The sequence below is a fragment of the Chiloscyllium punctatum genome, chromosome 14 (genome assembly GCF_047496795.1).
Source record: "Chiloscyllium punctatum isolate Juve2018m chromosome 14, sChiPun1.3, whole genome shotgun sequence".
NCBI classification, from domain to species: domain Eukaryota; kingdom Metazoa; phylum Chordata; class Chondrichthyes; order Orectolobiformes; family Hemiscylliidae; genus Chiloscyllium; species Chiloscyllium punctatum.
The window spans coordinates 45,698,732-45,842,910 of record NC_092752.1 but is presented as its reverse complement, the minus strand read 5'-3'; the positions used below and the strand labels follow the sequence as shown (position 1 = coordinate 45,842,910).

The 144,179-nt window shown below is 43.2% G+C and overlaps 1 protein-coding gene across 1 annotated transcript; it reads right to left on the bottom strand.

The window, feature by feature from the left end:
• Positions 1-35,485: 35,485 nt before the first annotated feature.
• On the bottom strand, positions 35,486-141,925 carry rbm46 (RNA binding motif protein 46). Its single transcript, XM_072583686.1, has 4 exons — positions 141,775-141,925; positions 99,241-99,708; positions 43,379-44,173; positions 35,486-35,688 (listed from the first exon to the last, which is right to left on the bottom strand). Exons 1-4 carry the CDS (start codon positions 141,923-141,925, stop codon positions 35,486-35,488), a joined length of 1,617 nt encoding a protein of 538 aa, XP_072439787.1.
• Positions 141,926-144,179: the final 2,254 nt, after the last annotated feature.

The window sequence follows — 144,179 nt, the reverse complement described above, 5'->3', positions numbered from 1 at the left end:
AACTGTGGGGTAATTAAGCTAAATATTAGAGGCTGTGGGAAGAAGATTGAAAGATTGGAGAAGATATTAAAGACACTGAGGAGTTGGTTCTCAAACATTAACGTGACTATGACAAAGGCAGAGACAGTGTTAGGTGAAGGAGATGGAGGGAGCGGTTACAGAGGCAATTCTACTATTAGTATAGCAGTAGCATTAATTTGAATGAATTAGAGCATCCACGAGAAGTCAAAATGTGAGCAAGAATAGATGAAGCAAGAGTCTTCCTTGGAGCATAAAGACATTGAAGTATAAAGAGGAAACTTCATTGCTTTGGTCCTGCTGCTCTGATCGGATTGGGAAGAATGGGAATGAATAATATAGATGCATGAGGAGGCAGTATCAATAGAGATGCAAAAGATTGAAGAGATTATGGGGAATGTGGAGTAGTGTTTCAGTGACTGATAGTCTGACACAGGGATGGAGCTCCAGAGAATCTGGTGTCAGAATGAGCGCGTGTGTTAATGGAAAGAAGTTTCAGGTCAGGGTTCATACAGATCGATGTTCCAGTTAGTGAAAAGGACAAGGCTGGAGGGTGGATGGAATGTTAGATGATGACACTGTTTTAAGTTCTGGTCAAGTAAAAGAAGAAGATGTATATCAGGTATAGACGGCTTGGGTTCTGAAGAAGGGTTACACCTGAAACCTTGACTTCTCAACCTCCAGCATCTGTAGGTTTTTTTTTTGTCTCTATCAAGGCATAGACAGCTGGCATCTAGTAAATCCCTTGAGAGAGATAAGAGCAATAGTGGTGTACATAAAGAGTCATAGAATCATAGAGTGACAGAGATGTACAGCACAGAAACTGACCCTTCGGTCCAACTTGTCCATGTCGACTAGATATGCCAACTCAATCTAGTCCCACCTGTCAGCATCTGGCCCATATCCCTCCAAACCCTTCCTATTCATATACATATCCAGATGCCTTTTAAATGATGCAATTATATCAGCCTCCATCTGGCGGCTCATTCCATACACATTCCACCCTCTGTGTGAAAAAGTTGCCCCTTAGGTCTCTTTTATATCTTTCCCCTGTCACCCAAAATTTATGCCCTCTAGTTCTGGACTCCCCCACCCCAGGGAAGAGACTTTGTCTATTTATCGTATCCATGCCCCTTATGATTTTATAAACTTTTATAAGGTCACCCATCAGACTCCGACGCTCCAGAGAAAATAGCCCCAGCCTATTTAACCTCTCCCTATAGTTCAAATCCAACGTATGAGGAATGTTTGATGATTCTGAAATGTTATTCAATGGAGTTTGGGAGAATGAGGAGGGATCTGATTGCAGCTTATAGAATACTGAATGGCCTGGACAGAGTGGACTTTGGGATGATGTTTCCACTGTCAGGAGAGATGGGGAACCAAGTGCACAACTTTAGAGTAAAGGAAAGATCCTTCAGAATGGAGCTAAGGACAAACTTCTTTAGCCAGAGAGTGGTGAATATATAGAATGCACTGCCACAGAAGTTTGTGGAGGCCAAGTCATTAAGAGTATTTGATACAGAGTCAGATAGGTTCTTGATTGTCAAGGGCATCAAAGGTTACAAGGAAATAGCAGGAAAATGGGGTTGAAAAATTATCAGCTATGGTAAGGTTCATGAGAGAGCTTTAGTGAGTCGGATTAGGGAGGATTCAAAGGGTTTCTACAAATACGTTAATGGCAAAGGAAGTTCTAGGGAGAAAATAAGGCCCCTTAAAGATCAACAAGGCCATCTATGTGGGAGATGGGTAAGATACTAAACTAATATTTTGTGTCAGTATTTACTGTGTAGAAGGACACGGAAGCTAGGAAACTTGAGGAAATAATTACTGATGTCTTGAAACATGTCCATAATACAAAAGAGGGGATGCTGGATGCCTTAAGACATTTTAAAGTGGATAAACTTGAATTGACGGTATCCCAGAATTTTGTAAGAAGCTAGGGAAGAGATTACTGGGCCCCTTGCTGAGGTATTTGTATGATCAATAACTACAGGTGAAGTGCTGGAAGACTGGAGGTTGGTTAATATTGTACCATTATTTAAGAAAGTCTGTCAGGAAAATTCAGGGAACAATTGGCCTGTGAGCCTGATGTCAGGGTGAACAATTTTCTGGACAAGATTCTGAGGGACAGGATTTAGATGCATTTGGAAATTCAAGGACTGATTAGGGATAGTTTGCCTGGCTTCGAGCATGGGAAATGATAAGATGATTGAAGAGGACAGAATGGTAGACATTATGCATATGGACATCATCAAGGTGTTTGACAAGGTTCCACATGATGAATTGGTTAGTAAGGGATCTGGGGAAACTAGCCAATTGGATACAAAATGTCTCAAAGTTAGGAGATATAAGGTGGTTGTAGGTAGTTTGGACTCGAGGCATATGGCATGCTGAAACAATCGCTGCTGGGTCCACTGCTTTTAGTCATTTATATACATGATCTGGAGGTGAAAATAGCAAGTATGGTTAATAAGTTTGCAGATGACACCAAAATAGGTGGTACAATGTCATAGTACAATCAGATGGGAGAATGGGCCGCAGATGGAGTTTAATTTAGATAAATGCTGCATTTTGGAAAGGCAAATCAGGGCAGGACTTACACACGTGGGTTTCCTCCGGGTGCTCCGGTTTCCTCCCACAGTCCAAAGATGCGCAGGTCAGATGAATTGGCTATGCTAAATTGCCCATAGTGTTAGGTGAAGGGGTAAATGTAGGGGTATGGGTGGGTTGCACTTCGGCGGGTCAGCGTGGACTTGTTGGGCCGAATGGCCTGTTTCCACAGTGTCTGTAATCTAATCTAATCTAATTACTAAATGGTAAGGACCTGAGGAGTGTTTCTGAAGAAAGAGATTGAGGGTGCAGATATGTAGTTCTTTAGAGGTGGAGTCACAGGTAAACAGGATGGTGAAAAATGTGGATGGCACGGTGGCACAGTGGTTAGCACTGCTGCCTCACAGCGCCAGAGACCTGGGTTCAATTCCTGCCTCAGGTGACTGACTGTGTAGAGTTTGCACATTCCCTCCGTATCTGCATGGGTTTCTTCTGGGTGCTCCGGTTTCCTCCCACAGTCCAAAAATGTGCAGGTTAGGTGAATTGGCCATGCTAAATTGCCCGTAGTGTTAGGCAAAGTGGTAAGTGTTGAGGAATGGGTCTGTGTGGGTTGCACTTCGGCGGGTCGGTGTGGACTTGTTGGGCTGAAGGGCCTGTTTCCACACTGTAAGTAATCTAAATCTAAAAAAAGTATTTGGTATGCTTGGCTTCATTGGTCAGTGCATTGAGTAGAGGAGTTAGGAGGTTATATTACATCTGTATGGGACATTAATCTAATCTAATCTAATCTAATCTAATCTAGTAAGGTAAAGAAAGGGATTAATATAAAAAAAGGGGGATGTAAACTGGAGTGGGGGGAGAGCAAAACAACATCAATTAACTCTTAAAAAGTGGGCGGCACGGTGGCACAGTGATTAGCACTGCTGCCTCACAGCGCCGGAGACCCGGCGACTGACTGTGTGGAGTTTGCACGTTCTCCCCGTGTCTGCGTGGGTTTCCTCCGGGTGCTCCAGTTTCCTCCCACAGTCCAAAGATGTGCAGGTCAGGTGAATTGGCCATGCTAAATTGCCCGTAGTGTTAGGTAAGGGGTAGATGTAGATGTAGATGTAGGGGTATGGGTGGGTTACGCTTCGGCGGGTCGGTGTGGACTTGTTGGGCCGAAGGGCCTGTTTTCACACTGTAAGTAATCTAATCTAATCTAATTAGTGAGGCAATTTGTATAATACTGCATGTTGTTAAACTTGAAAGGGTTCAGAAGGTTTGGGGCAATTTTATAGATGTTTATAAAATCATGACAGGTATAGATAGAGTGTAAAGCCAAGGTTTCTTTCCCAGGGCTGGGAGAGGTCAAAACTCGAGAGCATAGATTTAAGGCACGAGAAGAATAATTTAAACTGGACCTGAGGTGCAACATTTTCACACAAGGGGTGGTATATGTATGGAACAAGCTGCCAGAGGAAGTGGTGGAGGCTGGTAGAATTAAACACTTAAAAGGCATTTGGATGGGCATAATGAATAGAAAGTGTTTTGAGGGATAAAGGCCAAATGGTAGCATATCAATGGGACAAGATCAGTTTAGGATATCTGGTCAACATGGATGAGTTAAAGTGAAGCGTTTGTTTTCATGCTGTATGCCTCTGTAACTCTATGACATTACACAATACCTGCATGTGCATAACAGAAAGTTCAGGAAGGAGGTTGAAAACATTGAAAAAGTATGGAGACTTTTTTTTTAAATGGATGAATTCTCCATTTGTTTAATTGCAGCAAATTAGAGCTGCAAACTGAAACACATATCGCAAAAAGGGAAGAGAGAGATGGTGGCAATCTGGAGCTGGATGTGATCAGAACACATTTGGAAGTTGACCCCAAGTCTGTAAATAGTGTCATCAGAGGGAGGTAGGTAAATATGACAGGAGGAAGCAGCAATAGAAATGTTGAGAACTCCAGCAGAGATGGTGTGAGAATGACAGGATATTTAATTAATGAAGATTCTCAAATTATAATTAGATCATTTTGAATGAAATGACTAAAGGCCTGTACAAGCAAACTTTGAAAAGGTCACAGTCTGAGCAAGGTGGCACCAGACAGTGGTGACAATTTGTGAATTATCTAGAGCAGACTTATTCTTATAATTGTTGTGCTTTTATAAATCATTATTTGAAGTCTGTCTGTCTCTCTCTCTCTCTCTGCTCCTTCTCTACAGCTGTAACACTCTGTTCTGCTACCCTAATGCAGTATGTATAGTACAACCTGATGCACAGCACATGTGACAATAAGAAACCAAATCAAATCTAATTTCAACACACAATATCATGGAACCATTAGACATAGGAGTAGAGATAGGCTACTGCTGCTATTGAGTCCATTTGCCATTCAATGAGATCATTCTGGATCTGATAATCTTCCAACACCACTTCCTGCATCATACCACAACCAGTGATTCCCTTACTAATTATGAATCTGTGTATCTCAGCCTTGAATATGCCTAATATCACAATCCAACAGCCCTTTGTGGCAAATCATTGCAGAGGTTCTCTGGACAGAATGGTAATGACCTCCTAAAATATATTAAAGTAATCCATAAAAATGTCCATAAATAGGTCTTAAATATGACCCATTATTCCGAGATTATGCTGTCTGATTCTAAAGTCTCTCCAAAAGGAGAACACATTCTGTATTTACCCTGTCAAGCCCCCTCAGAATCTCACATGTTAGAGTAAGGTATCCTTTCATTCCTCTGAACTCCAATAGGGTCAAGCCTCAATCTGACTAATCTCTGGAATATTTGGAATGTGATCAGTGAATCATTGTGGACAGAAGGATTTTATTGGACCAGTATAAGATATTGAATTCAGAATGCTTGTGGGCAGCATCATTCCTGCCAGAATGCCACCTTTCTTAAGTTTCAGTTTTGTTATTAGTTCGGTCAGAACTGAGCACTAATTATCTCTGCTTCACCAAAGCAATTGGCAGACTGCCATAATTTGTTCACATTTGTTTGAAAGGAGCAACAAGAAATGAGAGACGCAATGATCTCAGTATCACCAAGGTGACCTCACAGGGTATACATTGCAAGCTTAAGGAATGTATCAACTTTGAGTTTAATGTAAGCAGTTTGCCAGTATCAGGAAAAGACTGATCACTTCACACGGAAAATGCGTATTCTGATTCAATATGTGCTTAAATTATATTACATGGTTCTTGCTATTATTGGTCTAACTGGTAAGTGGCAATCAGCGATTGAAATGGCCAGAGATGTGTGTGAGCTTCTCTCTTGTACTTTGTAATTTATAATGTTATATTCAGATCTTACTTTTGGTTATACAGACATGTTAACTATGAGATGTTTTTCTTACTGGTGATTTAACTCAGGTTATATTCAAGTTTCTGAAGAGATGATAACCTCGGTTTGTCACTAACAGCTCGGCATTTTCAGTTTAATGTACTGAGTGGAATATTGTGAATTGTTAAATCAGATCTCAGTGCAAGACCACTCTCTTACGGATTCTTTCAGTGGGTGACATATAATAACCATACCTGAGCCCTGTGACTATACAGGACTTGCAGCATCTGTCACAGAATATTACTGAGCATACTCACAATGGAACGCTACTGTGGTTACTTTATCAAACATTTGACATGGATTTTTAGTTGATTGATTCGCTGTTATTTGAAAGTTTAGTTGCTCTGCTGAGAGACTTTCACCACATTCTGAATCCTCATCCATTAGTTCATATGGGACACGTATTTGATAACAAGGCTTATTTCTTTTCCTTTGTGCCCAGAACTGTGCTACAGAATGCAGTTTCATTCCATTTGTTTCTGTCTATACCATTACGAACCAAAGTCAACTTTGACAAAGGAGCTGTGTGACCTTTTCAAAACCTTGCTTCTGCTCCTGTCTCCGCAGATACTGACTGATCTATTCAGTATTCCTAGCACTGAGTTTAGATCATCCCACTGAATCAAAGTTGCTCTTAATCTCACAGTGGATGGGATCAGACCCACCAACAATATGATGCTGTTTCCCAGACATATTGTTTTGACCACCACATCCCTGGAATAGTTTGATGAAGTAATTAAATTGTTTAATTTATTTCAAGTTCATTTATGTAGATATTTTTGTCTCTCTCTCTTCTGTATATTAGAGTTTAGCAAATTCATTTATTTAATTCTACCCAAGGCCCCTCTTTCACATAGCCTTCGCTTACAATTCGAAAACTCAATAAAAGGCATTGTTTTCTCTTTGAAATGAGCTAGAAAATGTGGTAAATATCATATTGAAATGTGACTTCTCTACATTCAATTCAGAAAGTTAATTGTTCCACAATACATACAATAAAACCCCTGATTCCCAGAATTCCATTAATTTTGTTCCCTCACCTACATTTTCAATTATGGCAGAATCCAGTGCAGCACTGTACTAGGCAAAGCCGTAATATTTGCTTCCAACTTCTGTGAGGCATGCTGACTCATTGACCTCACCCTGAGATGCTCAACACCACAGCTTACACTCTGTTAGACGTGAGACTGAGATTCTAAATGATGGCTTATATTTTGGCATGAATAAGCAAATTCGTGATTTGTAAGTTCATGGATCTGGAGCAATGACTGCCTACAGATTGGAACAAGAAATTTGTTTGTTCCTGGGGATGATCTGATTTGTTGGTTAGGTACGATCCTCGATCCTATTCAATTCCATCTGCACTCCCATTCTTTAATAGGGTCCAATTCTACATGGACATGAATCTGCGTGGATACCTAATGTTGGATTGAGTGACTTGTTTAAAACTTTGAGTGAGTGGGTGCATTGATATACACTTCAAAGGGATCCACTTCCAGGGAGGGTCCAAAGCTTTAGTGTTGTTGCAATCTCGTGTGAATCCAGAAAGAGAGTTTTGAATCCTGAAGTCCTGACAATTTCCAGTTGTTGATGAGGGTCCAATCCTAAGGAGCTCTTTTTACTGTAATGGGTTTTATTCAGGGAAGTGTCTACACCTGATAAGTACATTCTCATTCTGGGAAAACACCCAATCCCTGGATAAGTGTAATGATTCTGAAAGATTCCAATGACATTATACTTGGTTTGATACCATCATGGGTTCAATCACAAGGTATGTAACTTTGGGACTCTGGTATTAAAGTGGGGGGGGGGGGGGGGGGGAGCGGGAATCAGCAATGATCCTAATCCATTTATAGAATCCAATCCTAGAATGAAAGGTGCAAATCTGGTGAGGATGGGATGGGATGTTTCCACATGCCAATCCTGTGTCTTTTTAAACCTAAAAAGAAGTTGAATCCAGAGATCTCCAGCTTTATTAATGCATTTAAATTGGTTAGACTCAAAGTTATCATTTTAAAATTTGAATCTCTGACTATTCCCCTGCTCCAACCCTATTGTTTACTGCTATGGAATTCCCATCCCTATCTGACTGAGGAACAGAGAATGCTTCATTACTAATACCTGCTTATTTTCTCTCTCACAGTTAATTTACTGGGAATTATGATCCTAAATCGTGGAAAGTGTGGTCTCGCTGCCTCTACCACGTGTTACCTCATGGCTATGTCAATAGCAGATCTACTGGTCATTATCACTGAGGTGGTACTGAACCAAATTAATTATTATTATCTCCCAGTGTCCTTCTTACACATCACCTCTGTGTGTAGTGCCCACACTGTCCTGCTTCGTGCAGCCACAGACTGTTCTGTCTGGTTTACCGTCATGTTCTCCTTTGATCGATTTGTGGCCATTTGTTGCCAGACACTGAAAGGAAAATATTGTGTGAAGAAAACGGGAGTGGTGGTTCTAGCAATAACCTGCATTCTGTTATGTTTAAAAAACATTCCCTACTACTTTATGTTTGACAACCGAGAAATCATCAATAACATACCATGGTTCTGTTATCCAAAGGCAAATTTTTATACTGAGTCCCTCTGGGTGGGCTTTGACTTGTTTAACATGTTCTTAACACCTTTCATCCCATTTTCTTTAATTCTGTTGTTTAACGCATTGACAGTCAGACATATATTAGTGGCCAGTCGAGTCCGTAAGGGACTGAGAGGTCATTGGAATGGAGGCAATCACAATGACCCAGAGATGGAGAGCAGAAGGAAGTCTGTGATTTTACTTTGCACCATATCTGGCAGCTTCTTACTTCTGTGGTTGACGTATGTTATCGAAAGCATATATTATAACATTACAGCAATAGATCCCACCGACTACACTACTTCCGAATATACATTTCAACAAATTGGGTGGATGCTGCGAAATTTAAGTTGCTGCACAAACACATTTATTTATGGGGCGACACAGTCTAAATTCCGAGACCAAGTGAAGAGCGCGGTGAAATATCCGATTAGGTCAGTGATTAAACTTATAAAGAATAAATGATTTGAGTGCAATAACTTTTCCAGAGAATGATGGATTATTGACACCTAAATGAACAATAGAGACACAATAAGTAGCAGTGTACCACTGAGCAAGAGGGGATGGTCTGCAGCTGCTGATGGACAGCGTGCAATCCGTGTGATGGCAGGTATTATCCTGTCGGCCAGGCACCCCTCTGTTCTCCAGCACTGTTACTGGATCAGCCTTATTGTTATCCCATCCCCGGGATGTTGCTGCTTCCTTAGCATTGACAGGTGCCCAACCCAATGAAGTAGCTTACTGTTGTAACGGGCAGCTGCATCACTCAATGAAAAAGGTGTACCCGTAGAAATGAACAGCCTTCTCATTGAATCAATGAGATGCAGCATTTAAAGGGGAAATGCTGAGACGATGCTTCCCCTATTGGAAGCCCCTCTCAGGCCAGAGGCACCAATTCAACTCACTGACGGCTAGTTTGGGTTCGAATAGATTTTGGTTCAAAGAAATTGAACTCGAGGGAGAAGTGAGAGTAACTACCTTCAACATTAGGGCACCACTTGACTGAGTGTGACATGAAGAGCCCAAGGAAAACTACAGATAAAGAGAATCCAGAGAAAACTCTCTGTTGGTTGCAGTGATACCTAGTAAGAAGGAAGATGGTTGTCATCATACATGTCAGTAATTTCAACTCCAGAACATCACTGCAAGTGTTGTTAAGGCAATATCCCAGGTCCACCTAAATCAGCTGCTTCATAAATGAAATTCCCTCCCACATAAGGTCGACCATGCTGCTCCTGTGCGTGGGTGTTGCAGGGAATGAATATTTGTGAATGGGGTGTCAATCAAGCAGACTGTTTTGTCCTGTACAGTGTCAAGCTTCTGGAGCATTGTTGGAGCTGCACTCATCCAACCATCACACAGATGATGAACAGACTTTTAAGAGTCAGGATGTGAGTTGTTTGCTGCAGGAGACTTGGTCTCTGAACTGTTTTTGGAGCCACACTGGTTATATGGTAATTCCAGGTCAGTTTCTTGTCAATGATAACCTACAGAATGTTGTTATTGTCAAAATTTAGAGATGAGAATACCATTGAATGTCAAGGAGCTATGATGAGTTCTACCTTCTTGGCAATCACTCTTGACTGTTACTTGTGTGGTATAAGTTTCACTTATCACTTGAGAGACCAAGCCTGGTATTGTCCAGGTCTTGCTGAATTTGGACCTGGACTGTTTCAGTACCTGAGGAGTTGTGAATGGTACTAAACATTGTGCAGTCATCAGTGAACATCCCCACTACTGACCTTATGCACTGCAGATGCACTGCACAAATTACCAAGGCTCTACAGAAAGTAAATTCCAAACACATCACAACTAACAAAGAGAAGGGCAGGGACAACAGATGAATGGGAAGATTACAACATTGAACCAGTGATCAAACCTGGTTAAATGAAGAGTGCAGGAGGGTGTTCACCAGGTATATCTAAAAGTAAGGTGCTAACCTGGTGAAACTCTAACATAGAAATACTTGAATGCCAGAAATCATAAGAAGCAGCAGTGCTAAATGATTCCACACCACGTGGACCAGACATGAGCTCTTTAGTCTTGCCATCTCCCTTCATGACTAGTGGTGGACAACTTAACAGATCATTGTTTTCATTTGAATGTCGAAGCTGAGGGATAACAGAACAGAATGGATGGCTGGAGCCGGTTTCCCAGCATAAAAGCAAACATTGGGGGAACTGCGGTTAGTGTTGCCAGAGGGTATAGCGGGATATAGATAAGCTTGGAGACTTCAGCAGATAAATGGCAGATGACAGATGTATTTTGGATGGTCTAATGCATGAAGGAGATATACAGTAAATAGCAGAAGCATTAATAGACTGAAGGATCTCGGCATAGATGTCCCAATTCCCTGAAAGTGGCAATGGAAGTAGATAAGGTTGACAGAATGTGTATGGTCTCCCCTCACCAACCTCTTCTCATACAGGTTATAGCATTGATACATACACAAAAATATTACAAGTACTCAGATATGTACTGTATGCAAAAAAAGGAGGACAAAGCCAACCAGCCAATTGTCGCCCCATTGGTAAAGTGATGGAAAGTGTCATCAACAGTGCTATCAAGCAGTAGCTACTCAGCATGAATCTGCTCTCAGTGACACCTAGTTGGGTTCTGCTTGGGACATTCAGCTCCTGACCTCATTACAGCCTTGGTTCAAACATGGACTAAAGTGCAAAATTCCAGCATTGGGGTGAGAGTAACAGCCTTTGACATCAAGGTCACATTCCACCACGTGTGGTATCAGGGAGCACTAGGAGAAAGTGAGGACTGAAGATGCTGGAGATCAGAGCTGAAAAATGTATTGCTGGAAAAGCGCAGCAGGTCAGGCAGCATCCAAGGAGCAGGAGAATCGATGTTTCGGGCATAAGCCTGAAGAAGGGCTTATGCCCGAAACGTCGATTCTCCTGCTGTGCTTTTCCAGCAACACATTTTTCAGCTCAGGGAGCACTAGCAAAACTGTCGTGAAAGTGAATTGGGGGCAAACTCTCTGCTGGTTAGAGTCATACCTGACACACGGGAAGATGGTTGTGACTAATGGGAAAAACAGAAGTGGATGGAATTCAATGCAGGCAAGTGGGAAGTCACTAAAATAGTGCAGTAGCAGAGAACCAGACCAACCTATCACTCATTGATGAATGCGAGGGGGGATTTGATCAAAACGTACCCAATTCCAACAAAGCTAGACAGATCACATGCAGGGAGGAAGTTTCCCCTGACTGAGGAGTCTCCAACCAATGTCAAAGAAAAGAACTTCCTTCACTCTGAGAGTGGTCAACCTGTGACATTCTCTCCCTCAGAAGGCTGTGGAGGACAAGCTACTGAATATATTCAGCAAAGAGATTGATGATGATTTTAGGACTTAAAGCTATCACAGAGTATGGGGAGAAGTGGCTTTGGGATAGAGGGTCAGGCATGTTAATACTGAATGGGGGAATAGGCTGCATGGGCTGAATGGCCTGTTCCTGCTCCTGGTTTCTCTGTTTCTGTCAGTTTAATATCCTCCTGAAAATCATTTCTTGTAAAGTATCAGGGATTGTCTTGGGAAGCACATCAATAGCTGTTTGCGTTCAGTTAAAAATCACAAAACTCCAGGTTATGGTCCAACAAGTTTATTTGGAAGCACTAACTTTCAGAGAGCTGTTCCTTCATCAGGTGGTCTTCAGGACAACAACCTGATGAAGGAGCGGCACTCTGAAAGCTAATGCTTTCAAATAAACCTGTTGGACTATAACCTGGAGTTATGTGATTTTAACTTTGTCCACCCCAGTCCGGCACCGGCTCCTCTACATCATGTTTGCATTCAGCCATTCCTGCATCTTGTGATAATGCAATTTTTCTTTGCAGACATTGTTTACAGTCAGTCTGAGGATGAAAGTGGTTGACGGGATTCTTGATGTCGTCTCAGTGAAACAGTCACAGCAAGGCCTTCCTTACTTTTGATGACCAATTCACTTGCAATAAGAACTGACACTTATGGACCTTCCTGATTGTTAGCGGACACTGGATGTCAACTCTCTTTGTGATTTATGGGCAAGGACTTCCAAATTCCACCAGATACAAATGTAGAGAGTAAACACACTGAGCATCCTCATTGTCACTGAGCAATGGACATTTACAATACACTTTTCATGACTTAAGGGTATCCCAAAGTATTTTACAGGTAATTGAGCTGTTTTGAAGTATATTCAATGATATTGTGGGAATTGGGAGGTAATTTCAGAATGAGAGTGTGACACATACGGACGCAGAGTCAGCAGATGGAAGTCAGTCAGTCTCTGGTCATATGGATGATGGTGTGTGTGTGTGTGTGTGTGTGTGTGTGTGTGTGTGTGTGGTGTGTGTGTGAGACATTGAGGGAGGGACACAGACCTTGCTCAGAACCTGGGCCTTTCCCACTCTGTTGGGTGGCTCTGAGTCCCAAATGGAGAACTTACCAATTGCTCCGTTGGCTGTGCTTCTGGTTTTGCTGCATTCACTCACGCCTCTTTTGTCGCCGTGGGTAATCCAAACAAATTCTTTCTTCTCTTTGTGTTCTGCTCATTGACCCTTGACTGTTTGAAATATCAAACTAGAGAAAATAGGAGCAGGAGTAGGCCATTTAGCCCTTCAAGTCTGCTGCATCATTCAATATGACCATGGCTAATCATCCAGCTCAGTCCTGTGTTCCCACTTTCTTCCATACACTTTGAACTCTTTAACCCTGAGATTGTATTCAATTAAAAATATTCAATTCTTTGGCCTCAACGGCTTTCCATGACAGAGAATTCCACATGCTCCCTACTGTCTGAGTAAAGAAATTTCTCCCCATCTCAGTCCGAGATGGCCTATCAGGATTCTTAGGCTGTGACCCCCCTGGTTCGAGAATATCCTTCTTGTGTTTGCTCTGTGTAGTCCTGTTAGAATTTCATAGTTCTTGACGAAATACACCCTTCATTCTTCTAAACTCCAGTGAACATAATCCTAACTGATCCAGTCTCTCTTCATACATCAATCCTGCCATCCCAGGAATCAGTCTGTTCAACACTCACTGCACTCCTGCCATTAACAGAACATCCTTCCTCAGATAAGGAGACTAAAATTGCACACAATAATCCAGGAGTGGTCTCACCAAGGCCCTGTACAATTGTAGCAACACATCCTTGCTCCTATACAGAGTCACACAGCGTGGAAACAGACTCTTCAGTTTAACTCGTCTATGTCGACCAGGCTTCCCAAACTGAACTGCTCTCACCTGCCTGTGCCTGGCCCATATGTCTCTCAATCTTTTCTATCCAACTGTCTTTAAATGTTGCAATTATACCTGCCTTTACCATTTCCTCTGGCAGCTCATTCTATACATTCACCACACTCTATGTGAAAGTTGCCCCTCAGGTCCACTTTAAATTGTTCCCCTCTCACCTTAAGCCTATGCTCTCTACTTTTGGACTTCCCTCCCCCGGGAAAAAATACATTGGCTATTTATATTATCCATGCCCCTCATTACTTTATTAACCTCGACAAGATCACCTTTGATGCTCCGGGGAGAAAAGCCCCAGCCTATCCAACCTCTCCTTATGACTCAAACCCTCCACTCCCAGCAACATCCCTGTAAATTTTATCTGCCCTCTTTCTAGGTTAACAACAGCCTTCCTAAAGCAGGGAGGTCAGAATTGTATGCAGTGTTCTAAAAATGGCCTCACCAATGGCCTGTAAAGCCATTGTGGTGGCTTCTGTGCCCCAACTCCAATACTCAGTGCTCTGACCAAGCATGCCAAATGCCTTCTTCACTACCCTGTCTACCTGCAACTCCACTTTCAAGGAACTATGTACCTGTACCCCATGGTCCCTCAGTTCAGCAGCGCTTGCCAGGCTCCTGCCACCTTGGAACTAGTTGGTGTCATCTCTACCAGCCATAGCTTCTTCTCTTTCAGCCACGGTAAGTGATCTGAGAGGATGGTGACCTCGGCAGCTTCAATTTAACAGGACGTTGCCAAATGGTGACGAGGTTCTGGGAAATCTGGGTCTCACGCACACACTCAGATTGATAAACAGAGAGAGATGGAGAAGTTGCAGAGTAAGGGAGACAGAGACAGGGTTGAGAAAGGTGAAGGGGTAAGAGATAGACAAAGTTTAAAAAGAGAAAGTACAAGATAGAGAGATGTGAGGAATAACAGATTTTCAAAAAAGTAGAGAGAGATGGAGATCATGGAAGGAAGTGAGAAAGTGCGCCTGATTTATAAAAGATAGAATTATAAAAGAGAGAGAGAAAGAGAGAGAGAAAGAGGAAAGAAAAAGAGGGTAAGTGTGAGGGAGAAAGAGAAGGAAGATGATAACTGACAGAGATAGAGATGGAGAGGTCAGTATTGAGTTGGGTTATATCATGACCCCGTGTTTTTATGTCAGCTCACTTTGTCATATGAGAAAGGTGGGAGACCTTTCAGGTTCAGGGATGATGTCATTTTACCTCGTACCTGCAGGAGACAGCTATCGGAGGGTGCAGGTATCCCAGCCCATACAGCGGGATTTACTGACCCCATGCACTGGGCCAATGGTCCAGGGAGAGACATCTCTCAGAACAGAATTACCAATAGGGAGACAGCAATGACGTCACACTGACCAATAAAAGATATCGTATGGAACACACTGACTAGTAGAGAGGCATCGCTCAGAACACACTGACCAATAGGGAATCCTTGGTCAGGCTGTAATAACAGCATTGAGCATCTGCCTGTGGGGAGTGGACAGTGTTCTCTGAACAGGTGCCAGGGCTAGGCTGTGGGTCCAGCTCAGGGATCTCCATGAACATCGCATTGACCCAAAATGGCAGTGCAGGCGAGCTTTGGGAGAGTCTACACACAGAGATGAGCTTGGAGCTCCCTGCACCATACTTCCTCAGGCCATTCAGCCATGACATAGTAGCTCTTGATACCCATGCAGGGCTCTTGCTCAGAAAACTCCCAACCTTAGTGTTTGTGACATAAACAAAGATGGCCAATGGTTTCTGGTGCCTGTTGCTGAAGCTGATAGCTTCCTCCATGGAGTTGATGTTGATGATGACCAAAATTGGTCTGAAAACCTTCTGCTACATCAGTGCATCTGATTTCTTTACGTCTATGAAGACTGTCAGGACTAGGAGCAGAACGTGCAGAGTCAGTGGGCACCCAAAGAATACAGAAGACAATCGTAGCTCATACCATTATATGGGAAAGAATATCAGAAATACTCTGAGAAACAGGATGGGAATGAGGAAGAAAGACAGATAGGACAGGGAAGCCATTCAGCTGATTGAATCTATCCCTCCATTCAATATTATCATGGCCAGTCGAACAATACAAGGCCAATGTTTTACTCAATTCTGCACATTGCTCGGCATCAAAAATCAATCAATCTCTGTCTCAACCAGACTCATCCACTGACCGACAATTGTCCATCACAATTACAAACATTCAGACTCTCTGATTAAAACAAAAATTCTCATCCGTCACTCCGATACATAACTCCACGAACGGTGGAAAAATCGCACCACTATATGGCCTTGATGGATCTACACTGTCAGAGGGGTCAATACTGAGGGAACACTGCACTGTTCCAGGGTCAATACTGATGGAGCATTGCACTGTTGTGGGATCAGTACTGAGGGAACACTGCACTGTTCCAGGGTCAGAACTGAGGGAACACTGCACTGTTCCAGGGTCAGTACTGAGGGAACACTGCACTGTTGCAGGATCAGTACTGAGGGAACACTGCACTGTTCCAGGGTCAGAACTGAGGGAACACTGCACTGTCACAGGGTCAGTACTGAGGGAACACTGCACTGTTCCAAGGTCAGTGCTGAGGGAACACTGTACTGTTCCAGGGTCAGAACTGAGGGAACACTGCACTGTCACAGGGTCAGAACTGAGGGAACACTGCACTGTCACAGGGTCAGTACTGAGGGAACACTGCACTGTTCCAGGGTCAGTACTGAGGGAACACTGCACTGTTCCAGGGTCAGTACTGAGGGAACACTGCACTGTTCCAGGGTCAGTACTGAGGGAACACTGCACTGTTGCAGGATCAGTACTGAGGGAACACTGCACTGTTGCAGGGTCAGTACTGAGGGAACACTGCACTGTTCCAAGGTCAGTACTGAGGGAACACTGCACTGTTCCAGGGTCAGTACTGAGGGAACACTGCACTGTTGCAGGATCAGTACTGAGGGAACACTGCACTGTTCCAGAGTCAGTACTGAGGGAGCACTGTACTGTTGTAGGGTCAGTATTGAGGGAGTACTGCACTGTCACAGGGTCAGTACTGAGGGAGCACTGTACTGTTGTAGGGTCAGTATTGAGGGAGTACTGCACTGCTGAAGGATCAGTACCGAGGGAGAGCTGCACTGTCACAGGGTCAGTACTGAGGCAGCATTGCACTGTCGCAGGGTCAGTATGAGGGAGCACTGTACGGTCGCAGGGTCAGTACTGAGGGAATGCTGCACTGTCACAGGGTCAATGCTGAGGGAGCATTGCACTGTTGCAGGGTCAGTACTGAGGCAGCATTGCACTGTCGCGGGGTCAGTATGAGGGAGCACTGTACGGTTGTAGGGTCAGTCCTGAGGGAGCGCTGCACTGTCGCAGGGTCAGTGCTGAGGAAGCATTGCACTGTCGCAGGGTCAGTACTGAGGAAGCACTGCACTGTGGCAGGGTCAGTACTAAGGGAGCCCTATGCTGTTGCATGGTCAGTACTGAGGGAGCGCTGCATAATCTGAGGCTCAATACTGAGGGATTGTTGCACTTTCAAGTATCAGTATTGAGGGAGTGCTGCACTGTCAGAGAAGCAGTACTGATGGTGTCCTAAACTGGGACAGGGACACGGTATTTAATTCACTGACTGAGTAACACTGACTGAGACAGGGACGCAGTATTTAACTCATTGACTCAGTAATACTGCCTGGTTTCCTCAAACAGTCCAAAGACGTGCAGGTTAGGATGAATTAGCCATGCTAAATTGTTCATCATGTCAAGCTGGCTAGGTTTGGGTGGCTATTGCCAACACAGTGTTACAGGGATTCTCTTCAGTGGGTTAGAGTGACTCAATTGGCTGAATGACCTCTATCCACATTGTCAGAGTCATAGAGACGTACAGCATGGAAACAGACCCTTCAGTCCAACCCGGTAAAAACAATGACTGCAGATGCTGAAAACCAAATACTGGATTAGTGGTGCTGGAAGAGCACAGCAGTTCAGGCAGCATCCAATGAGCAGCAAAATCGACGTTTCGGCATTTTATACTTTCCAAACACTTGCCATTTAAGAAATAACTTTACACCCTTCCTAAAATGTATTGCCTTGAGTTGGAGAAAGCCCTTCATCAGGACATATATCCCAACCCAATCTAGTCCCACCTGCCAGCACCCAGCCCATATCCCTCCAAACCCTTCCTATTCATATACCCATCCAACTGCCTCTTAAATGTTGCAATTGTACCAGCCTCTGGCAGCTCATTCCATACACATACCACCCTCTACGTGAAAACGTTGCTCCGTAGATCTCTTTTATATCTTTCCCCTCTCACCCTAAACCTATACCCGCTAATTCTGGACTCCCTAACTCCCGGGAAAAGACTCTGCCTATTTACCCCATCTATGCCCCTCATAGTTTTGTAAACCTCTATAAGGTCACCCCTCAGCCTCTGACGCTCCAGGGAAAACAGCCCCAGCCTGTTCAGCCTCTCCCTATAGCTCAAATCCTCCAACCCTGGCAACATCCTTGTAAATCTTTTCTGAACTCTTTCAAGTATCACTATCCTGAGTTGACTATAATTAATATGCTGTTCCAATTATACAATTAATGATAACATTAAATTGGCACTTAATCTTGTAAAGTCCTCACATATGGCCTTCTCTTCTTCCTTCAGCCTTTCTTCCTCTTTTTCCTGAATCTACTGTCTTCTCGTGGATTTTCTTCTCACTGTGAGTATTTTTAGCTATCAAATGCCTTGGTGCCTTTTGAATAGAGAGTGCCTTCTTAGACACTTCCTTGAGAGCTTTTCATGTTCAATGGACAGTTAGCTCTAAGCAATTTTCAAAATGCCCTCCTTTATACGGCTGAGGCACTTGGGTCTGTTTTCATTGGAGAAAAGAAGGTTTAGGGGTGACTTGATAGAGGTGTACAAGATGATTAGGGGTTTAGATAGGGTTGACCATGAGAACCTTTTTCCACATATGGAGTCAGCTATTACGAGGGGGCATAGCTTTAAATTAAGGGGTGGTAGGTATAGGACGGATGTTAGGGATGAAGAAGGGCTGATGCCCGAAATGTCGATTCTCCTGTTCCTTGGATGCTGCCTGACCTGCTGCACTTTTCCAGCAACACATTTTCAGCTCTGATCTCCAGCATCTGCAGTCCTCACTTTCCCCTATATTCAGGTATGTCAAATATATATCTAGATCTAGCAGACTTCACAAGTCATATTCTTTTTTATGTTGGAACAAATGGTCCCTTGTTCAGTTCATTCAGTTCTCTCGTTCAGTTCATTCAGTTCACCACTGTAATTTAAATTGTCAACTAAACAAGTTGGCAATTTAATCCATTTAACAGTGATATTTTGACCTTGAAGCATTAAAGTTCAATATGCATCTTTAATGTGTCCATCTAGCAACAATTGACTTGGAGAATGTTCTGCAACAATAGTCAAGGTTTAAGCCCAATCATGAAAGAAAAATACCGCATTCCCAAAAAATGGCAAGGAGATGCCTTTCACACATTATAAATCCTTGCTCCATAGAAGTTAAAAGAGTGGTCCTAGACTCCTGTGGTCCTTTCGTAAAATTACTGCAGCAAGTGTTGAATCTGTTGCAGTGACCTCTCCTGCAAAAGGGAGTCCTAGGTCCAGCACTTGCAGTGTAGCTAAAGCCTGTTTGAATTCTGCCATGGAATCCTTCTTCAAAAGCTCTAATAATGGAGATGATTTGGTAGCAAAACTATATGATTTCTATAACAGCTATTCACAAAAAAAGTAAAAGGAATTTCACATCTTTAGTGAGGAGAATTGCATAATAAGTCAATGCATTTCTTTTCAATTTCACTCTTCTGTGGATTATCACAGTGCCTCGTCCACCATCTGAGATTTTATAATTTGCACCTTCTTAGAGTTTAACTCCAAACGAATAGAAGAGTGTTAATAGTTCATCCATCTATTCCTCTTTAGGATGTTCCTCTTTAGTTTCAGTCGGAAGATGTGCTGGATTAAGCAATCAGGCCATGAAAAAGCCTCAAACCTATTAGTCAATCTTCAGTGAAAGATGGATGGAACCCTAAGGATATATTGCTGACATTGAAATGCAAAAGCAAATTTATATTGATATTGATTAAAGGAATAGACCAAAACCCATTACTAAAGTAAAATATTTTACTAATGGAACCTGTTTCTACATTGTCCTAGGACTACTTGCGACTGTTGGTGCTATTAATAGAGTCCTTTTATTTAACTCTCTATAATTAATCGTCAGTCTCAAAGAATCATTTGGTTTTTTTGACTGGTCGAATGGGAGAATTATTTGTGGAAGCTAGAGGTGTTAGAACTTCCTGTTGTAGCAGACTAGCAAAGTACCTTTACTTCTTCTCATGTAGCTTATCTAGGGAAACAGTAATGCTTTTGAGGTTTTGGGTGAGCACCTTCCCCTGACATTTGACTATAGTCTTGTTTATGCTTTGTAAATGCATGTAGATTTTAGCATGTTTAGTACTTGCGTGGTTAAGTCAGAGGACGTTTCTGTAGGTTTGATCCAGAATTCCCCAACACTCCTTCATTTCTCCACACCAGGCTAGCATTAGGACCTTTTACCTCTATTGTTTATCAATCTACCTCTTGAATTTCCTTCTCCCAAACTCAAACCATTCTCCATACCTCATCATGTGTGTCATCTGTTGGATCAAAATTTTCACCCACCTTCATTTTCCCTTCTGAAGCATGCACTACAATGGTTCTTAACCAATTGTAAAGATTGCATCCAGTTTATGAATCTTTGGGATGTAGCGGATGCTACACTGATAAACTGATATGGCCCATTTGGGGTTAGAAACGCAGAAATTTCTTTCGCCGACACTGATAAAGGTACCGGCCAGTAAGCACGCATTAAGTCCAACTTGGTGATGTTACTGGCTTGTTCGACTTTCTCAAAACAGTCCCCCAATTTAAAAATTGTGTATGAGTTCAATTTTGTAACAGTGTTGACCTTCCAATAATCCACGCAAGTTGTTGAGTCCCATCCAGCTTGGGAACTAAGATGATCGGCGAACTCCACTCGCTCTGGCTTGGTTCGATGATGTCCTCGTTGAGCATCGCCTCCACCTCCATCTGGACCTGTCTGGCTTTGAAATGATTAAGCCAATAGGAGTGTTGTTTTATTGGAGCAGTATTCCCAATGTCTACTTCATGTACATTAGCATTAGTCCTCCCTGTCTGATTCCTTATACTGCAGTTACAAATCTTTCAACTGTGTTCAATGCTCCTGAGACAGACAGCTTATTAATCTATCCCACTCCTCAAGAAATTCTTCATTTTTAAATCTATTTTGAGGCCCATCAAAATCGACATCATCTGGATTTGATTCCTTATTCTGCGGGGCAGTAACTAACACCTGTTTCTCCTGTTCTTTCTCTCTTGTATAATATGGTTTCAACATGACATGACATACCCGATATCTTTTTTCTATCTGCCATCTTTACGAGATAGTTCACCTGACTCAACTTTTTTTTCAATTTGATAGGGACCACTAAGCCTGTCTTTGAAGGGATCACCTATCACTGATAACAGTACTAACATCCATGTTAGTATTGGGGTGGCACAGTGGCTCAGTGGTTAGCACTGCTGCCTTGCAGCGCCAGGGACCCGGGTTCATTTCCAGGCTCAGGTGACTGTCTGCGTAGAGTTTGCACGTTCTCCCCGTGTCTGCGTGGGTTTCCTCCGGGTGTTCTGGTTTCCTCCCACAGTCCAAAGATGTGCAGGTCAAGTGAATGGGCCATGCTAAATTGCCCATAGTGATAGGTGCATTAGTAGGGAGTAGGTGAGTGGGTCTGGGTGTGTTGCTCTTCAGAGGGTCTGTGTTGACTTGTTGGGCCAAAGGACCTGTTTCCACATTGTAGGGAATCTAATCTAATTATCCTCTTGGGAAAATGTCTGAATCTCAGAGCTTTTATTTGCCACCTACTTCATTCTACACTTTTTAGGTGGCCTCTTTGGGTGCTGTTCAGCAACACACCTACTTTATTTAATCTCTCCATAACCTCCGTTACATAATCCAAGTGTGAGATCTCTGATTTTGATCCTGTTAATTTTTCTTTAATTAATTTCAAATACTCCAATTTCACTCAAATATTAACTCGAAGGGAGTGAACTGAGTAGATTTGTTTGGGGCATCTCTAATGACAAACAGTATGAATGGGATAATTTTATCCCAATCATTCCGTTAATCTTGACAGTATGATCTCAACATGGTCTTCAAGATCTGATGCCACCTTTCTGAAACTCCCTGGGATTCAGGCTGATACCCACTGGATTTAAAGTGCTGTTACCCATTACCTCCTTAAAGAGCCGAACAGTAAAATTTGACTGTTGGTCTGACTGAATCTCTCTGGGTAGCTCATACCATGTGAACAAGGTTACTAACTCCACTACTACTCTTTTTGCCTTGATACTCCATAATGGAATTGCCTTCGGAAATCTAGTAGACGCATCAATTATGGTAAACAAGTACTGGTTCCAACTTTTAGTTCTCGGGAGGGGACTACACAATCAATTATAACCCGCATGAAAGGTTCTTCAAGTGTGGGAATTGGCAAAAAAAGGCACTGGTTTTATTACCACTTGTGGCTGACCTATCGTTTGGCATGTATGACACGTACGGCAAAAGTTAACTACATCCTGGCATTCCAGGCCAATAAAAATGTTTTTATACCTTAGCCCAAATCTTTCATACCCCGAGGTATGAAAGATTTAAAACCCACACTTTTAATACCTATTCCTGCATTTGAGGAACCCTTTACAAAAGACTTAATTGATTGTGTATGATCCCTACTGCAAACAAAGTGTAGGAATCAGTAATTTTTAACAATTATCCACTATATTTCCAGAGGGCATTCCATTACGCAATACTACAGTTAAAAGGATTGTAGAGGAGTTACTCAATTTTTCCACTAGCTATTTTTCCACCCACAGACACAATCAGATCAAGGGTCAAATTTCACATCAAAGTTATTCCAGAAGGTATGGATAGTTTAGAAATAAAACAATTAAAATGTACTGTGTACCATCCAGAGTCACAATGAGATGCACCAAATGTATCGACCAAATTCAATCCGTTTGAACTCGGTTTTTGGCAGGAAGTGAGACAACTGTTAAAATTGATTATGGAGTATTTGGTACGTCAGAATTCAGAGACCACATATTTAGACTATGTGTCAAATTTTCAAGGGTGATTAAGTAGAGCAGGGGAGTTGGCAAGACAACATTTAAAAGGTATCACAGTAAACAATGAAACAAGAAGCAGACAAGAAATCAAAATCTGGCAAATTTGCTATGGGAGATAAAGTGTTAGTGTTGCTTCTGATGATAGATGAACCTTTAAAAGCAAGGTTCAGTGGGCCTTATCAAGTCAAAAGGAAATTGAGTGAGGTGAACTACTTGAAAAGTCATCCTAGAGAAGAAATCTCATGGAGTGTTTCATGTGAATCTGCTCAAATGTTATTTTGATAGGGAAGGAAAACCAAAGGAGACAGTGTAATTGGTTACAACACAGAATGAGGATTTTGAATTGGGAATTAGGTTAAGTTCTAACCTAATTATGCATGATGTCAACAGAGGAAATCCTGCTCTGATTAAGCAACATCCTTATATGTGAAGATGATGATGTTGGACTTGGATGGGCAATGCTAAAAATCACACAACACCAGGTTATAGTCCAACAGGTTTATTTGGAAATATGAGCTTTCTCACTACACCATTGCACAGGTTCATGGTCTGTCACATGCAAGTATACACTCTACCGAGCATGCAAACCTGCAAACGCACACTCCCTAACATGCACACAATTACATGCACGCACAAATCTTTCTCTCTCACTCACATGCATACACAGACACACACAAACACACACACATGCACATACATATATAAGTTGATGGTGTGAAATTGCATTTGCAGAATTGCATTTGCAGATACATTCTGTTTTTGCTCAAAAGGCACACAACATAGAAATAGAACATTACAGCACAGTACAGGCCCTTTGACCCTCGATGTTACACCGGTCTGTGGAATCAATCTGAAGCCTATCTATCTTACACTATTCCATTTTCATCCATCTGCCTATCCAATGACCATTTAAATGGCCTTAAGATTGGTGAGTCTACTACTGTTGCAGGCTGTGCATTCTATGCTCCTACTGCTCTCTGAGTAAAGAAAGTACCTCTGACATCTGTCTTATATCTCTCACCCCTCAATTTAAATCTATTTTCATTTGTCACCATCACCATCCAAGGTAAAAGTGTCTCACTGTCCACCCTATCCAATCCTCTGATTATTTTATATGTCTCAATTTAGTCACCTCTTAATCTTCTTCTCGCCAACAAAAAACAGCTTCAAGTTCCTCAGCATTTCCTCATAACAGCTTCCCTCCATATGAGGTAACATCCAAGTAAACCTTCTCTACACCTTTTCTAAAGCTTCCACATCCTTCCTAAAAAGCAGTGACCAGAACTGTATGCAAGAATCCAAGTGCGGCTGCAGCAGAGTTTTGTACAGCTGCAGCATGACCTCGTGAATCTGAAACTCAATCCCTCTACCAATAAAAGCTAACACACTGCATGCCTTCTTAACAACCCTATCAGCTTGGGTGGCAACTTTCAGGGATCAGTATATGGACACTGAGATATCTCTGCTCATCTACACTACCAAGAATCTTACCATTCACCCAGTACTGTTTATTTTTGTTGCCCCTTCCACAGTTTTCTGCATTAAACTCCATTTGCCACCTCTCAGTCCAGGGACGTGTCTATGTCCCTCTGTATTCTGCAACATCCTTCAGCACTATCCTCAACTCCACAGAACTTAGTGTCATCCGCAAATTTACTAACCCATCCTTCTATGCCCTCATCTAGGTCATTTATAAAAATGACAAACAGCAGAGGCCTCAAAACAGATCCTTGCAGTACTCCACTGGTAACTGAACTCCAGGATGAATATTTCCCATCAACCACCACCCTCTGATTTATTTCAGCGAGCCAATTTCTGATCCAAATCGCTAAATCATCCTCAATCCCATACTTCCGTATTTTGTGAAATAGCCTACAGTGGGGCACCTTATCAAATGCCTTACCCTCATTTTACCCTCATTCACCTGTTTGGTCATCTTCTCAAAGAACCCAATAAGGTTTGTGAGGCATGATCTACCATTCACAAAAGGGTATCCCTAATCAACTTATTCCTTTCCAGATGATTATAAATCCTATCTCTTATAATCTTTGCCAACACTTTACCCACAACCAAAGTAAGGCTCACTGGTCCATAATTAGCAGGGTTGTCTCTACTCCCCTTCTTGAACAAGGGAACAACATTTGCTATCCTCCAGTCTTCTGGCATTATTTCTGTAGACAATGATGACGTAAAGATTAAAACTAAAGACTCTGCAATCTCCTCCTTGGCTTCCCAGAGAATCCTATGATAAATCCCATCTGGCCCAGGGGACTTACCTGTTTTCACACTTCACAGAATTGCTAACACCTCCTCCTTGTGAACCTCCGTCTCGTCTAGTCTAGTAGCCTGTATCTTAGTATTCTCCTCAACAAAATTCTCTAGTGTGAATATTGACAAAAAATATTCATTTAGTGCTTTCCCTGTCTCCTCTGACTCCATGCACAACTTCCCACTGCTATCCTTGATTGGTCCTAATCTTTCTCTAGTCATTCTTTTATTCCTGATATACCTTTGGAAAGCCTTAGGGTTTTCCTTGATCCTATCTGCCAACAACTTCTCATGTCCCCTCCTGCCTCTTCTTAGCTCTCTCTTTAGGTCTTTCCTGGCTAACATTTAACTCTCAAGAGTTATAACTGAGCCTTCACATCTCATCCCAACATAAGCCTTCTTTTTCCTCTTGACAAGAGATTCAACTTGCTTAGGAAACCATGGCTCCCTTGCTCGACCACTTCCTTCCTGTCTGACAGGTACACACTTATCAAGGATATACAGTAGCTGTTCCTTGAATAAATTCCACATTTAAATTGTGCCCATCCCCTGCAGTTTCCATCCCTATCTTATGCATCCGAAATCTTGCCTAATCACATCATAATTGCCTTTCCCCAGCAATAACTCTTGCCCTGCAGTATATACCTATATCATTAAAATAAACATAACCAAATTGTGGTCACTATCACCAAAGTGTTCACCTACCTCCAAATCTAACACCTGGCCTAGTTCATTACCCAGTACCAAATCTAATGTGGCCTCGCCTCTTGTTGGCTTGTCTATATACTGTGTCAGAAAACCATCCTGCACACATTGGACAAAAACCAACCCATCTAATGTACTCGAACTGTAGTATTTCCAGTCAATATTTGGAAAATTAAAGTGCCCCATAGCAACTGTTACCCTCACTCCTATCCAGAATTATCTTTGCTATCCTTTCCTCGACATCTCTGGAATTATTTGGAGGCTGATAGAAAACTCCCAACAAGGTGACCTCTCCTTTCTTGTTTATAACCTTAGCCCATACTACCTCAGTAGATGAGTCCTCAAACATCCTTTGTGCCATCGTAATACTGTCCTTGACTAACAATGCCACACCTCCCTCTCCTTTACCATCTTCTCTATTCTTACTGAAACATCAAACTCCCGGAACTTGCAACAATCATTCCTGTCCCTGCTCTATCCATGTCTCCAAAATAGCCACAACATCTAAAGCTAAGTGGCACTTTTACCCCTATATCATTAGCCATCCATGAGAAAAATCGAGAGGATAGTGTGAAATAAAACCCTTAGAACTCTTTCAATACTAATTATAACATAGAAGATGAAGTTGACTAAAGGGAAGGGAGCACAAATTCGTAATTAACTCATTTTCCAGATTGATGGCTCTTGGGATCCGCCGTATGATTAGAGGAGGAGACTTTAACTGTCTCATGGACAGTTAAAGAGGTGGACAGAATGCTAATGGGTCTTTTGGATATCTCCCTGGTTTCCAGACAGTTGGTGGACTTATGTGGGGAGTTGGGGTTGATGAATGTGTGGAGATGTCTCCACCCTAATTGTAGGGATTTTAACCCTTTATTTCAACCCACACAATTGCCACATAAGAATTGATATGTTCTTTGTTCCATCGGTCTGTCTGGATTTGGTGTTATCTTGCAGGATTGGGAACATAGCCATTTCGGACCATGCCACAGGTGCTAAGGCAGTGGAATAGACATTGGCACGTGGATCCATTTCTTTTGAAGGATAGCAAATTGAAAGAGGACTTCATAAGGGAGATTAGTACCTTCTGGGATATTAACTCGGGCATGGCTGGTAACCCATCGATGCTTTGGGAGACCAACAAGGCTTACACAAGGGGTTTAATTATTTCAGATTCAGCAACCAGCATGAGGAAGAGTGGAGAACAGCAATGTTTGCCCGGCTGAAGGGAGCTGAGTCGGAATATTATGACAGACTGTCTGTGACTAAGCTATAGTGGATTACAGTTCTCTGGGCTGCTCTGAATTCAGTACTCACCCAGGCAGTGAAGAGACAGGTTTCCTTTGCAAAGCAATATTGTTTGAATATGGGGATAAGCCAGGTAGATACCTGGCATATTTGGCCGGGGAGAAAAGTGCGCCGCAGTCCATTATTTCCACTGGGGAGAGAACTATCACCCACGAGTCTAAAACGATTAAACAACATTTAGGAAATTTTACACAGGGTTATACTGGTTGGAGGGTTATGAAGGTGGAGTAGAGTCATAGAGTCATAGGGATGTACAGCATGGATTCTGGATTAGTGGTGCTGGAAGAGCACAGCAGTTCAGGCAGCATCCAAAGAGCTTCGAAATCAACGTTTTGGACAAAAGCCCTTCATCAGGAATAAAGGCAGTGAGCCTGGAGCGTGGAGAGATAAGATAGAGGAGGGTGGGGGTGGGGAGAAAGTAGCACAGAGTACAATGGGTGAGTGGGGAAGGGGATGAAGGTCAGGGAGGAGAGGGTGGAGTGGATAGGTGGAAAAGGAGATAGGCAGGTAGGACAAGTCCGGACAAGTCATGGGGACAGTGCTGAGCTGGAAGTTTGGAACTAGGGTGAGGTGGGGGAAGGGGAAATGAGGAAACTGTTGAAGTCCACATTGATGCCCTGGGGTTGAAGTGTTCCGAGGCGGAAGATGAGGCGTTCTTCCTCCAGGCGTCTGGTGGTGAGGGAGCGGTGGTGAAGGAGGCCCAGGACCTCCATGTCCTCGGCAGAGTGGGAGGGGGAGTTGAAATGTTGGGCCATGGGGCGGTGTGATTGATTGGTGTGGGTGTCCCAGAGATGTTCCCTAAAGCGCTCTGCTAGGAGGCGCCCAGTCTCCCCAATGTAGAGGAGACTGCATCAGGAGCAACGGATACAATATTAGTGGATGTGCAGGTGCGGGCGCAGGTTTTACAGTTCCTGCGGTGGCAGGGGAAAGTGCCAGGATGGGAGGGTGGGTTTTAGGGGGGTATGGACCTGACAAGGTAGTCACGGAGGGAACGGTCTTTGCGGAAGGCGGAAAGGGGTGGGGAGGGAAATATATCCCTGGTGGTGGGATCTGTTTGGAGGTGGCTGAAATGTCAGCGGATGATTTGGTTTATGCGAAGGTTGGTAGGGTGGAAGGTGAGCATCAGGGTCGTTCTGTCCTTGTTACGGTTGGAGGGGTGGAGTCTGAGGGCGGAGGTGCGGGATGTAGACGAGATGTGTTGGAGGGCATCTTTAACCACATGGGAAGGGAAATTGCGGTCTCTAAAGAAGGAGGCCATCTAGTGTGTTCTGTGGTGAAACTGGTCCTCCTGGGAGCAGATACAGCGGAGGCGGAGGAATTGGGAATATGGGACGGCATTTTTGCAAGAAATAGGGTGGGAAGAGGTGTAATCCAGGTAGCTGTGGGAGTTGGTGGGTTTGTAAAAAATGTCAGTGTCAAGTCGGTCGTCATTAATGGAGATGGAGAGGTCCAGGAAGGGGAGGGATTTGTCAGAGATGGTCCAGGTAAATTTAACAAAGAGACAGGCATAGCTGGGGCCCATAAGTGTGCCCATGGTCTGGAGGAAGTGGGAGGATTCAAAGGAGAAATTGTTAAGGGTGAGGACCAGTTCAGCCAAACGAATGAGAGTGTCGGTGGAAGGGTACTGTTGGGGACATCTGGAGAGGAAAAAATGGAGGGCTTGGAGGCCCTGGTCATGGCGGATGGACGTGTAGAGGGATTGGATATCCATAGTGAAGATGAGGCATTGGGGGCCGGGAAACAGAGGTCTTGGAGGAGGTGGAGAGCATGGGTGGTGTCTCGAACGTATGTGGGGAGTTCCTGGACTAGGGGGGATAGGACAGTGTCGAGGTAGGTAGAGATGAGTTCAGTGGGGCAGGAGCATGCTGAGATAATAGGTCGGCCATGGTGGTCAGGCTTGTGGATCTTGGGAAGGAGGTAGAACCGGGCAGTGCGGGGTTCCCGGACTGTGAGGTTGGAAGCTGTGGGTGGGAGATCTCCTGAGGTGATGAGGTTCTGTATTGTCTGGAAGATGATGGTTTGGTGATGGGGGGGGGGGGGGGGGGGGGCGGGGTGGGGTCATGGTCGAGGGGGCAGTAGGAAGAGGTGTCCTCGAGTTGACGTTTGGCTTCAGCAGTGTAGAGGTCAGTGCGCCAGACTACCACTGCGCCCCCTTTATCCGCTGGCTTGATGGTGAGGTTGGAATTGGAGCAGAGGGATTGGAGGGCTGCGCGTTGTGAGGGTGAGAGGTTGGAGTGGGGGAGGGGGGTAGACAGGTTGAGGCAGTTAATGTCCCAGCGGCAGTTGGAAATGAAGAGGTCGAGGGCAGGTAATAGGCCAGTGTGGGGTGTCCAGGTGGATGCAGTGTGTTGGAGGTGGGTGAAGGGGTCCTCGGAAGGTGGGCGGGAGTCCTGATTGTGAAAGTAAGCTCGGAGGTGGAGGCGATGGAACAATTGTTCAACGTCACGGTGTGTATTAAATTCATTGATGCGTGGACGGAGGGGGATGAAGGTGAGTCCTTTGCTGAAGACTAATCGTTCGCCCTCAGTGAGGGGGAGGTCTGGGGGGATGGTGAAAACTCGGCAGGGCTGGGAGCTCGGATCTGGTGTGGGTGTAGAGCTGGGAGTGGGGGCGGAACCTGTAACTGGAGTGGGTGTGATGGTGGGGGGAATGGGGGTGGAGTCATGAGCAGGGGTAGTGTTCCCCTCGGTGTTCTGGGGGGTGGGGATAGTGACCGAGGGGTCTATGGGGGGCTTGTCAGCAGAATGCAGGTGAGTGGCGCTGGTGGGGGCAGAAGTGGTGGTGACAATGGCAGTAGGGATAAGTAACTGAGGCATTCGATGTCAGGAGTAAAAAAACAGACTGAAACAGAATGCAGTTGTGCATGTTTATAGTCAATGTATATGTTTGCTGTAGAGTACTAACACTTTAAGATTAAGTTTTAAAATAAAGTCATTTTTGGATATTGATGTTTTTTTTACGGGGGAGCTGTGATGATACTGCTCCTTCAACAAGGTTATATTGTTCTTGTTTTTTTTTCAGAGAGGTCATAAAGACACAGACTTCGAAAAGTCTAAGTTAAAGGGTTTTAAGGCCAATTTATTATACCTTATCGAGACTGCCTCAGGCAGAAAAAAGCACTTTTACAATGTATGAGTGGCCAGTTCTCCTATCAGCTTCTCTTTGGTTTGATTTGGTTGTTGGCAGTCTGGTTACTCACTGAAAGCAGTCAAGCAATTTTGAGGCTGCTGGAGCCAAGAGAAGTAGCTCCATGCTGACCATCCCTCTCTCTAACTTCTCTCCTGTAAGACTCTGTGTTTGATATTACCTTTTGTGCCGAGGGGTGTTTATTAGGATTGTTGCAAGTATTTGGAACAGCATCATTAAACTGGCATTATCTGTTGAATTTTCAGATTGATTAAATTATTCTGTATTGTTCTTTTGTTTGTGTTTCCTATGGTAATCTTGTAAATGAATTGCTTTATTTAAAACAAAGTGGTTTGACCAGTTTCCTGGAATATCCATAACATAAGCCTTCCCTCCGCCATTTATGAGTTTAAAGTCCTTGTGAGTTAAAGTTAAGTTTTCAGTGGGGACTCCATCAGTTCAGATGGAGTCAGTCCCAGCAGCACAGTTCTTCCTTTCCAATACTGATACCAGTGCCCCTGAAATGGATTTCCTCCTTCCCTTTAACTATACATTTAGTTCTCTCATTTTCTTATCTCTGCTAATTTGCATGTGGCTCAGGTAATCAGAGATTATAACCCTGAGGTCCTGTTTTTATTTTGTTCCTAATTCCTGATATTCACCCAACAGGACCTCAGGGTTATAGTCTCTGATTACCTGAGCCACATGCAAATTAGCAGAGATAAAAAATGAGATGTTCCTCGTCCCTCTCCAATATCCTTTCAAGCCAATTCAACACGCCCCTTACCTTGGAACCAGGCAGGTTTGTGGGATTCTTAACCTTCTTACAAAGAATACTATCTGAATTCCTAATGATAGAATCTCATATCATTGCCACTTCTAGCTGCTCTGCTTTCATGTTATCTACGTAGACTTCCAAAAGGTCTTTGATAAGGTGCCTCACGGGAGGCTGCTGTGTAAGATGAGGGACCGTGGTGTTCAAGGGCCCATGGTGGAGCTACTGGCATAGATTGAGGATTGGCTGACTGACAGAAGGCAGAGAGTTGGAATTAAAGGTCCTTTTTCGAAATGGCAGCTGTGGTGTCCCACAGGGTTCAGTGTTGGGGCTGCAGCTGTTCACTTCACATATTAATGATCTGGACGAAGGGACTGGGGGCATTCTGGCGAGGTTTGCCGGCGATACGAAGTTAGGTGGACAGGCAGGTAGTACTGAAGAGGTGAGGAGTCTGCAAAAAGATTTAGACAGTTTAGGAGAGTGGTCCAAGAAATGGCTGATGAAATTCTATGTGAGCAAATGTGAGGTCTTGCACTTTGGTAAAAAAGAACACAGGTATTTTATAAATGATGAGAAAATCCATAAAGCCAAAGTACAAAGGGATCTCAGAGTGCTATTACAGGATTCTCTAAAGGTTGACTTGCAGATTGAATCTGTGGTTAAGAAATCAAATGTAATGTTGTCATTTATTCAATAGGGTTGGAATATAAAAGCAGTGATGTGCTACTGAGACTTTATAAAGCTCTGATTAGGCCCATTTCAGAATACTATGGGGCCTAAAACTGGGTCCCACACTTCAGGAAGGACATACTGGCACTGGAGCGTGTCCAGCGGAGATTCACATGGATGATCCCTGGAATGGTAGGCCTAACAAATGATGAATGGCTGAGGATCTTGGGATTGTATTCATTAGAGTTTAGAAGATTGAGGGGAGATCTAATAGAAACTTACAAGATAATTCATGGCTCAGAAAGGGTTGACGCTGAGAATTTGTTTCCGTCAGGCAGGGATACTAAGAGCCGTGGGCACAGCCTTAGGATTAGAGGGGGTTAATTTAGAACGGAAATGAGGAAACTTTCTTCAGCCAGAAAGTGGTGAACCTGTGGAATTCATTGCCAGGGAGCGCAATGGAGGCCAGGACATTAAATGTCTTCAAGGCAGAGATTGATAAATTCTTAATCTCGCAAGGAGCTAAGGGATTCGGAAAGAATGCGGGGAAGTGGCATTGAAATACCCATCAGCCATGATTGAATGGTGGAGTGGACTTGATGGGCCGAATGGCCTTACTTCCACTCCTATTTCTTAAGGTCTTAACATGATGCAGTGATTAGTTTGTACATTCTCCCTACATCCTTTTCCTTACCCAGATCAGGAGTACCTTCACACTTGTTAGACAAAGTCAAGAGTTGAGGCTTCTCCAATGCTAAATTCAGGATCCCCCTGTCTGCCTCCCTTGTAGTCATACCATCCTGGTCCTGATGATTGTCCCAATTTGAAATTCTTAGCTGTTGGATGTGTGACTGCCTCCTGAATCACAACATCCAGTAAACTCTACAATGTCAAAGCTCATACTCCCGCTTATCAACTCACAGAACTCTTCTCATCAACCAACACTTGGTGCACATGAGGTCATCCACCTATTGCACTCTCAGCTACCTTCTCCCCAGCCCCAACCCCCTCCCATTAATCTCTCCACCCCCGAGGCTCCCAGCCTCATTCTTGATGAAGGGCTTTTGCCTGAAATGTCGATTTTCCTGCTCCTCAGATGCTGCTTGACCTGCTGTGCTTTTCCAGCGCCATGCTCTCGACTCTAATCTCCAGCATCTGCAGTACTCACTTTTGGCACACGAGGTCACTGTGAATCATCAGTTACATCATTCATCATACTACCTGGCCTACAGCTCTACTTCATTTAATTATGAATTCAATTTTTTTAGTCTATAATAACAGGTAAGCAGAGCAGATTTTCTTCCTTAAAGAAACTAAACTGAACCAGATGGGTTTTCCTATAATTGTGTTCTTTTAAAAAATTGAATTCAAATCCTACCATCTGCTAGAGCAGGATTCAAATCTGATCCCCAGAACATTACATGAGATTATAGATTATTAGTCTAGTAATATTACAGATTAGGGATGATGACACATCTTGATTTTCAGTATTCTTGGGATGTTTTTGTGTCTCTTACAGACACTTCCAGCATTTCCTTGTTTCCTACGATTTCCTTTGCAAACTCACATCCTAAGAACCAAGATTCACTGTAGTAACTTTATCTTTTTAAATACTTGTCAAAATTGTTATTATCTGCACTTATGTTTCTCGCTAAAAATAAGTGCAGCTGTAATAACACTTGAGAAATATCACTCACCATTTCACGGACCCCCTCCATTACCAATCAACCATTTAATGTTGATCAAATGTATGACAGTAACTCTCCATCACTCTTTTGACAAATGTCTTCAAACCCTATAAGCTCTGCCATCTAGATAAGAAAGTCTTGCAAGTTCCCTAAGTCACATACCATCCTGACTCAGAAATGTGTTGCCATTGCTTTACTGTCACTGAGTCAAAATCCGAGAGTATCATCCTTTATAGCACTATGGGTGTCACTGCATCACATCAACCAAAGTAGTTCATAAAATGGGTGATTACATTCTTAAGGGGAAGTAACGACAGGGAATAAACATTGACTTTGCTGGCAAGTCCAACAGCCTATGCATCAAATTTTTAAAAATGGATGCAAATGACTTATACTTTTATACTTTATGCTATTTCATTCCATTTTTCCTATATTAAACTGCATTAAGATTATGAGGGAATTAGATTAGATTAGATTAGATTACTTACAGTGTGGAAACAGGCCCTTCAGCCCAACAAGTCCACACCGCCCCGCCGAAGCGCAACCCACCTATACCCCTACATCTACCCCTTACCTAACACTATGGGCAATTTAGCATGGCCAATTCACCTGACCTGCACATCTTTGGACTGTGGGAGGAAACCGGAGCACCCGGAGGAAACCCACGCAGACAGGGGGAGAACGTGCAAACTCCACACAGTCAGTCGCCTGAGGCGGGAATTGAACCCGGGTCTCTGGCGCTGTGAGGCAGCAGTGCTAACTGTGAATTCTTGGCAATTACTTAGCAGTTGTGCTTGCTTCTTAGTCATTGCACAGTATGCATATCCATGATTATTAAATTCAGTTGTTTATTCAAAGATATTAATAAACTGCATTTTAAAGACTACTTTTGTCTCTGGCTGGTTCTTACATTAATTACGAAAAACAAAAATTACATAAAATCCAACCTTTTACATTTTTTTTGCTTATAGTACAGAACTCCTGTAAAATGTCACATTTAAAAAAAAGATTTTCACCTTTCATTCATCAGGGCAATTTGTAAGAAATACTAATGTAAAGAAAAAACATACATTTTATAGTGAATGACAAGGCACTGCATTCCAACAATACCTATTCTCAGACAAGATAAAATGCTTTTTCTTTACATTGCTGTTTGTTGCAGATTGTTTGGATAAATGCAAGGTGAAAAGCTTCAATGAAGTGTGTTCCTTTACAACAATAATCTAATTTGAATGTGAATTTCAGGACCCTACCATTTGTTACTCAGTTCTGCATTCAGTTAAGCATGACATAAAGTGTGCTTTCCATTAAAATAAACAATACAAGAAAACAATTTTAGTGATATTTAATTGAACACATGATTGCAACATTTCAACCAATACAATATAAATAATTTTGTCATAACAACGAGAACAAGCAGACATGGCATAAACAAGAAAAATGTCAACTTTAACAATTTGAAACAGTGGGAGTAATTTTACCTTAACGCACGCAGTGAAAACATGGTATTGGACATGACGCCATCTTTATATCCAACTAACACTACTCTCCATTGACCACAAATTGTTCATTGTGTGTAAGCAATGTTGCATTCAAATCTCATCAATTTCCTGAGATGGATGGGCTATGTAAAAATTGACCCCAGTGTAAAAGTGAACACTGCAACAAGAAAATACAGTATTGTTCCTGTACATTAGTGCAGCCACAATCCTATTAAGAGGTCTTAATTTAGTGTATTAATAATGCTATAAGTATTAAAGAGCAAAATAACTGAAGGCCAACAGACAAATAGACCATCACAGTGATGAAAAACTTGTCAAATTCATTAACAGTATTATGAAATCTTTAACAAGAACATAAAACAATTTGATTAAGATTTTATACATGAAAAAGAATAATATAATTGAGCCTCAATAAATTGCATAACATAACAGAGAATGAAAAATATTTTTAGAAAACTAACATGCATTTCAAGAAACCTGACAATATTTGTGTATTCCATTCATAATACTATTTTTAGAAGAAAGATCCATGACTAGAAACATATAATCGTTGTCCAATATGACTGCTGTTACCAAGAGGTAGTGTTGTTGACAATGGGTAGCTAGGATAGGAGTACGGTCTAGATGCATATTGTAGCAAGTTGGAAGCAGAAGTTGGAAGAGGTGCACCAACTTGAGAAAGACTATTAACGGAGCTGGTCCGACGCAAACTATAGTCTGTAAATACATAAATGTGCATATTACTTCACAAAAATATGTTATTAAATTATGCATAGCTACAAAGACTTAAAATATAAATCAACAGTCATAGGTTATGGCCCACACTGAGATAGCCACCACATTGTGTCACTAGGATCTTAATTTTTGCTTCAAAAATCTTTGCTATGAATTGTTCAAAAGGTATGCTTAAAATAATTTAAATTGCTTACTGCATTGTACTACATCGATAGACTACAGGCATGCAATTCAAAGCTAGATAGCTTTCCAGTCACAAAACAAATTGGACCAAAGTTCAACATTATTCACAAATCAGTACTGACTTAAATTCATAGGCACAGTCTAAGACAATCAGAGGTTTGAAAACACTGGATTAGATACAGCACCGTATCTTCACAGAAATAAATAAATTATGGCTTGGATTTTTAGCGCTCGATGAGGGTCAGTATAGAGGCAGATCGACACAAAAACTAGCACCACTCTCCAGTGCATGAGAACCAATCTTCTTATGAGAATATTTTCAATTAGATTGGTGTTGCTGCTGGCGTTGTCTGCCCTCAAGTGGTGGACAGCAACTTGAGGAAACATAATGGCCTATTCGGGCCGATGTTTCTGTGGGCATGCAGCACACTTTGCTGTATCACAAACTAACCTGGAGACAGCCTTCAGGTAACAGTCTTGGGATTGTTGGCGGTGGTAGTGCTGGCAACTTGGAACCATAGAATACTGAAGAGGCCTTTCAGCCTATCATATCTGCTGCATCAACAAAATCTACTCTAAATCTATTAGTCCCATTTTTCAGCATGCTTGCTTAGGCAGCTTGCTCCTTGTTTCCTAGCTTTAGCAGTAGCTGCAGTTGCCCTAGCATCCATAATGATAGCCTGGCTACTGAGGCCATTCTCCTTTACTTTGAAAGTTTAAATAGTGGAGAAAAATGTATCTCAAATGCCTGGAGTGCAGGTTTCATCCCCTTCTGAGCTGGAGACACCGATTGTCTCTCCAGCTTTGAGTCAACCTTAACCGGACATTTATCCCACCCTCAGTCTGCCATTTGCCAATCACTGCCAACTGACTATGTATGGCCTTCATTTGACACCAATGTAAGGCTTCCAATCTAAACGGAGAGGTCCTCCCTCAACAGTCTTGGAAATGTTGCTGAAACCTTTCTCTAATCTAACTTTCCAGTGGAAAGAGCAAGAGAGAAGAGCCCCATCACTGTCACCTCAAATGCCTCGTGCTCTGTCAAAATTTGCCATTAATACCCTATGCCAAACAATGTCCCTTTATAGCACTTTAAAAGCTTTGCATCACCTTTTGTAGGCTGAATCCAATGTTATGATGCTTTCTCAAGTCCCCTTGGCCACTTCTTTGTTATCTATCCATTAGTTTGTTGTATCACTATGCAAACATTTATCGCCTTTCTATAACTGGCCTTGAAAAGATGATGGTGAATTGTCCACAAGAGTCCTTGGGAGTCTTTTATGAAGTGAGATTCAGGATTTTGGACAATATGGATCCGATCAGGATGGGGTGTGGGTTGAAGGAGAACATGCATGTGATCATGTTCCCATGCAAATGGTGCTAATATCCTAAGTAGTAGAGGAGTTTTGTTAGGAAGGTGCTTTTAAGTAGCTTGGGTAAGATGCTCTAGAGCATCTTGTAGATAGTCTTCACTGCTGCTACTGTGAGAAAGTGAGGACTGCAGATGCTGAGATCAGAGTCAAAGAGTGTGGTACTGAAAAAGGACAGTTAATCAGGCAGCATCCGAGGAGCAGGAGAATCAAAGTTTCGAGCATAAGCCTTTCATTGGGAATGCGGTTTGTGGCCCAAGGACGCTAAGAGACAAGTGGGAGGGGGGGTGGGGCTGTGGGAAAGGTCGCTGGGAATGTGACAGTTGGTGAAGGTGGTAGTGAAGGTCAGAGAGGAGGGTGGAGCGGACAGGTAGGACAGTTCTAGAGGGCGGTGCCAAAGGTGGATCTGGAATAAGGTAGGGGGAGGGGAAATTAAGAAACTGGTGAAATCCACATTGATCCAATATGGTTGCAGGGCCCCAAAGTGAAAGATGAGGCATTCTTCCTTCAGACATCGGGTAGTTAGGGTTTGGCAGTGGAGGAGGCCCTGGATTTGCATGTCCTTGGCAGAGACTGAGAGGATTCAGCCTGCAACAACCCCAACCATCTTCCTTTGAGCTTGGTATGACTTCAACCAGTAAAGAATTTGCCCCTACTTCCTATTTACTTCATTTTGTTAGGGCTCTATGATACCACACTTAGTCAAATATTGTCTTGATGTCAAGGTGATCACTATCATCTCATGCCTTCAGGTTAGCTCTTTTGTTCATATTATGACAAAGGTTACAATGAGGTCAGGGGCTGTGTGTAACATGCAGAATTCAAAGTGAGCATTAATGAGCAAATATATTCTTCACGGCAATCAATGCTTTTCTGCTTACTCCCCAGTGGCTCTCTGAAGCTCCATGCCAACGTAACACCAACTCAATGCTTCCAAATATCACACTTTGCCCTTTTACCCATCATGCCAACTCACCTAGTATTCAGCACCTCAGGATCCATGCAGAAATGAAATCAAGGTAGAGAAAAAGTCAGTCATTCGTAAAAAAATTATTTCCCACATTTACGTTCTTTAAACAAAATTAAACCTTTTAATAACAAACATTTCATTCAAGACTAACATTGTGATTTATAGTTCTATATCAAAGAATCTGAAACATAAAGAAATGTACTCCACTGTGACAATGGACAGACATGAAATCAATCCTGCATTAAACCAGAAATAGAAAGAAAAGACTGAAATAGCAAATAATTATATTTTTAAAGTGACTCAGATACTCCAAAGCCTTAGATGGTTGTTTCTGCACTTGCATGTCAGGATCTCATGCAAACTGAGGGAATTGGGAGAAAGTGAAGACTGCAGATGCTGGAGATCAGAATCTAAAAGTGCTGGAAAAGCACAGCAGGTCAGGCATCATCAAAGGAGCAGGAGAATCGATGTTTCAAGGCATTTGCCCTTCATTAGGAATGAAGTGAAAGTCCAAAACATCCTCAGATGCTGGGTGACCTGCTGTGCTTTTCGAGCGCCATGCTTTTCGAAACTGAGGCAATGGGAAGCTGAAAATTCAGATGGCAAATTACCCTAAATTGAAACGCTGACTCAACAGTGACAGTGGTCATTTCAGGGCACTATTTTTATGTGCCTTGACACTTTTGATAGAATCATGGGGTGATTCTGCAAGCAATGAAGGAGAAAACATGAGTGCCAAATTGCAGTTTACATAAATGGAACCTTTGACTGAGATATATTAACCCTAGTGAGTTTTGAGAAGATTTGTAGCTCAGGTTAAGGCTCTGGATGTAAGTTTGCTCGCTGAGCTGGAAGGTTCGTTTTCAGATGTTTCATCACCATTCGAGGTAATAATATCAGTGAGTGCGCCCAGTTACTCTAGCCACTCTCCCCTCCATCAAAGACATCTCGGGAAATGATTACCAGACTACTCAGACCTCTTGGCATCATGGAGTCCAGAAACCCACCAACACTCTAAAACAGCAGCTAATGAACTTAAAAGACCCTACACAGGTAACAAGCAAAATGAACGTCATTTGCAAAATACCTTGCAAGAGTAATAACAAACACTACGTTGGATAAACAGGCAGAAGACTAGCCACCAGACACATCAACTAACTACAAAAAGAAATGACCTACTATCATTAATATCCTTACATGCAGATGAGAAAAACACCACTTTCACTGGGACAAAACATCTATCCTAGGACAAGCCAAACAGAGACACACATGAGAATTCCTAGAAGCATGGCATTCCAACTGGAACTCATATACATAAATGTTTTGGAGGAAGGTATAGATTGCCTCATTAGCAAGTTTGCAGATGACACTAAGATTGGTGGAGTAGCAGATAATGAAGCGGACTGTCAGAGAATACAGCAGAATATACATAGATAAGAGAGTTGGGCAGAGAAATGGCAAATGGAGTTCAATCTGGATAAATGCGAAATGATGCATTTTGGAAGATGCAATTCCAGAGCAAAATATACAGTAAATGGAAGAGTCCTGGGAAAATTGATGTACAGAGAGATTTGGGTATTCTGATCCATTGTTCCTGAAGATGGCAACACAAGTCAGTAAAGTGGTCAAGAAGGCATGCTTTCCATCATCAGATGAAGTACTGAGCACAAGAGTTGGCAAGACATGTTACAATTGTATAAGACGTTGGTTTGGACACATTTGGAATACCGTGTACAGTTCTGGTCAACACATTACCAAAAGAATGTGGATACTTTGGAGAGGATGCAGAGGAGGTTTACCAGGACGTTGCCTCGTATGGAGAGTGCTAGCTATGAGGAGAGGTTGCGTAGGTTAGGATTATTTTCGTGGAAAGAACATGGTTGAGAGTGAATCTGATTGAGGCCTACAAAAATCATGAAAAGTATAGACAGGGTGGATAGCAAAAAACTTTTTTCCAGAGTGGAGGACTCAATTACTAGGGGTCATGAGTTCAAACTGAGAGGGGAAAGTTTAGGGGAGACATACGTGGAAAGTTCTTAATGCAGAGGGTGGTGTGTTCCTGGAATACGTTACCAGCAGAGGTGGTTTGGGGCAGGAACAATGGTGTCATTTAAGATGGATCTAGATAGATGCATAAATGGGAGCAAAGGGATACAGATCCTTAGAAAATAGATGGTAGATTTGGATAGAGGATATGAATTGGCGCAGGTTTGGAGGGCCGAAGAGCCTGTTCCTTGCTGTAATGTTCTTCGTTCTATCAACAAACACATTGATTTGGACCCCATCTATAACTCTCTAAGAAAAAGAACAGGAAATGACATCACCAACCCAAGGAAACCTAAACACATAAATAGAATGCAGGACATAGCACCAGAGGCTCACTGACGACGTTATTTAGTATGGTGACAAAACATCTGAAAATGAACCTTCCAGCTCAGCGAACAAACTTTCATCCAGTATCGTAATCCTGCTGAAGAAGGGTTACACCCAAAACATTGACTTAACCACCTCCTGATTCTTCCTGGTCTGTCATGTTCTTCCAACCTCCTGCTTACCTACCTTGACACTTTTGATAGCTCCTTTTGACAGGTTGAGTTTGACAAGACTTTTGACAGTCCCAGTGAGATTGCCATTTATAAGTTTTACACACATTTATACTTACTTTTACTAATCCCAAAGTCATCTGACAACATCCAAAGGTTACTTTACCTCAATTAAAGGTTCCATTTATGTAAACTGCAATAAATTCTTGGGACTCATATTTTCTCCTTCATTGCTTGTAGAATCACTTCATAATTCCATCAGAAGACCCGTTCTACATTACAGAAATTCCATTATGCACCTCACCATTCTCATGCCTTTTATTAGTTTTGAAAAGGCTGGTACTGGAAAAGCATAGCAGGTCAGGCAAGGAGCAGTAGAGTCGATGTTTTAGGCATTGACTTTGATGCCTGAACATCCTGCTCCTCAGATGCTGCCTGACCTGCGGTGCTTTTCCTATGCCACTCTTTTCCACTCTGATTCTCCAGCATCTGCAGTTCTCACTTTTTCCCTTTTAGTAGTTGGCAACTCAACTTTTAAATTGTGCTTCTCACTAACTATCCCACCTTATTACAATTTATTTGGGATAGATTAGATTACTTTACAGTGTGGAAACAGGCCCTTCGGCCCAACAAGTCCACACCGACCCGTCGAAGCGTAACCCACCCATTCCCCTACATTTACCCCTTACCTAACACTACAGACAATTTAGCATGGCCAATTCACCTGATCTGCACATCTTTGGACTGCGGGAGGAAACCGGAGCACCCGGAGGAAACCCACGCAGACACGGGGAGAATGTGCAAACTCCACACAGTCAGTTGCCTGAGGCAGGAATTGAACCCAGGTCTCTGGTGCTGTGAGGCAGCAATGCTAACCACTGTGCCACCGTGCCAGTTCAAAATAGCAGTTCAAAATTTAGGCCCATCATTGCTCAAGCTAAAAGGGCCCTAGCCTCACATAAGTGAATACTGGTATCCTCTTCATCATTATCAACAACCGTCATGACATAAGACCAAAGAAAAGAACAAAGAAAATTTACAGCCCAGGAACAGACCCTTTGGCCCTCCAATCCTGAGCCGAATCAAATCCACTGTCTAATCCTGTCACCCAGTTCCTAAGCATCTGTATCCCTCTGCTCCCAACCTACTCATGCATCTGTCCGGATGCATCTTAAATGAATCTGTTCAGATCTCAGTCAATTTAGCATATGTTCTTACAGTTATCCTCCACTCCTCTAATACTGGCCTACTCTCCAAACCCACCTCTCTTTTACACTTTCTGAATCCCTATGCCTCACCCTCTGTCCTTCCTGCTCAGAAAAGGAAAATCAAGATTGAACTTTCATGTTTCTTTTTCTTCCATTTAACTGTGATAACTTCTGTAAAAGTTTGCAGAGCCCTCAGAGAAATGGTGTTCATGTCAATAGCTTTTATGAAACAAAAACTGCAATTGCTGGAGAAACTCAATAGGTCTGGAAGCATTTGTGGAAAGAAAACAAAGTTGATGTTTCTGAAGAAAGATCACTGGATTTTAACCTTAACTCTGTTTTCGCTCAACAGCTTTTGATGTTTTGTCCAAGTTTTTCATAGATCTTGGGGCGAAGCTGCAAATGACTACTGAAGTTCAATTCCACAATTTAACTGTGCTTTGATTTCCCATTCTAAAAGTTTGTCTTCCTTGACATAATGTTTTCTGCTCTATAACAATGTTTTCTACATATGTATCATAGAATGTAGAATATAGAACTATATAACACAGGAACAGGCCCTTCGGCCCACGGTGTTATGTTGAACATGAAACTAAGTTAAGCTCATCCTTTCTGCCTGCCTTTGATCCATATCCTTGCATATTCAAATAAGAAGCATAGGCTGTGCACGGCAAAATATCCTGAACTCTCACCATTCTCATATAACAAAAACTGTAACTAAGTCTTAGTTCGTAAAAAGATGAATTTTTAAGAAAGTATAATACTTTTCCACAATCATCCTTTGTCATAGCATATTCACTTTGTTGGATTTCCTGAAAATATATTAGCAATTTGTCTCATTGTTCACCCAGAAGTCAGATATCTCAGTAAGGAATTCTTGCTGCTCCCTAAAATGTTGCTCTACTTTGATCATACATCAGGAGTGTTAGTTTCCCAACAATCCAGAGCTTTGTGACTCCTTGGTCTGCTGACAAACTCACTAAACCAGAATAGAATGTTTCTTGTGAAATATATTGGCTTAATAGTTTAGACAGAGACCTCTGGAATGTTCACATGTGTGTGAACATTTCAGAGTTAGATTTACAAATATGTTTCAAAGCAGAAAGACTGGAGTTGTGCACTTAGAAAAGCTTCCCCTATCATTACAAAATTGATTTTTTTCTGGGGGGCTTTTATACTTATTCAGAATGTAGTGCAATGCCTACAGGATACAGCTACAGAAATAGAGTGAAATTAGCATTTATTTTAAATGAATAAAATGTAATAGGCATTTCACTTACTTCAAAATTACAGCTGAAATAGGACTTAATTTTCAAAATATATAAATTGTTGCAATGTGGTGCAGACTTCATCTGTTCTTTGCACATAAAGTTAAGAGAGAAAACCAGAAATACTAACCTAAATGTGTTAGTGCATATTGTGCAGCTAGTTCCTTAGCATCTTCCAGCATTGTGCACAGCTTATCAGGCATGAAATGGCTCAGTGTACCTTGTGAACTGTTCGCAAGGGAGGGAATAACCACTTTATAAACAAGCAGTTGTTTCCCATCCTGACTTGTTGTTGAGTATAGGTAGTACTCTGGTGGCGCCCAGTTATTTTTGTTGCAATAATATTCCAAGTGTGTAACTGAGGACTGAAAATGGCTAGGCTTCAATGAATAAATACTCAAAGGTGTAAGCTTTATTCCAGGGAATAAAGGATATGTGCATCTCTCCAGTTCAGGTGAGCATGGGCTATGGTGACCATTCAGACGTGCCGGTAAGCTTGGTGACCTTCCTGGGGTTTTTGCTATCCCATCTTCCTTGTTGGTAAATGTTAGTCGTTGATTTTCACAATTAATATTGACTTGACTACCTTGAGTGTACTTCCAAGAGCCATCTTTATTAACTGGCTTTGCAAGGGTGACTTCAATGCTAGCACCATCTATACACTTTCCATTCATAATATTCATAGCTGTAACTGCATCATCTCTATCAAAAAAGTGCACAAATGCATAGTCTCTGAGCTTTTTTACTCGCTCAACTGCTCCAGGCTTAATTTTGTTAAATTCCATTTTGATAGTCTCTTCTGTTGTGGATATCATCAGGTTTCGGACATAGAGTACCTTAACCTTTTGCATAGTTTCCTCATCCACTTCTTTTTCTGGGTCTGCCCAATCCACCTGAATGGTATGCCCCCACAATTGAAAAGTACCTGAAAAATACAGATGAGGTCAAGATGTTATTTCTAAAGTAACAGTGGCTTGGATCTACATTCTGCATTACCAAACTACTTGTTATTTCCCATCACTATTAATTACAAATACATTGTATTTGCCAGTTGGAGCTAAAATTTGGAAACATTACTTATTTGGAATTAGTTTTGGTTGAGGGGTTAGAGAGTTTATTTTTTAGGTTGTGAGTTGGAGAAGAGGATACCAAGTCCAGAGGTTCAAGCGACACAATCCCTGACTCACTGGATTAATGCTTTTCCTTAAATTTAGAAATATTTTCAGTACTGAGTGCTGAGCATGTCTGGGATATTGATGCACCAAAATGGCCCAGCCAGAGGCTGTTAAGTGAAAGTGACTGACAAATGAATAGGGAGTGGATGAAACTAGGAATCAATAAGCTAAGCTGGGAAATGTGCTTTTGCTCCTATCTGTTTGTTGTACAGGCTCCTTACCCTGGAAAATGTGCTCCACAGATGCTGAAAACTAGGTGGGGTAAGATGAGTGGATTGCAGCTCGTGGAAAGAACCAATTACAGTGGAAGGGATTGATCTCAATATAAATGGGGGAAGAACATCTTGGGATGAGGGCCTAATTAGTGCATGTGTATTAAAATGGGGTTACCTTGAAAAGTATTGATTCAAGATTATGCAAGAACACAAAGTAACTGCACATTGAAAGAAACAGAAAATAGCAGGAATAGGGTATTCAGCTCTGAGAGTGCTCAGCCATTCATAGCTGATCCTCTAAGTCTGTTTCTTGTTTCTGCTTTCTCCGTTTGATCATTTTATCTCTAATAACCATAACCAATTCCTTGAAAGCATTCAAAGTTTTGGCCTCAGCTGCTTTCTGTGGCACAGATTTCCACTGGCACAGATTTCCACTGGCTCACCACTCATCTTAGTCGTGCCTCGTTAACTGGTTCTGGACCCCCTGATAATTTTAGAGTTTTCTATCAGATCCCTGCTTATTCTTCTAAATTCCAATGCATGTAGTACCAACATACTACTTGACTTCTTCATTGCCTGCATGATTACATTCAGCGACTGGCAGGTCGCCCAGGTCATGTTGTACCTCTTCTTTCCTAATATATCACCATTCAGATAATAATCTATTATCCTCAGTAAACAAGCAGTTGAAGGTGCAGCATGTGGTAAAGAAGACAAATGGTATGCACCCTTCATTGCAAAAGGTTTCATGTACAGGAACAGGGATGTGTTGCTGTAGTTATACAGGGCTTTGGTGAGGCCACATCTAGAACATTGTGTACAGTTTTGGTCTTCTTTTCTGAGGAAGGGTGCTCTTGCTCTCGACAGAGTTTACCAAGCTGATTCCGGGGATGGTGGGGCTGATGTATGAGGGGCGATCAATTAGGTTAGGATTAGGAGGATGTTCCTGATGGTGGGTGTATCCAGAACCAGGGGTCACAGTCTGAGGATTCAGAGTGGACCATTTAAGACAGAGATAAGGAGACATTTCTTCACCCAAAGAATGGTGAGCCTGTGGAATTCATTACTACAGGAAGTAGTTGATGCCAAAATATTGAATGTATTCAAGATGTAGTACTTTTGGTGAATGGGAACAAAGGTTATGGGGTGAAAGCTGGGTGAGACTACTGAGTTGGAGATCAACTATGAGTGTGATGAATAGCGAAGCAGGCTCGAAGGACAGAATGGCCTCCTCCAGCTCTTATCTTTTATGTTTCTATGATTGTATGTTTCCTATTTTACTATCTAAGTGTATAAATTCAGATTTATCTACATTATGTGTCATCTGTCATGCAATGCCCACTCACTCAATATGTTCAAAATTAAAGCATCTCTATGTCCTTCTCACAGCTCTATTGTGTCATCTGCAAATTTAGGGATATTATATTTAGTTTTCTCATCTGCATTATTAATATATATTATGCACACTAAACACTTTGATGCTCACCAGTCACTGCTTGTCAGCATTGCATAAACGTATTGGAATTTACAGGCTTGCATTAAGTACACTGCTCAACTGTTGAGATGGTTCGATTTCTGTCCCCTGGTCATTAGTGCAACAATCCAAGAATACTCTAAGAGGATCCAAGATGGAGGCGGATTCGGAAGCTCCAGGTGGAACTCGTCTGCTCTGCCTATTCTTTTTTTCTTTTTCCTTTTACACTCTTAGTACTTTTTTCTTCTTCTTCACTCATGGCCTTTGACGATTCCCTGCCTCTGGCAACAATTCCTGGCCTCCAGACAGCAACGATTCTGGGCCATGACTCTTGGTCTCCAGTGATGACTCATGGCCTCGTGACCTTCTGGCCTGGCACAGTGGCCTCCTGGCATGGCATAGCAACCTACCAGCCTGGCATAGCAGCCTCCCCAATCTTACTGTAGCAGCCTCCTGGCATAGCAGCCTCAGCCCAGCGAAGTGTCCTCGGCCTGGCATGGCAGTCTGAAGTTGTCTCCTAGCCTCATGGTTCTCAAAATGAAGTCTGGTGCAGTCGGGAGCCAGGGCCAAGTGCAGACTGGAAGTTCTGAACTTGTATCTCTGCAATGCTGAACATTTTATTTCTTGAGTCTCTGAGATTTTGTAACTAAAGAAGATGTAAATAGCTATCTTTGTACCTACGTTGGCACTGTAAATGACTGCATATAAACTTTTTGCTATACTCAGTGAGTATATGTGGCAATAAAGACTGATTTGAATTCTAATCTATAATTTGAAATTAATGGACTTTTATCTTTTAATATTAATGTTCACAAGTTTTTGGGTCTCAGGTACATACAGTAATCCAGTTCACATACTTGTACCAGGCATCCTATAGTCTAGAAAACACTGAAATCTATAACTGCTAGGAATCTAAACATTCTGATTCAGGAGGTTATTCATGCATACAGATTGTGAAATCTTAGAGAAATATACCCAACCTCAGATATAATCACTAGTCTGACAAGATTTAGGAGGTATCATATCCAATTACTATTGATTAAACCAGATTACATCAACATATTTAAATCATTTAAATAAAAGTTTCTGAAGAAGTCAGAACAATTAACTGTATTTCTCTCTCCACAGGTGTCACCAGACCTGTTGAGTTTCTCTAGCATTTTCTGTTTGTTTATTTAAATTGATGTTTTACTGAAAATAAAATTACACGATATAACATTTTTGATTGCCATTGACCTCAATTAAATCTGCCAAGATAGATTGATATCTTTCAGATTCACCTTTCCCAGCAGTATTTAGTGCCAAGTAAATAGGATTTTCATATATAAAGAACAATATAATACAAGAACAGGCCGTTGGCCCTGCAAGTCTGTGCTGATATATTGTGTTCTTCCCTTCTAAAACTATCTTCACTTACAGGACCCATATCCCTCTATTCATGTATTCGTCCAGGTGTTTCTTGAATATTGCTATTGTGTCTGCTTCCACCACTTCCTTTGGCAGCATGTTCCAGGCACTCACTACTCTTTGTGTGTAAAACTTACCTTGCACATCTCTTAAATATGCCTCTGCTCTCACCACCCCCCCCAAAAAAAGCTGTGTCCCCTAGTAATTGAATCCTTTGTGCTGGGAAAATCCCTCATACTTTCCACTCTATCCAAGCTATTCATAATCCTATAAACTTCTATCATGTCATCCTTCAACTTCCTGCATTCCAGTGAAAACAAACCCAGTCTATCCAACCCTTCTTCATAGCTAAAATCTCCCATACCAGAAAGCATCCTGGTGAACCTTTTCTATACCCTCTCCAAATCATCTACATCCTTCTGGTGGTGTGGTGACCACCATTCCTGATGAAGGCCTTATGACCGAAACATTGATTCTCCTGCTCCTTGGATGCTACCTGACTGGCTGTGCTTTTACAGCACCACACTCTTCAACTTTGATCCTCAGCATCTGCAGTCCTCACTTTCTCCTGGTGTGATGACCAGAACTGTACGCAATAAATATCAGGAACTGTGATGTCATGAAACATGATGATAGCCATCACACTGAAGTTTTCTCAAAACAGAGTGAACCAAAAAGATACAAACACATATACATTAATATTGAATTAAAACATTCCAGAGAATGAAATAAATGCTAAGATTGGCTTAAGAAGCTCAAATATGACAAAGTGTACAGTATTTACAGTGAAATGATCAGGGTAAATCAGATTATATAGATTAAATAGCATAGAAAAAAAGACCATCTGGTCCATGGCTAATATTCCAGTTGAGTCTCCTCAAATCTCTTCTTATCTAAATTTATTATCGTAATCATCTCCCTTCTCTCACAAATAGTTATTGAGCTTCCCTCGAAGGCATCAATACTATTCACTTCAATGCTCTCTGTGATCATGCTTTACATTGTTATCACATTTCAGGTTATGAAGTTTCTTCTGAATTGCTATGGAGTGCCTGATGGCCTTCGGTCATCGGGGGTGAGAGAAGCCAGAAACAAATGTCTGAAATTTATTTTTGATAAGGAATCATGTATTTAAAGCTTTTTTTATGATTTGTAGTGAATGCAAATGCTAACACAGTTGGTGAGGGAGTGGCCGGCATTACGGGACTTGGACTGTGAGCGGCTGTTAGATTTGAGTGGCCAGAAAAATTCCCACAGCAGGAAAATAAAATGCTGGGCCAATTTGACTTATGAAGAGACAGAAGGTAGGATTGTGTACACCGAATATGCTTACTTAAAAGCTAACAAAATAGCTTAAGGCATAACATACCAGCTTTCTTGAGTACCATTGGGAGCAAGGAATTCTCAGTTCTAAGGAGTCTGGTGCAACCAGAGAAACCTGCAAAAACACACCAAGAACTATACAAACATTTGGGGAGTTATTTTGCACCACTGATGACCATAGAAAGTTTTCATTTTTATAAATGGGTGCAGCACAAATGAGAGTCCATCGCCCAATTTATGGCCACCTGAATGAGGTCAGTGAAATATTGTGAATGTGGAGGATTCCTCCAAAATAATGCGTGAAACCATTTGGTATGTGGCTTCTGACACAAAGCTATCCAATGGAAGCTACTAACAAGGACAGACCTTCAGTTTAAGGCAAATTTCAAAATTTCTGCCTAGATGGAGTTGACCATCAGCGAAGCAAAAATTCAGTGCAGAAAGTAGCGGAAACTCAGCAGAGGTTGGTACCAACCATAGAATGCCACCAATGTGGCAGAAGTGGCCACGTGGAGTCAAGAAGCCCAGTGCTGCCGGTAACATATTTCAGGCTATATTGCCTGAAATTGTTGAGTACAATTCAAATGAGAGACGGGGTGTTTAAAGAAGATAATTCAGAGCACAAGACATAAAGTACTTTATCTTTATTTCTTCATTTGTGGGATGAATATGTTTATTGCCCATATCCATTGACTTTGAAAAGATGGTGGTAAGCTGCATTCTTGAACTGCTGCAGTTCACCTCTTGTGGGTTGACCCACAGTGCCAGTTGAGAGGGAATTCCAGGATTTTGACCCAGCAATATATTTCCAAGTTAGTGGTTTGGAGAGGAACTTTAAGGTGGTGGTGTTTCCCTGTATCTGCTGCCTTTGTTCTTTTGAGGGAAGTGGTTTGGAAAATGTTATCTGAGGATCTTCAGTGAATTTCTGCAGTACATCTTGTCGATAGTACAAACTGCAGGAGAAGCTGAAGGCCCAGAGTCAGCAGATTTTCAGTGAAACATCCTGTCAGTATGAGGGGAAGTTGATCATTTCAGAGTTCTGATGGAAATGAATACAAATGCAGTGGTGTTTCTGATTCCCAAATCATTATAAAAGGAAAAGTTAAAGGCAATGCCCAAGTGTGCCAAATTTCCTTTGTATGTAGTGAAAAACAGCTACCATGCGTTATTCATTCAATGCTGGTTTTAGACATCAAAGTTAAATTAGGGCATTAATAATTAATATGCTGGCTGGCTCAAAAGCAGGTATAAAGATTTTTAGGTATAAAGATGTCCTCAAGGGAGCCCTGGAAGCAATGAAAGGAGAACTTAAACTTCAGTTGAAGCAGGAGGGCATGCAGGTCCAGTACCATACGCCATCCAGCCTAAAGTGGAGGCAGAACTGGAAAGACCAGCTTAGAACCTGGAAATGTTGGAACCAGTAACCAATACGGAATGTGCGCCTCCAGTGATTCCGGTCTTTAAAACAGTGAAGCTTTGTGATAACTTGAAGGTCACAGTCAAACCAATCCTGTCATTGAGGATCTGTTCAGGGGACTGGCTGGGAGAAAGAAATTCTTAAAAATGGTTTGTCAGGTCTATTTGCAGATGGGTACTGTGAAGGAGTCCCAGTCACCGCTGATGATAGGACACACAGTGGACTGTTCTGCTACAAATGATTTCCTTTTGGCAGGTGTCTAATGTTACCTTGATGGTACTTTGTGTTTTGTATTTATTTGTGGGAAGGCCATCATTTATTGCCCGTATCCAGTTGCCCTTGAGAAAGTGATGGTGAGCTGCCTTCTTGAATTGCTGCAGTCCACCTGTTGTGGATTCACCCACAATGCCTTTAGGGAGGGAATTTCAGGATTTTGACCCACCACCAGTGAAGTAATGGCAATATATTTCCAAGTCAGGATGGAGGGCAACTTGGAGAGGTGGTGGGGTTCCCCTGTACCTGCTGCCCTTGTTCTTCTGATGGACGTGGCTTGGAAAGTGTTGTCTGAGGATCTTCAGTGAATTTCTGCATTGCATCGTGTGGATTGTACAAACTGGTACTACTAAGTGTCGGTGGTGGAGGGAGTCAATGTTGTTGCTGTGGTGCCAATCAAGTGGGCTACATTGTCCTGGATAGTTTCATGTTTCTTGTCTATTGTTGGAGCTGCACCTTGCGTCTTGTAGATGGACAGGCTTTGGGAGGAAGGAGGTGAATTGACAGTGAGAGATTCAGTGATGGCAATACCATTGAATGTTAAGGTGCAATTGTTAGATTATCTCTTACTGGTGATAGTCACACCCTGGCATTTGTGTGGTGCGATTGTTACTTGCCCCTTGTTAGTCCAATCCTAGGTGTTGTTCAGATCTTGTTGCATCTGAACATGGACGGCTTCAGCATCTGAGAATTCACAAATGGTGCTGAACATTACACAACCATCAGCAAACATCCCCACTTCTGACCTTATAATTGAGGGAAGGTCATTTATGAAGCATGTTGCATGAAGCACTTATGTTGGACCAAGGACACTACTCTGAATAACTCCTGCAGAAATGTTCCTAGAGCTGACAGGACTGACCTCCAACAGTCACTGCCTAAACTTTCTGACCCACAGACCGCAATCAGTGAAGATACAGTCCTCCACCTCCTCCACAATAACATTCAACACTGCAGACCCTCAAGGATGTGTCTTGAGCCCCCTATTGTACTCTTTGTACACCCACAACTATGTTACCAAATTCCAAATGAATGGCATACAAGTTTGCTGATGACACCAACACAGTTGGATGGATATTGAACAACAACGAGTCCAAATACAGAAGGGAGACAGAGGGCTTGGTGACATAGTGCAATGAGTACAACCTCTTTCTCTCAACATCAGCAAAACTAAAGAACTGATCATTGACTTGAGAAAGAAAGGAGGAGAATACACCCCCATCAACATCAACAGAACTGAGGTTGACAGGATGGAGAATGTCAAGTTCCTCAGCGTGATGATAACCAACAACCTGTCCTGGACTTCCCATGTATATGCGACGACCAAGAAGGCACAAAAAAGTCTCTTCTTTCTCATGCACCTCAGGAAATTTGGCATTCCTATAAAAACCCTTACCAATTTCCACAGATACACCATTGAAAGCATACTGTCCGGTTGCATAACGGCCTGTTATGGCAACTACTCTGCCTAGGACCGCAACAAACTATACAAGATAGTGTGCACAGCCCAGACCATCACAGAAGCCAACTTTCCATCCAAAGACTCCATTTACATGGCATGCGACTGTGGAAAGACTGCTAACAACATCAAAGTCCCATCGCACCCCAGTAATGATCTCCTAGAACCTTGTCTGTCAGGCAGAAGATGCAGAAGGCTGAACACACACATATCAGATTCAGGTACAGCTTCTTCCTGGCCACTATTAGACTGATGAATAGACTGTCTAGCCTCAAATAATGCTGACTTTGCTCTTGCCTCGTGAATGTCCTCTGCAATGTAAATGCCTCTATCTTTTTGATTTGTATACCCTTGCTTACTATAATCTGCTTGTACTGCTCGTAAACAAAGCTTTTCATTGTACACATGACTATAATCTATCAATCAACCACGTGCCAAGTAAGACTCCAATCAGTGGAGACTTTGTCCCAGATTACCTATTGATTCCAGTTTTGCTTGGGTTACTTGATGCCACACTCAGTCAAATGCAGCCTTGATGTCAAGGATTGTCACTCTCACCTCACTTCTGGAATTCAGCTGTTCTGCCCATGTTCGAACCAAGGTTAAGATCAGGAGCTGAATGGCCCAGGCGCAACCCAAACTGGGTGCCACTGAGCAGGTCATTGCTGAGCATGTGCTGCTTGAAAGCACTGTTGATGACAACTGATGATTGAGAATAGGTTGATGGGATGGTAATTGGTTGCGTTGAATTTGTCCTGTTTTTTACATACAGGATATGCCTGGGCAATTTTCCACATTATTGGGTAGATCCCAATGTTGTAACTGTACTGGATGAGCTTGGCTAGGGGAGTGGTAAATTCTCAAGCACAAGTTTTAATTACTATTATTGGAACATTATTAAGGCCCACAGCCCTTCCAGGATCCAGTGCTTCCAATTGTTTCTTGATGTGGAGTTAAGGACTCATGTCTATATGCCAAGGACCTCTGGAGGAGGTTCAGATGGATCATCCACTCTGTACTTCTGGCAGAAGACTGCTGTGAATGAACTGATGTGCTGGGCTCTTTCATCACTGAGGATGGGGACATTTGTGAAGCCTTTTCCTCCAGTGAGTTGAATAATCACTCACCACTATTCACAACTGGATCCTCTGAAGATCAGAAATTTCCAGATCATCTGAAGGGGAGTATTTGCAAAACCTAGAAGAAACCAAAAAAACAATTGCAGAAGCATGGCCTACAAGTAAAAAGGGAGAAATGCGTGAAGTGTAAAGACTCCATAGAGTACCTGGGCCATAAAGGCTATCATGTCGGCCCCTAGATCAGAGAACGTGTCTCAAATGAGATTGTTCTTGTGATTATTAAAGTTCTATGGCAAGTTCTTGTTTGATTAGCAACTGTGCTAAAACACCTGCATCTGTTGCTGGGAAGAGGACATCCATAGAAATAGACCCAGGAATATGAGGAGCATTACTAGGAGGTGAAGGAAGCTTGAAAAGGTCAGAAGTGTTGATTTATTTTGACCAGAAGTTACCACTGCAGTTTTCAATGTCTCACCTTATGGGGTGTCTGTATTATCATGTACCTTGAAGAACAGAGAGGAAGGGCCCATTGTGTTTAAATCAAGGTCACTAACAAAGATGGAGGAGAAGTATGTCCAAGCGAAAAAGGAAGGATGGAGCACTGTGTTTGGTATTAAGAATTCCTCTATGGCAGGCATGTTGTGTTTCTGACAGGGCTGTGGATGCTTACCTCCATTTTTGGCCCATGCACAGGCAAGACACCTGCAGTGATGGGCACTGGCTCTGTCACTCACATGAAATCATATACCAATAGTCGGAGAAGCTTTATTAAAATTACCACTACATGGAAATAAGGATGTTCCCGATTGCAACCTGAAAATTATGCACTTTTCCCGGAATGACAAGGTGTCAGTCTTAGCAAGTTAGGTGTGGTCTTGACATTTTTAAGTTCAGTTTGACCTATTGAGACCACACAGACACTTTGCAGAAATCCCACCAGGATCTCTCCCTACCCTATCCCTCTAACCCTGCACTTTCCTGTGACAAATTCACCTAGCCTGCACACTGTTGGACTGTGGGAGGAAACTAGAGCACAGGGAAGAAAACCACGCAGATAGAGGGAGAATGTGCAAATTGCACACAGTCACCTGAGAGTTGAATTGAACCTAGGATCCCTGGCACTGTGAGGCAGCAATGCCAACCACAGAGACACCATGCCATCCCAAGTGGTGGATTCAGTCCTGAGAGGAAAGACATGTCATAGAAACATCCCAGAATTATACCTTGACTTGTTTGGAAGTGGGAGTTATATGTATCAGATGGGTGTTTGTGTGGGGAATGAGAGTTGTTATTGCTTCCTTCTGTTAAGAGGAAAGTTGCTGCAATAAGTGTACCAAGGGTATCCCAATATGGGCGAATGAAAGGAATAGCCAAGAACTACTTTTAGTGGCCTAAGATGGAATGTACCAGAGTTTGTCCCAGACTGAGGAGAAAGCAGGACCATGCCAATCCTGCACATTAGTAAGGAAGGTGCCACTGTTGTAGCCCTTCCACATATGGTGAATGGCCTCATTCAACCTGGCAGCAGATTCATGTAGATTTCACGGGACTGGTTGAGGGATAGATGGCATTGCTGGTCGTGGATGCCCACTTCAAGTGGCCCGAGGCCTTAATCATGAAGTTGGCATCAGCAAAGGCACCGATAGACCAACTGGACGAAATATTTGCCAAATTTGGGACTCCTGAACAACTCACAAATGACAGGGGCTCACAGTTTGTGGTGCAAGAGTACCTGGAAGGTCACTGATTCAACAATGGCTCTATATCACACTGCAACTAATGGATGGACACAGAGGCTTGTATTAACCTTGAAGCAGCCTTAAAGGCTTCACAACGGGAATGCTCACTTGGATGGCTCCTCAACAAATTTCTTAGCATATACATAAGCATACCATACACAATGACACAGTGCTTGTTGGCATCCTTAATGTTCAACTGCCAGCTAAGAACCATATTTGACTAATTGCAGCTGAAAGAGACTAGAGTGGTGGTAGAACAAAATCAAGGGCAGGAACTTCAAGGTTGAGGGTATTCCATAAAGGAGAGACTGTACTGGCCTAGAACTATATGTCTGGGGAGAAATGGATCCTAGCAGTGATGGTTCAAACAGAAATGCTGCTGTGTACACTGACTCCATACCCAGGAAGGAGACAACAGCAGTCAATCAAAGAGGAATGTATTGGTGAGACAGGAATTTCCTGAAAACTACACTAGAAAAGATTCCTAAGATAAAGAGACAGTCTTTCCAGAATGGCCATTGTTATGAACCAGACCAGACATCTTCAAAATATTTCAAGAGGGCAGCCTGGAACCTAACTTGTGCTTATTTTAAAGGCAAAATGAAGTGCCGTGATCCAAATACAATGTGACTAGTCAAAGCAAAAATACAACGTATTTAATACCCACTCTAGTTAAAATACAAATAAAAGAAAAAAGAACTTCATAACAACATTGAGAGAACATTCAGAGACAGTGGCAGCCAGGAAACATTTACTAAATCACCCAATTCTGTTGAGACCCCAATAAATTCTGATACTGCTTTTTTTTAGATTAGAGTAGATTAAATTACTTACAGTGTAGAAACAGGCCCTTCAGCTCAACAAGTCCACACCGCCCCGCCAAAGCGCAACCCACCCATACCCCTACATTTACCCCTTACCTAACACTACGGGCAATTTAGCATGGCCAATTCACCTGACCTGCACATCTTTGGACTGTGGGAGGAAACCGGAGCACCCGGAGGAAACCCACGCAGACGCGGGGAGAACGTGTCAACTCCACACAGTCAGTCGCCTGAGGCGGGAATTGAACCTGGGTCGCTGGCGCTGTGAGGCAGCAGTGCTAACCACTGTGCCACCGTGCCGCCCACAAAATTCAGAAATCCTAATTTGTGAGATTAGGCCAAACTCATTCAGGCTGTTAAACAAAAAGCCAAGGCCTCCCAAGTTTTTTACTCAAGTGATCTTGGTAGACTGCTTAGTGCCTCTGTCTTACAACCTCTTTCAAAGGAAAAACAGAATAAAACCTCCCCCTAAAGCCACAGCACAGTTACACCATCCTCAAGAGAAACTATCTTTTGTGAATTTACATCATATTAATATAGACTACAGAAGGATTTTTTCCTTATTTTTGTAAGTACTCCTGATGATGTATGTATGTTAGCTACAGTGTCTGAATAATAGTATAATTGTTGGATGTCAAGGGGCGTATGAAATAAAAGAGAGGAATGTTATGCATGCAGTTGGGTGTGCACTGCCCCTTTAAGAGAACAGATGAGGTGACGTGGAGGCAGAAGCTCAGGGAGGAAGCTTAAAAACCGAATGTAGTGCTGAGGGATCTATGATAAAGTATTCCCTGTTCAAGTTTACACACCATCCACTTCATGTTTTGAACCGCCTAACTTCTGTTAGGAAGGAAGATGTGTTGGACATTTTGAACAACTTGAGGATAGACAAGTCCCCCGGGCCTGACGGGATATATCCTAGGATTATGTGGGAAGCAAGAGAGGAAATTGCAGTACCGTTGGCAATGATCTTCTCGTCTTCACTGGCAACGGGGGTGGTACCAGGGGACTGGAGAGTAGCGAATGTTGTGCCCCTGTTCAAAAAAGGGAATAGGGATAACCCCGGGAATTACAGGCCAGTTAGTCTTACTTCTGTGGTAGGCAAAGTAATGGAAAGGGTACTGAGGGATAGGATTTACGAGTATCTGGAACGGCACTGCTTGATTAGGGACAGCCAGCACGGATTTGTGAAGGGTAGGTCTTGCCTTACAAGTCTTATTGAATTCTTCGAGGAGGTGACCAAGCATGTGGATGAGGGTAGAGCAGTGGATGTAGTGTACATGGATTTTAGTAAGGCATTTGATAAGGTTCCCCATGGTAGGGTTATGCGGAAAGTCAGGAGGCATGGGATAGAGGGAAATTTGGCCAATTGGATAGAAAACTGGCTAACCGGTCGAAGTCAGAGAGTGGTAGTAGATGGTAAATATTCAGCATGGAGTCCAGTTACAAGTGGAGTTCCGCAGGGATCAGTTCTGGGTCCTCTGCTGTTTGTAATTTTTATTAATGACTTAGATGAGGGAGTCGAAGGGTGGGTCAGTAAATTTGCAGATGATACAAAGATAGGTGGAGTTGTGGACAGTGAGGAGGGCTGTTGTCGGCTGCAGAGGGACTTAGATAGGATGCAGAGCTGGGCTGAGGAGTGGCAGATGGAGTTCAACCCTGCCAAGTGTGAAGTTGTCCATTTTGGAAGAACAAATAAGAATGCGGAATACAGGGTTAATGGTAGGGTTCTTGGTCAGGTGGAGGAACAGAGGGATCTTGGGGTCTATGTACATAGATCTTTGAAGGTTGCCACTCAGGTGGATAGAGTTTGTAAGAAGGCCTATGGAGTATTATCGTTCATTAGCAGAGGGATTGAATTCAAGAGTCGTGAGGTGATGTTGCAGCTGTACAGGACTTTGGTTAGGCCACATTTGGAGTACTGTGTGCAGTTCTGGTCGCCTCACTTTAGGAAAGATGTGGAAGCTTTGGAGAGGGTGCAGAGAAGATTTACCAGGATGTTGCCTGGAATGGAGAGTAGGTCGTACGAGGATAGGTTGAGAGTTCTCGGCCTTTTCTCGTTGGAACGGCGAAGGATGAGGGGTGACTTGATAGAGGTTTATAAGATGATCAGAGGAATAGATAGAGTAGACAGTCAGAAACTTTTTCCCCGGGTACAACAGAGTGTTACAAGGGGACATAAATTTAAGGTGAAGGGTGGAAGGTATAGGGGAGATGTCAGGGGTGGGTTCTTCACCCAGAGAGTGGTGGGGGCATGGAATGCGCTGCCCGTGGGAGTGGTAGAGTCAGATTCATTGGCGACCTTTAAGCGGCATTTGGATAGGTACATGGATGGGTGCTTAATCTAGGATAGAAGTTCGGCACAACATCGTGGGCCGAAGGGCCTGTTCTGTGCTGTATTGTTCTATGTTCTATGTTCTATGTTTTATTTATGGCTCTAATGCTCAAGACAACTCGGGATGGGCAATAAATGCAGGCCTTGCCAGTCTGCAGTGCTTCAAAATTAGATTAGATTACTTACAGTGTGGAAACAGGCCCTTCGGCCCAACAAGTCCACACCGCCTCGCCGAAGCGTAACCCACCCATACCCCTACATCTACATTTACCCCTTACCTAACACTATGGGCAATTTAGCATGGCCAATTCACCTGGCCTGCACATCTTTGGACTGCGGGAGGAAACCGGAGCACCCGGAGGAAACCCACGCAGACACGGGGAGAACGTGCAAACTCCACACAAAATAAAAGGTATTGGTCCAAAACAGAAAGGTGACAAGGTGAACTACAGTTCAGAAAGGGCTCTCTCCATTGTTGCCGATAGGGAATATTGGGAAGAGAGTTTATTTGTCCCAGGCACATTTGATGTATATTCACGGCAAAAAATTGACAGAACAAAGAGGAAATTAAAAATGCACACATGTTCCTCTACAAGCGAGTTGTGCTTTCTGGAAGTCAATTGCCAGTTGCTTGATTTCTTTCTAACAGCAGCCATGCTTGTGGAAGTTGTGCATTACACTCTGGGGTACATTTATTCTTGGAATTGCACCAGGAATCTGTGTTCTGTGACATAAGCATGCTGTGGACCATTGCATCTCACATGGAAGCTCACGATACATATGTATCAATTGTATTTACAACTAGTGGCAAATACGTCAGCGGGACAAGCTGTCCTTGCATGTTTGCACAGTTGGACAAAAACTTCTAAAATGTTTTCTGAGATAATTGAGAAATATTTACATTAATACTACACCAGTCATTTATAATTGAATTATAGAACAAGAATTATAGTACAGAACAAGGACACCTGGCTTATCATAACTCTGCCATCTGTAAATGAACTGTGCAGCCTGATTCCACTTCTCAGCATTTGGTCCCATAATCTTGCAGGTTATGACACCTGAGATGAATTTACAAAAGAGAACCAGGAACTGTTTAAATTTAGGTAATATACCTGTGTTTTGCTTTAAAATAAACCCTTTATTCTGGAATCTTCAGTGTTTGAACATGGAGAAACGGTCATCACTGAGGCTATAACAAAAATAAAAGGTCTCTCTTCATTTTAAAAATCCCTTGGTATAATATAGCATGGACATAAGTTTTAACATTGCAATTTAATTTTTACCTCGCCTGACAAGGCCACACATCAATACATCAATAGGCTGCCAGTACGAGTATACTGCACATACATCTTTCTCTGCCAGAATCAATGGCACAACATATTGTTTCCTCATAAAATTATTTTGAAGTGAAGAATCAAGAAGGTAGAATTTTTGTCAAAAGGCATACATTTCTCATCCCTGAATTATGCTTTTCTCCATAAACTGAAATATTCTGTCTGCATTCATTGAGCAATTTTTTTTGTTCACAATTCTACAATGATTTTCTAATGGTAATCAATCATGCTAATTAATTGACTCTGATAAACATACAGTAAACCAGCATGCCTGCTTGATGTCATTACACAACAGAAAATGGGTAGATACAAAAAATGAGCATTTTGTTCTGTCACAATTTTCCAACTTAATTGCTCATTTTATGAATTTTGTTCATTCAAGGTGCAAGGGAAAATTAAGGGAAATGTGAGGGAAAATGAAACTGTTGAATACATAAAATAACTAATATTATAGGAATGAGAAAAACAAAAAAGTACAAATTTTTGGTTGGAGTGTGTAAATTAATCTTATGATAACATAAAAATATTAAAACAATGTGTACTTCATTGTTGAGATTTCTCACTATTACCATCTGTTGGAAAATGGCTCTGGGTTATGCTTGAATAAAACCATTGTAAAAATGTTGGCTGTCTGGGCAATTGTGGGAACCCAGGCAGGTGGGTGACTGAAAATGTCTATAACAAAGGATTTTTTTCAATCAATGCATCTAGGTCTTCCTGATAATTTATGCTTAACATAATTGTGCGATTGTGGAAGGAGTCAAAATGGGGATAGAAAATGTACAGTTAAGCATGTAGTAAAGCTAGCGCCAAGTGCATGTGGTTCCAGCCAAGCAAGAAAACAAGATTCTCTAACCCTCTAGCTTGAGGCACGAGTAATGATCCAGCTGCGACATAATAAAAGGTAGGGACTTTATCCCTTTTGTTTGTTTATCTGTGTCAGAGTATGAGGTAAGCTGATCAGAAATGACGATAGTACAGGATTGTATGTATGTGTGATGAATATAGTTCCAGAGAGCTTGAAGATTCAGAGGGTAGAGAAAGAGGCTTTGAGGCCACCCACAGGAATTTTAAAAATAGGAAAAGGGGCTTTGAACCCTCCCACGGGAATTAAGAAAATACAGAAAGGGGCTTCGAGCCTGCCTAGGGGAAAAGGTGATGTTGAGGAGCTGGTGTTGGACTAGGGTGGACAAAGTTAAAAATCACACCACACCTGATTAAGGAGCAGCCCTCTGAAAGCTAGTGCTTCCAAATAAACCTGTTGGACTGTGATTTTTAACTACGACGAAAGAGAAGACAATCAGGGACCCCTACTGACAATAAACTTTGTCTCAAAAAATTGGGCAACTTGATAAATTGTAATGTCAGTTTAAATGATTGCATGATTGTGAAAATGTATGTGCATGTGAGGCAGCTGTCAACAGAATCAGAAGGGAACACCTTTGGCATACATGTATGTCAAAGAAGGCATTTGGTATGTTTTTCTTTATTGGTTGGAGTATTGAGTATAGGAGTTGGGAGGTCATATTACAGCTATACAGGACATTGGTTAGGCCGCTTTTGGAATACTGCGTGCAATTCTGGGCTCCTTCCTATCAGAAGGATGTTGTGAAACTTGAAAGGGTTCAGAAATGATTTTCAAGAATGTTGCCAGGGTTGAAGGATTGGAGCTATAGGGAGAGGCTGAATAGACTAGGGCCGTTTCCCTGGAGCATCAGAGGCTGAGGGGTGACCTTATATAGATTTAAAAAATCATGAGGGGCAAGAATAGGATAAACAGACAAGGTCTTTTCCCTGCGGTGAAGGAGTCCAGAACTAGCGGGCATATGTTTAAGGTTCAAGGGTAAAGATATAAAAGGGACCTAAGGGGCAACATTTTCACGCAGAGGGTGGTGCGAGTATTGAATGAGATGCCAGAGGAAGTGGTGGAGGCTCGTACAATTACAGCATTTAAAAGGCATTTAGGTGGGTATATGAATAGGAAGGGTTTAGAGGGATATGGGCCAAGTGCTAGCAAATGGGACTAAATTAGACTAGGATATCTGGGCTGCATGGACGAGTTGGATCAAATGGTCTGTTTCCATGCTCTGTATCTCTATGACTCAATGACAAATGGGTGAAATGGACTCAAAGAATCCAGAAGCCATTTCCACCTGATGGCACATTTAATTGCAATCACATAAAACAATTGGCAGAAATTTTGAGAAAAAAATGAAAAGGAAACAGAAAGTGAGAGAGAGGCTAGCTTTTGGTGCTGCATTCACTGAACTGTTAACTCTTTGGGGTCTGTATTGAATGCACCTTTGTTTGTCGGTGGTTAAATGGTGTCATGTGTAATATTTGTATTTTCATTTCTTGGAAATTGAGATCCAGGAATGCTTTGAGTTTAGTTTGCATTTTGGCAATCAATAAAAATTTTCTTTGTGGAACTGGAATTTATCACATTTGGAATTTCATTTTCTGGCCAGCGTGAACTTCCAAATACTGTTTTACCACCTAAGTTAATCTTTAATTTGGATAATATGATTTTGACATTGGAAATATACTTTGGTGTGAAAGTATCCAAGTAATAGTAAAACTGGAATTTAGGAAATGCAATTCTGTTTGAACAAAATTCTGGTGAAATGTTCTAAAAGCTATGAAAACTGTTAAGTATGTGGGGATTATGTTGAGCAACTTTGTGTGGCCTTTGAATTATATTCAGATATCGAGGTTGATGCTGCGATGCCCACTCTTGTTAGTGCTGTTACAAACAGATTGCAACTATGTATGAAACAAATCTTCTGTACCATCTGTGAAGGGTGGGAAACTAAAAACTTGAACGAATCTCAAGAATCCTGCAGCATTCCCAGCGCCAGTTACAACTCCAGTAGTTGAAAAAATAAGGAAAGACCTGATCAGATCCTCATTGCTGATGAAGCTAGTCAACCTCGTAGATACCCTTGGACCAATGCAGACAGAGGATGTGGCCAGGGTAGGGGAAAGGTTAAATGGGGACCTTGTAATAATTTCGGTCAACATGGCCTTTGGTCCTGAGAGTGTCTGAACAAATCGCAGGAGACTGTAGCGCCCTTTAGTGTCTGCAATTTCTTTCCCCTTTTGCATCAGTTGCAGCAGCAGGCATAGGAGTGTCACTCCCAGATAAAGGATGGCTCCCATTAATCCCTCAAATGATGTATCCTTAGGAAACGCTCACGCTGATCTTGAGGCCAAGGAAGCAGCTGCAGAATGATCCAGGATGATGCATTGCCCCAGCTGCCCCAGCAAGTTCCCCCCCTTCCCTTGTGGACATTATTACCTTTAAATCATAACGCAGTACCGCAGAACTATGTGCCTGGCATGTTGCAGGATATCTCCAATGGCCAGATCGCTCATGGGTCTCCCAAAATGGCCACGTGGTAGCACCTTCTGCCTTGTTACCCTAGCTTGCCTGCATCTGTCACCACTTTACATACAGGCAAAAGGGGGATGAATAGTATTACACAACAATCCTGATAAGTGTCCAGACTTAGTGACTATAACTAATAAAAATGTGCTAGATGTATGATATGTCAAAGACTTAATGCAGTGAAAACTCCCAGTGTCAAGCCTGCTTTGCAATCCCAAACATGGGGCTCCTTTGTGCATAAGCAAATGGACACCCTCAGTATGGATGACATCCTATTGAACTAATGTATGGCTCAACTAAGTCTCTTAAATCCTTCCATTCACAGGTAGCTGAAAGCTCAAAGGGAAGCCACTAAGGAAAGCTGCCACATATACCAGCCAGGAGACTAAGTATTTGTCAAATTATTCTGCAAAACAAACTGTTTGGAACCCAAGTGGGAAGGGCCATACAAAGTATGATTGGTGATACACACAGCACATTACACATCAGGTCAGCACTGATCCCAAACCCTAAAAGGCCAAGCAAAGCAAAGAATATCTAAAGACTGTTATACTGTGAATATTTAACCTTTGTAACATTGTTAAAGTGCTTGGGAAGTTGCTGTTTGCTCTTATCATGATATTATAGTGTCAGGTTGATCTGGGCCAAGTGTCCGGGCCAGATCGGTTTTATGAACCTGCAAGAACCCCTCAGAATACCTGGCTATAGCCGACCTAATCCTATGCAGAAGTCCATAATGGAAACACCACTGGGGCTGTTCACAGATCTCATGGCATGGTGGGGTGTTTAATGTGTACCCCATCCATTAAATGAGAGTGAAATACAACCTGTTTTCTACATTGATAATGACACACGGTGACAAGGGTGGTTGGGGCAATGCACCCTCAAGGGTGACCACATGTGCAACTGGTTCCAGGTTGGTATCAGCCCCATTACAACATGACTAAGAGGCCGCCTCAGTTTCAGATGATGTTCCAAATGAGAGTCCCATACTGTTATTGCAATAACGTTGGAGAAGGACAGTTCTTGGATAGTAGCACCTATAACCAGTATATACTACATTCCTGATGAAGGGCTTTTGGCTGCAACTTCGATTTTCCTGCTCCTTGGATGCTGTCTGATCTGCCGCACTTTTCAGGGACCATTCTAATCTTGACTCTAATCTCCAGTACCTGCAAAACCTACTTCCGATCAGTATACTACAGCCGATCCTCTTTGGGGCATATGGGTATATGGATATAGGGCATTCCCTTGACTGCTGCCAGCCTGTCTCTCGTTTCAGGATATAGCCACACACTAAACAGGAAAAAGACAATGTTGTTGAGGAGAATACTGATATACAGGCTATTAGACTAGACGGGATTGAGATTCACAAGGAGGAGATGTTAGCAATTCTGGGAAGTGTGAAAGTAGGTAAGTCCCCTGGGCCAGATGGGATTTATCATAGGATTCTCTACGAAGCCAGTGAGGAGATTGCCGAGCCTTTGGCTTTGATCTTTATGTCGCCATTGTCTATAGTAATAGTGCCAGAAGACTGGAGGACAGCAAATGTTGTCGCTTTGTTCAAGAAGGGGAGTAGAGACAACTCCCCCACTTTGATTGTGGGTAAAGTGTTGGAAAGGATTATTAGAGATAGGATTTCTAATCATCTAGAAAGGAATAATTAGGTAGGGTAAACACAGTTTTCTGAAGGATAAGTCGTGCCTGAGTTATTCGAGAAAGTGACCAAATAGGGCTGATGTGGTGTATGTGGATTTCTGTAAAGTGTTTGATAAGGTTCCCTTCAGTAGGCTAATGCACAAAATACACCATAGGATTGAGGGTAATTTCACAGTTTGGATCAAAAATTGGCAAGCTGAAAGAAGACAGAGGGTGGTGGTGATGGAAAACGTTCAGCCTGGAGTTCAGTTACTAGTGGTGGACCGCAAAGATCTGTTTTGTGGGCATGTTGTTTGTCATCTTTATAAATGATCTCGATGAGGGCGTAAAAGGATGGTTTAGTAAATTTGCAGATGATACTAAGGTCTGTAGAATTGTGGACAGTGCCAAAAAATGTTGCAGGTTATGACTGGACACAGATAAACTGCACAGATGGACTGAGAGGTGGCAAATGGAGTTTAATGCAGAAAAGTGTGAGGTGATTCACTTTGGAAGCAGCAACAGGAATAAAGAGTACTAGGCTAATGCTAAGATTCCTGGTAGTGTGGATGAGCAGAGAGATCGCATGTGCATTGCATAGGTCCCTGAAAGTTGCCACACAGGTTGACAGGATTGTTAAGAAGAAATACAGTATATTAGCTTTTATTGGTAGAGGGATTGAGTTTTGGAGCAATGAGGCCATGTTGCAGCTGTACAAAACTCTGGTGAGGCCACACTTGGGGACTATTGCTTACAGTGCTGCATTATAGAAGAGACATGGAAGCATGGAGACATGGAAATGGTGCAGGGGAGATTTATCAGGACGTTTCCTGGTGTGAATGGAAGGTCTTATGAGTAAAGGGACTGTTTTGGTTAGAGAGAAGAAGGTTAAGAGGCGACTTAATCGAGACATACAAGATGATCAGGTAGGGTGGGCAATCAGAGCATTTTTCCTTGGATGGTGATGCCTAACACAAGGGGACATAGCTTTAAATTGAAGGGTGATAGATACAGGACAAATGTCAGAGGTAGGGTCTTTAAGGGCACGGTAAGGGCATGGAATGCACTGTGTGTAACAGTAGTAGACTCACCAACTTTATGGTCATTTAGATCGTCATTGAATAAATATGTGATAATGGAATTGTGTGGATAATGGATGGGCTTCAGACCGTGTTCATAGGCCGGCACAAAATCAAGGGCTGAAGGACCTAAACAGAGGAAACTCGATTATCCAAAGGACACAGGCGGGAAGTTTTCGCTCAGTTAATTGAAATCCGGGAAAACGAATGCTGAATAACATAGTTTAGCCAAGCACTGGGATCTTGCGATCTTGCCGGGTAATTCAATATTCGGATAATTGAGATTCCTCTGTATTGCGCTGTATTGTTCTACGTTCTATGTAGGTGTACTCCATACCACATGTGAAGGATCATAAAGGCATAAAAATAATGTTCACGGAATTCCAGTGACTGCAGTGGAAAAGGGCTCCAATATTGCTTCTTATGTAGTCCCATGCGTCAACCTTCATGATCTATCTGCAGTATATTGGCTTCTGGGCCCAATAGGGTTGCTTAGGGGTATCCTGAGAAACTGGGGAAGATCAATTGCTCAACAGTGTAGTTTACCTGATCATTATTGCCTTGGTTCTGGTAGGATGCATCAGGATCCTTTGCACCAGGCTGTGGCCAATCCATAGTCCAACATTTGGTAAGACTAGAGGATAAGGATCTGGAATTCCAAAGACTGAGTCAGACTGAACTCTAAAGTTGTGGAAGGAATCAAAACTGGGACTGAAAAATGTGAGCTAAGCAAGTAGGAAAGCTAGCATTTTGTAAGAGCTGAAGGCAGATGACTTATTAAGGGTTTCTAAAGCTTGAAATTGAGATGTAATTGGTCAATAAGAAGAATGCTGATTTGTGTATAGAAGTGTGATTGTAACCGCTAAAAGGCAGACTTCACTATACTAAGGGTTCTGTGACCCTGCTTGTTGAGGCTCCTTGCATGTAAGTAATAAAGGAAGCTGCGTGAAGTATCCTATCGTCTGGCTGATCATTTCAACACCGTTTACAGTATCTTCCAAATTCCAATTGAGGTGGCACGGTGGCTCAGTGGTTAGCACTACTACCTCACAGTGCCAGGGACCTGGGTTCGATTCCAGCCTTGGGTGACTATCTGTGCGGAGTTTGCATATTCTCCCCGTGTCTGTGTGGGTTTGCTCCAGTTTCCTCCCACAGTCCAATGATGTGCAGGTTAGATGAATTGGCCATGCCTTTGGAGGGTCAGTGTGGATTTGCTGGCTGAAGGATCTGTTTCAACACTATAGGAATTCTTCTTCTTCTACTCTTTCTAGCATACATCACTTTACAGTTCTCTGTCATGGTTATGGAATCATGCCCCTCATATTTTTATACACTTCTATCAGATTGTCGCTCAGTGTCTGATGCTCGAGGGAGAATAATCAAAGTTTCCAATCTCTTCACGTCAGATGCTTAATCCAAGTGTGAGATCTACTACTTAGGTCCTGTCACTTTACTTAATTTCAAAGGCTGTCTCACTTCATGTCTGAATATTAACGCAAAGGGAGTAGAGTCATAGAGACGTACAGCATGGAAACAGACCCTTCGGTCCAACCCGTCCATGCCGACCAATATCCCAACCCAATCTAGTCCCACCTGCCAGCACCTGGCCCATATTCCTCCAAACCCTTCCTATTCATATACCCATCCAAATGCCTCTTAAATGTTGCAATTGTACCAGCCTCCACCACTTCCTCTGGCAGTTCATTCCATACACGTACCACTGTGTGTGAAAAAGTTGCCCCGTAGGTCTCTTTTACATCTTTCCCCTCTCACCCTAAATCTATGCCCTCTAGTTCTGGACTCCCTGACCCCAGAGAAAAGACTTTGCCTTTTTATCCTATCCATGCCCCTCATAATTTTATAAACCTTGATAAGGTCACCCCTCAGTTTCCGATGCTCCAGGGAAAACAGCCCCAGCCTGTTCAGCCTCTCCTTATAGTTCAAATCCTCCAACCTTGGCAATATCCTTGTAAATCTTTTCTGAACCCTTTCAAGTTTCACAACATCTTTCTGGTAGGAAGGAGACCAGAATTGCATGCAATATTCCAGTAGTGGCCTAATGTCCTGTACAGCCGCAACATGACCTCCCAACTCCTGTACTCAATACACTGACCAATAAAGGAAAGCATACCAAAAGCCTTCTTCACTATCCTATCTACCTGCGACTCCACTTTCAAGGAGCTATGAACCTGCACTCCAAGGTCTCTTTGTTCAGCAATAGTCCCTAGGACCTTACCATTAAGTGTATAAGTCCTGCTAAGAGTTGCTTTCCCAAAATGCAGCACCTCGCATTTATCTGAATTAAACTCCATCTGTCACTTCTCAGCCCATTGGCCCATCTGATCAAGATCCTGTTGTAATCTGAGGTAATCCTCTTTGCTGTCCACTACACCTCCAATTTTGGTGTCATCTGCAAACTTACTAACTTTACCTCTTATGCTCGCATCCAAATCATTTATGTAAATGACAAAAATTGGAGGACCCAGCACCGATCCTTGGGGCACTCCACTGGTCACAGGTCTCCAGTCTGAAAAGCAACCCTCCACTACCACCCTCTGTGTTCTACCTTTGAGCCAGTTCTGTATCCAAATGGCTAGTTCTCCCTGTATTCCATGAGATTTAACCTTGCCTAATCAGTCTCCCATGGGGAACCTTGTCAAATGCCTTACTGAAGTCTATATAGATCACATCTACCGCTCTGTCCTCATCAATCCTCTTTGTTACTCCCTCAAAAACTCAATCACGCACAAAGCCATGTTGACTATCCCTAATCTCTAAAGTCCTTGCCTTTCGAAATACATGTACATCTTGTCCCTCAGGATTTCCTCCAACAACTTGCCCACCACCGAGGTCAGGCTCACTGGTCTATAGTTCCCTGGCTTGTCCTTACCACCCTTCTTAAATAGTGGCACCACGTTTGCCAACCTCCAGTCTTCCGGCACCTCACCTGTGACTATCGATGATACAAATATCTCAGCAAGAGGCCCAGCAATCACTTTCTAGCTTCCCACTGAGTTCTAGGATACACCTGATCAGGTCCTGGGGATTTATCCACCTTTACCCGTTTCAAGGTATCCAGTACTTCCTCCTTTGTAATGTGGACATTTTGCGAGATGTCACCATCTATTTCCTTACAGTTCATACCTTCCATATCCTTTTCCACAGTAAATACTGATGCAAAATACTCATTTAGTATCTCCCCCATTTTCTGCGGCTCCACACAATGGCTGCCTTGCTGATCTTTGAGGGGTCCTATTCTCTCCCTTTTGTCCTTTATGTATTTGTAAAAACTCTATGGTTTCTCCTTAATTTTAACTGCCAAAGCTATCTCGTGTCCCCGTTTTTTCCTTCCTCATTTCCCTCTTAAGTATACTCCTACTTCCTTAATAGTCTTCTAAGGATTCACTTGATCTATCCTTACATATGCTTCCTTCTTTTTCTTAACCAAACCCTCAATTTCTTAGTCATCCAGCATTCCCTATACCTACCAGCCTTCCCTTTCACCCTGACAGGAATATACTTTCTCTGGATTCTTGTTATCTCATTTCTGAAGGCTTCCCATTTTCTAAACGTCCCTTTACCTGCGAACATCTGCCTCCAATCAGCTTTCGAAAGTTCTTGCCTAATATCGTCAAAATTGGCCTTTCTCCAATTTAGAACTTCAACATTTAGATCTGGTCTATCCTTTTCCATCATTATTTTAAATCTAATAGAATTATGGTCACTGGCCCCAAAGTGCTCCCCCACTGACACCTAAGTCACCTGCCCTGCCTCATTTCCCAAGAGTAGGTCAAGTTTTGCACCTTCTCGAGTAGGTACATCCACATACTGAATCAGAAAATTGTCTTGTACACACTTAACAAATTCCTCTCCATCTAAACCCTTAACACTATGGCAGTCCCAGTCTATGTTTGGAAAGTTAAAATCCCCTACCATAACCACCCTATTATTCTTAGAGATAGCTGAGATCTCTTACAAGTTTGTTTCTCAATTTCCCTTTGACTATTAGGGGGTCTATAATACAATCCCTTTCTTATTTCTCAGTTCCACCCAAATAACGTCCCTGGAAGTATTCCAGGAATATCCTCCCTCAGCACAGCTGTAATGTTATCCCTTATCAAAAATGCCACTCCCCCTCCTCTCTTGCCTCCCTTTATATCCTTCCTGTAGCATTTGTATCCTGGAACATTAAGCTGCTAGTCCTGCCCATCCCTGAGCTATTTTTCTGTATTGCTATGATATTCCAGTCCCATGTTCCTAACTATGCCTAATCTGCCTTCTCTGTTAGGCCCCTAACAGAGAAGGCAGAGGTTCATCTGCCTTCTCTGTTAGGCCTCTTGCATTGAAATAAATGCAGTTCAATTTATTAGTCCTACTTTGTCCCTGCCTGCCCTGCCTGTTTGACTCGCTTCTGTTCTCAACTGCACCAGTCTCAGATTGATCTCTTTCCTCACTATCTCCCCCTCCCACCCCCCCCACCACCTTACTAGTTTAAATCCTCCTGAGCAGCTCTAGCAATTTTCCCTACCAGTGTATTAGTCCCCTTCCAATTTAGGTGCAATCCGTCCTTCTTGTACAGGTCACTTCTACTCCAAAAGAGATTCCAATGATCCAAAAATGTGAATCCTTCTCCCATACACCAGCTCCTAAGCCATTCATTCATCTGCTTTATCCTCCTATTCTTGCCCTCACTCGCTCGTAGCACCAGGAGTAATCCAGATATTACTACTCTCAAGGACCTTCTTTTTAAATTCATGCCCAACTCTCTGTAAGCTCCCTTCAGAATTTCAACCTTTTCCCTTCCTATGTCGTTGGTTCCAATGTGGACAATGAGCTCTTGCTCGCTCCTCTCCCCCGTGAGAACATTCTGCACCCTCGTTGAGACATCCTTGATCCTGCTACCAGGGAAGCAACACACCATTCTGCTTTTTCGCTGCTGGCCACAGAAATGCCTGTCTGTACCTCGGACTAGAGAATCGCCTAACAATTGATCTCTTGAAAGCTGACGTATCCCTCGTTGCATTAGAGCCAGTCTCAACATCAGAAACTAGGCTGTTCATGCTACATTCCCCTGAGAATCCGTCACCCCCTACATTTTCCAAAACAGGGTACCTGTTTGAAATGGGTATATCCACAAAAGATTCCTGCACTAGCTGCCTACCTCTCTTACCCTTCCTGGAGTTAACCCATCTGTGTGACTGCATCTGAGACTTTCCCCCCTTCCTATAACTGCCATCCATCACATACTGTTGCTGTTGCAAATTCCTCATTGCTTCTAAGTATCTCTCCAACCAATCCATTCGATCTGATAAAATTCACAGCCTACTGCATTTATGACAAATATAATCCGCAGTAACCCTTAAACTCTCTTTAAACTCCCACATCTGATAAGAAGTACATATTACTATTAAAGACCATTTTTGCTCCTTCACAATCTACAGACCCAGAAAATAGCACCGTCTTATTCCTCTACAAACACTGCCCCATGTTAAATTAATAGTTATGACTTACATTTTAAGTTTAATCAAGAGACATATCTCCAAAAAACATCTAATCAAGAAAGAATCCACTCAACACCCTACTGCAGATTCTCTGTGGGCCACACTTAAAAACAACGATTAACTTATCTGATTCTGTGCTGTGAACTTCGCCCAGCAGTTCCTCCAAGATTAGCTGTGAATGTCACTGCTTGTTAATTTTCCCAGATGCACTCCGATGTCCAACGATACATGAATTCAAACAGCAAAGGCAGTAACTGTGCAGGTTTTCTCTCTCTCTCTCCTGCAATAACCTTACCATGTGCTTCCTTTTCTGTTCTTCTCTCTTTTAATACTGCTGTTGTTTTGACTTTTTTTTCAAAGTTCCAAAACAATGCATCAGCATATAAAACAGTAATTGCTGCTCCTGGAATTCGAGGAAATCACCTCCAACACCTAAAATGAGTAAATTCATTTGGGGCATCTCTAATGGCAAACAATATGACTGGGATAACTTAATTCCAATCATTTGGGAAATCCTGACAGTACACTCTTAACATGGTCTTCGGCATCTAATGCCACATTTCCAAGGCTCCCTGGGATTCAGGGATTATGCATTTGATTTAAAGTGCTGTATCCGTAAGCTATCCATGAACCACTACCTGTGTAGAGTCTCTGACCCACCGTCCTCCTCTAACCAAAAAATGGACTCTTTGGTGTGTTGATAAGGTAAGGATTTTGGTAAATTAAGTTGGTTAACAACAAACTTCCCTTTTTTGTAACTTTAGTCTCAATGTAGGTAAATCTTAAGATTAAAAATAGCAGAGATCTCAGATCAGTGTTATGCTCCTCTTGCTTAATGTGGGAGCTCAGGGACACAGCTGGTGTCCCTGGCTCCTTTACGCAAGAAGTGCGTTCAGGTGCAGCTCTTGTTAGCCCACATGACGGCTCTAGAGCTGCAGATGGGCTCACTTTGGAGCATACGCAATGCTGAGGGGGTCATGGATAGCATGTTTAGTGAATTGGTCACACAGCAGATTAGGATTGCTGAGGAAGAAACGGAATGTGTGACCAATGGCAGAGAATGTGCAGGATGGCAGTGCAGGTGTCCCCTGTGGTCATCTCCTTACAAAATATATATATTGGTTTGCAAACTGTTGGGGGAAATGGTTCACCAGGGCTGATGCCCGAAACGCCGATTCTCCTGTTCCTTGGATGCTGCCTGACCTGCTGCGCTTTTCCAGCAACATATTTTCAGCTCTGATCTCCAGCATCTGCAGTCCTCACTTTCTCCTCGAAGGCAGCAGTAGCCAAGTTTATGTCAGTGTGACTGGCTCTACTGTATAGAAGGGTGGGAAGAAGTGGAAGGGTGATAGTCACAGGGGAGTAGACAATTGTAAGGGGAGTAGACATGCGCTTCTGTGATCAAAAACAAGACTCCCAAATGGTATATTGCCTCCCAGTACACGAGTCAGGGATGTCTCAGATCGACTGCAGAAAATTCTCAAGGGGGAAGGTGAAAAGCCAGTTGTTGTGGTGCACGTAAGCACCAATGATATTGGTAAAAAATGGGATGAGGTCCTACACAAAGAATTTAGGGAGTTAGGAACTAAGTTAAAAAGTAGGACCTCAGAGCTAGTAATCTCAGGATTGCTATGAGTGCCACTTGCGAGTCAGAGTAGGAATGACAGAATATTCTGGATGAATGCGTGGCTTGAGAGATGGTGCAGGAGGGAGGGGTTCAGATTTTTGGGACACTGAGACCAGTTCTGGGGGAGGTGGGAATGTTAAAAAGTGGATGTCTATACCAAGGCTGGACTTGAACCAATGTCCTTGGGGGTGCTTTTTCTAATGCTGCTGGGAGGGTTTAAACTAATGGGGCAGGGGGATGGGAACTAAATGAGGAGGTCAGTGGTTAGGATGGAGGTAGTAATTAAAGCCTGTAAGGATCTAGATAATGAAGTCAGCGTGACTAAGGGGAAGAGTAGGCAGGAAGCGGTGAATGAATGCAGAGGGTCTGGTGGTCTGTGGTGTATTTGTTTTAATGCAAAAGGTATAGTAGGTCAGGTGGATGAACTTAGGGCTTGGATTAGTACCTGGGAGTATGATGTTATTGCACTACCGTGATTTGGTTGAGGGAAGGGCATGATTGGCAACTAAATGTCCCAGTATTGATGCTTCAGGTGAGACAGAGAGGGAGGTAAAAGTTGGATTGCTGGTCAAAGAAGATATCACAATTGTGCTGACGGAGGGCACTATGGAGGACTCAGTAGTGAGGCAATATGGGCACAGCTCAGAAATAGGAAGGGTGCAGCAACAATGTTGGGGCTGTTACAACAGTGAACGTGAGGTAGAGGTACAAATATGTTGAGAGATCATAGAAAGATATAGCAGCAACAGGATGATGGTGATTGGAGATTTTAATTTTCCCAACATTGACTGGGATTCACTTAGTGTTAGAGGACTGGATGGAGCAGAATTTGTAAGGAGCATCCAGGAGGGTCGTCTCGAGCAGTATATAGGCAGTCCAACTCGTGATGGGGCCATACTGAACCTGGTGTTAGGAAATGAACCCAGCCAGGTGGTTGAAGTTTCCGTGAGGGATTACTCTGGGAATAGTAATCGGAATTCCATACGTTTTAGGATACCCCTGGACAAAGACGAGAATGGTCCTAAAGGTAGAGTGCTAAATTAGGGGAAGGGCAACAATACCAAAATTCATCAGGAACTGAGGAATGTAGAGATTGGGAACAGCTATTTGAAGAGAAATCCACGTTTGATATGTGGGAGGCTTTTAAAGAGAGGATTAGAGCTCAGGAGAGATACGTTCCAGTGAAAATGAGGGATAGAAATGGCAAGATTTGGAAACCATGGATGAGAGGTGAAATTGTGATACTAGCTAAGAGGAAAAAGGATGCATACCTAAGATCTAAGCGAGTGAAGTCAGATGAAGCTTTGGAAGAATATTGGCAATGCAGGACCAATCTGAAACAAAGAATTAAGAGGGCTAATTCATGAGCAAGGTTAAGGATAACCCCAAAACCTTCTGTTCATATATGAGGGTAACGAGGGAAAGGTTGGCCCACTCAAGGACAAAGGGGAAAGTTATGCCTGCAGTTAGAGATAGTTTTAGACATAGGTTTGCTCACTGAGCTGGAAGGTTCATTTCCAGATGTTTCCTTACCCTACTAGGTAACATCTTCGGTGGGCCTCAGGTGAAGCAATGCTGAAAATTCCTATTTTCTATTTATATGTTTGGGTTCTTTGGATTTAAAAAAAATACCGTGTATGGACTGTAACAAACACTACATTGGACAAACAGGCAGAAAACTAGCCATCAAGATACATGAACACCAACTAGCCGCAAAAAGACATGACCCTCTCTCACTAGTATCCTTACATACAGAGGAGGAAGGACACCACTTTGACTGGGACAATATATTCATCCTAGGACAAGCCAAACAAAGACATGCACGAGAATTCCTGGAAATATGGCATTCCAACCTGAACTCTATCAACTAACACATCGAGTTAGGCCCCATCTACCACCCCTAAAGGAACAGGAAACTAGTTCACCACAGGAAATAACATCACCACAGGAAATGACATCAACAACCCAAAGAAACCCAAACATATAAATAGAAAGCAGGAATTTTCAGTATTGCTGCCCCTGAGGCCCACTGCCGATGCTACATAGTAGGGTAACGAAAAATCTAGAAATGAACCTTCCAGCTCAGCAAGCAAACCTACATCCAAAACCCCAACCTGAGCTACAAATCTTCTCAAAATTCACTAAATTAGAGAAAATGGGTGAGATTCTTAATGAGTACTTTGCATTGGTATTCACCAGGAAAGGGAAATGGCAGACGTTGAGGTTAGGGATTACTCCAGGTCAAGTTGGCGTAAGGAGGGAAGAAGTGTTGTGTATTCTAAAAGGCATTAAGGTGGACAAGTCCCCAAGATCAGATGGGATCTATCCCAGGTTACTGAGGGAAGTGAGAGAGGAAATATCTGGGGCCTTAACAGATATCCTTGCAGCATCCTTGAAAACATGGGAGATCCCAGAGGACTGGAGAATTACTGATGTTGTCCCCTTGTTTAAGAAGGGTAGCAGGGACCATCCAGGTAATTACAGACCTGTGAGCCTGACATCAGTGGCAGGGAAGCGACTGGAGTAGATACTGAGGTATAGGAAAGTTACACATTTGGAAGAAAATGGAAAAAAAATCATTGATAAGCAGCATGGTTTTGTGCAGGGAAGGTCATGTCTTACAAACCCAATAGAATTGTTTGAAGAGGTAACAAAGTTGATTGATGAGGGAAGGAATGAAAGGAATTTACATAGACTTTAGTACAACCTTTGATAAGGTTTCCCCATGGTAGGCTGATGAAGAAGGTGAAGTTACATGGGGTCCAAGTGTTTTAGCTAAGTGGATAGAGAACTGGTTGGGCAACAGGAGACAGAGAGCAGGAGTGGAAGGGAGCTTTTCAAAATGGAGACCTGCGACCAGTGGGAATCTACAGGGATCCGAGTTGGGACTACTGTTGTTTGTGATATACATAAATGATTTGGAGGAAGGTGTAGGTTGCCTCACCAAGTTTTCAGATGACACTAAGGTTGGTGGAATAGCAGATAGTGAAGGGGACTATCAGACAGTACAGCAGAATATGGATAGATTGGAGAATTGGGCAGACAAATGGCAGATGGAAATCAATCCAGACAAATGCAAGGTGATGCATTTTAGAAGATGCAATTCCAGAGTGAAAAGTCCTGGGGAAAACTGATGTACAGAGAGATCTGGGTGTTCAAGTCCATTGTTCCCTGAAGGTGGCAATGTGGGTCAGTAGAATGGTCAAGAAAACATACTGCATGCTTCCTTCATTGGACGGGGCACTGAGTACAATGGTTGGCAGTTCATGGTACAATTGTATAAGACTTTGCTTTGGCCACATTTGGAATACTGCATACAGTTCTGGTCAACACATTACCAAAAGGAAGTAGATGCTTTGGAGATGGTGCAAAGGAGGTTCACCAGGATGGTGCTTGGTATGGAGGGTGCTCGCTATGAGTAGATTAGGATTATTTTCATTGGAAAGAAGGCAGTTGCGTGGGGACCTGATTGAGGCCTATAAAATCACGCGAGGTGCAGACAGGGGGGATAGCAAGAAGCTTTTTTCCCAGAGAGGGGGACTCAATTACTAGGGGTCATGAGTTCAAAGTGAGAGGGGAGAAGTTCAGGGGAGATATACGTGGAATGTTCTTTACGCAGACGGGTGGTGGGTGCCTGGAATGAGTTGCCAGCAGAGGTGGTAGGGGCAGCAATGATAGCTCCATTTAAGAAGTATCCAGTTAGATACATGAATGGACAGGGAGCAAACAGATACAGATCCTTAGAAAATAGACGGCTGATCTAGATAGAGCGCTGGCCTGGAGGGCCGAATGGGCCTATTCCTATTAATGTTGTTTGACTAAGGAAGTCTATGACTTCCTTAAACAGCCTAGCAGTTAAATTAGATGCTTGGTCTCTTTGAATCTCTTTGGCTACCCGATATTAGGTAAAGATTTGGCTTAATTTTTTGCCAAAATGGAATTGCCTCCAGAAATCTGGTACACGTATCCATTATGGTTAGCAAATATTGGTTCCCACTTTTAGTTTTAAGGATGGCACCTAAGTCGTAACCCCATGAAAGCTTCTGCGAATGCTGGAATTGGCAATAAAGGTACTGGTTTTACTAGTGCTTGTGTCTTACCTGCCATTTAGCACTTATGACACGTAAGGCAAAATTAAGCCACATCCTTGTACAGTCCAGGCCAATAGAAGTGCATTTGTACTTTAGCCTGAGTCTTTGTTAAACTTAGATGACCTCCTACTGATAATTCACACACTACTCATAACAGTTCCTATCTATATGCCACCGCCGACACAATCTGGTGCACTTCCGCCCATTCTCCTCTGCACTAACCTGCTGCGGTCTCCATTTTCGACTTAGGAATCTATCTTTAGGATAATAGACCTCAGGAATACATTTGAATTCCTTTTTTGAGTAAGCATCAATATGAGTATCTTTTATATTGTCTCGTCTGCAGTCCTTTCAGGAATAAACACCTCTGCCTCCTTCTACCAACTGTTTAGGTTTTTCCCACACCATTACATCAAACAAGGTGTCAGCTAACTCCTTTGCCTTTCTCTTTAGTTTTTGCTTCTTGCTGTGATTTATGACAGTGGGGACTTGTTCCTACACAGTCTGGAAAAATTCCAGAATATTTGTCTTTTAATTCTTCGGTTCCCTAGTTTTCCTTTGGCTTCTTCATGTTAAGGGATGCCGCTCCCACCTTGGATCCTGCTCAATTGTTCCCATGAGCAAACTGTATTTCTGGAACGGACACTCTGTCAATCACTCCCACTGCTACTTCCCCAGTTTTGATTTGGCTCTCCAACTTGATTTTACACAGGAGGAACATGAAATTTCTGTCTATCAATTCCACAAATTATGATTCTCTCGGGTAACATGTCAGAGTGCAAATACCTTCATCTTTTACTATTAGAGACTGATTAGCTCCCGTATCTCTCAAAATTTTAACTTCTTTCCCTTCTCTCCCTGTTCTTCCTGGGTAAACTTTATCCTCAGAGATGAAGTCTTTACAAAGATCGGGCACTAACTCAATACCCTTGTCTAGGCTGTGCACTCTCTTGGAGCTCCTTGAACTTTCTTGGAGTGTCCTTTACTACTTCCACTAATCCCACTGGTTTAGCCACTTTTACCACATCTTTTCCCACCATGCCTTTCTTCAATGACCAGGGTTGTGATCTTGGGTGTTCCATCTTTCCACAGTGGAAATACCTGTGGCCATTCACCGCCTTTTTATCCTCTTGAGCTTCTTTTTCACCTGTGGTAAATTGTTACTAGTCTTGGTTTAGGAGTGAAGGATTCCCTTTTTGCCAACTTTCACTCCTTACAGAATGAAATTCCTGTCAGAAGCTAAAATTCACCTTAAGCAATAATACATATTCATCTCTCATCTCTATTGCTCTTCTCATTTCTTGGACTGCTTCATTCCTCGTAAGTTCTTTTCATCTCGAAAGTGAGTTTTTAAACTCCTCCAACAGAATAACCTTTCTTAGAGCCTCATATGTCTTATCCATTTTTAAGGCCTGCACCAATCTATCAAAATTGATGTGTTTAATTTGTTCAAACTCAACATAAGTCTGACCTGCTTCCTTCTTTATGTTTCTGAACCGCTGTCTATAGGCTTCTGGTAGCAGTTCACAAGCGCTCAAAATAGCCTTTTTGACATCTGCATAATCTCTTTATCCCTCATCTGACAGCACTGCAAATACCTAGCCCTGCTTACCAGCTTATTCTGAACTATCATTACCCACAAGTTCTCTGGCCACTCCAACTGCCAAGCCGATTTTTTGAACGAAATAAAGAAGGCGACAATTTTCTCATCAAAATCGGCCAATGTTTTATATTTATATAATTATTACCATCTCTCTTCATTTCCATCCTGTTAACTTGACTTTCCTGACAAATTCTCAACTTCTGAAATTCAAATTGTCTCTCTCTCTCTCTGTTTTAGCTCAGCAAAGAAGCTTCTCTACCTTTCTTGTTCCTCTAACATGGCTTTTCTTTCCCTTTCTCTTCTAACTCCAATTGTCTCAATTGCAATTTAAGGTTTTCTAACTCTACTGCTTTTGACTGTTTTTCTGATACAGGGCAAAAGTGAGGACTGTAGATGCTGGAGATCAGAGTCCAGATTAGAGTGGTGCTGGAAAAGCACAGCAGGTCAGGCAGCATCCGACGAGTACGAAAAGCAATGTTTCGGGCAAAAGCCCTTCATCAGGAATGAAGGCAGTGAGCCTCTGCTGATAGGTGGATGAGAGTGGGGATGAAGGTGATAGGTCAGAGATGAGGTTGGAGCGGATAGGTGGGAAGGAAGATTGGCAAGTAGGACAGGTCATGAGGACGGTGTTGAGCTGGAAGGTTGGAGCTGGGGTAAGGTGGGGGGAGGGGAAATGAAGAAGCTGGTGAAGTCCACATTGATGCCCTGGGGTTGAAGTGTTCCGAGGCGGAAGATGAGGCATCTTCCTCCAGGCATCAGGTAGTGAGGGAGTGGCCGTGGAGGAGGCCCAGGATCTGCATGTCCTTGGCAGAGTGGGAGGGGGAATTGACATATTGGGCCATGGTGTGGTGGGGTTGATTGGTGCAGGTGTCCCGGAGATGGTCCCTAAAGCGCTCTGTGAGAAGGCGTCCAGTCTCCCCAATGTAGAGGAGACCGCATCGGGAGCAACGGATACAACAAATGATATTGGTGGATGTGCAGGTGAAACTTTGATAGATGTGGAAGGCTCCTTTGGGGCCTTAGATGGGGGTGAGGGCGCACATTTTGCAATTCCTGCGGTGGCAGGGGAAGGTGGGTTGTTGGGGGGGCGTGGACCAGACCAGATAGTCACAGAGGGAACAGTCTTTGCAGAAAGCGGAAAGAGGTAGGGAGGGAGTTGACGTAAGTAGGGAAGATGTGTTGGATAGGCTAGAGGTTATTAAGGTGGACAAATCCCCAGGACTGGATGGGATCTAACCCTGGTTGCTGAGGGAGGCGAGAGAGGAAATAGCTGAGGCCCTGACCAGATATCTTTGCGGCATCCTTAAATACAGGTGAGGTGCTGGAGGACTGGAGGGTTGCTCATGTTGTCCCCCTGTACAAGAAGGGTAGTAGGGATTTTCCAGATAACTACAGACCAGGTGAGCCTGACGTCGGTGGTGGGAAAGTTGCTGGAGAAGTTACTGAGGGATAGGATCTATTTATATTTAGAAAAGAATGGGCTTATCAGTGATAGGCAACATGGTTTTGTGTGGGGGAGATTGTGCCTTACCAACTTAATAGAGTTCTTCGAGGAAGTGACCAAGTTGATGATGATAGGCTGTTGATGTCATATACATGGACTTTAGCAAGGCGTTTGATAAGGTTCCCCATAGTAGACTAATGGAGAAAGTGAAGTCACATGGTGCGCAGGATGTTCTAGCTAGGTGGATAAAGAACTGGTTGAGCAACAGGAGACAGAGAGTAGTAGTTGAAGGGAGTTTCTTGAAATAGAGAAAGCTGACCAGTGGTGTTGCACAGGGGTCAGTGTTGGGGCCACTGTTATTTGTAATATACATAAATGATCTGGAAGAGGCCACTGTTGGTATGATCAGCATATTTGCAGATGACACGAAGATTGTTGTAATAGCAGAAAGCATAAGGCACTGTCATAGAATACAGGAGGATATAGATAGACTGGAGAGTTGGGCGGAAAAGTGGCAGATGGTTTTCAGTACAGACAAATGTAAGGTGATGCATTTAGGCAAGACTAATTCTAGAACGAATTATATAATAAATGGAAGAGCCTTGGGAAAGGTTGATGGGCAGAGAGATCTGGGAGTGCAAGTCCATTGTACCCTGAAGGTTGCTGCACAGGTGGTCAAGAAGGCATATAGTATGCTTGCCTTCATTGGAAGGGGTATTGAGTATAAGAGCTGGCAAGTCATGCTAACATTGTACAAGACATTGGTTCGGCTGCATTTAGAATACTGTGTACAGTTCTGGTCGCCACATTACCGAAAGGATGTGGATGTTTTGGAGAAGGTGCAGAGAAGGTTTACGAAGATGTTGCCTGGTATGGAAGATGCTAGCTATGAAGAAAGGCTGAGTAGGTTAATTTTATTTTCATTATAAAAAAGGAGATTGAGGGGGGACCTGATTGAGGTTTATAAAATCATGAAGGGTATAGACAGGGTGGATAGAGACAAGCTTTTTCCCAGGATGAAGGATTCAATAACGAGAGGTCACGCTTTCAAGGTGGAAAGTTTAAGGAGGATACTTGCGACAAGTACTTCACATAGCGGGTGGTGGACGTTTGGAGCACGTTACCAGCAGAGGTGGTAGAGGCAGGCACGGTAGATTCATTTCAGATGCGTCTGGATAAATGCATGAATAGATGGGGCGTAGAGGGATACAGATGCTTAGGAATTGACTGACAGGTTTAGACGGTACATTTGGATCGGCTTAGGCTTGGAGGACCGAAGGGCCTGTTCCTGCGCTGTAAAGTTTCTTTGTTCTTTGTTCATATATCCTTGGTGGTGGGGTCCGTTTGGAGGTGGTGGAAATGTCGGCAGATGATGCAGTTTATGCAAAGGTTGGGAAGGTGGAAGGTGAGAACCGGGGAGGTTCTGTCCTTGGTATGGTTGGAGGGATGGGGTTTGAGAGCGGACGTGTGGGTTGTGGATGTGATGTGTTGGAGGGTATCTTCAACCACGTGGGAAGGGAAATTGCAGTCTTTAAAGAAGGAGGCCATCTGGTGTGTTATGTGGTGGAACTGGTCCTCCTGGGAGCAGATATGGTGAAGGCGGAGGAGATGGAAATACAGGACAGCATTTTTGCAGGAGGTAGGATGGGAAGAGTTGTAATCCAGCTGGCTGTGGGAGTCAGTGCGTTTGTAAAAAATGTCAGTGTTAAGTTGGTCATCATTGATGGAGATGGAGAGGTCCAGGAAGGGGAGGGTGGTGTCATAGATGGTTAAGGTGAATTTAAGGTCAGGGTGGAATGTGTTGGTGAAGTTAATGAACTGTTCCATCTCCTCGGAGGAGCACGAGGTGGCGTTGAGGGAGTCATCAATGTAGCGGAGGAAGAGGTGAGGAGTGGTGCCAGTGTAACTACAGAAGACGGACTGTTCTACATAGCTCTACAAGTCCCTGGTGAGACCACGCTTGGAATATTGTGTCCAGTTCTGGTTGCTCTACTATAGGAAAGATACAGAGGCTTTTGGAGAGGGTGCAAAGAAGATTTACCAGGATGCTGCCTGGACAGGAGAGCTTGCTTAATGAAGAAAGGTTGAATAATTTGGGGTTGCATGGTGGCTCACAGCACCAGGGTCCCAGGTTCAATTCCAGCCTCGGGTGACTGTGTGGAGTTTGCACGTTCTCCCTGTGTCTGCGTGGGTTACCTCCAGGTGCTCCGGTTTCCTCCCACAGTCCAAAAATGTGGAGGTCAGGAGAATTGGCCATGCTAAATTGCCCATTATGTTAGGTGCATTAGTCAGAGGGAAATAGGTCTGGGTGGGTTACTCTTCGGAGGGTCGGTGTGGAACTATTGGGCCGAAGGACCTGTTCCCACACTGTAGGGAATCTAATCTAAGTTTGGACTTTTCTCTCTGGAGAGAAGGAGGAAGAGAGGAGACCTGATCGAGGTATACAAGATAATGAGAGGAATAGATAGAGTCAATAGTCAGAGCCTTTTCTCCAGGGCAGGATTGACTGGTACGAGGGGTCATAGTTTTAAGATATTTGGAGAAATGTATAGAGGAGACGTCAGAGGTAGGTTCTTTACGCAGAGAGTTGAGAATGCATGGAATGCTTTGCCAGTGGTGGTGCTGGAGGCAGAATCATTAGGGACATTTAAGCGACTGCTGGACATGCTCATGGATAGCAGTGAGTTTAGAGGTGCATAGGTTAAGTAATTATATTTTACATTAGGATTAGCACTGCTGCCTCATAGCACCAGGGTACCAGGTTCGATTCCAGCCTCGGGCGACTGCCTGTGTGGAGGTTGCACATTCTCCCCATGTCTGCGTGGGTTTCCTCCGGGTGCTCCAGCTTCCTCCCACAGTTCAAAGATGTGCAGGTCAGGCGAACTGGCCATGCTAAATTGCCTGTTGTGTTAGGTGCATTAGTCAGAGGGAAATGGGTCTGGGTGACTTGCTCTTCAGAGAGTCGGTGTGGACTTGCTGGCTGAAGGGCCTGTTTCCACACTGTAGGGAATCTAATCTAAACCTCGGCACAACATTGTGGGCCTAAGGGCCTGTGCTGTACTTTTCTATGTTCTATGAGATAGGCATTGCTGGAGCACATGCGTGGCTACCCCTTTGGTTTGGAGGAAGTGGGAGAATTCGAAGGAGAAATTGTTAAGGGTGAGGACCAGTTCAGCCAAACAAATGAGAGTGTCAATGGAAGGGTACTGTTGGGGACGCCGGGAGAGGAAGGAACGGAGGGCTTGGAGGCCTTGGTCATGGCGATGGAGGTGTAAGGGATTGGGTGTCCATGGTGAAGATGAGGCGTTGGGGGCCGGAGACATGGAAGTCTTGGAGGAGGTGGAGGGCGTGAGTGGTGTCTTGAACTCCCTTGAATTTGGGGAGTTTCTGGACTGGGGGGGATCGGACATTATTGAAGTAGGTGGAGATGAGTTCGGTGGGGCAGGAGCAGGTTGAGACAATGGGTCGACCAGGATGTGGATCTTGGGTAGGAGGTTTTTTCTGATACACCTAAGTGCTTGACCAACTCCAATAAAATTTCAGATTTCCTTTTGTCCCTGGTTAAACCCAATACTAACTGATTTGCCAGTTCTAAAAGTATGTCCTTTCTCTGTCTTCCTAAACTTTCTTGGCAAATTTGGGAAGCATCTTCAGACCCCAGAACCTCTTTACCAATGTTAAGAGCCAGTTCCCTCGCTTTTAATTTAACCAATGACAAGTAACCGAAATTAAACAAAGTAATTGGCAAGTGGTTAAATCTGCTGAGATCCTTTGTACCCCAAATCTGTTCAGATCTGTCCAACCCCAACCCCGTACCACTCCGCACCTCCCACCCCACCCCCAACCAAATGACTGGATCCTTCTAAACCCTGGACCCAAGACTCCAATCCCCAAATCTGTTACGACAAGGAGGTGAACCCCTCTGTCAATTAAACAAAACATCCAGAAAAACTCTCCTCGCCTCAGAATCTGTTAAAATATGAGTGACAAAGAACTCCCAAATTCCACTTTTTCAGAAAATAACATCATTTGATTTTTTAACTCTAAAAGTGAACATTAAACAACAACTATTCACAACTCTAGTCCAAGTTTTCTGTTAACTGCTTACTATCTGCCTCCAACTCTATAACAGTACGTTGTACCAATAAGATACTCATTAAAATTACATCGACTTAATTTCAAAACCTGTGTCTTCTTCTGTGTCTTCACTCTTCTGGGTGCTGATCTCCCTGTGTCATCTGCTTTCTTTTTATTGCGAGTTAGCTTCAAATGAAAAGGTACCTTTTATAGGAAGTATTTTCTAATTTCTTTCAGAGCAAGATTGAAGATGGGCAATTAGCTCTCTCGGAGCTTCTCTCTCTACAACTGTTGCTCTCTCACAAATTTTCAAAATTTCCACATTCACATACCCTTAACATTGGATTGTCTCATTTGTTCCATGTTGGCAAAACAAATAGATGTATCACCTATGAAATATTAACAGCAAACTCAACCACATCTACCCAGCATAAGTTCTCCTTACTAACATCTGGGACTCGCGTCAGCATTTGGAGACTTGTTTTACAATCTAGTCAACATCAGGCTGACAGTGTAATCACACGAATCTTGGGTTCCATCAGGATCAGTTAGACCTTAACTTCATAACAACCTGGATTCAAATACAGACAGAAGGGTTGGTCTCTAAAGAGGAGGTAAGCATGACTGCCCTTGTCATCCATCTTGCATTTAACAAAGGACGGTATTAAGGAACCCTAGTAAAACTAGAGGCCATTGAGAATTGGGAAAAAATTCTTCTGCTGGCTGAAGTCATAATGAGCACAAAGATTGTGGTTGTTGGAGGCAAATCATCTTGCCTCCAGGAAACCTCCTCAAGGTGGTGTTCTAGACCCCAAGCACCTTCGACTGCCTCATCAATCATCTTCTCGCCATCACAACATCACAGCTGAGGATGTTTGTTGAGGATTGCACAATGTTCAGTCCTCAGTTTCTGACGGCAGTCGGGTGGTGAGGGAATGGCGGTGGAGGAAGCCCAGGACCTGCATGTCCTCTGCAGAGTGGGAGGGGGTGTTGAAACATTCAGCCAAGGGGCGGTGAGGTTGATTGGTGTGGATGTGTCCCAGAGATGTTCCCTAAAGCACTCTGCGAGAAGGCATCCAGTCTCCCCAATGTAAAGGAGACCGCATCGGATACCCGCGCAATTTAATCAACAGATGCTTAAGGGAAAGACAACGGAATGAGGACATGCCACAACCCAAAAGACTAGCCACACTACCATACATCAAGAGCATTTCCGAACTGACAGCCAGACTACTGCAACCACTTGGACTCATAACAGCACACAAACCAACAGCCACTCTCAGACAACAACTCACCAGAACGAAGGACCTGATACCCAGCATGAGCAAAACCAATGTAGTGTACAAAATTCCATGAAAGGACTGCACAAAACACTACATAGGACAAACAGGAAGACAGCTAACGATCCACATCCATGAACACCAACTAGCCACGAAATGACACGACCAGCTATTCTTAGTAGCCACACATGCAGATGACAAGCAACATGAATTCAACTGGGACAACACTACTATTATAGGACAAGCCAAACAGAGAACAGCCAGGGAATTCCTAGAGGCATGGCACTCATCCACAGATTCAATCAATAAGCACATCGACCTGGACCCAATATACCGACCACTGCAGCGGGCAGCTGGAACTGACAACCGGAAGCGGCACATTCAAACCACTACAAATGCTGGAGGAAAGATCACAGATGCCCTTCACAGGAGGCTCCCAAGCACTGAGGATGTCACCTAGACAGGGGACGAAACGTCTGCAACACAAATTCCCAGCTCGGCAAACTGAACCACAACAACGAGCACCCGAACTACAAATCTTCTCACAAACTTTGAACTTGGGGAGTATTCTATCACACTCCTGACTTGTGCCTTGTAAATGGTGGTCAGGCTTTGAGGAGTCAGTGAGCCTGACCTCAGTGGTGGGCAACTTGTTGGAGGGAATCCTGAGGGACAGGATGTACATGTATTTGGAAAGGCAAGAATTGATTCGGGATAGTCAACACGGTTTTGTGCGTGGGAAATCATGTCTCACAAACTCGACTGAGTTTTTTGAGGAAGTAACAAAGAGGATTGACGAGGGCAGAATGGTAGATGTGATCTACAGGGACTTCAGTAAGGCGTTCAACAAGGTTCCCCATGGGATCCTGGTTAGCAAGGTTAGATTTCATGGAATACAGGGAGAACTAGACATTTGGATACAGAACTGGCTCAAAGGTAGAAGACAGAAGGTGGTGGTGGAGGGTTGTTTTTCAGACTGGAGGCCTGCACTGGGTCCTCTACGTTTTGTCATTTACATAAATGATTTGGATGCGAACATAAGAAGTACAGTTAGTAAGTTTGCAGATGACACCAAAATTGGAGGTGTAGTGGACAGCGAAGAAGGTTACCTCAGGTTACAACAGGATCTTGATCAAATGGGCCAATGGGCTGAGAAGTGGCAGACGGAGTTTAATTCAGATAAATGCGAGGTGCTGCATTTTGGGAAAGTAAATCTTAGCAGGACTTATACACTTAATGGTAAGGTCCTAGGGAGTGTTGCTGAACAAAGAGACCTTGGAGTGCAGGTTCACAGCTCCTTGAAAGTGGAGTCACAGGTAGATAGGATAGTGAAGAAGGTGTTTGGTATGCTTTCCTTTATTGGTCAGAGTACAGGAGTTGGGAGGTCATGTTGCGGCTGTACAGGACATTGGTTAGGCCACTGTTGGAATATTGCGTGCAATTCTGGTCTCCTTCCTATCGGAAAGATGTTATGAAATTTGAAAGGTTTCAGAAAAGATTAACAAGGGTATTGCCAGGTTTGGAGGATCTGAGCTATAGGGAGAGGCTGAACAGGCTGGGGCTGTTTTCCCTGGAGTGTCAGAGGCTGAGTGGTGACCTTATAGAGGTTTACAAAATTATGAGGGGCATGGATCGGATAAATAGACAAAGTCTTTTCCCTGGGATTGGGGAGTCCAGAACTAGAGGGCATAGGTTTAGGGTGAGAGGGAAAAGATATAAAAGAGACCTAAGGGGCAACCTTTTCATGGAGAGGGTGTTATGTGTATGGAATGAGCTGCCAGAAGATGTGGTGGAGGCTGGTACAATTGCAACATTTAAGAGGCATTTGGATGGGTATATGAATAGGAAGGGTTTGGAGGGATATGGGCCGGGTGCTGGCAGGTGGGACTAGATTGGGTTGGGATATCTGGTCGGCATGGACAGGTTGGACCGAAGGATCTGTTTCCATGCTGTACATCTCTATGAGTCTATGAGTCAGGAAGTGCATTATTTGCTGCAGTATTCCTGTGTTCTAACCTGCTCTTGTATGCGCTATGTTTACACAGTCAGTCTAGTTGAGGTTTGGATCAATTTGTGTGGCATGGTGGGGGGTGGGGGGGGGAGCGGCACCGTTGTTCAGTGGTTAGCTCTGTTGCCTCACAGCGCCAGGGACCCAGGTAAGATTCCAGCCTCAGGGAACTGTCTGTGTGGAGCTTGCCCATTCTCCCAGTGTCTGCGTGGGTTTCTTCCAGGTGCTCCGGTTTCCTCCCACAATCCAAAGAAACGCAGGCTAGGTGAATTGTCCATGCTAAATTTCCCATAGTGTTCAGGGATATGTAGGTGAGGTGCATTAGTCAGGGGTAAATATAGGGAAGGGGAATTGGTCCATATATATGGAATTGTACGAAACAGGTAGTTGCATGATGGGAATATTGGCCAACCCTTGGTTGTAATACAAGTTAGCAAAGGTCAAAGCACTGCTAACCTCAGGAGGACTTGCCACAGGCTAAGTCCTTGTAAATTCTTTAACCTCAGTAGACCTTGGCAGAGTTTGATTAGCTGGCTCCACATACATTCTGGGATACTGAATAAGCCTACATAAGGATATTCCACAAAATCCTCTGAGCCCCAACAAGGATGAGATTATGAGGTGATGTACATGGCACAAAGTTTTGGGAAGTCAATATGATAAACCTCAGCAGTAATAACACAGATCATAATTCAACATACCAGTTTAATGGATGACTAACCTCTCGTGATACATATTGATAGCTATTGATAAGTTTTAAGTATAACGATTCCTGCTTTTCCCTCTGTAAGCACGAACTTGTAGGGAGACTCAGAACTATGGTCGGCTCTCTCTTTTCCAAGTTCAGCCACTCTGCATGCAGTTTCTTTGATAATAAAGACCAATTGTCAGAACAAGTTATGTTGAATTTGTGTTTGAGTTTTGTTTAGCTCTCACAGTCCTGTAGCTATTTTCCACCCATTTCTATAAGTAGGTTATTCTTCGGAGGTTGGTGTGGAATTGTTGGGCCGAAGGGCCTATTTCCACACTGTAGTGATTCTATGAATGTTACTTGCCACTTGTTAGCCCAAGCTTGGGTACTGTCCAGATCTTCTTGCACTTGAATGTGGACTTCTTCAGCATCTGAGGAGTCACGAAATGATCTGAAAATTATGCAACCATTGACGCACCTCCCCACTTCTGACTTTATTATGAAGGGAAGGTCATTACATATTAGAGTTACATTGCCAAGTGACTTCTTCATTTCAAATACAGCATCTTAGCATTAGCAATACCATCACTAGTTGTTTGATCAGTGGTAAGGAAGAGGTAGGGCAGGGTTAAACTGTAGGTCCATAAATGCAGAATATAATGAATACAATTGGAGAATTAGAAGTAGAAATATGAATATTAGCATTGACAAAAATGTGAGAACAGGATTGGATGCTTAACATGCTGGGGTATAAGGCTTTTAGTAGGAACAGGGTGGGTAAAAAGGGAGGAAGAGGGATAACAGTCTTGCTCAAAAGGTTAGCAGCATTTCCCTTTAGCGAGATACAGAATTAGAATCTGTGTGTTTGGAGATGAGAAACAGGAAGGGAGCAGTGACCTTGATGGGTATTCTTTATACACCGCTAACAAATAAGGAAGAAGTAGAAGAGATCACAGAAGAGCATAGGACACAGAAGGGGAGCAATTCATGAAATGCGTGCAGGAGAACTTTCTGGAACACTAATCTAATCTAATCTAATTTCTGGTTCTACCAGGGTGACAGCTATGCTAGATCTAGACTTAGGAAATGAGGCAAGCAGAGAATGTCAGAGCATGGGAGCATTTGAGAAATAGTGATAACATAATTAGGTTCAATATTAAATTGAAAAAAAGGACAAAAATCAGTCGATGATTGAGGATGACTAAGGATATTGATGAGAAAACTAAGAATAAATAGGAGCCATGAAATGAACAGGCAATGATAATGGCATTAGAAATCAGGTGCCTCAAAAGCAGGAGACAGGCTAAGGCTGGAATAAGAAAGCTAACAGGAAGCATAAGGAAAGGATGACAGGCTGTGCTAAACCAAATATTATATTGTTCTTCAAACACATTGATAGTAAAAAAAAATTAGTGAATGATAGAGTGGAGCTTATAAGGAACAAGTAAGGTAAGGTGCTCACTGAAGCAATGGATTTGGCAGATACAAAACTAATATTTTGCTTCTATCTTTACCAAATTATAACATGGCCAAGCTGAAAATGTTGGTATTGAGCCAGTGGGCATAGAAGCCCATAACCTTTGACCAGGCATTTTAAGTACTCATCCAAAGATGCCAACCAGCACACAAAATATTTCAACTTATGGATAATAGGATTTTGCTGAAATGTGATCCATCAGTTCTGAAGCAATGCTGACTACTTGAATGTTGCAACACAGAGTGATTTGGAGATGCCGGTTTTGGACTGGGGTGTACAAAGTTAAAAATCACACATCACCAGGTTATAGTCCAACAGGTTTAATTGGAAGCTGCTCCTTCATCTGGTGGTTGTGGAGAATAAGATGGAAGACACAGAATTTACAGCAAAAATTTACAGTGTGATGTGACTGAGAGAAGCAGCACTTTGAAAGCTAGTGCTTCCAATTAAAACTGTTAGACTATAACCTGGTGTTGTATGATTTTTAACTTTGCAACACAGAGTTGAAACACATTTGAGCCCCATTCTCCATGCAGTTGACTCAGGATTAAGAAGGTGCACTTTAAATTAGCCCAACAATTGCAGCAATAATTCTTCCCACTTGAAGTATCCTCCTCTGACTTCGGCTGCAGGCTAGATTTTAAAGAATTGTCTAACAAACTTGCAAAGTCACAAATGGTGTGCATCACATTCCTGTGAGCTCCAGAACTTTCAGTCCTCCCATGTCATTCATAAAGTTCACTTCATCATGACCTAACTCTTTCTCTGCCCCTGTAGCCGTGAACCTCCCACCAACTTTCACCAAATACCATTATCCTAGATCTGTCATGTTGATATTCTTGCTCCATGCCTCCTGAGCAGATGACCTATAGGGAGGCTTTGGCACAGTGGTTAGGACAGACCTGGCTATTGTAGATATGTCACTGGATTTGAAGTACAGAGCTCCAGGCATGTGGGTTCAAATCCCACTAGTACAGATGGTGAAATTTGAATCCAATAAAAATCTGTAACAAAATGTCTTCATCCCAAGTTGGGATGGAAATCTGCCATGGACTTGTCATGTCACTCCACACTTGTAGCTACATGGTTGTTTCTTAAAGGCCCTCTGGGCATGTAGGGGTGCTGGCCTAGGCAGCAGCATCCTCATTTTGTAAACAAATAAAAACCCTCAAATATATCTGTACTTTTCATTCTGAGACTCCTTCATAAAGACTATTGAATACCTGTCCAGTACCTAAGGACTATGACTCTTAAAAAAAACTAATTGCTCATCTCACAATATCCTAACTTGATGGTCAAGACCTAATGTTCACCATCACCAATTCACATTTAGACAGTCACAGTGCTGAAAGTCTACGAGTGCCTCACAGCACCAGGGACCCGGGTTCAATTCCCACCTCAGGCGACTGACTGTGTGGAGTTTGCACATTCTCCACGTGTCTGCGTGGGTTTCCTCCGGATGCTCTGGTTTCCTCCCACAGTCCAAAAATGTGCGGGTTAGGTGAATTTGCCATGCTAAATTGCCCGTAGTGTTAGGTGAAGGGGTCTAGGTGGGTTGCGCTTCGGCGGGTCGGTGTGGACTTGTTGGGCCGAAGGGCCTGTTTCCTCACTGTAAGTAATCTAATCTAATTGTACCAACGCATTTGGAACACCATTATCCATTTCACTATCAATACACCAATAAGAGACACTGTATGACAGTAAATCTTTAACAGACATGCTCATCCTATCAACACTGTATCATAGCATGTTATTTGATAGAATAAAGATTTTAAACACGATCTGAAGATCGATTACTTGAGGCATGAAATGTTAATGAAAGCATAGTGCTCTCTGCAATTGAATAAGTTAATACCAACCCAGATACTCATGCATGTGAATGTAATAATTATACATAATAGTTAGCCATAATAAACATCTGTTTGATCTTTCAGTATCACATTACCCATGCCTAGTTTGTGTTAGGATGGATAACTGTTCCATCAGGTAAAATTACTGTCTGGGAGGCAAAACTCAATCATGATTAACGGTATTAGCCACTGATAAAATATTCCAAGAACTTGGTGGCTCATATTTGGAAAACTAATTAAAATCAAATCAGGCAGTAGCTTCGGACAGATAATTCAGACGAAAGGAAAGCTTCTTGCTAAATAGCACTAGTTTCCAAGATTACAGATGGCTGTTATGGATTTGTGGATGGGGCATTATAAAAAGAAAATTAAGTTGCTTTAATTTAATTGCAATTTAAGTTTGTTCAAGTTAAAATGTATGTTTAAGATTGCCACTATTAAAAAAAAAGACAGTCCAGTTTTGAGTTAAGACATTAGAGACAGCTTAAGTCCAAATACATGCTGTTCTGAAAACTAGTGAAGTAAAAATAACTCATAGAATAGAAGCACAACCATTTTTAAAGGAAGAATCAGTGCTAACTGATATTTGACTTAAGGTCTGAAATTAGATTCAGATATTTGACTTAAGGTCTGAAATTTAAAAAAAAATTTCATTCATTGAATTTAAATGCCACTGACTAGCCCAGCATTTCTTGCTCATCCTTAAATGTCCTTGAGGTGGTGATGAACTGCCTTCTTGAATCATGAAGTTCATTTTGGGGCAAGGAATTTGAAACAGCAACTCTTCAGGAATGGCAGTATTTTTCCAAGACTGGATGGTGAGCAGATTGGATGGGAATTTGCAGGGGGTAATTTTCAATCTATCTCTGACCTTGTCTTTTTAGATCGCAGTGGCCATGTACTTGGAACGTTCTGTCTCAGGAGCTGTTGTGAGTTGCTGAAGTGCATCTTGTAGCTGGTTCACTGTTTCTGGATGTGGTGCCAATCACACTGGCTGCTTCAAACTGGATACTGTCAAACATTTTCAGTTGTTGAAGCTGTAATTATCCATGGAGTATACTTCCTCACATTCCTGGCTTGTTCTTCTGAGATGGTGGAAAGACTTTGGGGAATCAGGATGTGAATTACATATTGCAGGATTCTCAGCCCCTGACCGGATATGGAAAATCCAACTAATTTTCCGGTCAATAGCAACCTTCCGGATGTTGACAGTCAGAGATTCATAAAATGAAATGCAACTGAAAGTCAAAAGGGCCACAGTTAAGAGAGTCACACTGCATAGAAACGTGCCTTTCAGTCCACCATGTCTATGCCGACCAACAAACACCAAACTACACTAATCCAACTTCTCTGATCCACAGCTGACTATGCTCTAGTTTTTATATTTAAGTACTCGTCCAGATGCTTCTTAAATATTGCAAGAGTAACTGCCTGCAGCACCATCTCAGGCAGCACGTTCCATATAACTATGACTGTCTGGGTGAAAAAAAAATTCCTCAGCTCTTCTCCAAATCACTTGCTCCTCACTGTTGCCCTCCAGTTTTAGACACATCTGTCATGCAGAAGAAATTCTCAAGTTCTCCTCTATCTGTACCTCTCATAATTTTGTATACCTGAGATTTCCCCTTCTGACTCCTCTGCTCCAAGGAAAACAAATCCAGCCTATCTGATCGCTCCTCATAATAGATTTTCTATTCCAGGGAGCATCCAGGTAAATCTCCTCTGTAGCCTCTCCAATCCAATCACATCCTTCTGTTAGTACGGCGACCAGAACCACAAAAGAGTACTCCATCTGGAGCCTAACCATCTTTTATAAAGTTAGAACACAGAACGGAGAAGTACAGCACAGAACAGGCCCTTCGGCCCATAATGGTGTGCTGAAAATTATTCCTAATCTAAGATAAAATAACCTAACCTACGCACCCCTCAATTCACTGCTATCCATGTGCATGTCCAGCTGTCGCTTAAATGTCCCTAATGACTCTGCTTCAACCACCACCACTGGCAACGCGTTCCATGCATTTACAAGGGTGGCACAGTGGCTAGCACTGCTGCCTCACAGTGCCAGAGATCCGGGTTCAATTCCTGCCTCAGGCAACTGTCTGTGGAGTTTGCACATTCTCCACTCTGTGTGGGTTTCCTCCGGGTGCTCCGGTTTCCTCCCACAGTCCAAAAATGTGCAGGTCAGGTGAATTGGCCATGCTAAATTGCCTGTAGTGTTAGGTGAAGGGGTAAATGTAGGGGAATGGGTCTGGGTGGGTTGCTCTTTGGAGGGTCGGTGTGGACTTGTTGGGCCGAAGGGCCTGTTTCCACACTGTAAGTAATCTAATCTAATCTAACTCTCTGCGTAAACAACTCTCCCCTATATCTTCCTCCTATTGTGCCAGTCAATCCTGCCCTGGGAAAAAGCCTCTGGCTATTGACTCTATCCACCTCTCATTACCATGTATACCTCGATCAGGTCACCTCTCTTCCTTCTTCTCTCCAGACAGAAAAGTTCAAGCTTAGTCAACCTCTCTTCATAAGACAAGCCCTCCAGTCGAGGCAGCATCCTGGTAAACCTTCTTTGCACCCTTTCTAAAGCCTCCATATCTTTCCTACAATAGGGCTACCAGAACTGGACACAATATTCCAAGTGTGGTTTCACCAGGGTCTTGTAGAGCTGCAGCAAAACCTCTCAGCTCTTAAACTCGATGCCCCTTTTAATGAAAGCCAAAACACCATATGCTTTCTTAACAACCATATCCACTTGGGTGGCAACTTTGAGGAATCTATGCACTTGAACACCAAGATCCCTCTGCTCCTCCACACTGCCAAGAATCCTGCCTTTAATCCTATATTCAGCATACAAGTTCAACCTTCTAAAATGCATCACTTTGCATTTATTCAGGTTGAACTCCATCTGCCATTTCTCAGCCCAGCTCTGCATCTTGCCTATGTCATGCTGCAGCCTGCAACAGCCCTCAAAACTGTCATTGGCACCTCCAACCTTTGTGTCATCAGCAAATTTACTAACCCACTCCTTAACCTCCTCATCCAAATCATTTATGAAAACTACAAAGAGCAGAGGTGCAAGAACAGAGCCCTGTGGCACACCACTCACCACTGACCTACAGGCAGAATACTTTCCATCTACAGCTGCTTCTGCCTTCTGTCAGCCAACCAATTCTGAATCCAGACAGCCAAAACTCCCTGTATTCTTTACCTCCTGACTTTATGAATGAACCTACAATGGGGAACCTTATCAAATGCCTTGCTGAAGTCCACATATACCACATCCACTAATCGACCTTCATCAACCTGTCTCATCACCTCCTGAAAGAACTCAATAAGATTTGTGAGGTATGGCCTGGCCCTCACAAAGCCAAGTTGACTGCCATTAATCACGCTATGAGTTTCCAAATAGTCATAAATCCTATCCCTCAGAATTCTTTCCAAAACCTTGCTGACTACAGACATAAGACTGACTGGTCTGTAATTGCCAAGGATTTCCCTATTCCCCTTCTTGAAATGAGGGACAACATTCGCCTCCTTCCAATTTCCCGGTACGACTCCCATGGAGAGTGAGAAAGCAAAGATCTTTGGAAGCGGCTTAGCAACCTCCTTTCTCGCTTCCTGGAGCAACCTAGGATAAATCTGGTATGGCCTGGGGACTTATCAATCTTAATATTTGCCAAAATTTCCAGCACATCAACTTCATCAATCATGATCTGTTCAAGCCTGTTTCCCGGCTCCTCAAAGTTCTCATTCACAACAAGGTCCTTTTCTTTAGTGAAAACTAAAGCAAAAAACTCATTTAGGGCTTCCCTTATCTGCTCAGACTCCATGCATAAGTTCCTTATGCTATCCCTGACCAGCCCTACCTTCTCCCTGATCATTCTCTTATTCCTCACGTATGAGTAAAATGCCTTTGGTTCACCCTAATCGTTCGTTCCTAGCTTTTTTTGTGCCCTCCCCTGGCTCTCCTCAGTCCATTTCTGAGCTCCTTTCCAGTAAGCCTGTAATCCTCTAAAGTTGTGCTCGATCCTTGCTTCCTTCACCTGCCTTCTTCCTTTTGATGAGCAGCTCCTCTGTTCTCGTCATCCAAGGCTCCTTAATCTTACTTCTTCTTGCCTGTCTCAGAGGAACAAATCTGTGCATCACTCGCAACAATTGCTCCTTAAACAGTCTCCACATATCTATTTGCCCTTTCTGTGGAACAATTGCTCCCAATCTGTACTTCCCAACTCCTGTCTGATAGCGTCATGACTTCCTTTTCCCCAAGTAAATATCTTCCCTTGGTAACTGTTCCTTTTCCTCTCCGAGGCTAAAGTAAATGTGAGGCAGTTGTGGTCACTGTCACCAAAGTGTCCTCCTACCACAAGATCTGACAACTGTCCTGGCTCATTGCTGAGCATAATTTGTAACTGATGTTCTTGCTGCTACATTCTACGCTCCAGCTATTGAAGCCGAGCATTGTATTTGACTTCTTCGCCAACCTGTCTGTGCTTCAGATATCTATGAATAGTACACCAAGATCCCTTTGTTCCTCAGTAATCCATAGAGACCTACCATTATGTACGTAGACCTTAATAAACATTAAAAAAAAGCAACATCTTGCACTTACAAGAATTAAGTTGTCACTGCTCAGCCCAATTTACTAGCTGATCAATACCAGACTACAACCCAAGACCACGTTCCTCACTATCAACGCCACAAGTTTTCTTGCTTTCTTGCTTTCTTGTTGGAAACAATTATTCCTGAGACATGAATTACTCACATTAGTTACCACCTGTCAACTCAAACTTGAATATTGTCAGGGTCTAGATTTGAACATAGATATGCATTTGACGAGTCACAAATGCTCTTGGATTTTGTGCAATATATCCCAAGCTCTGGTCTTTTGATGGAGAGGTGATTGTTGAAGTATCTGAAAATGACTGGTCCTAAGACATTATGCCGATAAATGCCTGCAGAGATATCCTGATGTTGAAATGGTTGACCAACAAGTACAACCATCTTCCTTTGTGCTAGCTACAACTCCAACCAGCAGAGCTTCGGGTAGGACATAGCCGGTCTCGGGGAATCTTGATGTCAACATGAACTGGGTCAGAAGAGTGTTCCTTTGTACTTTTTAAATCCATTTTAAAATGTATTTTTGAATCTGCAATGCTGGACTTTTTTAAAAAAAACTTCTCTATTTTTCCATTAACTGCAACTGAAAAAGCTGTACCAAGGGACTTTTGTAACTACGATGGTGCGGTAAGCGGCAACTTGCACACTTTTCACCGTACTCACTTAAGTACAGGTGACAACAACGCTAATTCAATTCAAGCCTTTTAGAAAGCGAATTGAAAAATTGTTATTTAGTATGGATAGAAGGGGAAAAACTTAACTCATTAGTTAAGACACTAAGTAATTATAAGTTCATATGTGTACACATAATAGTAGTATCTTTAATTTTAGTGCATTAGACATTAGAAAATTTAATTAGATCCCTATACACAGTCAGATCAAGGCACAGAGACACTCTTGATAAAAGTGTACCCTTGGAAAACCTACATTGGAAGTGCCTGATATCAGAGTCCAAAGTTTGTTATTTAATTTAGTGTCAAAGGAAAAGTCTGATCCCATCATAATCAATGGATTTTTTCAAGTAACTGCCACTGCATATTATACATAGGTATTTTATATTATAGGTATATTGAAAGTATAAATACAACTGACAAGCTAATGTTAAGGAATGCAGCTGAATTCCTTTAAACAAATGGCTGCAGACAGCAGGGAGAAGCCCCCACCTTGCCAGCAAGGGGTACTGAATGACAAATGATGTAAACACCAGTAATGAGGTGACATATGACAAGGAGCATAAATAGATAACCTGGTAAAAGAGCACAGAGATGCAGACAGCATTGAAAGGGGGTAGAAGAAATTGCAACAGCATTCCATTTTGACCTCAGGAAAGCAACCAATCACAGCCTCACAAGATAACAAACTGCACCCACTTAGTACAATACAGCTGGTAAATGTCTGGTGAAGAGTGTCGTGGTCTGCAGGGACAAGGAGAAAGTGAGGACTGCAGATGCTGGAGATCAGAGCTGAAAATGTGTCGCTGGAAAAGCGCAGCAGGTCAGGCAGCATCCAAGGAACAGGAGAATCGACGTTTTGGGCATAAGCCCTTCTTCAGGAAAGTCTGAAGGGACAAGGCAAGCACTGGCATCAATGTTGCATGTAATCACTATAATGCAATAAATACAATGTACTTGATAGGAAGAGTTAGAGTACCCGGAGACTGCTTCCAGACACCTCTCCCATGCTATACAGACAAGGAGCTCCTAATAAAGATTGATTTGTGCTGCTGAACACAGGACTTAAGGCTCCCTTTTAAAAATCTCTCCACCCACAGTTGACTATTCTTGAGATCTCCAGGACCTCTCACAGGAGCAAAGAGGATAGAAAAATTTTGTACAAGGCGGCAGCAATTTTGTCACCTGTCTCCACCAGCATTCTGGGATAAATCCCATTAGACCCTGCAGATTTGTCTACCTTAAAGCTTTCAAAACACCAAACACTGCCTTTTTTTTATACTGACATGTACAAGAATATCAACATATCCCTCCTGACAATCATATTCCACCACGTCTATATCTGTTGTGAATACCGACACCAAAGTATCCATTAAAGACCTCACAAATGTCTTCCAGCTCAATGCATATATTCCTTCCTTTGTCCATCAGTGGACCTACTTTTTCACTAGCTATCCACTCGCTCCTGATAAATGTTTAAAATATATTGGTATTTTCCTGAATTCTGCTTGTCCAAGACATTACATGCCATTTTAGCATTCCTAACTCCTTGTTAGAATTCTTTCCTGCTTAACTTATATTCTTTAAGGGCTCTGTTGGTCCTCAGTTTGCTAAACCTTACATCTGCCTCTCTTTTCTTTTGACTGAGCTCTCAATTTCTCTTTTCATCCAATTTCTTTTGCTATACTATATTTATCCTTCATTTTCACAAACTTGCTGATTCTGAAGTCTAATCAACTGGTTTTTAAATGATACCCAAATTCCAGATGTGGATTTATCTTGAATCAGCCATTCCAAACCTACAAGCCCCAGTTCCTGCCTAATACTGTGGTAGTTAACCTTCACCCAATTTAGTACTTTCATGGAGGACTGCTCTTAAAACTTACAGAACTATGGCCACTATTCCCAAAATGCTCCTCCACTGAAACTGTGATGACCCGATACTTCGTCTGGTATGGCCCCTTCTTGAGGATTACTTATATATTGTTTAAAAAAGTTTTTTTAAAAATCCTGGACACACCAAACACATTCCCTCCCATCCATGCCCCGGCACTACAAGAGTCTTTTCTTCCTGATCAGAACGGCAAATAAGCCACACTTTGTTTAAATCACACTGCAGAGAATTTCTGGGCCTGTGTAAGGACTTGCAAATTCCCAGGGTTGTGTGCCATAGGGAAATGGCACTCACTTATGAATTAAAAGCCGAACTGAAATCTGGAATGGAAAGATATCATTCTGTAGGAAGAGTCACTTATTTTGAAAGAGGTTTTCTATTTGAAAGAAATCTACATTATAGGAGAGATATGAAGGCACTGGAGACAGTGCAGAGGAAATTTACCAGGATGTCGCCTGGACTGGAGAGTTTTAGTTATGGAGTTTGGATAACTGTAGTTATTTTCCTTGGAGCAGAGGTGACTGTGAGGGGACATGACTTAGATGCATAAAATTATGAGGAGAACAGACAGGAAGAAACTTTTACCATTGGTGGAAGGATCGATGACCATAGGGCACAGCTTAAAGGGAAAGAGCAGGAAGTTTACGAAGATGAGAGGAACATTTCTTTTAACCAGGGGTTGGTGGGAATCTGGAACTTATTGCCTGCAAAGGTGGTAAAGGCAGAAACCCTCAAACACTTAAGTAATATTTAGACATACACTTGCAATGCTAAGGCCTACAAGGCTACAGGCCAAATACTGGGAAGTGGGATTACAAAGTAGGTGGCTATTTTAGACTAGCAGAGACTTGATGGATGAAGGGCTTGACTCTGTGCTGTAGACATGAGTCAGTGTTTGTTTTTTCCCCCCCGAATTCCTTCTGCAATAAAATTAGGATTGGTAAATCTGATGAATCAACAAAGCCAGCTGTCTTTTAAATTACTCATAAAACATTTCAGTACCTGGAATTAGTTTCCGTCTTGCCATTGCAGCAGCTCTATGAGATTCATATTCCACAAATGCAAATCCACGATTCTTTGTCTTGTCAGTGGCACTGGGGTAGACAATAACATCAACGACACCTTCAGTAACCTTCTTCATCTCTTCAAGGATTTCTTCCTTTTTCTTCTCTTTTGGAATTGCACCAATGAACAATCTGCAGTTATCCAAACTAACACAAACACCAATAAATTTTCCAGGTCGAATTTCATAATTGTTAAGCATTTTGATTGCATTCTGGGCTTCCTCTCTTGTAGTGTACATTACAAAAGCATAACCTCTATTCTCACCACTGAATTCCATCATCAGTCTAAACTCATAAATTTTCCCTGCTCGTTGGAACACAGGTACCAATTCATCTTCATACATGTCTCGTGGAATTTTTCCTACAAAGACTTCACATCCACGAGGTGGTGGTGGACCTTCCCAACCTGTAAAAGAAGGTAATTTTTTAAATTGTTTGATAAAATAAAGGAACTTATCAATATGGGATCAACTAAAGGGTACGAGGTTACACATAAAATGCACATTACAAATTGATCAGTGATATTAAAAGAAACTTTCAATTTTAAATGCCATGAAGTTTGAAATTGAAAATTTGTACCAAATCATATCTAAAAAAGATAACTTATAAAATAGTTTATTAATTATTTTACATGTGCATTACACAAGCTTCCACAAATCATGTTCTCCCTCAAAGTCAAGAAGGGCTGAGACCAAAAAAAAGCTCTGAAATTCCTTTGACAAGGAATCATGTGATGCTGGGACTTTTAATTGTGAGTAGAACTTTTAGATTTCAAGTGCGTAAGAACATTAGCTTAATTATTTGTTTACCTTCCACTAGCATAAAGACTGTGGACTAATGCATTTGTATCAAATCCCCAAATAACACAGTTAATACTTGATTTACAGGATGATATCCATATTTAACAAGACATGATCTGTAAGTCATATCAGTTACACAGCATGAAAACTGACCATAACCTCAAAACAAACTGATACATACATGTGAAGCTTTTCAAGTGATTTTTCAATTGAACCCCAGTTCAACTTACCACTTTCTCAAAACAATTAGAATGTTTTTATTCCGTGGATGAATACATACTAATAAAAACAACCATGGTTAAAAGGGGTTTAGAGGTAGGAACTAAATATTCAAGTGTATGGGTCTTTTTGAAAGGATAGATAGGAATAGAATTGTGGTGGGTAGTTTTATTAGTACAAGGTGGAATGAGTACAATAGCAAGAATAAGATGGATCAGATGATGCAGAATCTATCTAGATGAAGGCAAGAAATAACAGTAATGTTGGGGGCTGCCAACAGATGCCTGACAGTAGCTATGCCGTACGACAGGGAACGTGTGATAATTACGGCACGTAAAAATGGAAGTACACTAATCATGGGTGACTTTAAATCTTAAACAGACAAAGGATAGCAAAGAGGAAGAATTTGTAAGAATGTATTTCGGACAGTTTCCTGGAATAATATATTGCAAATCCAACCACATATTAATTTTCGACCTGGCGGTTTAATAAGTCATCTCAGAGTAAGAGATCCCCTTGGGAACATTGATGGTAAGATGCTAACTTTTTGCATTCAGTTGGAGTGTGAGAAATCTGGGCTGCAAACAACGTGTTGAACTTAAGTAAGGGAAATTACATAGGGATGAGGGAAGGGCTGGCTGAGTGGACTGGAAAAAACGATTAATAAAAAAATGATGGTCGAGGAATAATAGTAGATATTTAAGAAAATAGTTCATAACTCACAGCAAAGATTTACTCCAGTTAAGGATAGCATCAAATTGAGAGAAAGAAGAAGTGACAAAGGTTAGTGTAAATGTGAGGACTGAGAAAGTTTTAAGAAAAAAAAGAGCAAAAGTAGGAAAAAGTGCAAACCAGCAAAGTACTACAAAAACAAACAGCGAGATTTTCTTTAAATATATTAAAAAATAAAGAAACCAAAGTGATCAGAGCTTTTTAGAGAAAAAAACTGGGAAAATTGGAAAATGCCAGAAGAGCAGAATAAATACTTTGCACCAGTCTTCATGGTACAGCAGGTTCATAGCATTCCAAAAAGACTAAATAATCAAGGGGCCAGATGGGTGTGGTGATGATATATAGTCCATTTGTGCATTTTTAAAAATTAAACTGAAGAGGTATGTTACATATATTCAAGGCTGAGATGGACAGATTCCACTTAGGGAACCAAGGCAGGAAATTGGAGTTGATAAACAGCTCAGCCATTCTCATCAAATGATGCAGCAGACTCAACAGGCTGATTCCCCTTTCTGTTTCGACATTTCGTGGTCTTAGCACTTAAAAATTATAGTGATCCCAGACACCAGCAAAAACAAACCAGAAATAAAGCAACACAAGAGTGCCATTTTATTACTGAAGTTCACACAGTAAATTAACATAAAATAACAAGCTATAAAATGAACACCATAAAATTTGACTTTATATAATTTGCTGGGTGTCAGCCAAACTCTGATTCTATAGTGACAGGAGACAAAAGCATTGCACCCCCTTACCCACACTAATCAGCTCCTTTCTCTCCACCCCACATGGATGAATCTTTTCAACTCATTTCCCTCCACAAGCTTACTCCTGCGCTGTCCACTATGCCCTCTTCCTTCTCTACACTCTACCACCTGGATTTCACCGTCTTGCTCAAATGTAGGGAGATCAAAATGGAAATGCACTGACAATGTTGCAAAAGTGGAAACATTTTACAAAGCAGATTCAAATACTACAGCTTTATAAAACATTGATTGCTGAAAGAGAAATCATCAGAGTTCAAACCCCAGAGCCTGAAGTATGGACAACTCTTCCCTTCCATGAAGAATGGTATCTAACGTTGAAATATATTATCTTGAAAATAACAAACGTATGCCTCAAACAAATCTGCTAAGCAGAGAGTTTAAAAAGGCTGTATAATAAAACATCATGACTATGGGGTGGCTCGCTGGTTCAGTAGTTAGCACTGCTGGCTCACAGCACCAGGGACCCAGGTTCAATTCTAGCCACAGGCAACTGTCTGTATGGAGTTTGCACAGTCTCTAAATGTCTGCGTTGGTTTTCTCTGGGTGGTCTAGTTTCCTCCCACAATCTAAAGACGTGCAGGTTAGGTGAATTGGCCATGCTAAATTGCCTAGAGTTTTCAGGGATATAAAGATTAGGTGCATTAGTTAGGGTAAATTTAAAGTAATAGGTTTGGAGAATGGGTCTGGGTGGATAAAGTTAAAAATCACACAACATCAGGTTATAGTCTAACTGGTTTATTTGGAAGTACTAGCTTTCATAACGCTGCTCCATCAGCAGAAGGTTGTGGATTATAAGATTGTAAGACACAGAACTTATACCAAAAGTTTACAGTGTGATGCAATTGAAATATATATTGAAAAAGACCTGGATTGTTTGTTAAGTCTCTCATTTTTTAGAATGACTGTGTTGGTTTCATTTCTTTAACATGTAAATCCCAGAACTTTTTTTTAAAAAAAGTTACATTCTCAAAAGAATGCCAACTGCCTCACAGTGCCAGAGACCGGGGTTCAATTCCCGCCTCAGGCGACTGACTGTGTGGAGTTTGCACATTCTCCCCGTGTCTGCGTGGATTTCTTCCGGGTGCTCCGGTTTCCTCCCACAGTCCAAAGATGTGCAGGTCAGGTGAATTGGCCATGCTAAATTGCCCGTAGTGTTAGGTAAGGGGTAAATGTAGGGGTGTGGGTGGGTTATGCTTCGGCGGGGCGGTATGGACTTGTTGGGCCGAAGGGCCTGTTTCCACACTGTAATGTAATGTAATCTAATCTAATCTAATAGGTGCCATATCAGCTCAGACAATGCACTGAAGGTGCGAGTTGCCCTGTGTGAGGCTATCTATGTCACAATGGTTCTAATCTAAAAAAGGGATTTACAGAATCTTACATTTTGCAGAATCATGCAGTTTTTTGAGCAAAATAAAATGTAATTCTGCAAGTACAAATTCACCCCACAAACTTATGTCCGTGTGTGTGTGTGTGTGTGTGTGTAGGGGGGGTATAAGTATCTGAGAGTGTATGTATGTGAGTGTGAGTGTAAAGTGGTATAAGTCTGTGAGAGGATGCGTGTGTGGGTGTGTATGTGTGAGCTAATGAGAGAGAGCTTGTGTATGAGAGAGGGTCTGTGTGAGTGCATGGGTCTGTAGGAGTGTGCACGCATGCGTATGCATGCACGTGTGAGACAGTGTGTAGTGCAGTGGAATCACATGTAGTGTGACATGAACCAAAGGCCCTGGTTGAGGCCATCCCCATGGGTACCGAACTTGGCTATCAGCTTCCGCTCCACCACTTTGTATTGTTGTCTGTCCCGAAGTCTGCCTTGGAGGATGGTCACCCAAATGTCCGAGGTCGAATGTCCTGGACTGCTGAAGTGTTCTCCAACTCGGAGGGAACACTCCTGTCTGTTGACTGTTGTGTGGTGTCCATTCATCTGTTGTCGTAGCCTTTGCTCGGTCTCGCCAATGCACCATGCCTCAGGGCTAGGTCTGGGTGGGTTACAGGGTCAGTGTGGACTTGCTGGGCCAAAGGGCTGTTTCCACACTAGGGATTCTATCATTCTATTTTTCAACATGATTTAAATTGTTAAATTGTGGCAGCAGGCAGGACTTAAGGATGGTGTGTTGCCTTCCTGGTGCCAGGGTTAAAGACATCACAGACAGAGTGTCGGAAATCCTCAACGACGAAGGTGAAGAGTCAGAGGTGGTGGTACATGTCGGCACAAATGATGTTGGGAAGAAGAGGAGGAACATACTACAGCGGGACTTCGGAGAACTAGGAAGAAGGCTGAAAAGCAGGACGTCCAGAGTGGTTATTTCCGGTTTGCTTCCAGTTCCTCGGGCTGGTGAGGCCAGAAACAGGGAGATAATGGACTTGAACGTGTGGCTGGGGAACTGGTGCAGGAAGCAAGGATTTAAATTCTTGGATCACTGGGGTATGTTTTGTGGTAAGCAGAAATTATGCAAGAGAGACGGTTTGCACCTTAATAGGTTGGAGACCAGCATTCTGGCAGGCAGGTTTGCTCCTAAGCAGCGGGGGGAGGGGACAAACTGGATGTTTAAGAAGGAAATTGAAGGGAAAGTTAGAACAAGGGAAGTCAAGAAAGACAACTGTATCAATGAAGCAGAAAACTCAAAAAGGGATCATGCTGTAAGGTTAAGTGAAATAGGAGTTGATGGGAAGGGTGAGGGCAGTAACAAATTAAAAATACTTTATATGAATGCACGAAGCAGTACAAATAAGATGGATGAGCTTGAGGCTCTTTTGGAAATTGGCAGATACGATATTGTGGGGATAACTGAGACGTGGCTTCAAGTGGACAGGGCCTGGGAAATGAATATTCAAGGCTGTATGTGCTATCGTAAGGATAGACTGACAGGCAGAGGGGGTGGGGTGGCCATGTTGGTAAGGGATGATATTCAATCCCTTGCGCGGGGGGACCTAGAATCAGGGGATGTAGAGTCAGTATGGGTAGAGCTGAGAAATTCTAAGGGTAAAAAGACCCTCTTGGGAGTTATCTACAGGCCCCCAAACAGTAGTCTGGATGTCGGATGTAAGTTGAATCAGAAGCTGAAATTGGCTTGTTGCAAAGATGTTACTACAGTTGTTATGGGTGATTTCAACATGCAGGTAGACTGGGAGAATCAGGATGGTATTGGACCTCAAGAAAGAGACTTTGTGGAGTGCCTCCGAGATGGATTCTTAGAACAGCTGGTGCTGAAGCCTACCAGGGAGAAGGCAATTCTGGATCTGGTATTGTGCAACCAACCAGAATTGATCAGGGACCTCGAAATGAAGGAGCCATTGGGAAGTAGTGACCATAATACAATAAGCTTCAATCTGCAATTTGAGAGGGAGAGGGTACAATCAGAAGTGACAATATTTCTGTTGAATAAAGGGAACTATGGAGCTATGAGGGAGGAGCTGGCCAAAGTTCAATGGTGCAATACCTTAGCAGGGATGACAGTGGAGGAACAATGGCAGATATTTCTGTGTATAATGCAGAAGATGCAGGATCAGTTCATTCCAAAAAGGAAGAAAGATCCTAGGAGGAGGCATGGGTGGCCGTGGCTGACGAGGAAAGTTAAGAAACATATAAAGTTAAAAGAGAAAAAGTATAACATAGCAAAGATAAGTTGGAAAACGAAGGACTGGGAAGCTTTTAAAGAACAACAGAGGATTACTAAGAAGGAAATACGCAGAAAAAAATGAGGTACGAAGGTAAACTGGCCAAAAGTATAAAGGAAGATAGTAAAAGCTTTTTTAGGTATGTGAAAGGCAAAAAAATGGTTAAGACTAAAATTGGGCCCTTGAAGACTGAAACAGTGGAATATATTATGGGGAGCAAAGAAATGGCAGAAGAATTGAATTGGTACTTCAGATCTGTGTTCACTGGGGAAGACACAAGCAATCTCCCTGAGGTAACAGTGGCTGAAGGACCTGAATTTAAGGGAATTTATATTTGCCAGGAATTGGTGTTGGAGAGTGTGTTAGGTCTGAAGGTTAAAACAATGACTACAGATGCTGAAAATCAAATACTGGATTAGTGGTGCTGGAAGAGCACAGCAGTTCAGGCAGCATCCAACGAGCAGCTCGTTGGATGCTGCCTGAACTGCTGTGCTCTTCCAGCACCACTAATCCAGTATAGGTCTGAAGGTTGACAAGTCCCCGGGGCCTGATGGTCTACATCCCATGGTAGTGAAGGAGGTGGCTCGAGAAATCGTGGATGCGTTGGTGATTGTTTTCCAGTGTTCGATAGATTCGGAATCAGTTCCTGCGGATTGGAGGGTGGCTAATGTTGTACCACTTTTTAAGAAAGGTGGGAGAGAGAAAGCAGGAAATTATAGACCAGTTAGTCTGACCTCAGTGGTGGGAAAGATGCTGGAGTCTATTATAAAGGATGAAATTACGACATATCTGGAGAGTAGTAACAGGATAGGTCAGAGTCAGCATGGATTTATGAAGGGGAAATCATGCTTGACTAATCTTCTGGAATTTTTTGAGGATGTAACTCTGAAGATGGACGAGGGAGATCCAGTAGATGTAGTGTACCTGGACTTTCAGAAAGCTTTTGATAAAGTCCCACATAGGAGGTTAGTGAGCAAAATTAGGGCGCATGGTATTGGGGGCAAAATACTAACTTGGATTGAAAGTTGGTTGGCTGACAGGAAACAAAGAGTAGTGATAATCGGCTCCATTTCGGAATGGCAGGCAGTGACCAGTGGGGTACCGCAGGGATCAGTGCTGGGACCGCAGCTTTTTACAATATATATTAATGATATAGAAGATGGCATTAGTAATAACATTAGCAAATTTGCTGATGATGCTAAGCTGGGTGGCAGGGTGAAATGTGAGGAGGATGTTATGAGATTACAGGGTGACCTGGACAGGTTAGGTGAGTGGTCAGATGCATGGCAGATGCAGTTTAATGTGGATAAATGTATGGTTATCCACTTTGGTGGCAAGAACAGGAAGGCGGATTACTACCTAAATGGAATCAATTTAGGTAAAGGGGCAGTACAAAGAGATCTGGGTGTTCTTGTACACCAGTCAATGAAGGTAAGCATGCAGGTAGAGCAGGTAGTGAAGAAGGCTAATAGCATGCTGGCCTTCATAACAAGAGGGATTGAGTATGGAAGCAAAGAGGTTCTTCTGCAGCTGTACAGGGCCCTGGTGAGACCACACCTGGAGTACTGTGTGCAGTTCTGGTCTCCAAATTTGAGGAAAGACATTCTGGCTATTGAGGGAATGCAGCGTAGGTTCATGAGATCAATTCCTGGAAAGGCGGGACTACCTTACGCTGAAAGACTGGAGCGACTGGGCTTGTATACCCTTGAGTTTAGAAGACTGAGAGGGGATCTGATTGAGACATATAAAATTATTAAAGGATTGGACACTCTGGAGGCAGGAAACATGTTTCCGCTGATGGGTGAGTGCCGAACCAGAGGACACAACTTAAAAATACGGGGTAGGCCATTTAGGACAGAGATGAGGAGAAACTTCTTCACCCAGAGAGTGGTGGCTGTGTGGAATGCTCTGCCCCCAGAGGGCAGTGGAAGCCCGGTCTCTAGATTCGTTTTAAAAAAGAGTAGGATAGAGCTCTCAAGGACAGTAGAATCAAGGATTATGGAGATAAGGCAGGAACAGGAGACTGATTAAGGATGATCAGCTATGATCATATTGAATGGTGTTGCAGGCTTGAAGGGCAGAATGTGTTGCTGGAAAAGTGCAGCAGGTCAGGCAGCATCCAAGGAGCAGGAGAATTGACGTTTCAGGCATGAGCCCTTCTTCCTGAAGAAGGGCTCATGCCTGAAACGTCGATTCTCCTGCTCCTTGGATGCTACCTGACCTGTTGCGCTTTTCTAGCAACACATTATCAGCTCTGATCTACAGCATCTGCAGTCCTCACTTTCTCCTCAAAGGGCAGAATGGCCTACTCCTGAACCTATTGTCTATTGTCAGTATACTGATTTTCCAATATCACACTGTATCAGAAATTCAGCAAATTAAATTAGTGGGAGGATAAATCTGATTCACCTCACATCTAAATTTAGATGAAATACAGATTTACACAAACATTTGAAAGGAAACAAAATCTAGACAGTCTCTTTTAAAACAAAGTCACCCAGAACAGAGCATCTCAAACAAGAGACAGGAAGAGAACTGAACAATACAGCACTGGAACAGGTCCTTCAGCCCTCGATGTCTGCGCTAGCAAGTTCTGCCCTTCCACAGTAAAACTGTCTTCAATTATAGGATCCATATGCTTCTATTCCTTTCCTATTCACGTATTTGTCCTGGTGCTTCTTGAATGGTGCTGTTGTGTCCGCATCCACCAGCTTCTCTGGCAATGCATCCCAAACACTCACCACCCTTTGTGTGGAAAACTTGCCTCACACATCTGTTCCGAACTGCCACCACCAGTATGCCCCCACTCCCCCTCAACAAACTGCCACGCACCTTGAACCTGTGTCCCCTAGTAATTGATCAGTCCACCCTAGGGAAAAGTCTTATACACAATTCATTCACAATCTTATAGGCTTCTATTAGGTTGCCCTTCAACCTCCTGAGTTCCAGTGAAAACAAACCCAGTCTATTTAACTTTTCTTCACAGCTAAAATCCCCCATACCAGGCAACACCCTGGTAAACCTTTTCTTTACCCTCTCCAAAGCATCCACATTCTTCTGGTAGTATGGTGACCAGAACAGTACACAATATTCCAAGTGTTGCCTAACTCAAGTTCTGTAAAGCTGCAGCATAACTTGTCTATCCTTATACTCAATACCCTTTCCAATGAAGGCAAACATGTCATACCTCATACCTGTGAACCCACACACCCAGATCCCTCTGCATATCAATACTCCTAAGGATTCTACTATTCATTGTATAAATTCAACCCGTACTTTACCTTCCAAAATGCATCACCTCACATTTGTCCGGTTTAACTTCCATTTTTCCGCCCATACCTCCAACTGATCTATATCCTGCTGTATCCTGTGACAATCCTCACTATTAGCAACTCTGACAATCTTTGTGTCAACTAGAAGCTAATTACACCAGACACATTTTCCTACAATATCATTTACATAGATCACAAACAGCAGAGGCCTCAACACTGATACCTACGGGACACCACTTGTCACGGCTCTCCATTCTGCAAAGCCAGCTCTGTATCTATCTTGCCAGCTGACCCTGATATCATGTGACTTCACCTTGTGTACTAATTTGCCATGAGGAACCTTGTCAAAGGCTTTACTGAAGCCTATGCAGAAAACTCAACCGCTTTTCCCTCAATCATCTTCACCATCTCAAAAAACTCAATCAAGTTAGTGAGGCACAATTCCACTCTCCCCCCATCATCCTCTGCACAAAACTATGCTGTCTATTGCCAATCAGTCCATTTGCTTCAAAATGCGTTTATATCTTGTCCCTGATAACCTTTTACAATAATTTCCCTACCACCGACTTGCAACTCACAGGCATCCCTGCTACTGTTCTTAACCAACGGGACAACACTGGCTATTCTCCAGTTCTTGAGGACCTCACCTGTGAGCAAAGAGGACACAAAGATGTATGTCAATGCTTCAGCAATTTGTTCTTGTCTCCCTCATTATTCTGGGAAAGATCCCTTCAGGACCCGGGACTTATCTATCTTAATATATATTAAGGCACACCACACCTCTTCCTCTTTTAATAGCAACAGGGCTTAGAAACTCATCACTTCCTTCCTGGAGATCATCCCCCAACAATTCCTTCTCATTGGTGAATACCGGCACACTGTATTTGTTCAGGACCTCACATACTCCTGGCTCCATACAGATTCCTTCCTTTGTCCTGGAGTGGACCAACCCTTTCCATGGCTACCGTTTTGTTTTTTATACATCTGTAAAAATCTTTGGTAATTTCCTTAATCCTGATTTGGAGATGCCAGTGTTGGACTGGGGTGCACAGTTAAAAATCACACAACACCAGATTATAATCCAACAGATTTAATTGGAAGCACACGAGCAAGGATGCACTGAGGCATGGTACATTGGGAAAACCGAGCAAAGGCTATGGCAACGGATGAATGGGCACTGCACAACAATCAACAGACAGGACTGTTCCCTCCCAGTTGGGGAACATTTCAGCAGTCCAGGACATTCGACCTCGCACCTTCGGGTGACCATCCTCCAAGGAGGACTTCGGGACAGGCAGCAACGAAAAGTGGCCGAGCATCGGCTGTTGGCTAAATTCCATACCCATGAGGGCCTCAACCGGGACCTTGGGTTCATGTCACACTTCAGGTGACCACCATTGCACTATACACACACAGAGACACTCCTACACACACACACACTTCTATACACACACACTCACACACACCCTCACAGACACACACACTCCCACACTCTCATATGCATCCTCTCAGAGACTTAGACCACTCTACACTGACGCACACATATACACGCTCTCTCACAGACACTCAACTCCCCACCCGACACACATGCACCCCCACACAGACTTAAGACACTCTACACTCACATATACACTCTCTTTCACACTCACAATCCCCAAATCCAGACAGATAGGCAGACACACAAAGACCCATATGCACACGTATACACATACGTTTGTGGGGTGAATTTGTACTTGCAGAGTTACATTGTACTTTGCTCAAAAACTGTATGAATTCATGTAAAACTCTGTTATTGCACTTTTTAGATTAGAATCAGTCTAAACACCAAGGCACAGACAGAGAACACGGGGGCTAACACCTTCAACATATTGTCCAGTAACATCAATTGTTACAGTTAACCTGAGAATGCAACTTAAAGAAAAAGTTTTGTGACTTACACATGAAAGAAGTGAAACTATCATGGTATTTGAACAGATGAAAGACTCAACAGACAATCGACATAATTTTCAATGTATAATTTCAGTTACATCACACTGTAAACTTTTGCTATAAATTCTGTGCCTTACAATTTTGTCCTCCACAACCGCCTGATGAAGGACTGGCGCTCCGAAAGCTAGTGTGCTTCCAAATTAAACCTGTTGGACTATAACCTGGTGTTGTGTGATTTTTAACTTCCTTAATCCTGTTTGCTAATGACTTTTCATGTCCTCGTTTTACCCATCTAATTCCTTGTTTAAGTTCTTTCCTATTTTCTTAAATACTTCAAGGCTTCATCAGTTCCCATTCTCCTATGCTTCCTTTTACTTTCTCACGAAGATCATAATCCCATCCCTGGTATTCGAAGATTCACTCAACTTCTCCTTCACTCTCGCAGGAATGTTCCACTCTTGAACTCTGCCATTTGAAATACTCCCACATGCTTGATGTAAATTTACCCTCAAACCAGCCACCTCCAATCAAAATTCTCCTGTTCCTGCCTAATATTGTTGTCGTTTGCCTTTCCCCTAATCTAACACTCTCACCTAAGGACTGTTGTTATGCCTATTCATGAGTCTCTCAAAACTCACAGCATTATGTTCACTACTCCTGAAATGCTCCCCCATTGACACATCACTCAACTGGCTGGGCTCATTTCCCAAAATCAGGTCCAGTATCACCCCTTCCAGGTTAGACTGTTTACATATTGTGTCAAAAATCCCTCCTGAATGGTCCTTACAAACTTTGCCCCATCCAAGCCCTTAGCACGTAGCAATCCCTAGTCAGAAGTGGGTACTGCAGATGCTGGAGATTACAGTCAAGTTAGAGTGGTGCTAGAAAAGGAAAATCGATGTCCATCAGGAATTCCAATATCATTTACATAGATCACAACAGCAGAGGTCTCGGCAATTCCTGATGCCCGAAACGTCGATTTTCCTGCTCCTTGGATGCTGCCTGACCTGCTGTGCTGTTCCCGCACCACGCAAATCACGATTCCTAGGGGGAATTTAAAATCACCCACCGCAACAAGCTTGCTGTTTTGACATCTTTTCAAAATTTGTCTACATATTCTCTCCCAAAGGCTTCTGGGGGGGAGCTGTAGTATACCGCCAGCACTGTGATTTCTATTCCTGATTTACCTGATTACCCATAATGCCTCTTTACACAGGTCCTCTGATGTATCCTGCCTGATGTATCCTGCCTCAGTACAGTTGAGATACTCCTTTACCAGTAATGCAATTCCCAAACCCCTTTTACCTTCCTTTCTGTCATACCTGGAAGATATAGATTCTGGGACATTCAGGTACCAGACCGGTCCCTGTTTCAGCCAAGTCTCTGTAATTGCAACTATGTCATAGTTCAAAGTACTACCCAAAGCTGTAGGTTCATCTCCCTTGACTATTATACTTCTCGCATTGAAACACATGCATTTAAGACCACGTCCCCTGCTCTTTTCCAGAGGATTTTCCTGACTGTTCTAATTCTTGGTAATTTTTGCCTTAGTTGCTACTTTCTGCATCTACTACCCCTACTCCTTTGGTTCCCATTCCCCTGCCACATTAGTTTTAACCCTTCCCAACCACTCTACCAAGTATCTCCCAAAGATATCAGTCCCCGTCCTGCTCATGTGTAACCCATCCAGTTTATACAGGTTGCCACCTCTCCCAGAACCAGTCCCAATGCCACACAAATCTGAAATCCTCGTCCTCACACCATCTTTTCAGCCACATGTTCATCGTCTGATATCAGAAATAGACCAAATGTCTCATCAAGTCTAAGTTTCACCATTCAATAGCTGATCTTGGATTTTAACTCAAATCTATAGTAGGAACAGAGAAAGACTTTTATTTCACTTGCATTCCAGGTTTTGTAACCTTGGATCACCCCAATCAATTTTATAATAAACTAACTGCTTTTTTGAATGCTGTTCCAATGTAAAAAATACAGCAGCCAACTTGCATACACAAAAGAGATATTATCTGATCAAATAATCTTTTTACAGTGTTAATCAAAGGACAAATGCTGGCTAGTACATAAACATAGCTCGAGGAAAGTCTGATATCCATCTGAGGGGGTGAATAAGAGATCAATTCAAAGTCTCATCCAGAACACGATACTTCTAACACCAGAGCCTCAATCCAGATTTTGTGTCAAAGCTCTGCAGCACTGCTATTATTAAACAACAAAGTGATTCAACTGAGTCACTGCAATGCAGACTTGATCAGAAGTATCAATGATCCTAATTCAATTACTTTTCTTTAAAAAGTGAAGAAACTCAGTATAGCAGTTCCCCCGTATCCTGAAGGGTTACGTTTCAGGATCGTAATCCAAGATGGAGGACAGGAAAAATTTCTGGCTGTAAGAGCTGCTCCTTTTTTTTGAGGTATTTTGGATGTTGGAGGTGATTTCCTCGAATTCCAGGAGCAGCGATTACTGTTTTATATGCTGTTGCATTGTTTTGGAACTTTGGAAAAAAAAAGTCAAAACAACAGCAGTTTTAAAAGGGAGAAGAGCAGACAAACGAAGCACATGGTGAGGACAGTGCAGGAGAGAGAGAGAGAGAGAGAGAGAGAGAGAGAGAGAACCTGCACAGTCACCGCCTTTGCTGTTTGAATTCGTTAATCGCTGGACATCAGAGGGCATCTGGGAAAATTAACGAACAGTGAAATTCACAACTAATCTTGGAGGAACTGTTGGGTGAAGTTCACAGCACAGAATCAGATAAGTTAATTGTTGTTTTAAGTCTGTCCAAGAGAAAGGCTGCAGTAGTGAGTATAGTGGATTCTTTCTTGATTATATGTTTTTGGAGATAAGTCTCTTGATTAAACTTAAAATATAAGCCATAGCTATTAATTTAACCTGGGGCAGTGTTTGTAGAGGAATAAGACGGTGTTGTTTTCTGGGTCTGTAGATTGTGAAGGAGCAAAAATGGCCTTTGCAGTGATATGTATTTCTTGTCAGATGTGGGTGTTTAAAGAGAGTTTAAGGGTTACTGCAGATTATATCTGCCATAAATGCTGTTGGATGCGAATCTTATCAGATCGAGTGGATCGGTTGGAGAGACAGATAGAAGCGATGAGGAATTTGCAATAGCAACAGTATGTAATGGATGGCAGTTATAGGAAGGGGGGAAAGTCTCAGGTACAGTCACATAGATGGGTTAACTCCAGGAAGGATAAGAGAGGTAGGCAGCTAGTGCAGGAATCTTTTGTGGACATACCTATTTCAAACAGGTATGCTGTTTTGGAAAATGTAGGGGTGATGGATTCTCAGGGAAACGTAGCACGAACAGCCAAGTTTCTGGTATTGAGACTGGCTCTAATGCAACGAGGGGTACATCGGCTTCCAAGAGATCAATTGTGTTCGGGGATTCTGTAGTCAGAGGTAAGACGGACGTTTCTGTGGCCAGCAGAGAAAAAGCAGAATGGTGTGTTGTTTCCCTGGTGCCAAGATCAAGGATGTCTCAGAGAGGGTACAGAATGTTCTCACGGGGGAGAGGGGCCAGCAGGAGGTTATTGTCCACATTGGAACCAACGACATTGGGAGGGAAAAGTTTAAGACTCTGAAGGGAGATTACAGAGAGTTAGGCAGGAATTTAAAAAGGAGGTCCTCAAGGGTAGTAATATCTGGATTACTTCCAGTGCTACGGGCTAGTGAGGGCAGGAATAGGAGGATAGAGGAGCTGGTGTATGGGATAAGGATTCACATTTTTGGATCATTGGAATCTCTTTTGGAATAGAAGTGACCTGTACAAGAAGGACGGATTGCACCTAAATTGGAAGGGGAATAATAAACTGGCAGGGAAATTTGCTAGAACTGCTAGGGAGGATTTAAACTAGTAAGGTGAGGTTGGGGTGGGGGGGGGGGGGGGTGCGGTGGGACCCAGGGAGATAGTGAGGAAAGAGATCGATCTGAGACGGGTACAGCTGAGAACAGAAGTGAGTCAAACAGTCAGGACAGGCAGGGACAAGGTAGGACTAAAAAATTGAACTGCATTTATTTCAATGCAAGGGGCCTAACAGGGAAGGCAGATGAACTCAGGGCATGGTTAGGAACCTGGGACTGGGATATCATAACATTACGAAAACATGGCTCAGGGATGGGCAAGACTGGCAGCTTAATGTTCCAGGATACAAATACTACAGGAAGGATAGAAAGGGAGGCAAGAGAGGAGGGTGGGTGTCATTTTTGATAAGGGATAGCATTACAGCTGTGCTGAGGGAAATACATCCAGGGAAGTTATTTGGGTGGAACTGAGAAATAAGAAAGGGATGATCACCTTATTGGGATTGTATTATAGACTCCCCAAATAGTCAGAGGGAAATTGAGAAACAAACTTGTAAGGAGATCTCAGCTATCTGTAAAAATAATAGGGTAGTTATGGTAGGGGATTTTAACTTTCCAAACATCGACTGGGACTGCCATAGTGTTAAAGGTTTAGATGGAGAGGAATTTCTAAAGTGTGTAAAAGACAATTTTCTGATTCAGTATGTGGATGTACTTACTCGAGAAGGTGCAAAACTTGACCTACTCTTGGGAAATAAGGCAGGGCAGGTGACTGAGGTGTCAGTGGGGGAGCACTTTGGGGCCAGCGGCCATAATTCTATTCATTTTAAAAACAGTGATGGAAAAGGATAAACCAGATCTAAAAGCTAAAGTTCTAAATTGGAGAAAGGCCAATTTTGACAGTATTAGGCAAGAACTTTCGGAAGCTGATTGGAGGCATATGTTCGCAGGTAAAGGGACGGCTGGAAAATGGGAAGCCTTCAGAAATGAGATAACAAGATTCCAGAGAAAGTATATTCCTGTCAGGTTGAAAGGGAAGGCTGGTAGGTATAGGCAATGCTGGATGACTAAAGAAATTGAGGGTTTGATGAAGAAAATGAAGGAAGCATATGCCAGGTATGGACAGGATAGATCGAGTGAATCCTTAGAAGAGTATAAGAAAGTAGGAGTATACTTATGAGGGAAATCAGGAGGGCAAAACGGGGACATGAGATAGCTTTGGCAAATAGAATTAAGGAGAATCCAAACGGTTTTTACAAATATATTAAGGACAAAAGGGTAACTAGGGAGAGAATAGGGCCCCTCAAAGATCAGTAAGGCAGCCTTTGTGTGGAGCCACAGAAAATGGGGGAGATACTAAATGAGTACTTTGCACAGTATTTACTGTGGAAAAGGATATGGAAGATATAGACTGTAGGGAAATAGATGGTGACATCTTGCAAAATGTCCAGATTACAGAGGAGGAAGTGCTGGATGTCTTGAAACGGTTAAAGGTGGATAAATCCCCAGGACCTGATCAGTTGTACCCGAGAACTCTGTCAGAAGCTCGAGAAGTGATTGCTGGGCCTCTTGCTGAGATATTGGTATCATCGATAGTCACAGGTGAGGTGCCGGAAGACTGGAGGTTGGCAAACGTGGTGCCACTTGTTTAAGAAGGGAGGTAAAGACAAGCCAGGGAACTATAGACCGGTGAGCCTGACCTCGGCGGTGGGCAAGTTGTTGGAGGGAATCCTCAGGGATAGGATATACATGTATTTGGAAAGGCAAGGACTGATTCGGGATAATCAACATGGCTTTGTGCATGGGAAATCATGTCTCACAAATTTGATTGAGTTTTTTGAAGAAGTAACAAAGAAGATTGAAGAGAGCAGAGCAGTAGATGTGATCTATGTGGACTTCAGTAAGGCGTTCGACAAGGTTCCCATGGGAGACTGATTAGCAAGGTTAGATATCATGGAATACAGGGAGAACTAGCCAAATGGATACAGAAATGGCTCAAAGGTAGAAGACTCAAAGGTGGTGGTGGAGGGCTGTTTTTCAGACTGGAGGCCTGTGACCAGTGGAGTGCCACAAGGATCTGAGTTGGGCCCTCTACTTTTTGTCATTTACATAAATGATTTGGATGCGGTACAGTTAGTAAGTTTGCAGATGACACCAAAATTGGAGGTGTAGTGTGTAGCGAAGAGAGTTACCTCAGATTATAACAGGATCTGGATCAGATGGGCCAGTGGGCTTAGAAGTGGCAGATGGAGATTAATTCAGATAAATGTAAGGTGCTGCATTTTGGGAAAGCAAATCTTAGCAGGACTTATACACTTAATGGTAAGGTCCTAGGGAGTGTTGCTGAACAAAGAGACCTTGGAGTGCAGGTTCATAGCTCCTTCAAAGTGGAGTCACAGGCAAATAGGATAGTGAAGAAGGCGTTTGGTATGCTTTCCTTTATTGCTCAGAGTATTGAGTACAGGAGTTGGGAGGTCATGTTGCGGCTGTCCAGGACATTGGTTAGGCCACTGTTGGAATGTTGCGTGCAATTCTGGTCTTCTTCCTATCGGAAAGATGTTGTGAAACTTGAAAGGGTTCAGAAAAGATTTACAAGGATGTTGCTGGGGTTGGAGGATCTGAGCTACAGGGACAGGCTGAACAGGCTGGGGCTGTTTTCCCTGGAGTGTTGGAGGCTCAGGGGTGACCTTATAGAGGTTTACAAAATTATGAGGGGCGTGGATAGGATAAATAGACAAAGTCTTTTCCCTGGGGTCGGGGAGTCCAGAACTAGGGGGCATAGGTTTAGGGTGAGAGGGGAAAGGTATAAAAGAGACCTAAGGGTCAACATTTTCACGCAGTGGGTGGTACGTGTATGGAATGAGCTGCCAGAGGATGTGGAGGAGGCTGGTACAATTGAAACATTTAAGAGGTATTTAGATGAGTTTATGAATAGGAAGTGTTTGGAGGGATATGGGCCGGGTGCTGGCAGGTGGGACTAGATTGGGTTGGGATATCTGGTCGGCATAGACGGGTTGGACCGAAGGGTCTGTTTCCATGCTGTACATCTCTATGACTCTATCTACTGCGGAAGTCTGAAACTGCAGATAGGATGAACCCATTCATTTGAATGGAAAAGTTATGTTCCCGGGAGCCTCCTAGTCCCTGGTGCTGGAACGTTCCCTATAATATGTTCCAACTGTGGTAAACTGTGTGTAAGTGAAACCGCAGAAAATAATTCCGCGATACGGGGTTGCCCCGTACATCTGGCAGCCTCCGTAGTGAGAGTAACAGTTCCAAAGAAGAGTCTCGTGACTCTTCTTTGGAACTGAGACATTAAATCTGTTTCTCTCACTGTATGCTGTCAGACCTGCAGAGTTTCTCCTGTGGTCTGTTTTTATTTCATATTTCCAGCATCTGCAGCACTTTGCTTTCATACAAAATTATCCTAATTCACTGTACTTCCCATTTTAAAAGGACTTATTGATCAAGAAAATCCCTACTTGTGTCAGATAGAGTCACAGTCATAGAACAATAAAAGATCCTTTGGCTAATCAAGTCTGTACCAGTCAAAAACAATCACCAATTATTTCAACAGTTGGCTCAAAGGCTATCCCTTAGCAACATAAGTATACTTCTAAATACTTCTCAAATGTAATGAGGGTTTCTGTTTCCACCACCCTTACAGACCGAGAGGTCCAAATTCCCACCATCCTCTCGGTGAAAAAAGGTTTACTTCATACATACTGTGAACCTTCTGCCCCCGACCTTAAATCCATGCCTGCAGTTGTTGATCTCTCCATCAAAAAGGGAGTTTTTTCCAGTCCACTATATCTATACACTTAATAATTTTATAAGTCTCAATCATGTTCCCTCTCAATCTCCATTTGTTCAATCTCTTTATACCAAAAACTCCAGCCCAAGACAACATCCTGGTATCTCCTTTGCATCACCTCTAATGCTATCTCATTAGAACAATACAGCACAGAACAGGCCCTTCGGCCCACGATGTTGTGCCGAACTTCTATCCTAGATTAAGCACCCATCCATGTACCTATCCAAATGCCGCTTAAAGGTCGCCAATGAATCTGACTCTACCACTCCCTCGGGCAGCGCATTCCATGCCCCCACCACTCTCTGGGTAAAGAACCCACCCCGACATCTCCCCTATACCTTCCACCCTTCACCTTAAATTTATGTCCCCTTGTAACACTCTGTTGTACCCGGGGAAAAAGTTTCTGACTGTCTACTCTATCTATTCCTCTGATCATCTTATAAACCTCTATCAAGTCACCCCTCATCCTTCGCCGTTCCAACGAGAAAAGGCCGAGAACTCTCAACCTATCCTCGTACGACCTACTCTCCATTCCAGGCAACATCCTGGTAAATCTTCTCTGCACCCTCTCCAAAGCTTCCACATCTTTCCTAAAGTGAGGCGACCAGAACTGCACACAGTACTCCAAATGTGGCCTAACCAAAGTCCTGTACAGCTGCAACATCACCTCACGACTCTTGAATTCAATCCCTCTGCTAATGAACGATAATACTCCATAGGCCTTCTTACAAACTCTATCCACCTGAGTGGCAACCTTCAAAGATCTATGTACATAGACCCCAAGATCCCTCTGTTCCTCCACCTGACCAAGAACCCTACCATTAACCCTGTATTCCGCATTCTTATTTGTTCTTCCAAAATGGACAACCTCACACTTGGCAGGGTTGAACTCCATCTGCCACTCCTCAGCCCAGCTCTGCATCCTATCTAAGTCCCTCTGCAGCCGACAACAGCCCTCCTCACTGTCCACAACTCCACCTATCTTTGTATCATCTGCAAATTTACTGACCCACCCTTCGACTCCCTCCTCTAAGTCATTAATAAAAATTACAAACAGCAGAGGACCCAGAACTGATCCCTGCGGAACTCCACTTGTAACTGGACTCCATGCTGAATATTTACCATCTACCACCACTCTCTGACTTCTACCGGTTAGCCAGTTTTCTATCCAATTGGCCAAATTTCCCTCTATCCCATGCCTCCTGACTTTCCGCATAAGCCTACCATGGGGAACCTTATCAAATGCCTTACTAAAATCCATGTACACTACATCCACTGCTCTACCCTCATCCACATGCTTGGTCACCTCCTCGAAGAATTCAATAAGACTTGTAAGGCAAGACCTACCCTTCACAAATCCGTGCTGGCTGTCCCTAATCAAGCAGTGTCTTTCCAGATACTCGTAAATCCTATCCCTCAGTACCCTTTCCATTACTTTGCCTGCCACAGAAGTAAGACTAACTGGCCTGTAATTCCCGGGGTTATCCCTATTCCCTTTTTTGAACAGATCATTCTTCCCATATCATTCTTCCCATAATATGGATTCCAGACTGCACACAATACTCCAGCTTTGGCCTAATCAATGTTTTATTGTCAGCATAACTCAAACTATATACCTCAACTAATAAAAGGCAAGTATTCTGTACTTCTTCGTAGCCACTTTATCCACTTGCTCCGATGGTATCTTAAAGCACTGGTGTACATGTTCAGCAAGGTTCTTCTGATTGGTGGTGCTTCCCAGATATCTACTGTTCATAATGTATTCACTTGCCTTGATTGTCCAGCCCAAGTGCATCATAGGAGTTGGTGAGGACTGCAGATGCTGGAGAGTCAAAGTGAATAAAGAGTTGAGCTGGAGAAAGTACAGCTCAGGCAGCATCAGAGGCGGGGTTGTGGGTGGAGTCAACATTTCAAGTTGGATCCGTTCATCACGTTTATCCAGATTGATGCAATGTGACCCATCTCTCTTAAGAGAATGTACCATCACCTTCTTACCACCAAGAAATCCCTCCACAGTAAATACTGTGGTTTTACTATTGATCAGAAGCACATAAATATGGGTGGTCATAAGAGGAGGTAAAAGCCACAAAATCCAGCAAGTCACTCACCTCCTGACTCCTCAAACCCTGTGCACCACCTGCAAAATGCAAGTCAGAATGGTGGTAGAATACTCTCCACTTGGATGTTGTTGGACTCAACTTGCCCAGGAAAGAAGCTTGACATCATCAACAAGGACAAAAGAAAGACTGATTGATAAGAATCCCATCCATTGATTTCATTTACCCCGACACTCAACATACAGTCCTCTACACAATATAATGAACTGCAGTAATTTATCAATGCACCTTTAGAAATTCTATCCAACCCATGAACCTAGATAGACCAGGGCAGTACATGCATAGAAACACCATTACCTGCATGTTTCCTTCCCAGTCACACACCATCCTGAGATATAATATACTGTTCATTCACTTTTATTAGATCATCTTAGGAAGATGGTTGATTAAAGGTAATGTCATTGGATAAGCAATCCAAAACCTCAGGCTAGGTATAGAAGCACCAATGGCAAACAAAGCCCTGTTGATCCTGCAAAGTCCTGTTTATGAACAATTTGTGCAAAGATTGTGCTAAAGACTAAATCAACCCGACAATCATATTTATGCAATTCTTAGAGAACACCTAGATATCCTCATCACCACCCCAGGGTATTTTCTGCCTCATCAGCAGGAAAACCACCAGACTGAAAGGAATTGCCGTAGCTGTCCCCCTCCTCCAAATTGCATGCAATCTCATGACATCAGGTCAAACAAACGTAAGGAAACTGCCCGCTGATTTGCTCTCCCTCTTTGTTGCAGCATCGGTATTCCACCATGATATACTCCATTTGGAGGAAGCAAGGACAAACAGTCTACACTTGGTAGGGATTTCAAAACTTCCAATGAGTGGCTCAGAACTACTACTAATACTACTACTGTTTCAGCAGGTTGAGTTGAATTGGGGGGGGGGGGGGGGGGAATAAAAAAAGGTTGCTAGGCTGGGTTGGCACCAAGTAGCAAGAAAACCATCAAGAGGGCGGAATGAAAAAAAAATCTGATGTTATCCTCAAGTGTCTGTCAAAATAAGTCTATCTACAGATACAACTACCAGTGCCCAGACATTGTGGAGACCAAGTTCCTTCTTCATATGGAGATTATCCTCACTCATATTGTGGCACTACCACCTTGCAAAATGAGACAGCCTTCAAACCAAAGTGGCAATTCAAAACTGTGTAACCAAGTAGCACTATGGACCATCAGCAACACAAACATAACCAACCACAATCAGTAGCATAATTGTTACAACCAGAGATAGAAAGCTGAACCAAATCAATGTTTCTGCCTCTATATTCGCAACACAGTAAAACTAAAGCCTTCTATCCCATACTCTGTAAATCATTAATTCAATATACCAGTTTGTAATTTAAACAAAAAAACTGACTTATAAAGTAACTTCAGTGGTCCACAATTAAGCAAAGTAATCTAATTACTTTGGCTATAAAACCAAAGACCCTTGTTTTCAGCTCCATTAACACAAAAGGCAGAAACACAATTAAGGGATTAAAAATAACAAAACAAGCCAGATTACTGAAATAGTTTTCACACGTTGTGAAACTTGAAACTGTTCAGAAAAGATTTAAGAGAATGATGCCAGGATTGGAGAGTTGGAGCTGTAGGGAGAGGCTGAATACGCTGGGGCTGTTTTCCCCAGGGTATCAGAGGCTGAAAGGTGACCTTATAGAAGTTTATAAAATCATGAAGGACATGGATAGGGCGAATAGACTAGGTCTTTTCGCTAGGGTGGGGAGAGTCCAGAACTAGAGGGCATAGGTTTAAGGTGAGGGGGGAAAGATTTAAAAGGGACTGGAGAGGCAACTTGTAGTGTGTGCATGGGATGAGTTGAAGGCTGGTACAATTACAACCTTTAAAAGGCATCTGGATGGATATATGAAAAGGAAGGGATTAGAGGGATATGGGCCAAGTACTGGCAAATGAGACTAGACTGGTTTTAGTTATCTGGCTGGCATGGACACGTTGGACCGAAGGGTCTGTTGCCATGCTGTACAACTCTTTGAATATGTCAATCAGGGTCATCCTTCCTGTTCATTCAGATAAAGGCACAAATACTTATAACTTGGTTTTCTATTCTTTGGAATTGTAAGAGCTGTTCATGGGAGGTTAAAGCAAAGCTTTCAGATCTTTATACCAATAGCATTAACAGCCAGATTCCTTTTATTCAGAAAAGAGCCCAAAATGCAATTCAAATTGAAACTACTCCCTCATAGACTGACCGTCTCTTCCACGAAGTGCCAGTTACCACTCAATATCTGCTATCTGACTTGAACAAAAAAAAACTACTTTCCAAAAACTTGCTGGTTGACAGAGCACCTTTTGATCGGGAATCAACTTCCAGAGTCTGGCCTCACAAACAAACAAAAGCTTAAAATTCACACAACACCAGGTTATAGTCCATCAGGTTTAATTGGAAGCACTAGCTTTCAGACCGTCGCTCCTTCATCAAGGAGCGACGCTCCGAAAGCTTGTGTGCTTCCAATTAAACCTGTTGGATTATAACCTGGCGTTATATGATTTTTAACTTTGTACACCCCAGTCCAACACCGACATCTCCAAATCAAAACAAAAGCTTGTTTAGTCTGTTTTCCTTTTAACACAAGATGTTGGTCATAGTCAAAAGATCACCATCAGCTCACAGTTCCCAGTTCACAATTCCTCATCAAAATTGATAGAAGAAAAAATTAAAAGTAATTTAAAATCAGTAAGGGTTGTAACATAACTATTTAGCATATACCCCATCTCTTTCCTTCCCATTAAACCCAAAAGATCAACTCTGCTTCAATCAGAAAAGTGTAGCTGACCATATCAAGAGAAAACACCAAATATACCTAAAAATAGAGGCGCCAAATTGTTGAAATTACAACACAGAATTATTTGTATGTCCAACAGCAGGAGCAGAATGCAATAGTAAGGGCTAAGTGTTCCCATAATTAATTCATTACATCTAAGCTCAATTCCTGCAAAATTCAGTTACTAATGGTGGAAACATGAGATAATGTCTGCCCTCCAGATCAAGATGACTTGGCAAAACTGTAGTCATTGGAATCAGGAAAGATGCTCCATACTCCCTAGAGTATGGTAACAGGCCTTTTGACCCAACAAGTCCACATCCACGCCGACCCTCCAAAGAGTAATCCACCCAGACTTATTCCCCTACCCTATATTTATCTTTAGTACATATGTGTAGATTACTGCACATTACGGTACTGGTAACTGGAATATAGTACAACAGTACCAGTCAGAATGGCAGTACCAGTCAGTAGCAGGCAGAATGGAGACAGTTATTTTAGATTAGCTTCCCTACAGTGTGGAAACAGGCCCTTCGGCCCAACAAGTCCACACTGACCCCCCGAAGAGTAACCTACCCAGACCCATTTCCCACTGACTAATGTGCCTCACAGTATGGGCAATTTAGCATGGCCAATTCATCTAACCTGCACATCTTTGGATTGTGGGAGGAAATCGGAGCATGCAGAGGAAACCCACACAGACACAGGGAGAATGTGCAAACTCCACACAGGCAGTCACCCGAAGCAGGAATCAAACCTAGGTCCCTGGTGCTGTGAGACAACAGTGCTAACCACTGAACCACTATGGCACCCCTGATTTCACCTGTTGTCTAGTGGGCCTTTCTAGCATATCTTACCAAATTTACCAGATTAACTACCAACTTGGGGGTGGTACAGTGGCTCAGCAGTTAGCACTGCTGTCTCACAGCGCTAGAAGTATTGTGTGCTGTCTTAGCTCCTTTGCCAAACAATATTTTGGATGTGGAGGGAGTGCAACAAAGCTTTACCAAACTGATTCCTGAGATGGCAAGACTGATGCATGAAGAGGCACTAGACAAGTTAGGACTATATTTACTGGGGGGACTGATGGGGAAAGCTGCAGATGAGGAAAGTCAAATACATGCAGCAGTTCTCCAATGTCTTGGGAGTCCAGAACAAAGGGTCACAGGACTGACATGGAAAATTTCTTCGCCCAGAGTGAAAGCCTGTGGATTATCCTCGCTAAAACATTCAATGTTTTCAAGAAAGAGACAGATATGATTCTTAAGACTAAAGGAATCAAGAAGTGGGTTAAAGTGTGAATAAGGTCCTGAGTACAATGATCTGCCACAATCACATTGAATGGTGGAGAAAGTTTGAAGGGCTGAATGGCCTTAACCAGTTCCTATTTTCTAATGTTTCTGGGTCTCCTGTAACTCCCTTGGCCTTCTTAGGTAGCTAGCCACAGCAACCAACAGCATGGTAAAGCAGTTGAAATAATCTACAATGGGAACGCAAGAAGCAAGAGAGATTCTTGGACCTCAGAGTCATTGGTGGGCAGACAGGCATGAGGATTGCACACAGACTCTCCTCCAAACAGTGCAAATGCTTGTACCCAGAAAATGAAAGACACCTCCATCATCCAGTCACTTTCAGACTCAGCATGTGCAGCTGAGTGATTATGACAGCATCAAATAGGCAAATTTTGCAGCGCTCAGGCATCCTTTCTAACCCAGAAGGGCATCTAATATTCAATTTCTCATTGCATTCAGTACAGACCATCGTTATGACAGAGAACAAGAACTTTATGCTAAAATAAAAACAAATTGCTGAACAAACTCAGCAGGTAAGACAATACAACTTTCCTTCACAATACAAAACATAGAAAGGTTAATTGTTACCCTCTCCACAGATGCTGCCAGACCTGGTGAGTTTTCCTGTTTTTACCTTGCATAGAACATAGAACATAGAACAATACAGCACAGAACAGGCCCTTCGGCCCACGATGTTGTGCCGAACTTCTATCCTAGATTAAGCACCCATCCATGTACCTATCCAAATGCCGCTTAAAGGTCGCCAATGAATCTGACTCTACCACTCCCACGGGCAGCGCATTCCATGCCCCCACCACTCTCTGGGTAAAGAACCCACCCCTGACATCTCCCCTATACCTTCCACCCTTCACCTTAAATTTATGTCCCCTTGTAACACTCTGTTGTACCCGGGGAAAAGGTTTCTGACTGTCTACTCTATCTATTCCTCTGATCATCTTATAAACCTCTATCAAGTCACCCCTCATCCTTCGCCGTTCCAACGAGAAAAGGCCGAGAACTCTCAACCTATCCTCGTACGACCTACTCTCCATTCCAGGCAACATCCTGGTAAATCTTCTCTGCACCCTCTCCAAAGCTTCCACATCTTTCCTAAAGTGAGGCGACCAGAACTGCACACAGTACTCCAAATGTGGCCTAACCAAAGTCCTGTACAGCTGCAACATCACCTCACGACTCTTGAATTCAATCCCTCTGCTAATGAACGATAATACTCCATAGGCCTTCTTACAAACTCTATCCACCTGAGTGGCAACCTTCAAAGATCTATGTACATAGACCCCAAGATCCCTCTGTTCCTCCACCTGACCAAGAACCCTACCATTAACCCTGTATTCCGCATTCTTATTTGTTCTTCCAAAATGGACAACCTCACACTTGGCAGGGTTGAACTCCATCTGCCACTCCTCAGCCCAGCTCTGCATCCTATCTAAGTCCCTCTGCAGCCGACAACAGCCCTCCTCACTGTCCACAACTCCACCTATCTTTGTATCATCTGCATCTTTTTGAAGTTTTCTCCTATCTTTTGCTCAGTTCACAATACTTTCAAGTTTCGATTAGCTGTAAACTTCTAAATCCTGCTCTCTAAATCCAGGTATAATAATTTATTAACAGACCTAGCATTTCCTGAGCTTGTTCAGAGTACCCTCTATGCTCCTTAGGGCAACATGGTGGCGCCAGAGACCCAGGTTCAATTCCCACCTCAGGCAACTGTCTGTGTGGAGTTTGCATATTTACCCCGTGTCTGCGTAGGTTTCCTTCGGGTGCTCCGGTTTCCTCCCACAGTCCAAAGATATGCAGGTGAGGTGAATTGGCCATGCTAAATTGTCTGTAGTGTTAGGTGAAGGGGTAAATGTATGGGAATGGGTCTGGGTGGGTTGCTTTTCGGAGGGTTGGTGTGGACTTGTTGGGCCAAAGGGCCTGTTTCCAACACTGCAAGTAATCTAATCTAACCTAATCGAATCTAATCTAATTTCAGGAAATCTCATTAAATAGTGTCCTTTGCTGATACTTGACCGATTGTGTGTTCTGGTTACTACCGGCCTTTTATTCCATTTTTGCAGATAGCTTTTTGCAGTGGAAAAAAACAAGAGGCAGAAGGAAAAAAGAAAACAATGGACTACAAAAAACAGCTTCGCTTAGGAGTATGGGTGCAGACTTTGCACCAGGAACAGTTTTGAAAAATCTACAGAGAGAGTGGAGGGCATTCAAAAAGGAAATGGGGAGAATACAAGCTTAACGATTCCAGTTACATGAAATATAGGAACAAGAAACCGAAAGAACCCTGCAAGTCTGGGAATATTCAAGACTCAATAAGAAGGAAGACATGTGCTTTCAGCAAGTACAATAGGAGCAAATCAGCACAGGCTCTAGTGGAATACAGAAAATACTGAGGGCAGGATGTAGGTGAAAAAGGAGTAGATCTTAACCATTAGAAGTGCAAAGAAGGGATATAAAAAAATCACTGGCAGGTAAAAATGTCAATGCAGAGAAATATAGGGCATTTTGGTAGAAGAAACGTGGAAAGCCAACACAAGCTCAATGGTACAATTTTGAGGGGAGTACAGGAGCAGAGAGGCCTTGTGGTTCACATATATGATTCTCTGAAAATGGCCATGCAAGTTGAAATAGTTATTCAGATAGCTTATAGAATCCCTGGGTTTATGAATAGAGACACCAACTTTAAAACGCAAGCAAATAACACTACACCTCTACAAATCATTGGTCAGACTGAATCTGAAGTATTATGTTCAGGTCTGGGCATCTTTTTGAAGGATGGATGCTACAGCCTTTGAGAGAGTTCAGTGGAGATTTACTAGAATGATAGGGAAGAAGGAACTTTAAATACATTAAAGAAATTGGGCTTATTGTCCTTTGAGCACAGAAAATAGTGACCTTATTGAAGTGTTCGAAACTTTTGAGGTGGATTGGACAGGACTGCTAATGATGGCAAACCAGTGGGAGACGTTATAAAAATGAAGCCCTCAGGACACAAAGTAGACATGTTCCCACCAAAAGATAAAAATGCCACTGCCAAATCTAGACTGCAGTGGTTATCCAGAAATATACAGGAACAGATTAAACAGAAAATGAAAGCTTATGATAGTTAAAAAAAACTCAGCACTGCAGTTGGCCTAGAGACATACAGAAAGTACAGGGATTAAGTAAAATAAAAGGGCATGAAAAAGTATTAGCAAGCAAGAGAAAGGAAAACCTGAAGGTATTTTACCAGTACATAAACAGCAACAATATAGTTCAGGAAAAAGAGGGATTTATCAGATGATGAAGGGAACTTGTCTAAAGATGCTTGTAGGGGTTAAAGAACATAGAATATTACAGACGCTTTGCCCCGCAATGGTTCCACAGGTCGGTGCAACAATCTGAAGCCCATTTAACCTATGCTATTGCATTTTTATCCATATGTTTATCCAATGACCATTCAAATGTCCTTAAAGTTGGTGAGTCTACTGCTGTTGCAGGCAGGCTGTTGCATGCCCCTACTATTCTGAGTAAAGAAACTACCTTTGACATCTGTCCTATATCTATCACCCCTCAATTTAAAGTTATATCCCCTCATGCTAACCATCACCATCCGAGGAAAAGGGCTCTCACTGTCCACCCTATCTAACCCTCTGATTATAGAACATAGAACAGTACAGCACAGAACAAGCCCTTTAACCCACGATGTTGTGCCAACCACTGATCCTCATGTATGCACCCTCAAATTTCTGTGACCATATGCATGTCCAGTAGTCTCTTAAATGTCCCCAATAACCTTGCTTCCACAACTGCTGCTGGCAACGTATTCCATGCTCTGACAACTCTCTGTGTAAAGAACCTGCCTCTGACATCCCCTCTATACGTTCCTCCAAACAGCTTAAAACTATGACCTCAATTAGGTCCCCTCTCCTCCTCCTTTTCTCCATTGAAAAGAGTCTGAGCTCAGTCAACCTCTCTTCATAAGATAAGCCCTCCAGTCCAGGCAGCATCCTGGTAAACCTCCTCTGAACCCTCTCCAAAGCATCCACAACAAGATCTCACGACTCTTAAACTCAATCCCCCTGTTAATGAAAGCCAAAACACCATATGCTTTCTTAACAACCCTGTCCACTTGGGTGGCCATTTTAAGGGATCTATGTACCTGCACACCAAGATCCCTCTGTTCCTCCACACTGCCAAGAATCTTATCCTTAATCCTGTACTCAGCTTTCAAATTCAACCTTCCAAAATGCATCACCTCGCATTTATCCAGGTTGAACTCCATCTGCCACCTCAGCCCATCTCTGCATCCTGTCAATGTCCGCTGCAGCCTACAACAGCCCTCTATACTGTCAACGACACCTCCAACCTTTGTGTCGTCTGAAAACTTGCTGACCCATCCTTCAATCCCCTCATCCAAGTCATTAATAAAAATTACAAACAGTAGAGGCCCAAGGACAGAGCCCTGTGGAACACCATTCAGCACAGACTTCCAGGCAGAATATCTTTCTTCTACTACCACTCGCTATCTTCTGTTGGCCAGCCAATTCTGAATCCAGACAGCTAAGTTCCCCTGTATCCCATTCCTCCTGAGCTTCTGAATGAGCCGACCATGGGGAACCTTATCAAAAGCCCTGAAGAAGGGCTGATGCCCGAAATGTCGATTCTCCTGTTCCTTGGATGCTGCCTGACCTGTTGCGCTTTTCCAGCAACATATTTTCAGCTCTGATCTCCAGCATCTGCAGTCCTCACTTTCTCCTTGAACCTTATCAAATGCCTTGCTGAAGTCCATACACACCACATTCACAGATCGACCTTCATCAACTTTTCTAGCCACATCCTCAAAGACTATCTTATTATGTCTCAATTAAGTCACCTCTCAACTTTCTTCTCTCTATCAAAAAATAGCCTCAGGTCCCTCAGCCATTCCTCCTAAGACCTTCCCTCCATATCAGGAAGCATCCTACTAAATCTTCTCTGAACCCTTTGCAAAGCTTCCACATCCTTCCTATAATGTGGTGACCAGAACTGCACACAAGACTCCAACTGCAGTTTTGTACAGCTGCAGCATGACCTCGTGGCTCCGAAACTCAATCCCTCTACCAATAAAAGCTAACACACTGTATGCCTTCTTAAAAACTCTATCATCCTGGGTGGCAACTTGCAGGGATCTATGTAGATGGTCACAGAGATCTCTCCGCTCATCTACATTACCAAGAATCTTACCATTAGCCCAGTACTCTTTGTTTCTATTGCTCCTGCGAAAATCAATCACCTCACTTTTCTGCATTAAACTCCATTTGCTACCTAGGAGGAACTGAGTCAGGATGAAGGGCTTTTGCCCGAAATGCTGATTTTACTGCTCCATGGAAACTGCCTGACCTGCTGTGCTTTTCCAGCACCACACTCTTGACTCGACTTGCTACCTCTCAGCCCAGCTCTGCAGCATATTTATGTCCCTCTGCAACCTGCAACATCCTTCAGCACTATCTACAACTCCACCAACTTTACTGTCATCTGCAAATTTACTAGCTTATTCTTTACACCCTCATCTAGGTCATTTATAACAATTCCTCTGTATTTTGTGCAATAGCCTACCGAGGGGAACTTTACCAAACGCCTTACTCAAATCCATATATACCATATCAACCGCTTTACCCTCATCCACCTATTTGGTCACCAACTCAAAGAACTCAAAGGGCTGATTGGAGTAGATTGTTTGAAGGCAAAGTGGGAGCCTTTAAAACTGAAATAGCTAGAGATCAAGGTCTAAATGTTACTGGGAGGGTGAAAGGCAAGGTTGACAGGAATAGGCAACCCTCGATGGCAAGAGATATTGAGACTTTGATCAGAAAAAAGAAGGTATGGCTTAGGACGGGCAGCTGGGAATTTGTAGAGGTATATAGGGGATACAGGAGCTTACTGAAAAAGGAACTCGGGAGGGCAAAAAAGGCCACTAAGTTGCCTTAGCTGAGAGGATTAGGGGAAATCCAAAGAGGATCTTTAAAGTAAATGAAGGAAAAAGAATAACTAGAGAGAGAATAGGACCCTTCAAAGACCAAAGTGGACATGTATGTGTAGAATTGCAGGAGATGGGTGAGGTGCTCAATGAATATTTCTCCTGTATTTACCATGGAGAAAGACATGAACACTGGGAAACTTGGGGAAATTAATGGTCACATCTCGGGGACAATTCTTATCACAGTAGAGGTGGTGTTGGTTGTACCAGAATGTATGAAGGTGGATAAATCTCCTGATCCTGATCAGATATATCCAAGAAAACTTCAAGAGGCAAGAGAAGAAAATTGCAGGGGCCCTGGCTGATATTTTTGCATCATTGTTTGCCATTGGTGAGGTCCCAGAAGACTGGTGGGTACTGAATATTGTGCTCTTATATAAGAAGGCCTGCAGTGAAAAGCCTGGAAATTATAGACCAGTAAGCCTGTGGTAGGTATGTTACTTGACAATATTCTGAGGTAAGATATTTACATATTTGGAAAGACGGTTTGATTAGAAGTAGTCAGCACAGCTTTGTGCATGGGAGATTATGGCTCACAATTTGTTAGAGTTCTTTGATGAAGTAACCAGGAAGGTTGATGAGGGCAGGGCAGTAAACATAGTCTATATGAATTTCAGTCAGACCTTTGATAAGGTTCTACACGGTAGGCTATTCTGAAATGTTAAATCGCATGGAATCCAGGGAGTACTGGCAAATTGGAAACACAATAGGTTGATGGTAGGAAGCAGAGGGTAATATCAGAAGGATCTTGTCAGACTGGAGGTCTATGACTAGTGGAGTGCCTCAGGGGTGGGTGCTGAGACCATTACTGTTTGCTATCTATATCCATGATTTGGATGAGAATCTACAAGATATGACTAGTACATTTGCTGATGACACTAAAAGAGGCTGTACTGTGCACAGTGAGGAAGGTTATCAGAAATTGCAGCAGGACCTTGATCACCTCGGGAAGTGGGCTAAGAAATGACATATGGCGTTTACTATAGATAGTGTGAGGTGTTGCATTTGGAAAGTCAGATCAGGGTAGGAGTTTCATGGTTAATGGTAGGGCCCTAAGGAGTGTAGTGGAACATAGGGACCTTGGAGTTCAGGCGCACGGTTCTTTGACAGTGAGTCATAGGTAGACAGGGCAATGAAGATGGCTTTTGGCAAATTGGCCTTCATCAGTCAAGGCCAGTTTTAGTTACCTGGCTATAGGAAGGATGTCATTAAACTGGAGAGAGTGAAAAAGAAGTTCACAAAGGATGTTGCCAGGATCCAAGGGTCTGAGTTATAGGGAGAGGTTGGAGAAGCTACGTACAGCATGAGAGACTGAGTAGGTACCTGATAGAAGTATACAAGATCAAGAAAGGCATGGATACGGTTGAATGCAATCAGTTTTTTTTCCCAGGGTTTGGGAATGAAGGACCAGAGGACATCAGTTCAAGATTAGAGGAGAAAGAATAAAAGGGAACCTGAGGGGCAACTTTATTTTTAAACAGAGCTGCCAGTGGAAGTGATTGAGATGGGTACATTAGCAACATTTAAAAGGACAAACACATGGATAGGAAAGGCTGAGAAGCATATTGGCCAAGTGCAGGGAAATGGGGTTAGAGTGGATGGACATTTTGCTTGGCATGGACCAGTTTGACTCGATGGGCCTGTCTCCACGCTGTAGGACTCTATGACTCTATGCAGAGAATATGGGAAGAATTTTACATGAATTTTGTGTCTCTGAATTCACAATGGTAAGGGATTACGTGGATATAGGAATGCAAGAGAGCAGTGTGAAATATTGGATGAAATAATAATGACAGGAAATAACATTAATATTTATAGGAATAGAGTTTTGATCAAGAGTCATCTAGACTTGAAACATTGATCCGGTCTCTCTTCACAAATGCAGTGAATGTTGTCTAAATGGACTTTCATAAAACATTTGATATGGTTCCACACGACAAACTGTTAAGGTAAGTAAAAGCCTATGGGATACAGGGTAATGTGTTGAATTGGATCTAAAATTGGCTTAGTAACAGGAAACAAAGAGTAAGGGTCAATGGCTACCATTGCGAATGGAAAGTTGATTCAAGTAGTGTTCCTCAGGGCTCGTGTTGGGATCTGTGCTGTTTGTTTTATACATTAAATGATTCGGACTTGAATATAGAAAGCACAATTGGTAAATATGGAGACTACACAAAAATTGACCATATAGTGGATATTGTAGAGGATAGCCGTAAGCACCAAATGTCACAGATGGGTTGGTGTGTAGGCAGGAATGTGGATGATAGAGTTTAGCTCTGATAAGTGACAGGTAATGCATTTAGGAAGGCAAAACAGTAAAAAGGTACACACAATAAATGGGAATATACTGACATGAGTAGGTGAAGTTCGAGATGTTGGTGTGCAAGTACACAGGTTCCTAAAGGTAGCAGTACAGCTACATAAGGTTCTAAAGGTGGTATTTGGAATGTTCTTCTTCACTGTTAGGAGTATAGAATATTAAAGAAATGATATAATGATAAGACTGGTGAGGCCACAGCTGGAGTATGATGTGCAGTTCTGGTCGAGCCATTACAAGAAGGAGATAAATGCCCTAAAGAGAGTACTGAGAAGATTTACTAGAACGTTACAGTCAAACAACCATTGCAGTCACAGCCAGCAGACCTTGGAACAACTGTGTCCACCCTGATTTTAAGTGCCATAGTATGAATTCAAGCTCAGCCAAAGTAGCAAAGTCAAAAATATCACAATGGAATATTTCATTATAGAAGGCCATTTGACCCAGCTAGTTTGTATGGGCTCCTGAAAGAGAGAATTGTAGCTACTAGGAGATATTAGAAGGGTTGGTGCCATTTTTCTTGGAAGGCACAAGGCTAATGGACGACATGATTGAAGTTTTCAAAATTGTGAGGGGTAGAAGTGGATTAGACAGGAGGAAGTTGTTTCCCTTGGCAAAGGTTTCAAAAACCAGGGTCATAGATTCAAGCTAAGTGTCAGAGAGGATTAGAGGGGATTTGAGGGAAGGATTTTAGGCAAAAGGTGGTGAGAATCTGGAATTCGCTGCCCAAGTTAGTGGTGGATGCAGAAAACAGGCTGTGTGGAGGAAGATGGGATTAAAAAGGGCATCTGGATGTCTTTGGATCAGCATGAATATGATGAGCTGAATGGCCCTCTTCTGTGCTACATAATTTTTGCGGTTTTTGTAGTTTTTAGAATGTGGGGAATGTTGCCTGGGACAGACAGATTACTTAGGTGGTTTCAAAAGACAGTGGGATGTATATTTGAAATTGATGAAGTGAGAGGACTATGGAGATAGGGCTGGAGAATGGAACTAGGTGGGTAGCTCTTTCAGGAGCCCATACAAACTAGTTGGGTCAAACTGCCTTCTTTATGAAATATTCCATTGAGATATTTTTGATATTCTGCTACTTTGGCTGAGCTTGAATTCATACTATGGCAGTTAAGATGATTGCCACTTAAAATCCGGCTGGCACAGTCATTTATTGCATCCGTTGCTACCTGTACATCCACTAATATCATATATTGCATCCGTTGCTACCTGCACATCCACTAATATAATTTATTGCATCCATTGCTCCCGATGCAGTCTCCTCTACATTGGGGAGACTGGATGCCTCCTCTAGCAGAGCGCTTTAGGGAACATCTCTGGGACACCCGCACCAATCAACCACACCGCCCTGTGGCCCAACATTTCAACTCCCCCTCCCACTCTGCCGAGGACATGGAGGCCCTGGGCCTCCTTCACCACCGCTCCCTCACCACCAGACACCTAGAGGAAGAACGCCTCATCTTCCGCCTCGGAACACTTCAATCCCAGGGCATCAATGTAGACTTCAACAGTTTCCTCATTTCCCCTTCCCCCATCTCACCCTAGTTCCAAACTTCCAGCTCAGCACTGTCCCCATGACTTGTCCTACCTGCCTATCTTCTTTTCCACCTAGCCACACCACCCTCCTCTCTGACCTATCACCTTCATCCCCTCCCCCACTCACCTATTGTACTCCATGCTACTTTCTCCCCACCTCCACCCTCCAATAGCTTATCTCTCCACGCTTTAGGCTCTCTGCCTTTATTCCTGATGAAGGGCTTTTGCCCGAAACGTTGATTTTGCGGCTCCTCTGATGCTGCCTGAACTGCTGTGCTCTTCCAGCACCACTAATCCAAAAGCTGGTTTCCAGCATCTGCAGTCATTGTTTTTACCTCGTTGATTTTAACCCTACTGCGAATCCTCTTGCAAGGATGCCTGCCTTGAAGAAGTTTTCTCTCCTCCTCTACAAGAATCTCAGGGAGTCCCTCTCCCACTGCAACTCCCAGGTCATTTCCTATGCCCTGAAGCTCTTCAACCATGTCATGAAACAAACTCACTACCACAGCCACATTTACTTCCTCAGTGCCTGCCTCCGTAACCAACTCATCCCACACGGACTCCGGACCACCTTTAAACCAGCAGAGTTTGGACCCGAACAGGACAAACAGTACAGACTACAGATTCAAAAACACCAGCAACAGTTCTCCTTCAAGATCCTCCGCTCCACGCTTGCAGCAATGCGCCGGCACCTAACCTCTCTACAGTCAGCCCTGCCTCAGCTGAGGGCCACACCCTCTGAGAATTGCAAAGGACCCACTCTGTACTACATCTTCAGGAGAATTCATACTCTCAACAAACAGTATTTCAACTCCATCTTAAACATCAAAAACTATAAGTACAACAAACTTTTATCTACCTACCTCCATAACCAGCACTCCTCAAACATTCCAGAAGATTCCCCTGGCCTCTGGAACTACTTGGACTCCATTAGCCATGCGGCTGGTGCAGCTGCCACCCCCACACTGATTGATGATGTCACTTCTGCCCCATCATGGCCACTCCCACAACCACTTCCGCCCCTCACAATTCCTCATACATCACACGTGACATCACTCCTGCCCCTCACATCATTGCTGATGTCACACGCTCAGTGACTTCTGCCACCCCTACTGCCGTGTCTGCCACCACTTCCGCCCCCACCAACGCCATTCACCTGCACTCACGCCCCCCATAGATCCCACTGTCACCATTCCCGGCCACCAGAACCCTGAGGGAAACACCACCTCTGCTCATGACTCCACCCCCATTCCCCACACCATCACACCCACTCCAGTTACTGGCTCCGCCCCCATTCCCAGCTCCACACCCACACCAGATCCCAGCTCCCAGCCCTGCCAAGTTTTCACCATCCCTCCAGATCTTCCCCTCACTGAGGACGAATGATAAGGACTCACCTTCATCCCCCTCCGTCCACGCATAAATGAATGTAATACATGCCGTGATGTCAAACACTTCTTCCGCTGCTTCCGAGCTTACTTTCACAATCAGGACTCCCACCCATCTTCCGAGGACCCCTTCGCCCACCTCCAACACACTGCATCCACCTGGACACCACGCGCTGGCCTATTACCCGCCCTCGACCTCTTCATTTCCAACTGCCGCCAGGACATTAACCGCCTCAACCTGTCTACCCCCCTCCCCCACTCCAACCTCTCACCCTCATAGCGCGCAGTCCTCCAATCCCTCTGCTCCAATCCCAACCTCACCATCAAGCCAGCGGATAAAGGGGGCGCAGTGGTAGTCTGGCGCACTGACCTCTACACCGCTGAAGCCAAATGCCAACTCGACCATGACGCCACCCCCCCATCACCAAACCATCATCTCCCAGACCATGCAGAACCTCATCACCTCAGGAGATCTCCCACCCACAGCTTCCAACCTCATAGTCCAGGAACCCCGCACTGCCCGGTTCTACCTCCTTCCCAAGATCCACGAGCCTGACCACCCTGGCCGACCCATTGTCTCAGCATGCTCCTGCCCCACTGAACTCATCTCTACCTACCTCGACACTGTCCTATCCCCACTAGTCCAGGAACTCCCCACATACATTCGAGACACCACCCACGCCCTCCACCTCCTCCAAGACTTCCGTTTCCCCGGCCCCCAACGCCTCATCTTCACCATGGATATCCAATCCCTCTACACCTCCATCCGCCATGACCAGGGCCTCCAAGCCCTCCGTTTTTCCTCTCCCGACTTCCCCAACAGTACCCTTCCACCGACACTCTCATTCGTTTGGCCGAACTGGTCTTCACCCTTAACAATTTCTCCTTCGAATCCTCCCACTTCCTCTAGACCAATGGGGTAGTCATGGGCACACGTATGGGCCCCAGCTACGCCTGTCTCTTTGTTGGCTACATAGAACAGTCGATCTTCCGTAATTACATCGGCACCACTCTCCACCTCTTCCTCCGCTACATTGATGACTGCATTGGCGCCACCTCGTGCTCCCGTGAGGAGGTTGAGCAATTCATCAACTTCACCAACACATTCCACCCTAACCTTAAATTTACCTGGACCATCTCTGACACCTCCCTCCCCTTCCTGGACCTCTCCATCTCCATTAATGATGACCGACTTGACACTGACTTTTTTTACAAACCCACCGACTCCCACATCTACCTGGATTACACCTCTTCCCCACCCTACATCTTGCAAGAATGCCATCTTGTATTCCAAATTCCTCCGCCATATCTGCTCCCAGGAGGACCAGCTCCACCACATAACACACCAGATGGCCTCCTTCATTAGAGACCACAATTTCCCTTCCCACATGGTTAAAGATGCTCTCCAATGCATCTCATCCACATCCCGCACCTCCGCCCTCAGACCCCACACCTCCAACCGTAACAAGGACAGAACCTCCACCCTACCTACCTTCGCATAAACCAAATCATTCGCCGACATTTCCGCCACCTCCAAAAAGACCCCACCACCAGGGATATATTTCCCTCCCCACCCCTTTCCGCCTTCCGCAAAGATCGTTCCCTCCGTGACTACCTGGTCAGATCCAGTGCCCCTACAACCCACCCTCCCATCCTGGCACCTTCCCCTGCCACCGCAGGAACTGCAAACCTGCGACCACACCTCCTCCCTCACCTCCATCCAAGGCCCTAAAGGAGCCTTCCACATCCATCAAAGTTCTTTCTGCACATCCACTAATATCATTTATTGCATCCATTGCTCCCGATGCAGTCTCCTCTACATTGGGGAGACTGGGCGCCTCCTAGCAGAGCGCTTTAGGGAATACTCTGGGACATCCGCACCAATCAACCGCCCTGTGGCCCAACATTTCAACTCCCCCTCTCACTCTGCCGAGGACATGGAGGTCCTGGGCCTCCTTCACCGCCGCTCCCTCACCACCATACACCTGGAGGAAGAACGCCTCATCTTCCGCCTCGGAACACTTCAACCCCAGGGCATCAATGTGGACTTCAACAGCTTCCTCATTTCCCCCACCTCACCCTAGTTCCAAACTTCCAGCTCAGCACTGTCCCCATGACTTGTCCTACCTGCCTATCTTCTTTTCCACCTATCCACTCCACCCTGCTCTCTGACCTATCACCTTCATCCCCTCCTCCACTCACCTATATTGTACTCCATGCTACTTTCTCCCCACCCCAACCCTCCAATAGCTTATCTCTCCACGCTTCAGGCTCTCTGCCCTTTTGCTTTTGCCTGAAACGTTGATTTTGCGGCTCCTCGGATGCTGCCTGAACTGCTGTGCTCTTCCAGCACCACTAATCCAAAATTTGGTTTCCAGCATCTGTAGTCATTGTTTTTACACAGTTGTTCCAAGGTCTGCTGGCTGTGACTGCAGTGGCTCTTTGACTACAACACAGCCAGTGACAGAATAAAGGCTGCAGAGGAGGAAAGCTTTACGAAGTGGGAGGAGGAAGACAAAAGGCTTTTACATTGGAGGCCTTAGCCACAAAGGATTTTTGGGAACTTTAAAGTGGGATAGGACAACATCACAAACACACTGATGCATGCTGTCCATCAAGACACCCAGGAATTCATAAAAGCCATCATTGCAGAAATGTGCTTGGTTTTTACCTTCAGGAGCAAGAATCAGTACAGATACATATGAGTTTAACCAGCTAAATTTCGAATGCTAAAGGCAGCATTGACCGATCTCACAAGGTAGTTTGGCGCACCAACCTCCGCGCCTACTTCTTCAACCAGGATTCCCGCCCACCCTCTGATGACCCCTTCTCCCACCTCCAACACACCCCATCCACCTGGATACTCCATGCTGGCCTCTTACCTGCCCTCGATCTCTTCATAGCCAACTGCCGCCGCGACATTGATCGCCTCAACCTATCGACCCCTCTCACCCACTCCAACCACTCACCCTCGCAACGTGGAGCCCTCCATTCCCTCCGCTCCAACCCAATCTCATTATCAAACCAGCAGAGAAGGGAAGTGCGGTGGTAATTTGGCGCACAGATCTTTATATTGCTGAGGCTAAACGCCAGCTCGCGGACACCTCCTCCTACTGCCCCCTTGACCATGACCCCACCTCTCACCATCAAACCATCATCTCCCAGACCATTCATAACCTCATCACCTCAGGGGATCTCCCATAATCCGCCTCCAACCTCAGAGTCCCACAATCCTGCACCGCCCATTTCTACCTCCTGCCTAAAATACGCAAACCTGACTGCCCCGGCTGACCCATTGTCTCAGCCTGCTCCTGCCCCACCGAACTCATTTCTGCAACCCCTTAGTCCAAGAACTCCCCACCTACGTTCGGGACACCACCCACGTCCTCCACCTCCTCCATGATTTTCGCTTCCCCGGCCCCCAACGCCTTCTCTTTACCATGGACATCCAGTCCCTATACACCTCCATCCCCCAACACGAATGCCTCAAAGTCCTCCGCTTCTTCCTTTTCTGCTGAACCAACCAGTACCCTTCCACTGACACCCTCCTTCGACTGACTGAACTGGTCCTCACTCTAAACAACTTCTCTTTCCAATCCTCCCACTTCCTCCAAACCAAAGGAGTAGCCATGGGCACCCGCATGGGCCCAGCTATGCCTGCCTCTTCATAGGATATGTGGAACAGTCCATCTTCTGCAGCTACACCGGCACCACCCCCCACCTTTTCCTCCGCTACATCGATGACTGTATCGGCGCTACTTTGTTCTCCCACGAGGAGGTTGAACAGTTCATCCACTTTACTAACACCTTCCAACCTGACCTCAAATTTACCTGGACCATCTCAGACTCCTCCCTCCCCTTCCTAGACCTCTGCATTTCTATCTCGGACGACGACTCAACACGGACGTTTACTATAGACTGACTCCCAAAGCTACCTAGATTACACCTCCTCCCACACTGCCCCCTGTAAAAATGCCATCCCATATTCCCAATTCCTTCGCCTCCGCCACATCTGCTCCCAGGAGGACCAATTCCAAAAATGAACAACCCAGATTGCCTCCTTCTTCAAAGACCGCAATTTCCCCTCAGACGTGGTTGACGATGCTATCCACCGCATCTCCACTTCCCTGCTCCTCCGCCCTTGAAGCCCGCCCCTCCAATCGCCACCAGGATAGAAACCCACTGGTCCTCACCTATCACCCCACCAACCTCCAGATACATCGTATCATCCTTTGTCATTTCCGCCACCTCCAAACGGACCCCAACACCAAGGATATATTTCCCTCCCCTCCCCTATCAGCGTTCCGGAAAGACGACTCCCTCCGCGACTCCCTCGTCAGGTCCACACCCCACCAAACCAATCTCCACTCCCAGCACCTTCCACTGCAACCGCAAGAAATGCAAAACTTGCGCCCACACTTCGCCCCTCACTTCCCTCCAAGGCCCCAAGGGATCCTTCCATATCTGTCACAAATCCACCTGCACCTCCACACACATCATTTACTGCATCCACTGCACCCGATGTGGCCTCCTCTACATTGGGGAGACAGGCTGCCTACATGCGGAACGTTTCAGTGAACACCTCTGGAACACCCGCACCAACCAACCCAACCACCACGTGGCAGAACCCTTTAACTCCCCCTCCCACTCCACCAAGGACATGCAGGTCTTTGGCCTCCTCCATCGCCATACCATGGCAACATGACGCCTGGAGGAAGAGCGCCTCATCTTCCACCTAGGAACCCTCCAACCACAAGGGATGAATGCAGATTTCTCCAGCTTCCTCATTTCCCCTCCCCCCACCTTATCTCAGTCCCAACCCTCGGATTCAGCACCGCCTTCTTGACCTGCAATCTTCTTCCCGACCTCTCCGTCCCCACCCCCTCTTCAGCCTATCACCCTCACCTTAACCTCCTTCCACCTATCGCATTCCCAACGCTCCTCCCCCAAGTCCCTCCTCCCTACCTTTTATCTTAGCCTGCTTAGCACACCCTCCTCATTCCTGAAGAAGGGCTTATGCTCAAAACTTCAATTCTCCTGCTCCTATGATGCTGCCTGACCTGCTGCACTTTTCCAGCAACACTTTTTTCAGCTCCGATCTCCCATGACAACAGTGAGAGATAGAGAAATTGTTAATGTGCTGTGACTGAACAGCTCTTGTGCGCTAACTGTTAGATCACGTTGGTAAGGTCCTTTAACAAGTCGACAGGCATCATAAATTAATTCTGCACTGATGAGTATCAACGGCCTATGACAAAGAACCAGAGGTTGGTTGTTTGGAGAACAAGACCACCACTGATCTCCTTACCCATGCAGTGCCTCACTTATGGCTCCCATAATTCTGCTAGCCTCAGAAGACTATAGATGGACTTACAGGCTACCCTCAAGTTACTACAGACCTTGCAGAACTGCCTCTGAACTGCTGACACCTCTATATGCTGAGTTATGTTTCAAGTCATTGAACTGCATGATTCTGATGAAAGACCAATAACTTGACAAACTCTTTCTATTAATACCTAAACTGAATTTTCATTTTTTAATTTAAACTTCCACTATGGTGGGATTTCCAGAGGATGTTTTATTATTGCTACTGATGGTAACATAACAGCTGTATTATGACAGTTCCACTCATTTACTCATCAAGAAATCTTCAGCTTAATGGCTTCTAAACAGCCTTCTTCAATAATCTTTTAAACATCTGGAAAAAGAAAACAAAAATCTATCTCAGCTTGCTGTTCCTGGTTTCACACTATTGAGTTCTGCTTAAATGAGGTTCACCACCACTAAATCTAGCAAAAGTAGTCACCACATGACTGCCGAGAACAGAATGTTTGTAAAATCTGAAATGTTGGTAACATCAACAAATCCTTCCATCTTCAATTATCTGTGGAATTTCCATGGAGTTTCTCTGATCCTCCACATTTACATTGTTTCTTTGATGTTTATTACCTAATATTGAAGATAAAAGGTGGGAAATTGGGAATCCTCATGGAAATTCACACCTCAGTTTTCATACTCACTCTTACCTGGTGGTGGGCCACCAAACTTCCTTTGTCCATTTTCTTGGATCATAGTATAGCCTGTCTGTTCCATCAAGGCAAGCAGTGCTGCTTCATTCTGGGTCACAGACCCAAGTTTATTAGAACCATTTGTCATGTCCAAGCTTTCTGCTGTCATGGTCATTTGGAGTATTTTAAATCTATACAAGAAAATATAACATGCTTTGGTTTACAAAATGTGTCTGTAAGCACTCTCCATTTCTGATTTGACATAACATAATGAATTTTAGCAAATCACATAAATTAAACAAAGTTGTATTATCCTGTGTATGGTAGCTGATTGGTAGTGAATTATTTATGAAAGCAGCATCATGATTTAACTTCTAAAGTCACGTAATCGTAGTGTCATAGATGCCTATGAACATAACCAGCAACACTGCAGGGCTTGCTGCAGAGCCCCACAGAAGCTCAATGAAGCTGGAAGAACAGCATCTTATTTTCTGCTTGGGAACCATGAATTCAATAATTTTAGAACCTGAACACCACCTTCCATGGCCTTAACCTAGCCCCAAAGCCCAGGCCCTATTATGACATAGGCTGTTTTCATCACAGCCAACCTATTTTCACCTACTCATGGTCCCCATTACCAGCTTTTCTTTCCTCCATGTATACTGTTATCAATCTCTTTGGCTCCCTAACTGCCATTCTCTCTCTTGCTGAGCTCCATCTCCACCTGTCCTCTCACCCTCATCCCAGTCTTCATCATAAACACCAGAATGGCATGGTGGCTCAGTGGTTAGCGTTACTGTCTCACAGAACCAGAAATCTGCATTTGATTCCTATCTCTTGCTCCAACTCCATGTGGAGTTTGCACCTTTTCCTAATGTCTTTGGTTCCCTCCCACAGTCCAAAGATGTTCAGGTTAGACAGATGTGCTATGCTAAATTGCCCATAGTGTCTATGGATGTGGAGGTTGGGTGGGTTAGCAATGGGAAATGCAGGGTTACAAGGAGATGGTAGGTGGTAGAATGCTCTTCAGTGGGTTAGTATTGTCTCGATGGGCCAAATTCTATGATTTTTGAGCTACTACCAGTCCAGAAGATTTGAAATGTTAACTGTTTTCACTCCACTGCAAGACCTGCTCAGTTTAGCTAGCGATTTCAGTTTTTGTAATACATTTTAAATGCCCTTCCCTGATTTTGGTGCACATTTCAGTGCAATTAAGCAGAACGCAAAGGACTCCACAGAAGGAAAAATAAAAATGTGGTTTGAGAAAAAAATCTTGGCAAATATACTGCACACTAATCAATTTACTTTGACAAAAATACCAAACTTTCAGTGAGATGTAGTGTCAGTGTGAAGGTGTTTCATGTTGCACTAATAGTGCAGATGGGCAGTGTGGTGGAACAGTGGCTTGCATTGTTGCCTCACCATGCCAAGGACTGGGTTCAATTCCAGCATCAGGCAACTGTCTGTGTTGAGTTAACACATTCTCAGAGTCTGCATGGGCTTCTGCCAGGTTTTCTCCCACTGTCAAAAGATGTGCAAGGTAGGTGGATTGGCCATGCTAAATTATCCCAAAGTGTCTCGGGAACTGCAGGCAATCGTTGCTCTATTATCATGATCACTGTAGTGTCGAATAGGTGGCTGTGACAATGTAAACTACTAGCCCATAGAAATAGGGTTGCTTTGTAAATGATCAGAATTATGGGACTGTATTTGTCAGACATCTACCTTCTTCAGATGGAAATCCACCAAAAGGGAGGTGGTGGTCCAGGAAGAGTTCCCTAACATTTGTTAGAGAAAGATGCTGCCTTCAAAACTTTAAAGAGATCAATACACTTCATGTTTGTCCTCTGCCATCATATGAGCCATCCTCAATCACTGTTTTTTCTACCTAATTAAATAACGTATCATTTAAACTGCTGCTGCTTAACAAAGATTAACAAACTATCTAAAAATTCCCCATGAACGGTTAACTGTCATCCCAAATTTTAGAAGAATAAAGGCTAGATTTGTTCAATGTATCATTTCAGTTGCATGGCACTGTAATCTTTTGCTATAATTTGTGTCTTATGGTCCTGGTCCACAGCTACTTGATGAAGGAGCAACGCTCCGAAAGCTATTGCTTCTAAATAAACCTGGTGTTGTGCGATTTTTAATAAAGTACATCACAAACTCAAATCATGTTAAACTACTGTCTAAAATAAGTCATATACTAGATACAGGTGAGTAAAAAAAAGGTGAAAAATGCTGGAACAGGAAAATGAAGCATGAAGTCATAACAAGTGCAGGTGGCAGATTATAAAAAAAGACACATACAGGCCACCACGGGTGTAAAAGAAAAAATGAGTTAAGAACAGAAAATACCAAGCTGAACAGAGAACTAGAGTTTGCAAGAGTGGACTCTGAGTCACTCAATTCAGTAACAA

What these genes read in the sequence shown, in the direction of transcription:
- rbm46 (XM_072583686.1), bottom strand. Translation starts at nt 141,925, where the DNA reads ATGACAGCAGAAAGCTTGGACATGACAAATGGTTCTAATAAACTTGGG. An exon ending in AAGACGGAAACTAATTCCAG is followed by an intron (nt 44,174 to 99,240) that starts GTACTGAAATGT and finishes TGTATTTTTCAG; the next exon opens with GTACTTTTCAATTGTGGGGG. An exon ending in ATATGCACTAACACATTTAG is followed by an intron (nt 35,689 to 43,378) that starts GTTAGTATTTCT and finishes ATGTATTTACAG; the next exon opens with ACTATAGTTTGCGTCGGACC.